Source organism: Amblyraja radiata, chromosome 24, assembly GCF_010909765.2.
Source record: "Amblyraja radiata isolate CabotCenter1 chromosome 24, sAmbRad1.1.pri, whole genome shotgun sequence".
Classification (NCBI taxonomy): domain Eukaryota; kingdom Metazoa; phylum Chordata; class Chondrichthyes; order Rajiformes; family Rajidae; genus Amblyraja; species Amblyraja radiata.
The window spans coordinates 37,324,569-37,468,747 of NC_045979.1; the positions used below are offsets into that span (position 1 = coordinate 37,324,569).

Consider the following 144,179-nt stretch of genomic DNA (forward strand, 5'->3'; position numbering starts at 1 on the left):
TACCATCTGGACGCCCGCAGCAACGGCTGCGGAGGGTGGAGGTCCCGACCACGGGGGAAAATGGAGGAGGTCTGGCCAAGTTCTGTGCCTTCCACCACAGTGATGAATGCTGTGGTGGATGTTTGTGTTATATTTTTATTGTGGTTGTGTGTTCTTTATTATTGTACCGCTGCTGACAACCCAAAATTCCACCGACCCTGGTTGTGTCGCAACAAATTCTATCAATCAATCGTGTTGAATGGCGGCGCTGACTCGAAGGGCCGAATGGTCTCGGAGTTGTTTTTTTATTACAGCTGTCGACCAGTTGCTGTAGACGCCGCCATTTTCCTACCAGCCGCCGCTGCGCATGCGCGGCACAGGGTGTGTGCGCGTCCCGCCGGCTCTGCGCACGCGCCGCGGTTTGGCGGGAGCAGTGGTTGTCCGCCGGCCGTCGAGGAGCGGGAGGAGGAGGAGGAAAGACGAGTGGCCGGTGCCCGCTGGCGGTGGGAGGGAGCGGGGTAGGGAGGGAAGGGAGGAAGGAAAGGGGGGAGGGAGGGAGGTAGGTGAGGAAGAGGAAGAGGAGAGACGAGCGGCCGGTGCCCGCTGGCAGTGGGTGGGTGGGGGAGAGAAGAGACGAGCTGAGGAAACAACGAGGTGGGACATTGTGAGCGAAGGGCGGGCGGGACAAGCGGTGGTTGGGGTCAGACCCACCCGACTGGATGCTGTGAGGCTCCCGGACCAGCTGTGGCCTGGGCTTCACAACCTCACTCCTCAATGTTGAGCGATAAATCAATTTGACAGCCAACTCCCACGCCATCCTCAAATCCACCTGGACTTTCTCTGACACCTCTATCCCCTTTGCTGATCTCTGTCCCCAACACTGCAGGTTGACTGTCTACTGACTCCCAGGGGACAGATATCAAATGACATCTCATCTATAAAACCACTGACTCCCACAGTTACCTCAGCGGGACAGGCAGCATCTCTAGAGAGGAATGGGTGACATTTTGGGTCAACCCAAAACATCCATTCTCTCCAGAGATGCTGCCTGTCCCTCTGAGACTTGTGTCTATCTTCGGTGCAAACCAGCATCAGCAGTTCCTTCCAACATATCTGTAGTTTCTTCCTACCCAGTTACTGTTCCACTTCGCAGGGGACAGACTATTGACTTAACTCCCATTATTTAATCCCTGTTCTCATTTGCAGGGGGAAGACTACTATATACCTACTGAGGTATATAGTGTACTATATACCCACTGAGGGTCTACTATATACCCACTGACTCCCACAGTTAGCTTGACCACCTCCTCGCACGCTAAACTCAAATCCACTTAGACCACCTCTTTCTCCTTGAGCGGAGACCCAATCAGTCCCCCTAGCCTAACATTTTCGTCCGCCTGTCAGACCTCACCCTCAACATTTCTCTTTTGAGGGTGTGAATGTGCTGTTTATCAAGGAATAAAAATACCTTGGTGTTTATCTGGACAGTAAATTAGACTGGTCCAAGAACGCTGTGTAAGAAGGGACAGAGCTGTCTACGTTCTGAGGAGGCTCCGCTCTTTCTACGTATGCAGAAAGATCCTACAGAAGTTCTATTAATCGGTGGTGGCCAGTGCCATCTTCACTGCTGTGTGCTGGGGCGGCAGGGCGACGCCAACAGGATTAACAAGCTCACCAGGAAGGCTGGTTCCGTCTTGGGGGTGGAGTTAGATTCAAGGGAGGTGGTCTTCAAGCGTAGGATACTCCTCAAACTGCAGAGCATCCTGGACAATACAGCTCACCCCGTCCATGACACACTGGTCAACCTGAGGAGCATCTTCAGCAACAGACTGGTTCCACCAAGATGCAGCACAGAATGCCACAGGAGATCCTTTTTCTCTGTGGCTATCAAACTGTACAACTCCTCCCCCTTCTGTCGTGGGGTAGACTGGCTTCCCCCCTCCTTCCTCCAATCTTTGCACATCCCCAATCCTGGACTTTACACTCGTCACTTTAATTTCATGTATTTTGTTGTGATATGACTGTTGGCAGACCAATTTCCCTCATGTGATAAATAAAGTTCTACCATATCGTATCCAACATATTCTCCTCAATTCTGCTACCTGCAACGTGATCCCACCACCAGTCATATCTTCCCGTCATGACAGGTTTCCGCGGAGACCACTCCCTCTGCAACTCCTTGCTTCACTCATCCCACCCAACCCGCCCCTTCTCTAAGTACTTTCCCCGCAACTGCAGGAGATGTAACAACTGTCCCTACGCACCTCTTCAAATCTCATCTACATGTAGTAGCTTCCTTTATGTCAGCAGAGACCCAATGACCTTTTAGCCAAATACTTGCATTCTGTCCAACAATGCATGATGAATCTTGCAGTTGCTAACTATTTTAATTCCCCTTCCATTATGTCCTTGGCCTCCTCCATTGTCAGAGTGAGGCCACCTGAATGTCACCTTACATTTAGTGTGGGGAGTTTACAGCCAAATGGTATGAACATTGTATTCTTCAACTTCCAAGGCAGGATCCAGGGAAGTGTTGAACAGAAACCTTGGAGTAGTTATGGAGTCATATACAATGTGGAAACAGGCCCTTCAGCACAACTTGCCCATGCCGATCACCATGCCTCATCTACACTAGTCCCACCAGTCTGCATTTGGCCCTTATCCCTTTATACCTATCCTATCCATGTTCCTGTCTAAATGTTTCTTAAACATTGCGATAGTGGGTGTGTATAGTTCTGTAAGATCATCCCTCATCCTCCTATGCTCCAAGGAATGCACCTACCCTGTTCAACCTCTCCCTATGAATGAATGAATGAATACGTTTATTATCATTGCACAATACTGTCCAATGAAATTCCATTACATCTCCTCCGGTTAAGAAAAATATACAAACACGACAACCATTAACACATATGTACACTTATTAATAAAATAATAAATAGGTATTTTAAAAGAATTTTAAAGAATTTGGCGGCATTTCTTGGAAATACATTTTGCTCAGCCCATGAGTCCTGGCTACATGGTTAATGTGTGCAGAGTTTTGAAATTCTGCTTTATGCAACTGTTTTAATCTCAGTTTGTAGATTGTGAAGCCACTGGAAGTAATTAAAACATATTTAAAAATTGTATATAACCTTTTCCTATCATGGTGAAACCAGTCATAGGATTATATGGAGTCCCTACAAAAATTCCAGTGACACCACAGTAATCTCAGCTGCAGCAAGGATAATAAAACTGCAAAGGCTCACAGCATCAAAACATCGGAACAATGTTTGGACTGTTTGGTAAGAATGTATGAAGAATATATCTGTAAAAACGTTGAACAAAGGACACATCAATTTAATTTTTATCGCAGTGTGAACTTTTGTTGGTGTTCTTTGCTCCACCAAACATTTAGTGGCAAAGTAAATAGACTATTGAAGGCAAGAAAATGAGTGTTAGTTTCTTTGTAGAGAAGTGTCTATAACGCTAAACATATTAGCTGCATAGATTAAAACTCCAGTGGTGTGAGAAGTGCAACTGGAAGTTTAGTTATCGTTTAGAGAGTCACCTAGCTAAAGTCAGTTTCAGAGGAGTCAGGTAGTGGATGTATAGTGTCTGTAGTTTTCCAATGTTTATTTCGGAACGTAGATATTATTGGCAATAGTGATATTTGTTGCCAATTGTGTTTCCCTGAGAAGGTAAGGTCATAGATAGTTTTGGTCAAGATGAAAAGCAACCTGGCAGGTGTCCCTTTCTGGTCAAATTTCCTGAATACGGCAAAGGGACTTCAAATGCTTATCACGGAGAGATATGGGTTATGTGCAGGCAGATAAGTGAAGGTCTTGACATGTGCTGAACCTGGGCTTCATTGTATTCATCTAGTAACCCGAACCTCATCCTAGCTCTGTGCCTGCAGGGATAATCTTATTCATCTAATGGACTTTGTGTGTTCTGTTGTGGGCCGATCGGCCTGTTCCTTATGCTTACTGTTCTTATTTAAAAGAGACAATTAAAACTCCCATTAGAAAGGAGCATTCCTGGAAGAGAAGTGGCAGTAAATTACATGGAAATCAAAAAAACAACTCCAGAGACTGGAAATTTGAAACACAAACAGGAACAGCTGGAGATGTTCACCGGGTCATGGAACATCTTTGATAAAGAAACATTTAACATTTCAAATCCCTGACCTTCAATTAGAACTCGTCCAGTTTTCCCCAATAACTGCAATAAATTAGATCTTGCTTTGTTTAAGGTGATAGGCTGTTGATGTAAAATTGCATTCTAGATTGGTAAAATGTACATAAAATATATTTTCTGTTAATTTTTCTCTTTCACTTTTGTAGGACTCATCATTTTATCCCAATTGCAACTTGGTGAGTCACAATATTACTGGCAAATGCAAAACCTCCTACTTCAATTGTCCATTTTCTTAGAATGTTGTAAATGGTTAAACAATAAACTCAGAATCTGCATGTTGGACAGGTATTTAAATATTTTTGGGAACATTTTAAAGCTGTACGTAGATATTTTTATTTCTATCATCAAAAAATAAGTGGCTATGTTGCACAAAAGTAAATTTCAGTAAGATTTTAGATTGTTGTGATAGATAAAAACAGGTTAAATAATGGTATTGATTTTGCTTTTAACTGCATAAATATTATACTGAAAATCTTTCTTCAACATTTATTTTGAAATATTCCATTTTAGGCAGTAATAACAAACTTGCCTGTTATTTCACAAACTGGGCACAGCATAGAACTGGGATTGGTCGTTACACGCCTGAGAACATTGATCCTTTTCTGTGCACCCATCTGATATATGCTTTTGCCAAGATGAATGATAATCACCAAATTATTACTGTCGAAGCAAATGATGAAACTCTTTACAAGCAATTTAACGATCTCAAACTGAGGTGCGTAAACATACTTTCCACACTAAAAGTTTAACTCATGGCTTTTTCCCTATATGAACCCTTCGGTATTTACATTATTCCACCTAAATCCTTTATCGTGTCTTCAAAGTAGGCATAAAAGTGCTTTATAATGTGCAACACGGTCGGTAACAACTTTTCCGACTCTCCAGAATGGATACTGATATTTATGCAAGAATTTAAAGAGTTGCCCAAAAATTATCTTAAACAGTGTCTCTTCACTGTTGATTTGCAAAAGTACAGATAAAATAATAAGCAGTGTTTTCTTTTGGGATGGTATGTATCATTATGGAGAAACTCAGAGGGTGAGGCAGCATCTATGGAGAGAAGGAATTGGCGACATTTCGTGTCGAGACCCTTCTTCAGACTGGATTTCTCCAGCATTTTTTGTCTACCTTTGATTTTACCAGCATCTGCAGTTCTTTCATAAAGAATGTATCATTATGGTGTACCGGTTCCTCTAAAAGGTTAAATGTAATTTTGATATCCAGCGAAGTCATCTTACATTTATTAAAGGTGGGCACTGGCATCTTTCTGTCTACAAAATAAGCACTGATAATAATCTTTGGAAAAGTTAGAAGTATGTCAATAAATCTGCTAATGATGTTTTAATTTACCAACTTTTTAGTAATATTATTGCTCATTAGAGAAGGTAGATCTGCATGATACAATTTCAGTTTTATGCAGATTAATCTAGAGGTGAACCTTCAAATTTTGAATTGAAAATAATTCAAGAGAAACCAACAATGAGTATGAGTTATTCAAAAAGTCTGCAAATATATTGTTTGATTTCATGTGCTGTTGGGATGAAAGCGGAAGGAGGCAGAGACTTGTTAATGCTCATTTTGATTTATAGATACAGCATGGAAACAGGCCCTTCAGCCCATCAAGCCAACCATGGATCACCCATTCGCACTAGTTCTGTGTTATCCCACTCCCTACAAACGGGACAATTTACAGAGTCCAATTGACCTACAAATTCCCACGTCTTTGGGATGCGGGGGGGGGGAATCGGAGCACCCAGAGGAAACCAACTTGGATACAGGGAGAACGTGCAAATTCTACACAGACAGCACCCGAGGTCAGGATCCAACCCGGGTCTCTGGCTCTGTGAGACAACACCGAAGATAGACACAAAATGCTGGAGTAACTAACTCAACGGGACAGGCAGCATCTCTGGATAGAAGGAATACGTGATAATTCTCGTCAAGACCCTTCTACAGACTGAAAGTCAGGGGAAAGGGAGTTACAGAGATAAGGAAGTGTAAACTATCAAAAGAGATGCAGATCCAGGAAAATGTAAAATAGACCATTGTTGGCCAGGAGAAGGTGACAACAAAGCGAACAGATGCAATGTAATCAATGTAGTCAGACTAGTCAGAGAACTGGGAAGGGGAAGGGATGGAGAGAGAGGGAAAGTAACGGTTGCGAAGTTAGAGAAGTGAATATCATATTGCTGGGGTGTAAACTTCCCAAACAAAATATGAGGTGCTGTTCCTCCAATTTACTCCAGCATGTTGTGTCTATCTTCGATGTAAACCTGCATCTGTAGTTCCTTCTTACACTGGGTCAACAGCTCTACCTGCTGTGCCGCTCATTTTCCCCCAACCAAAATGGTGGTTTGTTGATTCGACAATGGCCAAGTATATGTCACTTGAAGCACCAATACATTTCTGAACAAAAAATTCCCAACTTCACCACTGGAATAATTGGGATGATGCATTCAATTTCAGCTTCTCGGGAATGAAATCCAGTTGGGGAATAATGGAAGTAAATGAGGAAGGACTTCTCTCTGGCCCCTTTGCCTTGAAATTCTATAAAACTACACAACACAGCGGTTTCAGCCTCAAAATATATTATCGAAATAATTGAATATAGACTGGAATAAAATGCCATGATTTCACAAAAGATAATTCATTAAAGATGGAAGATCAGGTTTGAAGAAATATTCCCAGTTAATCTCCAATCCTAAACAATTGTCACCTTCGCTCCATAGATGCTGCTTCACCCGCTGAGATTCTTCAGCATTTTTGTCTACCTCATGTATAAGATGTCGGATATAACAGACGGACCTGTTGTCCCTTTCTTGGCTCGCACCATCTCCAAGGTAGTTTAGAGCCCCATCTTTCACGGTGCACCAGCGAGTCCTCCTTCTATGGAGAACATGGATAGGTGACATTGGGACCCTTTCCTCAGGCCGATTCATTCTGCTGTTACTCCAGCACTTTGTGCTGTTTCACTTAAAGCTAGGCATCAATGCTGCTGATCTGCAGCTGCGAGCCCTTCTTCAACAGTTCACAGGGCTGTTTTTGTGGCTCAAGTTGTCACCCCGGGGCCACCAATGTGCCCCCACCAACTCAATGCACTCGGTCACTGTTGGGCTCTGTCCCCTCTCACCTGCTGTTCCTTCCACTGGAGTATGTTATTGACTCCAGGTGAGAAGGAGGAGGTGGTGCGAGGAGGAGGCATGGGAGGGGTAATATTAGCGCGCTAGAGGTGTATTGTCGTTTCATTATCACATGACTTCTGTTGGTCCAGAAAATCAGATAATCCAGAAAGGCTCTGGAATCGAGGTTGCCGAAAAATCGTCGTTCAACCTGTATATAATTTTTTACCGCTGAAAGCAGCCTTCAAAGCTAAAATTATCTGAATCAAGTTAGTTGTTAAAGTTGCACCAAACATTATTTTATTTCTTGAAGGAATACCAAGTTGCAGACACTGCTGGCAATAGGAGGAGCGTCGTTTGGTTCTACACTGTAAGTACACATACATGCATATTAACAAACTATATCAATGTAACAATTGTCAAGTGATCACAATATTTCCCTGTAAAAGATGTTAAATGTATAAGACTAGAAAGACTGAAATCACCGAAGTATCTAGCTCGGTCAGAGGACTAGAGGTTCCGATAGTTTTAAAAACAGGAGTTCATTAATGTTTGCGGAAGACTAGGCTACTGCTATTTTTTTCTGACTTCATTGTCCAGTGCAAATTAACTTTTAACTCTTTTCTATCTTCCACCAAACTCTCACCAACTATTGTTCTCAGGGGTCCGAAGCACTTGCGAATGTGAATACTTCGGGTTATTGGGGGGGAGTTAAAACAAAAACTAATATATGTAACTATAAGCTGCAGCTGGGGCTATTTTATGCGGCTTCATATGATTTATTTAATTCCTTCCGAAATACTGCAGGGGAGGATGGATGCAATTAAAATCGAGATTACTGAATCTGGCATTGATTTCTCTTTTCCATGCTTTGTCTGAATGAACCAGGTATCTCAGGACAGATCTTGGGCTAATTTTAGAATCTTTTCAATTTATAGTTTTGGTATCATCTCATTTAGTCAACAATTTATTTAGATCTTCGAGTTGAGTACTAGTCAATTTAAAAGTATGTGTTTCTTATTTAACCAGCATTTATATCTCAAAAGATATGTATTAATCCATAGTCTGAGCTTTTTTTCAGTAAAATATGTAATTTTATTTAAATACTTGTATTTTCAAGTCAAACATGTCATCAACATAAGTTTGTTTACATTGTTACAATGTTGATGATTTAACTCAACAAATTCTTATTGTTAGCTTCTCCCGCTCTGGTTTCTCCCTCAGCTTTAATAGCATGGTGTCTACTCTGGCAAATAGACAAGGATTCATCAATTCTGTGATTATTTTTCTGAGGAAGCATAGGTTTGATGGGTTTGATCTGGACTGGGAGTTTCCAGGTACCACAGGAAATCCACCAGAAAATAAAGAACGTTTTACAGCATTGGTAACGGTAAATAAAACAATATTCCAATTAAATAATTTTAAATGAGCAGTGCTGCTTCACTATTGATTATGAATTGTTACAAACCTTCTGACAATGAGTGCCATTTTTAATTTAAACTAGACGACCCGTGGATCCGTTGGGTCCCCATTGTGACGCCAGTCAAGTACACACGTAAGAATGAGATCAAAATGGCGATCTGAAAATGGCGCCTGTCTTGGATTTGTTGGCACCAAGTAATGCATTTTGAAAAGTCATATTGTAGTAGGACAAAGAAGCATAGAAAATAGGTACAGGAGTAGGCCATTCAGCCCTTCGAGCCGGCACCGCCATTCAATATGATCATGGCTGATCATCCAGAATCAATACCCTGTTCCTGCTTTCTCCCCATATTCCTTGATTCCGTTAGCCCTATCTAACTCTCTCTTGAATACATCCAGTGAATTTGCATCCACTGCCTTCTGTGGCAGAGAATTCCACAGATTCACAACTGTCTGGGTGAATTTTTTTTTCTCATCACAATAGACAATAGGTGCAGGAGTAGGCCATTCGGCCCTTCAAGCCAGCACCGCCATTCAATGTGATCATGGCTGATCATCCACAATCAGTACCCCGTTCCTGCCTTCTCCCCATATCCCCTGACTCCAAGCTATCTTCTAGAGCCCTATCTAGCTCTCTCTTGAACATATCCAGAGAACCGGCCTCCACCACCCTCTGAGGCAGAGAATTCCACAGACTCACAACTCTCTGTGTGAAAAAGTGTTTCCCCATCTTCGTTCGAAATGGCTTACCCTTTATTCTTAAACTGTGGCCCCTGGTTCTGGACTCCCCCAACATCGGGAACATGCTTCCTGCCTCTAGCGTGTCCAAACCCTAAATAATCTTATATGTTTCAATAAGATACCCTCTCATCCTAAATTCCAGAACAAGCTCAACCGCTCCATTCTCTCAGCATATGACAGTCTCGCCACCTCGGGAATTAACCTTGTGAACCTACGCTTCCGTCCCTCAATAGCAAGAATGTCCTAAATGACCATCCCCTTATTCTTAAACTGTGACCACTGGTTCTGGACTTCCCCAACATGGAGAACGCTTTTTCCTGCATCTAGCTGTCCAATCCTGTAAGAATTTTATATGTGTCTATAAGATCCCGTCTCATCCTTCTTAATTCCAGTGAATATAAGCCTAGTCGATCCATTCTTTCATCATATGTCAGTTCCAGGAATTAACCTGGTGAACCTACGTTGCATTCTCTCAATAGCAAGAATGTCCTTCCTCAAATTGTGAGACCAAAACTGCACACAATACTCCAGGTGCGTTCTCACCAGGGCCCTGTACAACTGCAGTAGGACCTCCCTGCTCCTATACTCAAATCCTCTCGCTGTGAAGGCCAACATGCCATTAGCATTTTTCACTGACTGCTGTACCTGTATGCATACTTTCAGTGACTGATGTACAAGGACACTTAGGTCTCATTGCACCTCCCCTTTTCCTAATTTGGCACCATTCAGATTATAATCTGCCTTCTTGTTCTTGCCACCAAAGTGGGTAACCTCACATTTATCCATATTACACTGCATCTACTTTGCATCTGCCCACTCACCCAACCTATCCAAGTCACCCTGCATTAACACATTAACCCTAACACTATCCCTAATTTCCCTCGTTAATCACGGTTGAGCTGCCTTTCCTGTTTTATTTTAATGCTGAATTTGACCATATTATGGTCACTGTTGCTCTAGGGGCTTTGCACACAACAAGATTGCGAACTTCTTCTTCTTGCACATGGTGTGCACAGCCTAAAGTTGTAGGACAACTTGTTCTATTTGATTGTGCACACCGGGTTGATTGCATTTGTCGAAATAGGGCGGACCACGTGAAGGTTGCAATCTCCCACCCCAAGATTGCGAACTAATATTTCCTTATTACACAATACCCAGTCTAGGATGGCCTGCCCTCTAGTTGATTCCGCTACGTATTGGCTTTGAAAACCATTCCGTGCACACTCCAGGAAATCCTCCTCTTCAGTGTTGTTACCAATTTGGTTAGCCCAGTCTATATGTAGATTAGATTAAAGTCACCCATGATAACTGCTGTACCTTTGCCACATGCATCTAAAATTTCCTGTTTGATGCTATCCCCAACCACTATTGCTGTTTGGTGGTCTGTACACAACTTCAACAAGCATTTTCTGCCCTTGGCTATTTTGCAGTTCAACCCATCCAGATGTTATAGCATCCAAGCTCTCTCCTTACTATTGTATTAATCTCCTCTTTAACCAGCAATGCCACCCCACTTCCTCTTCCTTGCTGTCTATCTTTCTTGAATATTGAATACCCCTGCCTATTGAGCTCCCAGTCTTGGTCACTGTGGAGCCATGTCTCCGTTATCCCAACTATATCATATCCATTACCAACTAACTGCGCATTCATCCACCTTATTACAAATAAGCAACTGTACCCCCACTTTTCACCCAGAGAATTGTGAATCTGTGGAATTCTCTGCCTCAGAAGTTAGTGGAGGCCAATTCTCTGAATGCTTTCAAGAGAGAGTTAGATAGAGCTCTGAAAGATAGCGGAGTCAAGGGAGATGGGGAGAAGGCAGCAACAGGGTACTGATTGTGGATGATCAGCCATGATCACAGTGAATGGCGGTGCTGGCTCGAATGGGCCAAATGGCCTACTCCTGCATCTATTGTCTAAATGCTCCCCACATTAAGGCCCAAAACTTTCAGCTTGGTTTTTCTTTTCTCCCTTCTACCTTTTGCTTCTGCTGTCATTTTACAGCTCGATGTCTCCCTGCATTGATCCCCACCCCCTGCTGCCATATTAGTTTAAACGTGACCTTTCCTGCACTCTCTTTCCCGTTAACTACATGCATATGCTTCCACGTTGTTGACCTCACCCCCCCCCCCCCCCCCCCCCCCCCCTTACTATTTAGTTTAAACCCACCAGTGTAGCACTAACAAGCCTGCCTGCCAGGATGTTGGACATATAAAGTAAATGGGAAGACCTTAGGAGCGTTGGCAGAGGGATCTTGCGGTACAAGAACAGCCTGGAAAGTGGTGAAACAAGTGTATGGATAGTGAAGAAGATATTTGGTATGGTGGGTCAATAGAGGATGATACAAAGAAAGGTGGAGGGGCACCTAGTGGAGAGGAAGCAGTTAGTCTGCAGAAACTGGGCAAGTTGGAAGAATGGGCAAAGAACTGGCAGGTGGAATGCAACGTAGCAAGGTGTGTGGTCATGCACGTTAATAATAGGAATAAACGCGTGCACTGTTTTCTACATGGGGAGATTCGGAAATCAGAGGTGCAAGGGACTTGGATGTGATTCGTCCTTGATTATGTTGATGGCCTTGCTAAAGCAGTGTGAAGTGTAGATGGAGTCAATGGAAAGGAGGTTAGTTTGCGTGATGGTCTGGGCTGCGTCTACACTTCTCTGCGATTCCATGCGGTCTTGGATGGAGCTGTTCTCAAACCTTGCTGTGATACATCTTGATAAAATGCATTCTACAACGCATCTGTTGAAGTTGGTGAGAGTTGTTGGGGACATGCCGAACTTCCTAAGCCTTCTACAGAGGTAGAGGCATTGGTGTGCTGTCTTGGCCGTAGCTTCAATTTGGCTAGTCCAGGACAAGGTGATATTTACTCATCGGAACTTGAAGCTTTCAACCACCTCTACTTTGGTACTGTCAATGTATGTGTACCACTTTGCTTCCTGAAGTCAATCATAATCTCCTTTGTCTTACTCACATGGAGGGAAAGGAATTATCTTAACACCAGGTTATGAGGTTAGGCATAACAGTCAGCATTGAAGAGGTGTTATTTATATTCTGTACAATTCTGTGGTGCAAGGGTGGACACTGGTATGGTTGATGTTATAATGACATTGTTCCATAACATTTATAGAGTTTCATTATTATCAAACTAAATTTACGCTGAACAGTTTAAGGAGATTCCAAAATGATAGGTCAAAGATTGAGCAAATCACTGAGCTTTAATGGGGAATCATGGGAGGAATAGCTTTTGAAAGCAGGCATAGTTTAGGAAGGCAAAGCTTGGAGTTGGGTCTTCTAAGATATTTCTGGTTTACCTGCTGCGTGTCTGACCAGCTTTCTAACAATTTAAAGATTGCTGGAGGGTCAATAGAGTTGATGGTTGTCATCATTTTGACCTATCAAAAGCTAAGGATAATTTCCAAAATTTCTTCCTGTGTCCAATACTTCCCATCAGGTTTTAATTCTGGCCTTTACAGGACCGGTGATATAAGTAGGTTGCAATTTCTAAATGTTAAATGTTCCTCCACTGATTTCAGGAGACCTAATTTAAATGCTGTTGTTTTGAAAGTTTGTTTTTGTAAATGGATATGTATTGGATAAAAGTATGGTTATAATCTTGAAGTTAGTTATTTCTCCTGTCATCACAAAAAACGCCTGCTGAGATCATGGACCATAATATTGGTTATCTGTACCCCCAGGAAATAAAAGCTGCCTTTGTAAAGGAAGGAGAAACATCAGGAAAACATAGATTACTGATTGTGGCAACCGTGGCTGCTGCTAAAGGCACCATTGATACGAGTTATGAAGTGGCTAAAATTGCTGAGTAAGTACAATTTTTTAGGTGCAGATATTTTCATGCCGTACAGTTCTTTCTGTAATATCAAGCTAAGACCAAGGAACAAAACTGGGTTTTGTGACCCGGCGTGGGGGGGACAATGGACAATGAAGGACCCGGAGTGGGCGGACCGCCATGAAGGAGGGTGGAGGGGGAGGGGAGGTGAGAACATTATAGTTAGTGAATAGTTGATGACTAGGTTCATTTCATCTCTTTGCTGATGATCGAGATTAAGTCGAAGTAATAATTAGGTAAATGAGATTGAATTTGTTGAATTTGCACTTTCTCCCTGCAAGCGTGTGGGTTTCCTCCCACATACCAAAGACACATTGGCTTTGTAGGTTAACTTGTCTCTGTAAAATTGCCCCTAATGTGTAGGGAGTGGGTGAGCAAAGTGGGATAACAGAACTTGTGTAAATGGGTAGACAAAAATGCTGGAGAAACTCATCTGGTGAGGCAGCATCTATGGAGCGAAGGAAATAGGCGACGTTTCGGGTCGATACCCTTCTTCACACTGATGTAAGGGTGGGTGGGGGGGGGGGACGGGAAGAAGAAAGGAAGAGGCAGAGGCAGTGGACTGAGAGAGAGCTGGGAAGGGGAGGAGAAAGCAGGGACTATCTGAAATTGAAGAAGTCATTGTTCATATCACTGGGATGTAAACTGCCCAAGCGAAATATGAAGTGCTGCTCCTCCAATTTACGGTCTGGCCATGGAGGAGGCCCAGGATAGAAAGGTCGGATTCAGAATGGGAGGGGGAGTTGAAGTACTGAGCCACCGGGAGATCAGGTTGGTTATTGCGAACCGAGCGGAGGTATTGGGCGAAGCGATCGCCAAGTCTACTCTTGGTCTCACCGATGTAGAGCAGCTGACACCTAGAGCAGCGGATGCAATAGATGAGGTTGGAGTAGGTGCAGGTGAACCTCTACCGCACCTGGAAAGACTGCTTGGATCCTTAAATGGAGTCAAGGGGGGAGGTAATGCAACAAGTGTAGCATTTCCTGCTGTTGCAAAGGAAAGAGCCAGGAGAGGGGGTGGTTTGGGTGGGAAAGGATGAATTGACCAGGGAGTTACAGAGGGAGCGGTCTCTGTGGAAAGCCGACAGGGGATAAGATGGAAAGATGGTGGGATCCCATTCGTAGACAAAAAAGCTGGAGAAAATCAGCGGGTGAGGCAGCATCTATGGAGCGAAAGAATAGGCGACGTTTTGGGTTGAGACCCTTCTTCATACTCATGTCGGGGGGGGACGGGAAAAAGAAAGGAAGAGGAGGAGACAGTAGGCTATGGGAGAGCTGGGGAAGGAGGGAAAAAACAAGGACTGCCTGAAATTGGAGGGGGAGGGACAACGGAGGATCCGGCGAGGAGGGACCGCCGGGAAGGGGTAGGGGGAGAACATAAGGTAGCAATGTTACAACATTTTGACCTTGTATTTCCTCAACTTTTCAATTTTGGCATTGTAAACTACAAGTTTTTGCTCTTCAAACCACGCATGACATGCCTTTCTGCGCATTACTTTCCCATTAAGAATGTCCTGTAGATTCCATTTCTTAAGAAAAGAATATATTATTTAAATAGCCGAAGTATCCAAATAACAAACTAATCCCATTCACACAAGAATTCACAATATAACATGATTTTTAAATATCACTGTCATGAATTTATATGCCAGATGGAAGGAATTTAATGTTTAATTCCCGTAAATCTAGAAACATCCACTCAATATAATAAATTATTTTATTTTTTTTGCACAATATATGGGACTAAAACTGATATTTAGTATAAAAATATTGACTATGGATAGACAATAACACAAAATATAGGCGATTTAGATGCTCTTATGACATGATTGTCCAAAAAAAGCATTTAAATCATCTTGCGAGTGTTTTTTTCTGGAACGCGATCGATTGGAACGTTGGATTTGCAGTGAATTTGAACTTAATATCGGCAGGAAAAACACTGCCATTTCGTATGGGGCCAAAATAACATTTTCGCAACGTAAAATTAGATTAAAGCCATCCGAAGAAACAAGATTACATATAAAATAAACGACTTACCCTTTGTTTTGTCCCGTTCTTGCGATCTGTCACGTTGTAGGCGTTGAGGGCGTAAGAAGTCGCTTTTCATTTTAATCAATTTGTCTCGCTATTTGAAAAAAAAAATCGAGAACGGAAGACGGATCGATTTTTCTTCAGCAGATAGCAGACCGAGGAAATCCACCTCTGTCAGGCAGTAGAAAACTGGATTTTAATCCCGCCCCCCCCCTTAAAGGCGCCAAAGCCGCGCACACGGCCAGTGGCAGAACTGCAGCACTGCTGAAAGTAAATTCTGTAACATCGCTACATAGGGTGAACTTGCGCGTGGTGGGGGGTGGATTTGTAACTTTGTAAGTGCCCATCATGGGAGGTATGCAAGGAAAGACCTTTATGGGATTAACTGGATTTGTCTTTGCCTTTGTCAAATTAATTTCCTTGGTGAGTGTTGGGATGTCATTTAAACATTATTCTAACTGAGTTTTAGTCGAGTGGTTTTCTAGGCCATTTCTTCTTTCTAGGATGGTAGTGAACCAATTGAATTTTTACAACAAATGGTTGGTCTCATTGATGTAGCAATGTTACAAAATTTTGAGATTTTAAAAATCAAGTCTGTAATTTATCCCATCAGATAAAGCATAAAAATAAGTTTAATTTGACACCTAATTCACTTTCATATCTCAAGTATTTAAAAAGTTATGGCCATTTTCATACTGGGAAATGAGCATCTTGTTCCCTATTGATTTTCTATGGATATAACAAAAAAGCTGTGATCGTGAACAGTCAAAAGCCCATAACTTTCTTAAAAATTAAGAGAACTGAATGAAATTTTCAGTTATCATAGATTGAAGCATTCTGAAACAAATATAAAATAATCTTACTTGGATGACCTGAAATTAAAGCATATAATTAGTTAGTTACCTAATTGTAGCTAATTTCAGACTTCAATTACTAGATCTAAACATCTATCCATTTCTTAATAAATGATTAACATTTTTAAATAGCCTAAATGTCCAAATAATATTCACAAATAATTCACAATAAAACATGATTTTAAAATCTCATTTACATTAATTTATAGGCCAAATGGAAGGAATTTAGTGTTTAATTGCTGTAAATAAATGTCCATTTAAATCAGCTTTCCAGTGGGTCCCTGTGGAACGCGCTGGTTTAGAACGTTCACATTGCGGTAGATTTGTGCCCCAAATGCCGAGAAAAATACTGCGGGATATAATGGGCCCAAAATGAGCTACTCGCAATATTAAACTTTGTATAAAGGGATCTTTAGAAGCCCTTTTTAATGTAAAAATATACAACTTACCTTCTGTGGTTTGCTTTATGAGACCCTGCGGTTGCTGGCGGTCGCGGGTTTAGAGATTGATTTTTAAACTACTATAACTATTATTCAAGGCCTTTAAACCTAATAATAGCTTTTGCGACGGGGTCTTTCAGCGATTTTTCGTTAATAATTAACTAGGCTGAACATTTTCGATTGGAACAGCCTAGAGAAAATCGCATTTTAAACCCGCCCCCTCTAAACGGCGCCAAAATCGCGCACACCCGCAGCGACAGATTTTCAGCGACACTTCAGGTAGGCTTTGCAACATACCTAATTGATGATAGCTTTTAAATCCAGATTTAGGTAATTAAATGAATTGAAATTCCATAACCTTGCATGATTTGAAATTGTGCCATCAGTTCATTAGCCCGGGACTCGTCTAATATGGAAATGCATTTATTATGGAATTATTATTGAAAATTGTGTACATTTTGGGAATCTAGACTGCTGCCTTGAGCAAATGTTATATTACTTCCTTAAACAGCAACTGGGTTTCAACAACAAAGAGAGTTTATTCAAACTGATACATATTCAATTTATGCATTATTCTTTCTAGAGGCATGACTCATCCTACCCCAACTAGAGAGCAGTCCTGAACTATTATCAACCTCAATGGTGACCCTCGGACTACCTTTGATCTGACTTTAATGGCTTTACCTTGCACTAAACGTTATTCACTTATAACGTATCTATACAGTCAATGATTGTAGTCATTTATTGCCTTTCCGCTGACTGGATAGCATGCAAGAAAAGCTTTTCACTGCACCTCAGTACACGTGACGATAAACTAAACTGAACTGTTTATTTATCAGCTGGGGAAATAGGTGTTACATTTAATAATTATTTATTACATTTTCACTTTTTAGACAATTGGACTTTATGCATGTGATGTGTTATGATTACACCGGTGGCTGGAACACTTTCACTGGACACCATACTCCTTTGTTTGTTGGAAGCAAAGATCGTTTCGACTTTCTATTCTATAATACAGTATGTTTGCAAATTTTCATTGAGCCTATGCATGGCAGTAGCTTTATCACATTCTAGTACTGTGACTTTTTGACCCACCTTTCCAATAGCTTCAAAATATGCTTAATTTTTCTTGAACTCATTTGCAGAATTATACTGTTCATTATTATCAAAGCAAAGGTGCACCCGGAAATAAGTTGCTAATTGGAATAGCAACTTATGGACGAAGCTTTAAACTTACTACTAGTGATACAAAGGTTGGTGCTACAGCATCTGGTGCTGGACCGGAAGGCACAATAACGAAAGCAGCAGGTATCCTGGCAAATTATGAGGTGATTAAACGTGTGCATTAGTAGAACCAGTTTCCATCGAATCAAATCGGTAATAGTAAGTTATTTATTTTAAAGATAGACACATAAAGCTGGAGTAACTCAGTGGGTCAAACAGCATCTCTGGAGAATAGGAATAGATGACGTTTTTCGGGTCGAGACCCCACTTCAGACCCGAAACGTCACCTATTCATTTTCTCCAGAGATGCAGTCGGACTCGCTGAGTTACTCCAGCATTTTGTGTCTATCTTCGGTTGAAACCAGCATCAACAGTTCCTTCCTGGTTCTGGATGTTGGGGGAGTCCAGTAACACGGGTCACAATTTAAAAAAAGGGATAGGCCATTTCGGACTGAGATGAGGAAAAACGTTTTCACCCAGTGTTGTGAATCTGTGGAATTCTCAGCCACAGGAGGCAGTGGAGGCCGATTCACTGCATGTTTTCAAGAAAGTTAGATTTAGCTCTTCGGGAATCAAGGGATTTGGGGAAAATGCAGGAATGGGGTACTGATTTTGGATGATCAGCCATGACCATATTGAAGTGGCTCGAAGGGCCAAATGGCCTACTCCTGCACCTATTTTTTCTGTTACACTACACAAGTTATTTATTTTATCTGGGTTTAAGTGCAAATTTGTGATGCATGCTACCGTTTCACATTTTTCACTGGCTTGTGAGTGGCCTCAACCCGAGTGAGACCTTTTGACTAATTTGTTTTACCGAACGCTTCCCCTTCTAAATCGCTAAATCGCTTGTCACAAACTCTCGTCTCCCATCACCATTGAAAATCCTGTAATCTCTAACTGTGATAGATAATTGTAGCACCCTATAGACCTCATTATTGCCACTGATTCCTGGCAGCCAAACCTCGCACCAAACCCCCACCTCACATGCCCAATTCACAATCTTGTTTTCCCAGCTCACTGCCCGTCTGGCATTTCTACCCCTGTTCGGGGGGTATCGCCTCAGCGCAGAGGGAGAAGAGGAGGGAAGAGACTGGAGACCTAAGACTTTTGCCTCCATCACAGTGAGGAGATGTTGGGTGGACTCACTGTGGTGGATGTTAATATGTGTTTATTGTTGTTTTTTATTGTATTGTATTGTATGTATGACTGCTTCAATTTCGTTCAGACTTCGGTCTGAATGACAATAAAAGGTAATCTAATCTAAAAAAAAAAAAATCTAAGTTCCCAGGGTCCAGCCATTCAAGACCAGGAATAGCTGTTAGATTATGTGCGATCAACATTGGAGGAGTACACAATAGAAAGGATATGGTACACTCCTAAAAAAAACATAAAGTAAATCCACAACTACTGGTCAGCATGGGGCTGCTGGTCCAAGTTGCCCGTTTCCATGCTGTGTGATTCAAATGAATTTTGATAAACATCTTTGGATCATGTCCAGCCACAGGTGAGGTCCCGGAAGACTAAAGAGTTGCTGGTGTTGTTCCTTTGTCGAAGAAGGGCAGTGGATATAATCCAGGAAATTATAGGCTGGTGAGCCTCATGCCGGGGGCAAGAAGCTGTTGAGGAGGATTATTTAGGATAGGATTTGCTTGTATTTGGAAGAGAATGGAATTATTAGGGACAGTTGACATTTTATAAACCTCTATAACATCACTTCTCAGCCTCCTATGCTCCAGGAAAATAGACAGTGTGTCCAGCCTCCCTTTATAACTCAAACCCTCCAGATCTGGTAATACCCTTGTAAGTCTTTTTTAGTACCCTTTCCATTTCAGTAACATCCTTCCTATATCAGGGTGACCAATACTGTAATGACCTGAAGTTTAACCAAAGAAACAAGAAAAGCTTTGAAGAAGGGTTTCGGCCCGAAACGTCGCCTATTTCCTTCGCTCCATAGATGCTGCTGCACCCGCTGAGTTCCTCCAGCAATTTTGTGTACCCAAGCTTTAATAAATTTACAGTATAGAAGAACTGAATTAGGTGAATATGTCCTCCGACAAAAATACCTCTGCAGCCTGGCTGGTCTTCATATTGTTGACTATTTGTGGTCCTCATGTCCCACATGTAACATTACCAGAAAAATATAATGCCAATCACCTCTTCAATTAATAAAGCAGTGGCTCTAACAACACATTCCATATTAATGTCTTGACAAAATATGCCAACAATGCACCATCTTTCTCCTCAACAGGTATGCGACTTTTTGAATGGAGCAGAAAAACATTTGATTGCAGATCAGAAGGTTCCGTATGCAGTCAAAGGAGATGTATGGTTGGGCTATATTGACAAAGACAGTATTACTGCCAAAGTAAATCATTTATTATAAAACTATTTAAATTATATATTTGTATTCATTATAGAAAATATCTTTAATTTGTTGATGATTCAGGTATTCACTGATTTTGAAAATACTTTTGAATAGTACAGGTGCACAACCTTTTATCCGAAAGCCTTGGGACCAGACACTTTTCGTAATTCGGAATTTTTCAGCTTTCGGAATGGAAGATTTCTAGCGTAGATTTTAACGGCTGGCTCAGTGGTAGAGTGCTCGGCTCATATCCGCAAGGTCTCGATCCCGGCAGTTACTCGATCGCTAGTTTGAGTCTTCAATGTAGTTTTTTCTTGCAGAATAGGAGAGAATAGGGAGGGTTAGGCTGGGATCATTCTCTGCGAGATGATCTTAGTGCAGGAGACAAGTGTAGGAGAGGTGTACTGACTGTGTGGGCAGAACTTTGGAAGTGATTGCCCACCATTCTCAAAAGCCGCTGTGTCTCCCTGTCCCTCCAACTCCAGAGGAATCCGCTCCCCGATGGGCCGCTATGGCAACAAGTGGCAGTTCGCCCACAGCCCGAGCTGCGCCACCCCAAGAACACGACGTACCTTGCACACCATCAGCTTCTGCCCCTACGGGGAGCGTGTTCCTCTGGAGTTGGAGCGGGGCTGGGCTGGAGTTGCAGATCTGGGATCTCCGTGCTTGCAGTGGGCCTGGGGGTCGGTGTCCCGATGAGGGGGCGCAGCTCATGCTGTGGGCGAACTGCCACTTGTCGCCGTAGCGGCCCATCGGGGAGCGGCTTCTGGTGGTCCTGACGTCTCTCAGCTCCTGTCCAGGGGGGTGGCCGGATATGTCAGGACCAACAGGAACCCGCTCCCCGATGGGCCGCTACAGCGACAAATGGCAGTTCGCCCACAGCCCGAGCTGCGCCCCCTCATCCGCAACCCGGGTTCCCCTGGAGTTGGAGCGGGGCTGGGCTAGAGTTGCTGCTGGCTGTGAGTCTCTGGGATCTCCGTGCTTGCAGTCGGTGTCCCGTTGGTCCTGACGTCTCCGGCCACCCCCCTGGACAGGAGCTGAGACTGGGAACTGTACTGCCCTTGCCCCCTCCCTCTGCAACTGCAAACAACCCCACTCTCCTGCAAGGGCGGTACAGTTCCCAGTCTCAGCTCCTGTACAGGGGGGTGGCCGGAGATGTCACAGCCCGAGCTGCGCCCCCTCATCCGCAACCCCAAGAACAAGACGTACCTTGCATACCATCAGCTTCTGTCCCTACGGAGAGCGTGTTCCTCTGGAGTTGGAACGGGGCTGGGCTGCTGCTGGCTGTGGGTCTCTGGGATCTCAGTGCTTGCAGTGGGCCTGGGGGTCGATGTCCCATTGGTCCTGATGTCTCCGGTGACTGGCACTGACCTGCTGGCATCGCCGACGTGAAGACAGTGCAAAGCCCCCGTGCCGGTGCAATGGGCGGGGAGCTGGAGAGGGGAGGGAAGGGGTCACACACATGGCCAGGAAGCAGAGGGGTGTAGGTGGGGTGAAACTGAAGGGAGCGACAATCTGCTGCTGCCTGCCCGCTGAGTTAAAAATTTCCCACGCAAGACTCACGATACACTGTGTATCGTGAGTCTACCGTGGGAACGTTTTAACTCAGCGGGCAGGCAGCAGCAGATTGTCAATTATTAACCCTCCCGCGCAATATACCCTCACCTTCTATTTTATGAATGGGGATTTAGTTCCCCTTTCATCGAGGACCGACCGGAGGTTCCGCTGTCACCTCTGCGTGCCGCCCTCGGTGAACGTCTTCAAGGACCTTTCTTCAAGGACCGAAAAAATGTCCGCTATTCGGAGCTTTTCATTATTTGGAATTTCGGATAAAAGGTTGTGCACCTGTACTGACAAGATGTTAGTGCGTAGGCAAGTGACAAATGCGTTGCCTGGTGTAGGCAAAGATGATCCAGAGCAGAGAGTCTAAAATTGAATTCCTGTGTGTTGTAACTTCTTCTAAGGCAGCCCTCAGGATCAAGGCCAACCTGCATACTGTCTCTGACTGGTGAGGCCCCTGGGAATCGCAGGCTCTTCTTCAGATGGGGCAGTAGGAGCCTGATTGGGTGTGTGGGTACTTTATAGCAACATACAAACGGAAACGGGCCCTTTGTCCCAACTCATCCATGTCAACTGAGATGCCCCATCTAATATATTCCCATTTTACCACATTTGGGCCATATTTCTGTAATCATTTCCTACCTGTCCAATTATCTTTTAAAATTGGTTTAGTACCTGCCTCACTGACCTCTGGCAGCTTGTTCAATATACCTACCAGCCTCTAAGTGAAACATTTGCCCCTCAGGTTCCAATTAAAGCGTTCCAAGGAATAAAGTCCCAGCTTGCCCAATCTGGCCTGATAGCTCAGGCCCTTGAGTCCTGGCAACATCCTCATAAATGTTCTCTGCACTGTTTCCAGCTTAGTGATATCCTTAGTGAAGAGTAAGGTGACGTGCCTCAATGACTATCGACCATTGGCACTAACGCCGGTGGTGATGAAGTGCTTTGAGAGGTTGATCATGGAGCAAATCAACTCCTACCTTGACAAAAACTTGGACCCACTGCAGTTCGCTTACTGCCACAACAGATCAACGATGGATGCGATCTCGCTGGCCCTCCACTCGGCTCTGGAGCACTTGGACAACAACTCATATGTCAGGCTGTTATTCATCGATTACAGCTCGGCATTTAACACAATCATCCCCTTCAAGCTGGTTACCAAACTCGCAGAACTGGGTCTCTGCGCATCCCTCTGCAATTGGATCCTCGACTTCCTCATTCAAAGACCACAGTCTGTTCGTATTGGTGGAAATGTGTCAGCCTCGATAACAATCAGCACGAGAGCACCTCAAGGCTGCGTGCTCAGCCCCCTGCTGTACTCCCTCTATACTCATGACTGCGTAGCCGGTCACAGTGCGAACTCGATCATCAAGTACGCTGACGACACCACTGTTGTGGGACGTATCACTGATGGGGACGAGTCAGAGTATAGAAGAGAGATCGAGCAACTGTCCATATGGTGCCAGCACAATAACCTGGCCCTCAACACCAGCAAAACCAAGGAACTGATTGTGGACTTTGGAAGGAGTAGGATGGGGACCCACAGCCCCGTTTATATCAACGGGTCGATGGTTGAAAGGGTCAAGAGCTTCAAATTCCTGGGCGTGCACATCTCTGAAGATCTTTCCTGGTCCGTGAACACTAATACAATCATCAAGAAAGCTCATCAGCGCCTCTACTTCCTGAGAAGATTACGGAGAGTCGGTTTGTCAAGGAGGAATCTCTAACTTCTACAGGTGCACAGTAGAGAGCATGCTGACCGGTTGCACCATGGCTTGGTACGGCAACTTGAGCGCCCTGGAGAGGAAAAGACTACAAAAAGTAGTAAACACTGCCCAGTCCATCATCTGCTCTGACCTTCCTTCCATCGAGGGGATTTATCGCAGTCGCTGCCTCAAAAAGGCTGGCAGTATCATCAAAGACCCACACCATCCTGGCCACACACTCATCTCCCTGCTACCTTCAGGTAGAAGGTACAGGAGCCTGAAGACTGCACCAACCAGGTTCAGGAATTGCTACTTCCCCACAGCCATCAGGCTATTAAACCTGGCTCGGACAAAACTTTGATTATTAATAACCAATTATCTGTCATTTGCACTTTATCGTTTTATCAAGTCAAGTCAAGTTTATTTGTCACATACACATACGAGATGTGCAGTGAAATGAAAGCGGCAATGCTCGCGGACTTTTGTGCAAAAGACAAATAACCAAACAACCAAACAAACTATAAACACAATCATAACACACATATTCTTTGACATAATAAATAATGGAAGGAAAAACGTTCAGTAGAGTTAGTCCCTGGTGAGATAGGCGTTTACAGTCCGATTGGCCTCTGGGAAGAAACTCCTTCTCAACCTCTCCGTTCTCACCGCATGGCAACGGAGGCGTTTGCCTGACCGTAGCAGCTGGAACAGTCCGTTGCAGGGGTGGAAGGGGTCTCTCATGATATTGTTGGCTCTGGAGTTGCACCTCCTGATGTATAGTTCCTGCAGGGGGGCAAGTGAAGTTCCCATAGTGCGTTCGGCCGAACGCACTACTCTCTGCAGAACCTTCTTGTCCTTGGCAGAGCAACTCCCAAACCAGATGGTAATGTTGCCGGACAAGATGCTTTCCACCGCCGCTGCGTAGAAGCACTGGAGGATCCTCGGAGACACTCTGAATTTCCTCAATTGCCTGAGGTGGTAAAGGTGCTGCCTTGCCTTACTCACGAGTGCTGAGGTGTGTGATGCCCATGTCATATCCACGGAGATGTGGACTCCCAGATATTTAAAACAGTTCACCCTATCCACAGGATCCCCATTTATCCTCAATGGAGTACGTCCTCGGATGATGTGCCCTCCTAAAGTCCATGATCAGCTCCTTCGTTTTTTTGATATTCAAGAGGAGGCTGTTATCCTGGCACCAGAGTGCTAGACCAGCCACCTCCTCCCGGTAGGCCTTCTCGTCGTTGTCTGAGATCAGGCCCACCACCACAGTGTCATCAGCAAACTTAATTAATGAGTTGGAGCTGAACCTAGCCACACAGTCATGTGTGTACAGGGAGTACAATAGGGGGCTGAGGACGCAACCCTGGGGCGATCCTGTGCTCAGGGTGAGGGACTTCGATGTATTCCCTCCCATCTTGACTACCTGGGGCCTGGCGGTGAGAAAGTCCAGGACCCAGGCACACAGGGAGGTGTTGAGCCCCAATTCCATTAGCTTCCCGGCCAGTCTGGTGGGGACTATCGTGTTGAAGGCTGAACTGTAGTCTATGAACAGCATCCTCACGTAGCCCCCCTTCTGGCTGTCCAGATGGGAGAGAGCGGTGTGCAAGACCTGGGAGACCGCATCGTCCGTGGATCTGTTCGGACGGTATGCGAACTGCAACGGGTCCATGTTCCGAGGGAGGAATGCGCAAATGTGTTTCTTCACCAGCCTCTCAAAGCATTTCATGACTACTGAGATAAGGGCCACCGGACGGTAGTCATTCAGACAGGCTGGGGAGGCATTTTTTGGTACCGGTACAATGATGGATTTTTTGAAGCAGGCAGGGACCACGGACTTGTCCAGGGAGAGGTTGAATAATGTAGTGAGCACTGGAGCTAGCTGCGTAGCACAGGACTTGAGTACTCGCCCCGAGATGCCATCGGGGCCTGCAGATTTTCTCGTGTTCACCCGTGTCAGAGCCCTCCTCACGTCGTGCTCGGACAGCGAGAATGTGTGCACATTCCTCCCTTCATCTTCGGTAGCCAGCCCGCTGGCGGTATTGTCGATAGTCGGCAGACCTGGAGTGGTGTTGCCCCTCTTGAAACGAGCGTAAAAGGAGTTCAGGTCATCAGCTAGGGAGGTGCCGGCACTTGCGGATGAGGGAGGGGTGCTCCGGTAGTTGGTTACAATCCGTAGCCCCTGCCACAGGCTTCTGGTGTCCTGCTGCTCCATCTGTAACTCCATCTTGTCTCTGTACCTTCTCTTTGCGTCCTTCACCGCCCTTCGCAGTCGGTAGGACTCTGCCTTGTAGACGTCCATGTTTCCTGATGCCAGGCCCGAGTTGTAGGCAGCGGTGCGAGCATTCAGGGCCACACGAACAGACCTGTCTACCCAGGGTTTTTGGTTCGGAAAGGTGCTTACCCTTACCGTGGGGACGATGTTGTCGGTTACTGTTGCGATGAAGTCCATGACTGCTTCCGCGAACTCACTGACGTCACTGGAACTTGCTTCGAACATATTCCAGTCGACATCACTCAGTGCATCTTGCAGCATGGTCTCTGACTGGTCGGACCACCGCTTTACGTCCCTCGTCTCTACCGCTTCCCGAACTATCCTCTGTTTATACTCCGGCAACAGGAAAATGGCAGCGTGGTCAGATTTTCCTAGGGGAGGGAGTGAAACGGCCTTGTAGCCTTTCCTGAACGGTGTGTAGCAGTGGTCCAAAGTTCTCTCCCCCCTGGTGGCACACGTGATGTGTTGGTAGAAGTTCGGCATGACCTTCTTGAGATTTGATTTATTAAAATCTCCAGCCACCACCATAGCCGCATCCGGGTACTTGTTTTGATGTCGACATAGCACATCGTGTAGGGCCGATAGTGCCACGTCGGTGTCCGCCTGCGGTGGAATGTAGACGGCAGTGACGATCACTGAGCCAAACTCCCAGGGAAGGTAGAATGGGCGGCATGAGATCGTCAGGTGCTCCAGGTCCGGCGAGCAGGAACGGGTAAGCATCTTGATATTTCCAGGGTTGCACCAGTTGTTATTGGTCATGAAGCAGACTCCTCCACCCTTGGATTTCCCAGATGCTTCTGTTCTGTCAGCACGGTGGACAGTGAAGGTCTCGGTTGGGCAGATCACCTGATCCGGAATCAGCGAGGTCAGCCATGTTTCAGTCAGGCAGAGGATGTTGCAGTCCCTTATGTCCCGCTGGAATATGACCCTTATTTATTCATGTGTGTATATATTTATATTATAGTGTATGGACACATTGATCTGTTTTGTAGTAAATGCCTACTATGTTCTGTGTGCAAAGCAAGAATTTCATTGTCCTATCAGGGACACATGACAATAAACTAACTTGAACTTCCTGTAACTAGGTGAGCAAAACTGAGAAAAATACTCCAAATGAGGCCTCATCAATGTCTTGTACAACTGATGCCAGGCCTCATCAATGTCTTGTACAACTGATGCCAAACATCCTGCAGTTCACTCACCAAACAAAGATGGGAGTTGAGGACACCATCATCCACCTGCTCCATCGTTCCAATGCTCACCTGGATAAGCCGGGAAGCATGTTTTTTTACTTCTCCAGTGATTTTAACACCATCCGGCATAGGGAGCCTATGCTAGGGAGCAAACTGACGAAGATGCGGGTGGATGCTCCATTGGTGTCCTGGATCACCAATTACCTGACTGGACGACCACAATATGTCAGGCTACAGAACTGTGTCTCGGACATGGTAGTGAACAACGCAGGGGCCCCACAGGGGACAGTTCTCTTTCCCTTCCTGTTCACAATCTACACGTCTGACCAGATATAACTGACTCCTGCCACCTGCAGAGGTTTTCAGATGACATTTCAATTGTGGGCTGTATCAGTGAGGGGAGGGAAGCTGAATACAGAGGTGTAGTCAATTAATTTGTTGAGTGGTGTGGGCTAAATCACCTGCAGAACAACACCAACAAGACTAAGACGGTAATGGTGGATTTTAGGAAGGGAGGAACACTCCTGTCCCGTCTCCATCAATGGTGTGGATGTGCAGTTTATCAGGGAGTCCAAATACCTTGTAGTGTACCTGGACAGTAAATTGGCTGGTCCAGGAACTCTGAGGTCCTATCCAAGAAGGGACAGAGCCGGCTGTACTTTTTGAGACGGCTCCTCTCTTTCAACGTCTGCAGTAACATGCTGCAGATGTTCTACCAATCGGTGGTAGCCAGTGCCATCCTCTTCGCTGCCGTGTGCTGGGGCAGCAGGGCAATAGGATCATCAGGAAGGGTGGCCCCGTCCTGGTTGTGGGGTTGGATTCACGGGAGGTGGTCTTGGAGGGGAGGATGCTCCTCAAACTCCATGACACACTGGTCAACCTGAGGATTACCTTCATCTAAAGAATGGTTCCACCAAGATGCAGGACAGAATGCCACATGAGATCCTTCTTCCTTGTAGCTATCAAACTGTACAACTCCTGCCCCTTTTGTCATGGGGTAGACTGAGACAGCCTTCCTCCCCCCCCCCCCCCTAATCTTTGCACATTCCTAATCCTTTCCACTCGTCACTTTAATTTCATGAATTGTGTTTTTATGACTGTTGGCAGATTAATTTCTCTCCTGAGATAAATGAAGTTCTATCGTATTGTAAATATCCCAACTTCTGTACTCAGCACACTGACAGATGAAGGCCCATGTACTAAAAGCTTTCTTTACTACCCTGTCTACCTGTGCCGCCACGTTGAGAGCGATATGTGCCTGTACTCCTATATCCATCTGCTCCACAACACCCACCTGGGCCTTTACATTCACTGTGAAAGTACTGCCCTGGTTTGACTTTAACCATTGAAGTTCTGTAAAGCAGGAGGATTTTGATGTTTACCACAGCTATTTACATTAGGCTGGTGGGTTGGTCTTTCATCTACTCCCAATGTATGAACTTGAAGTATTTTGCTAAGCCAAATGCTTCTTTGGGATACATTGTGTAAATCTATCTTAATCAGGCCAGATAAAGAAATTACGTGTTCGTGCCCCACCAAACTCATCTCCACATACCTTGACTCCATCCTATCCCCCTTGGTCAAATCCCTCCCCACCTATGTTCTAGACACCTCAGACACTCTCCGCTGCCTCCACGCATTCCACTCTCTGGGCCCTCACCCCCTCATCTTCACCATGGATGTCCGGTCACTCTACACCTCCATCCCCCACCAGGATGGCCTCGGAGCCCTCCGGTTCTTCCTCGACCAGAGGAGCAACCTATACCCAGCCACTGACACTCTCCTCCGCTTAGCGGAGTTGGTCCTCACCCTCAACAACTTTACATTTGACTCCTCCCATTTCCTCCAAACACAAGGCGTAGCTATGGGCACACGCATGGGCCCCAGCTACGCCTGCCTCTTTGTCGGGTACGTTGAACAATCCTTGTTCGAGACGTACCAGGGCCCCATCCCCGACCTCTACCTCCGTTACATTGACGACTGCTTTGGGGCCACCTCCTGCACCTACACACAACTGACTGACTTCATCCACTTCACCACTAACTTCCATCCGGCACTCCAATACACCTGGACGATTTCCGACACTTCCCTACCATTCCTTGACCTCACCATCTCCATCGCAGGGGACAGACTCCTGACCGACATACATTACAAACCCACTGACTCACATGGCTATCTGGACTACACGTCTTCCCACCCTGCCCCCTGTAAAGACTCCATCCCCTACTCCCAATTCCTCCGCCTACGCCGCATCTGTTCCCAGGATGAGACATTCCATACCAGGGCATCGGAAATGTCCTCGTTCTTCAGGGAACGGGGATTCCCCTCCGCCACCATAGATGAGGCTCACACCAGGGTCTCATCCATACCCCGTAACACTGCTCTCTCTCCCCATCCCCGCACTCGCAACAAGGGCAGAGTCCCTCTGGTCCTCACCTTTCACCCCACCAGCCGGCAAATACAACACATAATCCTCCGCCACCTCCAACGTGACCCCACCACTCGCCACATCTTCCCATCTCCCCCCATGTCTGCCTTCCGCAAAGACCGCTCCCTCCGCAACTCCCTCGTCAATTCTTCCCTTCCCTCCCGCACCACCCCCTCCCCGGGCACTTTCCGTTGCAACCGCAAGAAGTGCAACACCTGTCCCTTCACCTCCCCCCTCGACTCCATTCAAGGACCCAAGCAGTCGTTCCAGGTGCGACAAAGGCTCACCTGTATCTCCTCCAACCTCATCTACTGCATCCGTTGCTCTAGATGTCAGCTGATTTACATCGGGGAGACTAAGCGTAGGTTGGGCGATCGTTTCGCCGAACACCTCCGCTCAGTCCGCAATAACCTACCTGAACTCCCGGTGGCTCAGCACTTCAACTCCCCCTCCCATTCCCAATCCGACCTCTCTGTCCTGGGTCTCCTCCATTGCCAGAGTGAGCAACAGCGGAAATTGGAGGAACAGCACCTCATATTCCGTCTGGGGACCTTGCGTCCGGATGGCATTAACATTGAATTCTCCAATTTTGCTAGCCCTTGCTGTCTCCTCCCCTTCCATAACCCTCTAGCTGTCTCCTCCCACCCTCCCATCCGCCCGCCCTCGGGCTCCTCCTCCTCCTCCCCTTTTCCTTCCTTCTCCCCCCCCACCCCCCATCAGTCTGAAGAAGGGTTTCGGCCCGAAACGTCGCCTATTTCCTTCGCTCCATAGATGCTGCTGCACCCGCTGAGTTTCCCCAGCAATTTTGTGTACCTTAAAGAAATTACAATCCTTGATGTCGGCACAGGGGGACATCACTGCTTACAGGTTCACCTACAAGTCGTTGACTTTTCTGACATGGTTGCTGTTGGTTTTAATCCTGAAATTCCATAATTAATGATACAGTTTACAGATACTGCGTGGTAACAAACCCTTCAGCCCACCGAGTACACATCAATCACTCGTTCACACTAGTTCCATGTTATCCCACTTTCGCATCCTACATATTTGGGGGCAATTTACAGAAGCCAATTAACCTACAAACCTGCACATCTTTTTAATGTGGGAGAAAACCGGAGAATCCAGAGAAATCCCAAGGGGTCATAGGGAGAATGTACAAACTCCGCAGAGACAGTACTCGAAGTCTGGATAGCACCTGGGTTGCCTCTAGGAATGCTTCTCATGATCTCCTGTTAATGAAATTGGAGTTCTGCACTGTGAGTTCTGCAAACCATGAGGATTTTTATATTTACCAGAACCAGAACCATGAGATCGAATATTTTCAGAGCCACAGATCTAACTAATTGAATACCAAATACCTCCGTCTTCTCCCGCATCCCTTGTTGTGTTTGGAAGTATCCATTCAAAATATAAACCAAATTTGGCAACATAACTAAACTTGTTGTGGAGTACCAATCTGGTTCTAAAAAATCTAACACTTGGTTTACTTTTGTAGATTAAATGGTTGAAGGAGAAAAAGTTTGGAGGAGCTTTTGTGTGGACACTTGATTTTGATGATGCAAATAACCATTGTAAACAAGGAGTACATCCTCTAGTGCAAACGGTGAGAAACGAACTTGCAGGGGTTTCAGGTTGGTATATAATTTTTGTACCTGAGCTATTTACAATGATGTACATATGTAGAAAGATAGTCGTTTTTGACTTACTAGACCTGATGTTCACAACAATATCCAAACTCAATATCTAGTGGCAATATCCAAACATACTCTGGCACCATCTCCCAACTCTTCCTCCACTACATCAATGACCACATTGGGATGCTTCCTGCACCCGTACAGAGCTCTTTGACTTACCACTAACTACCACCCTGCCCTCAAAATCAATTGGACAATCCCTGACACCTTGATCTCACTCTTTCCATCACAGAGGATTCAAGATTCAAGAGAGTTTATTGTCATGTGTCCCAGATAGGACAATGAAATTCATGCTTTGCTTCAGCACAACAGAATATAGAAGGCATGAATACAGAACATATCAGTGTGTCCATATACCATTGTATAAATGTATACACACATGAATAAATAAAACAGATAAAGTGCAAATAAACAGATAATGGGCTATTAATGTTCAGAGTTTTGTTTGAGTTGAGTTCAATAGCCTGATGGCTGTGGGGAAGAAGCTGTTTCTGAACCTGGACATTGCAGTTTTCAGGCTCCTGTACCTTCTACCTGAAGGTAGCAGGGAGATGAGTGTGTGGCCAGGATGATGTGGGTCCTTGATGATGCTGCCAGACTTTTTGAGGCAGCGACTGCGATAGATCCCCACGATGGTAGGGAGGTCAGAGCCGATGATGGACTGGGCAGTGTTTACTACTTTTTGTAGTCTTTTTCGTTCCTGGGCACTCAAGTTGCCGAACCAAGCCACGATGCAACCGGTCAGCATGCTCTCTACTGTGCACCTGTAGAAGTTAGATAGAGTCCTCCTTGACAATCCGACTCTCCGTAATCTTCTAGATTAGATAGATTATCGACTGATGTTTACTACAAACCTACTGACTGCTACAGTTACACCTCCTCCCACCCTGTCTGATGGAATGATGTTGTCCCCATCTCCCAATTTCTCTGTCTCCGTCGCATCTAGATGACGAGGGTGGCTGATTCTATCTAAAAAAGGGTTACAGGAAATTCCTGGGAACTTTTGATCAGTGAAGGTAACATCTGTGGTAGATAAATTACTGAAGAGGATTCTGATGGATAAGATATATCTGCATGTACATAAACAGACCGATAGTCAGTATGGTATTGTATATGGGAGAACGTGCCTTACGAAATTTGAGCTTTTTGAAGAGATAAGCAAAAAGGTTGATGAGGGCATGGCTGTAGCCATTGTCTAGATGGACTTAAGCAAGGCCTCAGATAAGTGCATGATGAGGGAATAGCGTTTAGCGCAAGGTAAAGCCAGCAAGGTCCGATCAAGGATAGTCCAAGGGTCGCTAATGAGGTAGAATGTGGGAAGAAATCGGAGCACCCGGAGAAAACTCGTGCAGTCACAGAGAGACCATGCAAATTCCATACAGACAGCACATAGTCTAACGCGGGTCTCTGGTCTGTAAGGCGGTCGTTGTGCGCCTCTGATTTGCAGTTAGAATAGATTATTTTTTGAAGAAAAATAATGTTTGGAGTAAGAAAACCTGATTTTGCTGAATAAAAATTATTGTTGTTTGTAGTCAAAATAATCTATTTTTTTGTGCTGAGCTGGCAACCAACAAGAGGAATCCTACAGCAAATCCTACCATTAATCTTGAGCTGGAAAACATGTCTGTTGGGGATTTCATTGAAAGTGCATATATTACTCATTGGACTGTTGGCGAACAAAATCTCAAACATGCTGTAGAGATAAATCAGAAAAAGTGACATACCCTAGCTAAAATGTGGTATAAACCATAAAATAACCATTAAAAATACTGAATACTACTTTGTTAGGTGTGGAGGACTGATGAAAATTAGGTGAATGCAAAACACGCCCAATATGAATAATTTCACAGCCTTAACCCTGAAAATTAACCTGAGAAATAGAAATCTACAAACCAAACTATTTAATCAAACGGTGGTTTGTATTGTACTACTGTGAGCCACAATACAAATGTGTTTGGTAAGTTCTTTGGAAATCTCCACTGTACTGGACTGTATACTATTTGACATATCATTAAATCGGCCAGCATTTTGAGAAAAATCCTTTTCTCTGCAACAAATATATTTGATAAAGGTGCTGGTAACCCAAATGTGCCATCACCCATTTGACGAAATGCTCTGGAAGTCACATATTCCAAGCGACATCCTTAGAAATTCTAACCTTGTTCAGCCATGAAGTCCAAACACCAGGGTTGTAAGTTTAAGGTGAGAGGGGAAAGATTCAATAGGAACCTAAGGGGCAACTTTTTCCGCACAGGATCATTCATATATAGAATGAGCTGCCAGTAGATGTAGATGAGGCAAGGACTTTAACAACATTTATAAGACATTTGGACAGGTTGGTGGATAGGAAAGGTTCAGAGGGATATGGGCCAAACTTGGGCAGGTGCAACTAGTGTTGTTAGACAATAGAAAACAGACCCTTCGAGCCAGCACCGCCATTCAATGTGATCATGGCTGATCATTCACAATCAGTACCCCGTTCCTGCCTTCTCCCCATATCCCCTGACTCTGCTATCTTTAAGAGCCCTATCTGCTAGCTCTCTCTTGAATGGATCCAGAGAACCGGCCTCCACAGGCAGAGAATTCCACAGACTCACAACTCTCGGTGTGAAAAAGTGTTTCCTCATCTCCGTTCTAAATGGCTTACCCCTTATTCTTAAACTATTTTTCCACCTCACATTTATCCATATTAAACTGCATCTGCCATGCATCTGATCACTTACCCAACCTGTCCAAGTCACCCTGCATTCTCATAGCATCCTCCTCACAGTTCACACTGCCACCCAGCTTTGTGTCATCTGCAAATTTGATAATGTTACTTTGAATCCCTTCATCTAAATCATTGATGTACAGGTATATTGTAAATAGCTGCGGTCCCAGCACCGAGCCTTACGGGTACCCCACTAGTCACTGCCTGCCATTCTGAAAGGGACCCGTTAATCCCTATTCTTTGTTTCCTGTCAGCCAACCAATTTTCTATCATGTCAGCACTTTACCCCCAATACCATGTGCCCTAATTTTGCCCACTAATCTCCTATGTAGGACCTTATCAAATGCATTTTGAAAGTCCAGGTACACTACATCCACTGGCTTTCCCTTGTCCATTTTCCAAGTTACATCTTCAAAAGATTCCAGAAAACTAGTCAAGCATGATTTCCCCTTCGTAAATCCATACTGATTCGGACCGATCCTGTTACTGCTATCCAATTGTGCCGCTATTTCATCTTTTATGATTGACTTCAGCATCTTCCCCACTGATGTCAGGCTAACTGGTCTATAATTCCCTGTTTTCTCTCTCTCGCTTTTCTTAAAAAGTGGGATAACATTAGCTACCCTCCAATCCACAAGAACTAATCCTGAATCTATAGAACATTGGAAAATGATCACCAATGCGTCCACGATTTCTAGAGCCACTTCCTTAAGTACCCTGGGATGCAGACCATCAGGTCCTCTCTGCTCTCTCCGCACTCGCACTCTGCTCACTCCACTCTTTCAGCTTTATTCTCCTCGCCGCCAGTGATTGACATCAGGTGCCGGAAGGGGCGGCTTTTACGATTTTTAAATCTTCATAACTTTTGTAATATTCCACCGATCTGAATAAAACTTGGCTCATTTGCAGCACAGGAGAACGGTGAGTAAGGTGGCGAAAAGGCTATTGCGCACCGTTTTTGCACAAATGTAAAAACAATGCAAATCGGAAGAGGACAAGATGAGAGTTTTAGTTAAGTATAGATTGATTCAACTTGCAACCTATATCCAGGCTACTGTTTGGGGGCCTGTAGATAAGTCCCATTACGGTCCTTTTACTCTTGCAATTGTAGATTAAACATGTAAACAAGATGTTGTACATCTTGGTCAGCATGGGCTTGTTTCCGTGCTGTACGAGTCGATGACAAACCAAAGTCAAAGTGTGCATTCAAATAAATATCTACAGGGTTTTTCAATTGGTAAATTCAATGTTTTATTACATTTATTGATGCTGCATTTTAAAAACAAACTTTGGGTAATATTATAGTGTGCCTTTAAGGAAATTTTCTCTGTTTTACATAACTTGTACTTTATAGTGTAGTATGTTATTTAAAAATATTCTGTTCAATTACACTGTATTCAAATCAATTTAATATGATTATCCTTGTTGTACTCACAAATTGCTTAATATGTGGTAGCAGGTTGGACATAATTGTCTGTTTCATATAATAATAATAATAATAAATTTTATATTTAATGGGCGCCTTTCATACAACATCTCAAGGACACCTTACATATAACCTGGAGCTCAATGCTCTTAAGACAGTGGAATTGATAGTAGACTTTAGGAGAGCTCCCCCTCCCCTCCCCTTCCCCTACTTACCATCAACGACACCACAGTCATATCTGTGGAGTCTTTTAAGTTCAAAAACGCCCAACAGAGGATATACTCCCTGCGGCAGCTGAGAAAACACTATCTACCACAGGCAATGATGGTCCAATTCTATACTGCCATCATAGAGTCTGTCGTCACCTTTTCCATCATGGTCTGGTTTGGCTCAGCCACCAAGCACGACACCCGGAGGCTGTAGCGAATCGTTCGATCACCTTCCCCCCCCAATGATGAACTGTGTGCTGCAAGGGTCAGGAAGCGAGTGGGTAAGATCATCTCTGACCCCTCTCACCCTGGCCACAAACTCTTTGAAGCAGTTCCCTCTGGAAGGCGACTCCGGACTGTCAAAGCCGCCACAGCCAAACATAAAAACAGCTTTTTTTCCACGAGTAGTAGCTCTACTCAATCACCCAGTCTGTAGCCTCCTTTTGCTCTGGTATTTTATTTCATTCACATGTTTAAACTATAATGTTTAATCTTAATGTTTTATGTTTTATTCTTAATTGTTTAAAGTATGTCGTGTTGTTACTTGCGAGCGAAGCACCAAGGCAAATTCCTTGTAGGTGTAAACACTTGGCCAATAAATGCATTCATTCATTTATTCATTCATTCATTCATATAAAGAGCAATAGCTTATGAAAAATAGGAACATACAGCACAGACCACCTCTTGGGCCCAGCTCATCTAAATTGTTTTATTTCCATCATAAAACAAATTTAGTGGCAATGTTGTACAGAAGTTTAAACTTCAGGGAGAGTTTAAATTGTTAATAAATAGAGAAAATATACTTGGCTTGAATACTGGTATTGATTTTGCTGTCAACTGCATAAATATTATACTGAAGAATTTGCTTTAATATTTATTTTGAAATATTTCAATTTCAGGCAGTAATTTCAAACTTGGCTGTTATTTTACAAACTGGGCACAGTATAGAACTGGGATTGGTCATTACATGCCTGAGAACATTGATCCTTTTCTGTGCACCCATCTGATATATGCTTTTGCCAAAATCGGTACAGATCTCAAAATTGCTACTTTCGAATGGAATGATGAAACTCTTTACAAGACATTTAATGATATTAAACTGAGGTGGGTAAACATACTTTCCACACTAAAAGTTGAAATTCATGTTTTTTCCCCATATGGACTTTTTCTTCTGTACTGCCATAGTCCCTCTAAAATCCCTAATCGTGTTTTCGAAGTAGGAAGGAAAGTGCTGTTTAATATAGAACACGTTATCAACTTTTCTGACATTCCAGAATGGGTACTCTCATTTATGTAGGAATTTGAAGAGTTGCCCAAAAAATGATCTTGAGCAGTACCTCTCTACTGTTAATTTGCAAAAGTACAGATACAATTAAAAAATATATTTTGGGATGGTATGTGGCATTATGGCTTATTTGCACTTTTTAAAGTTAAATGTCATTATTTCGATATCCAGGCATGTCACCCTTATATTTAATGGTGTGCACTGGCACCTTTCTGTCTACAAAATAAGCACTGATAATAATCTTTGGGAAATTGGAAGTACATCAGTAAATCTGCTAATGACTTTTTAAATTAGCTTTTTTGTAATATTTTTGCTAATTGAGTAGATCTGCATGATGCATTTCAGTTTTTAGTAGATTAATCTAGAGGTGAACTGTCAAACTTGGAATTGAAATTAATTCACGAGAAACTAACAATGGGTTTGAGTTACTCAAAAGGTCTGCAAATATATTGTTTGTTTTCATGTGCTGTTGGGATGAAAGAGGAGGGAGGCAGAGACTTGTTGGTGCTCATTTTTATTCGATACAGCATGGAAACTGGCCCTTCGGCCCACCAAGCCAACCAACGATCACCGATTCGCACTAGTTCTATGTTATCCCTCTGCCTACCAACGAGAGGTAATTTACAGTCCAATTAACTTACAAACATCGTCTTCTTTGGGATGTAGGAGGAAACTCACTCGGTCACAGGTAGAATGTGTAAACTCCACACAGTCAGCACCCAAGGTTAGGATCAAACCCGGCACTGTGAGTCAGCAGCTCTACCAACTGCACGACCCATTTTCTACATGCCATGTCCACAACCAAAATGGTGGTTGGTTGATTCCACAATGACCAATTATATGTCACTTGAGGCACCAATAAATATCTAAACAAACCAGTCCCATCTACACCACTGGATAATTGTGCTGATGCAATCAATTCCAGCTTCTTAGGAATGATATCCAGTTGGGAAATAATGGAAGTAAAAGAGCAAGGACAACTCTCTTGCCCCTTGGCTTTGAACTAGTTCCATAAAACTACCCGAAGCTGCTGTTTCAGACCTCAAAATATATTATAGAAATAATTGAATATAGATTTGATAGACAACACCACTGTCGTGGGTTGGGCATATCATGAACAATTGTCATATTGTCACAGTCTGCCCTCTCCTCATTCTCATCCACTTCACCTCCCAGTACTTTCTTCTTCTTCTTCTTCTTTGGAGTTTTACGGCAGCCGGCATCCACAATGTTGCATTGCTGCCACCTTCTGGCTTCACTCCACAGTCCTCATGTCTTTACATTATATCCTTTTTATAAGGCCAGAGGCCCTCAAGAAATTAAACAACATCTTTACTCCTTTTCCTTCCCCTCCATACTCTAGAATGTTCTTTTCTGATATATCTGTCATTCCAATTTTCTTCATTTCACTGATCAAAACTCTTCTTTCTGTTTCATATCTTCTACATGCAACTAGAGCATGCTGAACTGTTTCCGGCTGATGGCATTCCTCACACAGCCCAGTAGGGTGTTTTCCCAACATTTTTAATGTGCTGTTCAGGTGAGTGTGTCCTATCCTCAATCTTGCTAATACTACCTGTTCTCTCCTGTTCCACCCTCTTCTTGCTGTAATGCCCACTCTATTTTGTAGCGAATAGAGGTGTCTCCCCTTTGTCTCCTGTTCCCAGTATTGTTGCCATTCCTGATTTATTTTCTTCCACACAATGTGTTTTCCTTCAGATTTGGATAATTGTAAGTTTACCTCTATGTTCTCTTTTTTAACGGCCTCTTTTGCTAATTTATCCACTTTTTCATTTCCTAGCACACCAATGTGTGCTGGGACCCTCCCAGTACTTTTCCACCGGTCCCTCCTTCTCACCTGCCTGCCTGCTACTCCCCTCTCACCCCAACTCTCCTCACCTGTTGCACTCAGTTGCCTCTGATCACCAATTAACCCGGTATATAGACTCTCCTCACCGTTCACAGAGTGCCAGATTGTTCTCAGCATTCATGCAAGACTCTCCAGCGATTTCCCGACTGCCTACACGGATTCGATCCTGCCTGCCCCTCTTCGGAACCCTCGCTCAATCCTGAGCCTCTGTGTGAGTACGGTGTACCCATTCCTGTGTTACTACTCTGTGTTACAGTATCGTAATAAAGTTCATTACCAACTATACCTGCCTGATTCTGTGCTGCTATTGGGTCCAAGCTATGCCCGTTACAGTACAATCTGGCCAACAATGGACTCAGCGCACACAACGTCTCCGTCAAACCGCTTCGAGAGGATTGAGCACACGCTCCTGCAGCACAAAGCTATGCTCACTGCCTCCAACTCCGAGGTTCGACAGGCTGTGTCAAACCAAGAGCAAGCATTGGTTGCACTAGCCACCCAGGTCCAACAGCTGACGACCACCCTCGCCCAGGCTACACCCCATGCTTCGCCTCCGGCTCCGACAGCACCAGCTCCCGGTCCGCCAGGACCATCACCTGAGCCCCGGGTGGGAACCCCGGAGCGCTACGCTGGAGACCCGGAGGGCTGCAACCCCTTCATCACAAACTGTTCCATTCTCTTCGCCCTACAGCCCTACACCTTCGCCCAGGAAGCGGCGAGAGTGGCGTTTACCATTAATCACCTGACTGGCAGAGCTCGGCTGTGGGGAACGGCTGAATGGGAGCGACGCACGCCGGCTTGCTCCTCTTTCCAGGCCTTCGCCGCGGAGCTTCGCAAGGTGTTCGGTGAGGTTTCGATGGGTCCGGACGCTGCGGGAAGTCTGCTGGGGTTGAGCCAGGGGAACCAGAGCGTCGCTGACTTCGCCATCGACTTTCGCACCAGGGCCCGTCAGAGTGATTGGAACGCCCCGGCCCAGTGTGACGCTTTCTTGCTGGGCTTGAATGACTATATCAAGGATGAGTTGGTGTCCCACGACCTTCCTTCTTCTCTGGATGGGCTCATCGAGCTAACGACCCGTCTGGACCGACGCATCCTGGCGAGACGTCGGGAGTGGCAACAGGGACAGGCGGACCGCCAGCTATCCACCCAAGCTCGTTTTCCTCCGGAGACTGGACTACCCTCGTCGGGGCAACCGTCGAGGCAACCCGAACCCATGCAGGTGGGTCGCACCAGTCTCACCCCTGGGGAACGTCGGCGTCGGGGGAACCTCTGTCTCTACTGTGGCCTGGCGGGTCATAACATCTCCAAGTGTCCAGTAAAAGGCCAGACTCACCAGTAGCGGAGGAATTACTGGTGAGTCGAACCTCTGAACTTTCCTCTGCCCGACGCCCTCTTTGTCATGCCCGTCTGCTGTTGTCTGATGGTTCTCACACCCTCGCCACCTTCATAGACTCTGGTTGTGACATTAATGTTATGGACAAGGAATTAGCCCGCCAGCTAGGCATCAGTTGTGTTCCCCTGCCTGAACCTGTTCCCGCCAACGCCCTCGACGGCCATCTCCTGGGGACTGTTTCTCACCAGACGGTCCCAGTGCGCATGCTCCTGTCTGGTAACCACCATGAGACCATCCAGTTCCACATCCTGCAGTCTCCCCGTCTTCCCCTCATCCTGGGTTACCCCTGGCTTCGGCGACACAACCCCAACATCGACTGGAGGACGGGGGTCATCTTGGGTTGGAGCCCTTCCTGCCACCAAGTGTGCCTGAAGCAAGCCTCAGCTCCTCAACCGGCCACCTGCTCCATTTCTGCTCCAGATCTGACGGGGGTCCCAGCCGAGTACCATGACTTTGGGGAGGTTTTTAGCAAGTCTAGGGCTACCTCCCTTCCTCCTCATCGGCCCTATGACTGCGCCATAGACCTTATGCCTGGTTCCGCTCCTCCTAGGGGTCGCCTTTACTCCCTGTCCGCCCCTGAGAGAGGCGCCATGGAGAAATACATAAACGACTCCTTGGTTGCTGGTCTCATCCGTCCCTCCTCGTCTCCTGCTGGGGCTGGGTTCTTCTTCGTGGAGAAGAAGGACAAATCTCTGCGTCCCTGCATAGATTACCGGGGGCTCAATGGCATCACGGTAAAGAATCGCTACCCTCTCCCACTCATCTCCTCTGCTTTCGAGCTCCTGGAGGGGGCCACCATCTTTTCGAAATTGGATCTACGCAACGCCTACCACTTGGTCCGCATCAAAGAGGGAGATGAGTGGAAGATCGCCTTCAACACTCCCACGGGACATTATGAATACCTGGTGATGCCCTTTGGCCTCACCAACGCCCCGGCCGTTTTCCAGGCTTTGGTCAATGACGTTCTCAGAGACGTGTTGAACAAGTACGTGTTCGTCTATCTTGATGACATCCTCATCTTTTCACGGACCAAGGAGGAACACGTACACCACGTCCAGGCAGTTCTACATCGGCTCCTGGAGAACTCGCTCTTCGTTAAAGCTGAGAAGTGCGAGTTTCACTCCCCGTCAGTCTCCTTCCTAGGATACATCGTTGGCCAAGGGAACATCAAGATGGACCCCGCCAAGGTCTCTGCTGTCACCACCTGGCCTGTTCCTGACTCCCGCAAGCAGCTCCAAAGGTTCCTGGGGTTCGCCAATTTTTACCGACGGTTCATCCGTGGCTACAATACTGTGGCCGCACCCCTCACGGCACTCACCTCCTCCAAGGTTCCGTTCCGGTGGTCTGCCGCGGCCGACGAAGCTTTTCTGACACTCAAGACACGGTTTACATCGGCCCCCATCCTCCAAGTTCCGGACTCAGAGAGACAGTTCGTGGTGGAGGTGGGCGCCTCCGACGTGGGGGTGGGAGCTGTTCTGTCCCAGCGGGCTGCCGGGGACCAGAAACTCCATCCATGCGCCTTCTTCTCCTGACCCCTGCTGAGAGGAATTATGACATTGGCAACCGAGAACTGTTGGCGGTTAAGTTGGTGTTGGAGGAATGGCGTCACTGGCTGGAGGGAACCGAGCAGCCTTTCTTGGTTTGGACTGACCACAAGAACCTTGAATACCTCCAGTCAGCCAAGAGGCTCAACTCTCGTCAGGCCCGCTGGTCTCTCTTCCTCACCCGCTTCAACTTCTCCCTCTCCTACCGACCTGGGTCCCGCAACGTGAAGCCCGATGCCCTCTCTCGACAGTTCTTGGTGAAGGAGGAGACTGCCTCTGGCCCCAAGACCATCCTCCCGTCCTCGCACAGGGTTGCCTCCCTCACCTGGGAAGTGGAGGAGAAGGTCAAGGCGGCCTTGGAGAACCAGCCGGGACCCAACGCATGCCCTCCTGATCGCCTGTTTGTGGTTTCTGCCCTGCGGTCCGACGTCCTTCAGTGGGCCCACAGCTCTCGACTCACCTGTCATCCCGGCATTCAGCGGACCAAGGAGATGGTGCTATGGAGGTTCTGGTGGGCAACGCTGGAGGAGGACACTCGGGAGTTTGTCAACGCCTGTCCCGTTTGCAACCAGCACAAGGTCTCACACCAAGCTCCTGCGGGTCATCTGCTTCCACTGCCTGTCCCCCATCGACCATGGTCCCACATCTCCCTGGACTTGGTTATCGGCCTGCCCCCATCCAGTGGTCACACCACCATCCTGACCGTGGTCGATAGATTTAGCAAGATGGCTCACTTCGTGCCCCTGCCCAAGCTTCCGTCAGCCAAGGAAACTGCCGAGCTCATGTTACTCCACATCTTCAGGCTCCATGGTCTCCCCGTTGATGTGGTCTCCGACCGGGGACCCCAGTTTGCCTCTGTGTTCTGGAGGGAGTTCTGCACGCTTGTGGGGGCCACCGTGAGTCTGACGTCCGGATTTCATCCCCAGTCCAACGGCCAAACTGAAAAGAAGAATCAGGAGATGGAGACGGCGCTGCGGTGTATGGTGTCCAAGCAGTTGTGGGTGGAGTACGCCCACAACACCCTGACAAGCTCGGCCACTGGGCTCTCCCCTTTCCAGTGTGCCTACGGGTTCCAGCCTCCACTGTTCCCGGCGCTGGAGAAAGAGGTTTCCTGCCCGTCCGTCCAGGCCTTCATTCGTCGCTGCCGCAGGACGTGGACCCAAGCCAGGGCGGCTCTTCTCCGCTCCGTGGACCGTTACACCACGGCTGCCAACCGTCACCGCACCCAGGCCCACACCTACCTCGCGGGCCAGAAGGTGTGGCTGTCGACCCGGGACCTTCCCTTGAGGGTGGAGTCCAAGAAGTTGGCACCCAAGTTCATCGGTCCCTTTGAGATCCAGAAGGTCATCAACCGAGCGGCTGTGAGGCTCAAGATGCCTCGTTCCATGCGGGTCCATCCTAAGTTCCACGTGTCCAGTGTAAAGCCAGTCCGGGAGAGCTCCCTGGTCCCCGCAGTCCCTCCTCCTCCACCTCCTCCACCTCCTCGTCTCATCGACGGAGGCCCCGCCTTTACGGTGCACCGCCTCCTGCGCTCCCGCCGTCGCGGGAGGGGTCTCCAATACCTGGTCGATTGGGAGGGTTACGGTCCAGAGGAGAGGACCTGGGTTCCTGCTCGACACATCCTGGACGCCTCCCTCATCAGGGAGTTTCACCGGCGTCATCCCGACCAGCCGTCCAAGTCCGCCACTCCTAGAGGGGTCGCCGCCCCTGAGACTCTGTCCCCTCTTCCCCAGTGACGACGAGACGGAGCTTTCCTCTGATGCTATGGAGGAGGATGCGGACATGGATGTCTCGGACGAATATTAGCCCTCCTCCGGTCCCCCTCCTCCCACCCAACTCTGCGTGGGATTGGGTTTATTTTCTTTATTGTTTTTTTTGTTTTTGTTTTGGGACGTCAGGAGCCGTCTCTTGAGGGGGGGGGGGGTTCTGTCACAGTCTGCCCTCTCCTCATTCTCATCCACTTCACCTCCCAGTACTTTTCCACCAGTCCCTCCTTCTCCTCAACTGCCTGCCACTCCCCTCTCATCAGCCCAACTCTCCTCACCTGTTGCACTCAGTTGCCTCTGATCACCAATTAACCCGGTATATAGACTCTCCTCACCATTCACACAGTGCCAGATTGTTCTCAGCATTCATGCAAGACTCTCCAGCGATTTCCCGACTGCCTACACGGATTCGATCCTGCCTGCCCCTCTTCGGAACCCTCGCTCAATCCTGAGCCTCTGTGTGAGTACGGTGTACCCATTCCTGTGTTACTACTCTGTGTTACAGTATCGTAATAAAGTTCATTACCAACTATACCTGCCTGATTCTGTGCTGCTATTGGGTCCAAGCTATACCCGTTACACATATAAGCTATTGTATCATTTTTAACCACGGAAACCGTCTTTAACGCCAAATTATCTAAATTTAGTTGGTTGTTAAAGTGGCACCAAAAATGATTTTATTGCTTGAAGGAATGCCGAGTTAAAGACACTACTGGCAGTTGGAGCAGCGGCGGTTCCTGGAGCAGTGTAAGTACGCATTCATACATATTAACAAAATGTGTAAATGTAACAGATGTCAAGTATTCACAATATTTTCCTGTAAAAGATGTAAGATGTGCGTGACTAGAGAGGACGAAATCACTGACGTAGCTAGCTCGGTCAGGACTAGAGGTCCCGATAGCCTTAAAAGCAGGAGTCCATTAATGTTTGCGGAATGGCTAATGCTATTTTTTTCCTGACTTCCTTCTCCAGAGCATGTGCTGCAAACTAATCTTTTCTCTCTTCCACATAACTCTCCCCAACTATTGTTGAGCTTGGGGTTCTGAAGCACTTGTGAATGTGAATACTTAGCGTTTTGGGGGGGGAGTCGATAGAAAAACGGTTGAACATAAAGAGCTGAAATCAGAAGCAATTACTTTTTCGATCAATTCATTCAATCATCCCTGCCCATGAGCCTTTAGCACCCAAGAATGCAAGCAAAGGATTTTCTTGCCAAATCGCACCACCTCCCTCAGTCCTTTTACTCTTTTAAGATGCTACTTAACATTCTATTGAGGCAAATCTTTTTGATTCAGTTTTGCAAAGCATGATATTAGAGCAGATTATTATCAAATGAGCAAAAAGTAATAAAAAGTAACTATAAGCAGCACCTGGAACTATTTTAGGTAGTCTACCTGCTTCATCCATGACATTGTTTAATCCCTTCTGAAGTACTGGAGGAGGGATGGATGTAATTAAAGTCGAGGCCACTGAATCCGTTATTGATTTCCCATTTCCATTCTTTGAATAAGCCATGTATCTCAGCACAGATCTAGCATTAAATTTAGAATCTTTCCAATTTGTAATTTTCGCATCATGTTATTTAATAAGCGAGACTGGGAGCTAACTTCACAAGTACGGTTAATATCAATAATTTCTTAAGACCATCCAGTTGAGAACGAGGTAATTTAAAGGTAGATGTTGCTTATTTAACCAGCGTTTATATCTCAAAAGGTTTGTATTAATCCACAATTTGAGGGTTTTTTACAGAAAATATATAATTTTATTTAATGACATGTATTTTTAAATCAAACATGTCACCAACGTAAATTTGTTTAGATTGTAAATGTCAATTAAATAACACAACAAATTCTTATAATTTCCTTCTGCTTTGGGTTCCCCCTCAGCTTCAATAACTTGGTGTCTACTCAGGCAAAAAGACAAATATTCATCAATTCTGCAACTGTTTTTTTGAGGAAGTACGGGTTTGACGGCCTTGATCTGGATTGGGAGTTTCCAGGTAGAGAAGGAAATCCACCAGAAAATAAACAACTTTTCACAGCCTTGATAACGGTAAATAAAGCAGTATTCAGATTTAACTATGTTAAATGGGCAGTGGTGCTTGATAATTGATAGCGAGTGCCATTTTGTTATTTTAATTTGAAGGTGAAATTGTTCAAAAGGAAATTATTATTTTGGTAAATGTCCTGGATTTGTTTGTACCAAGTACTACACTTTGGGAAGTCTAATTGTAGTAGGACATATAAAGTAAATGAGAAAACCTCAGGAGCTCGGTGTGGCAGCGCCTTGTGGCAGCGGCTCGACTGCAGTCCGTCTGTCTTTTCTTTCTTTTTGTCCCGTTAGGTGTATGTTTTTGGTTTTAGTTTTACTTTATTTTTAGCTGTGTATATGTGTGGGGGCGGGCGGGGGGGAGGTGTGCTGGGGGAAACATTTTAATCTCTTCCCTGAACGGGGGATGCAACCTTTTCCCTGTCGAGTCTCCGTTGTCGTTGGGGCCTAACATCGTGGAGCCGGCGGCCTCCAACCGGAATCGATCTGGGGCTCTAGTCGCAGGGCATGCAGACTCACCATCGCGGAGCTGGCTGACTTCGCTGTGGTGGCGCCTGGCTGTGACCCGACCGGAGCTTCGGCTGCAAGCCCTGTGGACGGTAACATCAGGAGCTCGCAGGTCCCTGGTGGGAGACCGCTTTTCGGAGCTCCCGCAACGGCAACTTCGCCCGCCCGAATCGAGGGGTTTAAATCGACCCGGTGCGGGGCCTTGCATTCCCCGGCACGGCTTAAACGGCCGCGGGACTTTCCATCACCCGCTGGGGGCTCTAACATCAAGAGCCTCGATCAGCTCGATGCAGCAGTTTGACTGCTTGACTACGGGAGAAGAATAAAGAACAGAGAACAGGGAAGAGATAAGACTTTTGCCTTCCATCACAGTGAGGAGGTGTTTGGAGATTCACTGTGATGGATGTTTGTGTGGAATTGTGTTAATTGTGTGTTTTCGTTTTTTTGCTGTTATGACTGCAGGAACAAAATTTAGTTTGAACCTTGTATGTTTAAATGACAATAAATGGCATTCTGTTCTATTCTTCTATTCTAGAGGGATCTTGGCGCACAAGAATATAGCGTGGAAAGTGGTGGAACAGGTGTACAGATAGTGAAGTAGGCATTTGGTATCGTGGCCTTCCTGGAATTGATGGCTTTGAGGCCAAGTTTAAGGATGATACGAAGGGAGGTCGTGGGGAAGCTAGTATAGAGGAAGCAGGGAGTCTGCAGTAGGACTTGGACAAATTGATAAGTGGGCAAATAAGTGGCAGATGGAATACAGAGTAGCAAGATGTCCACTTTGGTAATAAGAATAAAGGCATCGAATATTTTCTAAATGGGGGGAGGATTCAGAAATCAGAGATGCAAAGGGACTTGGGATTAAAGATAGTCCGAGGGTCTCCAGTTAGATCGACGGTGGGTCAGGATTGCTATCTATTTAGTGATTGGATGGTTCAGCTGCTTGATAACAGCTGGGAAGAAACTGACCCTGAATCTAGAGGTATGAGCTTTCGTATTTCTGTACATCTTGCGTGATGGAAGAGGGGAGAAGAGGGAGTGTCCTGGGTAAGGTTTGTCCTTGATTATGTTGGCGGGCTTGCCGAGGCAGCTGGAGTCAATAGAAGGGAGGTTGATTTTCATGATTTTCTCGGCTGCGTCCATAATTCTCTGTAATTGCTTACGGTCTCAGATGGACCTGTTTGAACCATGTTGTGATGCATCCCGATTAAATGTTTCCTACGACACATCTGTAGAGGTTGGTGGGAGTTTTTGGGGACATGCCAAGCTTCCTAAACCTTCTAAAGAAGTAGAGGCATTTGTGTGCCTTTTTGATAGCTTCAATATGGCTAGTCCAGGAAACGTTGTTGGTGATATTTACTCCTCGGAACTCGAAATTTTCAATCATCTGTACTTTGGTGCTGTCAATGTATGAAGTTGATCACAATCTCCTTTGACTTGCTCACATTGATGGAAAGGTTGTTGTCTTGACATCAGGTTATGAGGTTAGACGTATCACTCGGCATTGACAAGGTATTCACATATTTTAGGAGTAGAATTAGGCCATTCAGCCCATCGAGTTTACTCCATCATTCAATTATACTGATCTCTGCCTTCTAATCCCCTTTTTCTACCTTCTCCCCATAACCCTTGACATCGTTCTAATCAAGAATTTGTCTATCTCTGCCTTAAAAATATCCACTGACAGCCTCCACAGCCCTCTGTAACAATGAGTTCCACAGACTAACTACCCTCTGACTAAAGAAGTTCCTCCTCACCATCTTTCTGAAAGAGCGCCCTTTAATTCTGAGGCTCTGACCTCTGGGCCTCGACTCTCCCACCAGTGGAAACTACCTTTCCACATCCACTCTATCTATGCCTTTCAATATTCTGCAAGTTTCAATGAGGTCCTCCCCTCAACCTTCTAAACTCCATCAAGTACAGGCCCAGTGCTGTCAAACGCTCATCCTGGAATTATTATTGTAAACCTCCACACTGCTCTATTGAATTTCATCTGATACTTTTCTGCACACTCTCCTTCCTTGTCCAAGTCCTTCTGCAGAGTCCTTGCTTCCTCTACGCTGCCTGCCCCATCACCTATATTAGCATCATCTGAAAACTTGGCCACAAAGTCTTCAAGCCCGTTATCCAAATCATTAATATACAACGTGAAGAGAAGCGGACCTTGCACCGACCCTTGTGGAACTCCACTAGTCACTGGCAGCCAACGTGAAAAGGCACCTTTTATTGTAACTCTGCCTTCTGCCATCTAGTCAACCTGCTATACATGCTAGTATCTTCCCGTTCATACCATGTGCTCTCATCTTTCTCAGCAGCCTGATGTGCGGCACCTTTTCTAAGTAAACAACATCTACAGCCTCCCCTCTGTCTGTCCTTCTATTAACTTCCTCAAAGAACTCCAGCAGATTCGTCAGGCAAGATCTTCCCTTCATAAAACAATTTGTCATTTATCTTCTGCACAATTCTGTGGTGCAAAGGTGAACGGTTGGTGTTATAATTACATTGTTCCATCAAATTTATAGAGTTTCATTATCAAACTAAATTTCCACTGAACAGTTTAAGGAGATTCTAGAAAGATAGGTCGAAGTTTAAGCAAATCACTGAGCATTAATGGGGAATCATGGGAGGAATTGCTGTTGAAAGTAGGAAGGATTTAGAAAGACAAAACTAGAAGTTGGGTCTTCCTATTGTTTAACAATAAGAAATTTCTGATTTACCTGCTGCCTGTCTGACCGGCATTCTAACAATATAAAGGTGCTGGAGGGTCAATAATGTTGATGATGACTGTCATCAACTGATGCTATGATTTCAGATGATGTTTCATGGGGGCAGCGGTGGATGAGATGTAGGACAGAACAAGGTATACTTTCTGTGGCTAGTGAGTTTGCAAACCTATATTATTTGTCAGTATAACAAATAATTGTTTTAATAAAATAATTATTTTGGTGGCGTTTAAAACGTCTGACCTTAGCTCCAAACTTAACGTGGACTGCATGGTGATACAAGATTAACCCACATAGATTTGTTTGAATTGTGATCCATCAAAAGCGTAGGAGAATTTCCAACATTTCCACCTGTGTCCAATACTTTGCATCAGGTTTTAACTCTGGCTTTTTCAGGACACGTGATGTAAGTAGATTGTAATTTTTAAACATTAAATGTTATTCCACTGGTTTCAGAAGAGCTATGTTAAATGCTGTTGCTTTTTTTTTTTTTTGCTTTTTTTTTGGGGTTTTTTGTTTTTGGAAATGGGTATGTCTTGGAAAAAGGGATAGTTATAATTTTGCAGTTACAGTTACAGAATTGTAGTTATCTCACCTGTCATCCCGATAAACGTCTGCTCCGATCAAGGATTATAATATTATCCATTCAGTTATTTGTACCCCCAGGAAATGAAAGCTGCTTTTGTAAAGGAAGCAGGAAGTTCAGGGAAACCTAGATTAATGATTACAGTTGCTGTGGCTGCTGCTAGACGGTGGATCGATGCTAGTTATGAGGTGGATAAAATTTCTGAGTAAGTATAATTTTTAAGTTCAGATATTTTTATGTTGTATAGTTCTTTCTGTAATTTTAAGACAAGACAGTGGAACAAAACTGGGTATGTGAGAATATTTGTTCAAGAAGGAACTGCAGATGCTGGAAGATCGAAGGTACACAAAATTGCTGGAGAAACTCAGCGGGTGCAGCAGCATCTATGGAGCGAAGGAAATAGGCGACGTTTCGGGCCGAAACCCTTCTTCAGACTGATGGGGGGTGGAGGGGGGAGAAGGAAGGAAAAGGGGAGGAGGAGGAGCCCGAGGGCGGGCGGATGGGAGGGTGGGAGGAGACAGCTAGAGGGTTGAGGAAGGGGAGGAGACAGCATGGACTAGCAAAATTGGGAGAATTCAATGTTAATGCCATCCGGACGCAAGGTCCCCAGACGGAATACGAGGTGCTGTTCCTCCAATTTCCGCTGTTGCTCACTCTGGCAATGGAGGAGACCCAGGACAAAGAGGCCGGATTGGGAATGGGAGCGGGAGTTGAAGTGCTGAGCCACCGGGAGGTCAGGTTGGTTATTGCAGACTGAGCGGAGGTGTTCGGCGAAACGATCGCCCAACCTCTGCTTAGTCTCCCCGATGTAAATCAGCTGACATCTAGCGCAGCGGATGCAGTAGATGAGGTTGGAGGAGATACAGGTGAACCTTTGTCGCACCTGGAACGACTGCTTGGGTCCTTGAATGGAGTCGAGGGGGGAGGTGAAGGGACAGGTGTTGCATTTCTTGCGGTTGCAACGGAAAGTGCCCGGGGAGGGGGTGGTGCGGGAGGGAAGGGAAGAATTGACGAGGGAGTTGCGGAGGGAGCGGTCTTTGCGGAAGGCAGACATGGGGGGAGATGGGAAGATGTGGCGAGTGGTGGGGTCACGTGGAGGTGGCGGAAATGGCGGAGGATTATGTGTTGTATTTGCCGGCCGGTGTGGTGAAAGGTGAGGACCAGAGGGACTCTGCCCTTGTTGCGAGTGCGGGGATGGGGAGAGAGAGCAGTGTTACGGGGTATGGATGAGACCCTGGTGTGAGCTTCATCTATGGTGGCGGAGGGGAATCCCCGTTCCCTGAAGAACGAGGACATTTCCGATGCCCTGGTATGGAATGTCTCATCCTGGGAACAGATGCGGCGTAGGCGGAGGAATTGGGAGTAGGGGATGGAGTCTTTACAGGGGGCAGGGTGGGAAGACGTGTAGTCCAGATAGCCATGTGAGTCAGTGGGTTTGTAATGTATGACCCTCCCCCATCCCCCCCCCCCAACCATGTCACCCCCGCTCTTCCCCACCCACATTACAGCCCTCTCTCCCCCCCACCCCCTGACCACCCACCACTCCTCCAACACCCACAACCCCCCCCCCCCCCCCTCCACACATCGCCCCGTCCCCAGTCCACCCACCTGCCTTCCTCTGGCCCCAACTCCCACCCCTGCCGGGTGTTCACCATCCCCCCCGACCTCCCCCTCTCCCACACCCAACGGTCTGTCCTCAGCAGAGGTCTTACCTTTGTCCCCCTCCGTCCCCATCTCAATGAGTTCCGCGCCCACCATGACTTGGAGCGCTTCTACCGTCGTCTCCGCCTCGCAGCGCACTTCCATGGGAAGGAGTCCTCGCCCCCCAATGATGACCCTTTTCCCCGTCTCCAACGCACCCCCTCCTCGTGGAACCCCCCTCATAAAGTCCCGGCTCTGGAACTCTTTATCCAGAACTGCCGCCGCGACGTCAACTGCCTCAACTTCTCCACTCCCTTGTCTCACTCTAATCTTTCCCCCTCTGAACGCACTGCCATTGAATCACTCCGCAAAAACCCAGATTGGGTCATCAAACCAGCCGACAAGGGAGGTGCCGTGGTAGTCTGGCGCGTCGATCTCTACAAAGCTGAGGCCACGCGCCAACTCTCGGACACCTCCTCCTACTTACCCTTGGACCATGACCCCACTGACGAGCACCAGGCCACCATTTCTAGCACCATCACCGACTTCATCAATTCCCACGCCCTGCCCGACCAAGCTTCCAACCTCATCGTTCCCCAGCCCCGCACGGCCCGTTTTTACCTTCTCCCCAAAATCCACAAACCCGGCTCTCCCGGCAGACCCATTGTCTCTGCGTGTTCGTGCCCCACCGAACTCATCTCCACATACCTTGACTCCATCCTATCCCCCTTGGTCAAATCCCTCCCCACCTATGTTCTAGACACCTCAGACACTCTCCGCCGCCTCCACGCATTCCACTCTCTGGGCCCTCACCCACTCATCTTCACCATGGATGTCCGTTCACTCTACACCTCCATTCCCCACCAGGATGGCCTCGGAGCCCTCCGGTTCTTCCTCGACCAGAGGAGCAACCTATACCCAGCCACTGACACTCTCCTCCGCTTAGCGGAGTTGGTCCTCACCCTCAACAACTTTACATTTGACTCCTCCCATTTCCTCCAAACACAAGGCGTAGCTATGGGCACACGCATGGGCCCCAGCTACGCCTGCCTCTTTGTCGGGTACGTTGAACAATCCTTGTTCGAGACGTACCAGGGCCCCATCCCCGACCTCTACCTCCGTTACATTGACGACTGCTTTGGGGCCACCTCCTGCACCTACACACAACTGACTGACTTCATCCACTTCACCGCCAACTTCCATCCGGCACTCCAATACACCTGGACCATTTATGACACTTCCCTACCATTCCTTGACCTCGCCATCTCCATCGCAGGGGACAGACTCCTGACCGACATACATTACAAACCCACTGACTCACATGGCTATCTGGACTACACGTCTTCCCACCCTGCCCCCTGTAAAGACTCCATCCCCTACTCCCAATTCCTCCGCCTACGCCGCATCTGTTCCCAGGATGAGACATTCCATACCAGGGCATCGGAAATGTCCTCGTTCTTCATGGAACGGGGATTCCCCTCCGCCACCATAGATGAAGCTCACACCAGGGTCTCATCCATACCCCGTAACACTACTCTCTCTCCCCATCCCCGCACTCGCAACAAGGGCAGAGTCCCTCTGGTCCTCACCTTTCACCCCACCAGCCGGCAAATACAACACATAATCCTCCGCGATTTCCGCCACCTCCAACGTGACCCCACCACTCGCCACATCTTCCCATCTCCCCCCATGTCTGCCTTCCGCAAAGACCGCTCCCTCCGCAACTCCCTCGTCAATTCTTCCCTTCCCTCCCGCACCACCCCCTCCCCGGGCACTTTCCGTTGCAACCGCAAGAAATGCAACACCTGTCCCTTCACCTCCCCCCTCGACTCCATTCAAGGACCCAAGCAGTCGTTCCAGGTGCGACAAAGGTTCACCTGTAGCTCCTCCAACCTCATCTACTGCATCCGCTGCTCTAGATGTCAGCTGATTTACATCGGGGAGACTAAGCGGAGGTTGGGCGATCGTTTCGCCGAACACCTCCGCTCATTCCGCAATAACCAACCTGACCTCCCGGTGGCTCAGCACTTCAACTCCCCCTCCCATTCCCAATCCGACCTCTCTGTCCTGGGTCTCCTCCATTGCCAAAGTGAGCAACAGCGGAAATTGGAGGAACAGCACCTCGTATTCCGTCTGGGGACCTTGCGTCCGGATGGCATTAACATTGAATTCTCCCAATTTTGCTAGCCCTTGCTGTCTCCTCCCCTTCCTCAACCCTCTAGCTGTCTCCTCCCACCCTCCCATCCGCCCGCCCTCGGGCTCCTCCTCCTCCCCTTTTCCTTCCTTCTACCCCCCCACCCCCCCATCAGTCTGAAGAAGGGTTTCGGCCCGAAACGTCGCCTATTTCCTTCGCTCCATAGATGCTGCTGCACCCGCTGAGTTTCTCCAGCAATTTTGTATACCATGTGAGAATATTTAGTTGGTGAATAGTTGATGACTAGGCACCTTTCATCACTTTGCTGATGATCAAGATTAAGTTGAAGTGATAAATGCCTATGCCTATGTTAATGCCTATTAGGTTCTGTCACCTCAGGGACACATGACAATAAACTTGAACTTGAACTTGAACTAAATAGGAAGATAAGATTTATTCTGTTTTTGGTAGACTGCACATTTTGGGCACTTTTTGACTGCTGGAACAGCTGCTCTTGTAGCTCGCACTGTTGTTGTAGCTCGCTGTTCTCAGTGCGACGGGTGGAATCTTGTGAGGACAAGGTCTTTGTTGTATCTAATGAACTCAAACCTTTATTAATGTCATGTAGAATATAAGTAGAACGGAGGGTGCATCAGAGATTACCACGGTAAGTCATTCTTTTGGCAATTCTGGCATAAACACCAACTATTACATTCTCATGTTGGACTTCCATTACTGTTGGGCAGATTGTGGAGCCATTTTGTTGTTTTGTTTGAGTCGAGTGGTTTTGTAGATCATTTCAGAAGGAACCACTTTACTCAAAGTCATATGTAGGGCACACCAGGTCAGTATGGACAGTTTTTTTTCCTTCTCGGGCAGTCGTGAACCAGTTGCATGTTTACAATAAATGGTTGGTCTCATGGTTAACATTACTGATGATAAATTTATAATCCTGATTTAGGTAATTAATTGAATTGAAATTCCATAACCTTGCATGATTTGAATATGTGCCACCAGTTCATGAGCCCGGGACTCGTCTAATATGGAACTGAAATTATTATTGATGATTGTATACCTTTTGGAATCTAATTTACTGCCTTGAGCAAATGTCATCTTATTTCCTTAAACAGTAACTGGGTTTCAACAACAAAGATAATTTATTCAAACTGATATGTGTACAAATTATGCATTATTCTATATAGATGCGTGTTTATTTATCGGCTACATAATTCCGTGTTAATTATCATTTTTTAAATTTCCATTTCTTTAGACATCTGGACTTTATGAGCGTGATGTGTTATGATTTTGCTGGTGGCTGGAACACTTTCACTGCACACCATAGCCCTTTGTTTGTTGGAAGCAAAGATCGTTGGGACTTTCTCTACTACAATGCAGTATGTTTGCAAATTACTACTGAGTCTGTAGATGGCAGTAGCTCTCTCACATTCTAATTCTGTGATTTTTTTAACCACTTTTACAATAGCTTTAAAATGTGCTTAATTTTTCTTGAACTCACTTGCAGTATGAAACAGTGACCTACTATCTAAACAAAGGTGCACCCCGAGATAAGTTGCTAGTTGGAATCGCAACTTATGGACGAAGCTTTAAACTTGCCTCCACAAGTAATAATCAGCTTGGGGCTGCGACAGCTGGTGGTGCACCAGCAGCCCCAATAACAAAAACAACAGGCTTCATGGCATATTATGAGGTGATTAAATGTGTACATTTGTAGTCAAGCCAGTTTACATCAAATAAATTGGTAATTAGACAGAAATTTAACCTGGGTATAAGTGCATGGCCAAACTTGTAATGCATGCTTCCACTTTCACATTTTTCACCTGCTTGTGAGTGACCTATAAAGTTGGAAGATAATTCATCTACAAATAGGCTTATGAGATGTCTATTTCCCTATAATTAAAAAGTGACTATTCTGAACATGGTAGTAGATCTGTCGCATTCTAATTCTATGATTTTTGAACTACTTTTTATAATAGGTTGAAAATGGGCTTAATTTTCCTTGAACTCATTTGCAGAATGAAACCATTAACTATTATCTAAACAAAGGTGCACCCCGAGATAAGCTGCTGGTTGGAATCACAACTTGTGGACAAAGCTTTAAATCTACCTCTGGTAGTATTGCAAACTCAAACCAAGTTGGACCCTTTGACTAATTTGTTTAACTGACTGTGTCCCCCTCCAAATCGCATAAAGGCTTGCCACATTCATCGATCTGCTCTGTCTCTTCCTCCAATCACCATTGAAGATCCAGTAATCTCCAACTGTGATAGATAATTGTAGGACCCTATAAGCTCCTTATTGCCACTGATTCCTGGTCATTAAACCCCACACCAACCCCTCATCACCCCACATGCCTAATCCACAATCCTGTTCTCCCAGCTCACTGCCCTCTGGCCTTTCTTCCCCTCGACCCAGCCATTCAAGACCAGGAATAGCTGTTAGATTATGTGCGATCAACATTGGAGTACACAATGGAAAGGATATGGTACACTCCTTAAAAAAAAACATAAAGTAAATCCACAACCACTGGTCAGTATGGGGATGCTGGGCCAAATTGTCTGTTTCCATGCTGAATGATTCTAAACAATCTCTAATTTTGAGCTTGTTGAAGATCTTTGGATCATGTGTAGCCACAGATGAGGTTCCGGAAGACTGGAGAGTTGCTTTTGCTGAAGCTGTTGAAGAGGATTCTTTGGGATAGAATCTGCTTGTATTTAGAACGGAATTAAATTATTAGAGACAGTTGGCATTTTATAAACCTCTATAACGTCATTCCTGAGTCTCCTAAGCTCAGGGAAAATAGGCAGCATGTCCTGCCTCTCTTTATAACACAAACCCTCCAGATCTGGTAATACCCTCATAAGTCTTTTTTCGTACCCTTTCCAGTTTAGTGACATCCTTCCTATACCAGGGCGACCAAAACTGTAATGACATGAAGTTTAACCAAGTAAACAAGAAAACCATTCTGAAATTTAGGGTACATGACATTTGAATTGCATGAATGCATCCTCCTATAGATGTACTCCTCTGCCTGGCTGGTCTTCATATTGTGACTATTTTTGATCATTACACCCCACATGCAACATTATCAGGAAAATATAATGTCACTCGTCTCTTCAATGAATAAATCAGTGGCTCTAACTATACATTTCATATTAATCCATTGACAAACGTGTAATCTTCAGGTCATCTTGAGTAACTTCGGAGGGATCGGCTTGTATCTAACAATGCACCATCTTTCTCCTCAACAGATATGTGATCTTTTGGAAGGAGGAGAAAGACATTGGATTGAAGATCAGAAGGTTCCGTATGCAGTCAAGGGAGATGTATGGGTGGGCTATGATGACAAGCAGAGTGTTATTTCCAAAGTAATTTACTATGAAACTTTTTATATGATATTTGTGTTATTACAGAAAATATTTTTAATTTATCAATCATTCAGGTATTCATTACTTTCAAAAATACTCTGAATAGTACTGACAAGATGTTAGTTTCCTTGGTAGGTAAGTGACAAATGCGTTGCCTGCTGTAGGCAAAGATGATCCAGAGCAGAGAGTCTAAAATTGAATTCCTGTATGTTGTAACTTCTTCTAAGGCAGCCCTCGGAATCAAGGCCAATCTGCAACCACTCTGTCTCTGACTGATGAGGCCCCTGGGAATCGCAGACTCTTCCTCAGATGGGGCAGTAGGAGCCTGATTGGGTGGGTGAATACTTTATAGCAACATATAAACGGAAACAGACAATTTGTTCCAACTCATCCAGGCCAACCGAGAAGCCCCATCTAACCTAATTCAATTTTTCCACATTTTCCTATCCACGTAGCTGTCCAATTATCTTTAAAACTTTGTTTAAGAACCTGCCTAACCTACCTCTTCTGGCAGCTCGTTCAATATACCCATCACCCACTAAGTGAAAAGGTTGCCACTCAGGTTCCTATTAAATCCTTCCCCTTTCAGATTAAACCTGTTCTTGATTCCCCTATCCTGGGTAAAAGACTGCATTCATTCTATCTATTCCCCTCATGATTATATGCAACCCTTAGCCTCAAGTGTTCCAAGGAATAAAGTCCCAGTTTGCCCAATTTCTCCCGAGAGTTCAGGCCCTCTAGTCCTGGCAGCATCCTCATAAGTTTTCTCTGCACTTTCCACTTAATGACATCCTTCCTATAGCAAGATGAACAAAACTGAACACAATACTCCAAATGCTTCAATGTCCTGTATAACTAAAACATACCTTCCCAACTTCTGTACTTAATACACTGACAGATGAAGGCCAATGTACTCAAAGCTTTCTTAACACACTGTACCTGCGATGCCACTTTGAGAGTACTACATGCCTGTACTATATCCCTCTGCTTCACAACACTCACCAGGGCCTTAACATCCAGTGCGATACTGCCCTGATGTGACTTCAACCATTGAAGTCCTGTAAAGCAGGAGGATTTTGATGTTTATCACAGCCTTTTACACTAGGCTTGTGGGTTGGTCTTTCGCATACTCCCAATGCTTTGACGATATTCTGGTGCTAACCCAAATGCTTTGTTGGGATACATTGTGTAAAACTATCAAGATAGGGTTTCGGCCCAAAACGTTGCCTATTTCCTTCGCTCCATAGATGCTGCCTCACCCGCTGAGTATTTTTGTCTACCTCAGATAAAGAGATTAACATCTTTGATGCAGGCACTTGGGGACATCACTTTGTAGGTACACCTACAAGTCATTGACTTTTCTGACATGGGTGTTTTTGGTTTTAATCCTGGAATTCCATAACTAAAGATACAGGTTAGAGATACTGTGTGATAACCTTTGGCCCACCAAGTGCACACCAACTAGTATACTAGTTCCATGTTATCCCACTTTTGCATCCTACACACTGGCAATATACAGAAGCTAATTAACCTACAAACCTGCACGTATTGTTAATGTGGGAGGAAACTGGAGCACCCAGAGAAATCCCATGGGGTCATAGGGAGAAAGTACAAACTCTGCAGTGACAGTCCCTGTAGTCAGGATCGAACCCAGGTTGTTCATAGGTATGCTCCTGGTGATCTCACGTTAAAGGAACTGGAGTTGTGCAATACCAGGGGGACTTTGATTTTTATCACGACCATTTACATTAGCGATGAGGTCTTTTCAGAGCCACAGATCTCACGTCTTCTCTCGCATCTCTCGTTGCGTCTGGAAGGATCCATTCAAAATATTAAGCAAATTTGACCACATGATTAAACTTGTGAACTATCGAACTGGTTCTATAGAATCTAACTGTTAAGTTTATCTTTGTAGATTGAGTGGGTGAGGCAGCAAAAGTTTGCAGGAGCTTTCGTGTGGACAATTGATTTTGATGATGTGAAAAACCATTGTAAACAAGGTTCACATCCTCTGGTACAAACGATCAGGAGGGAGTTTTTAGGCATTTCAGGTGAGTATATAATTTTAGCATTTGCGCTTTTTACAATTATGATTATAAGAACAAAGACAGAGGTTATTGGACAAATGGACTGACCAACTGTCTTGTACAACTTTAACATAACGTCCCAACATCTATACTTAATACACTGACTGATTAAGGCCTATGTAGCAAAAGCCTTCTTTACCTCCCTATCTACCTGTGATGCTACTTTCAGGAACTTTGGACCTGTACTCTTGGATTTTTTTGGTCTACAATTGTTGGCCCGGGCCATACCATTCATTATGAAAGTCCTACCCAGGTTTGACTTCCCAAAATGCAACACCTTGCGCTTATCTGCATTAAACTCCATTATTCATTCCTCAGATCACTTAACCAGCTGATTAAGAGCCTGCAGTAATTTTTAATTACTATCAACGATACTACCCAGATTAGCAATTTTTTTAATCGTACCTTGACATTCTCAGGATGTTGCCAGGACTTGAGGGCTAAACTATAGGGAGAGGTTGAACAGGTGAGGACCACAGGAGGATCTTTGGATCACAGGAGGCTGAGGGGTGACCTTAGTTTAGTTTAGAGATACAGCTTAGGAACAGGCAGTTCTGTCCACCAAGTCCACGCTGACCAGCGATCACTCGTACACTAGTTCTATCGTACACATTAGAGACGATTTATAGAGGCCAATTAATCTACGAACTTGTGTGACTGGAATGTGGGAAGAAACCGGAGAACTTGCAGAAAAGCCACGTGGTCAATTGCTCCTAGTTAGCAGTTAGAATAATTTGATTTTTTTAATAATCTGAGTTGTTTGTAGTAAGATAACATTATTTTTCTGATTGTAAAATAGTGCTATTTGTTGTCAAACTAATCTGATTTTTCTTTGTAAAGCGGACGGCCTACCTGAAGGAAAACTGAATAGTACGAATCTTATGGGCTCTGTGTTGGGGATTTCATTTAAAGTGCATATATTACTCGTTGGACTGTTGGTGAACAAAATCGCAAACTTAATGCTGCAGAGATAAATCAGAAAAAGTGACATGGCCTAGTTAAAACTTTGGTATAACCTATAAAAAATACTAAATACTACTTTATTAAGTTCTAAGGACTGAAAATTAGGAGAATGCAAAACCAGCCCAATGTGAATAATTTAAATTATATTTAAGTTTCAGATTAATCGAGTCAAACAGCATGGAACTCGGCTTTTCGGCCCATCTGCCCATGCGACCTGGATGCCATATCCAAGGAAGTACTATTTGTCTGTGCCTCGCCTACATCCATCCAAATCTTTGCTATCCATGTACCTGTCCAATAATAGACACAAAAAGCTGGATTAACTCAGCAGGTCAGACAGCATCTCTGGAGAAAAGGAATAGGTGATGTTTTGGATCTCACCCCAAAACATCACCTATTCCTTTTCTCCAGAGATGCTATGTGACCCGCTGAGTTACTCCAGCTTTTTGTGACAATCTTCAGTATAAACCAGCATCTGCAGTTCCTTCCTACCTATCCAATGAGAATTCCATAAACCTACCACCCTTTGTGTGAAAAATTAGCCCCTCAGGTTCCTATTGAATCGTTCTCTCAAGCCTATGCCCTTTAATTCTTGATTCACCTACTTGGGAAAAAGATTCACCCGATCTAGTCCACTCATGATTGTGTACACCTCTATAAGATCACCAACAGTCTCCTGATAACAATCTTCACTGTCTAAGATACCACATATTTTGATGCCATCTACAAACTTAGTAATCATGCCTTGAACATTTCCATCCAAACCTTGAAATATAAAATAAAGACCATATAGAATATGCCTACCGCTCTGCCCTCATCAACTTATGTGATTAATTCTTCAAAGATCTCTACTAATTTTGTGAAATATGATCTCGCACACACAAAACTATGCAAACTATCCCAAATCAATCCCTGTTTTTCCAAGTGCATGTATATATTAATACTCGGAATCTTCTCCAGTAACTTTGCTACCAGATGTTAGGCTTCTGACACCTCACCTACGTCTATGATGATAGATATAACTCAGCCTGCACTCTATCTTCCCAGTGCCATTGGATATACCTGATCAGGCCCAGGAAAACGATCTGCCTTCATACGCCTTTGTTTGTCGTCCACCTCCACACTGTGATATGGACTGATCACAAGACATCCCATTATTTTTCACAAGTTCTCTTGTCTTCATGTCTTCCTCTGTGGTTAAAACATACAAGAAATGTTCATTGAGGACATCGCCCATCCCCTGCGGCTCTACACGTAGATGATCACTTTGTTTGCTGGGAGGCCTTATTCTCACCCTGTCTACCATTTTCCCTTATACTTATGTAATCTATTTCCTTTCTCAATCTTATGTGTCAGAGGCTTTGCATGCCACCTTTTTCCTTTCTTAAATGTGCTCTTCAATTCCCTATGCCTCTTTAAGGATAGACTTGATGCCAGCTGTCTATACCTGAGCTATGCCTCCTTTTTCCTGAACAGTTTATCTCGTCATTGAGGCTTTCATACTCTTAACTGCCTTGCGCTTCGAGAGCATGCATACTTAGAACTTTTACTATAACACCTAAAACCATCCCACTTTTCAAAAGTGCCTTTGCTCACAAGCAACTTATTCCAATTGTCTTTTGCAAGTTCTTGTCCAATATCAACCACATTGGCTTTGCCCCAATTTCGAAGTTCAGCTTGTGGACTCGCCCTATCCTTCATGAACACAATCGAGGAGAAAGTTTGTTGATTGGCTTTTTCATTAAACTAACCAAAGGGTAATTTGAATAGTATTACTGAGAACCACAGTACAAATGTATTTGGAAATCTCCACCTTACTGAACATTATCCTATTTGAAAAATTCTTAAATCAGCTAGCATTTAGAAAATTCCTATTCTCTGTAACAAATATATTAGATAAATGTGCTCTTAATAACCTCCATTTTCCAATTGACAATTGCTCCTGAAGTCACTTATTCCAAGCTACATCCTTAGGAATTCTAACCTTGTTCAGTCATGAAGTCCAAACACCGGGGACACAGGTTTAAGGTGAGAGGGGAAAGATTTAATAGGAATCTAAGGGGCAACTTTTCCCACCGACATGGTGGTGCATATAAGAAACTAACTGTCAGAGGATATAGATGAGGCAGGGACTTTAAAAACATGTAAAATACATTTGGTCAGGTACACGGAGGGGAAAGGTTTAGAGGGATAGGGGCCAAACATGGGCAGGTGATAATAGACAATAGGTGCCAGAGTAGGAGATTCGGCCCTTCGAGCCACCACCACCATTCACTGTGATCATGGTTGATCATGACTAGTGTGGTTGGTCAGCATGGGCAAATTGGTTCAAAGGGCCCGTTTCCGTGCTGTATGAGTCTTTGACAAACTTAAGCCAAAATGTACTTTTAAATATATATTGGCAGGATTTTTCATGTAATAACTTCAATGTTTTATTATTCATTGATGCTGTGTTTTTAAAAAACAATTGTGGGTAATGATATTATACTGCCTTGATAAGGGAATGTTCTCCATTTCACATAACTTATATTTTGTAGTCTGGTACGTTATTTAAAAAAAATATTCTGTTCAAATTCATTATATTCCAATCAATTTAATAAACTTATCCTTTTTGTACTCAGATTGTTTAACGAGTGTGGTATCAGGTTGGACATAATTATCGGTTACATAGAAAGAACAATGCACAATAGAAGCATATAGCACAGAAGAAAGGCCTCTTTGGCCCAGCTCGTCTATCTAACTAAAAAGCATTTCCCCGCATTAAGCCAATAGACAATAGACAATAGGTGCAGGAGTAGGCCATTTGGCCCTTTGAGCCAGCACCTTCAATGTGATCATGGCTGATCATCCCCAATCAGTATCCCGTTCCTGCCTTCTCCCCATATCCCCTGACTGCCTCCACCGCCCTCTGAGGCAGAGAATTCCAGTCTACAATCCCACAATCCTTTACATTTTCTTATATCTGTTCCAAATGCTTTTTAAACATTTTAATTATATCTGAACCCATCCAACCTCTGGCAGCTTTTCACTACCTTCTGTGTAAAAAAAACTGACCTCTCAGTCCTTTAAATTCCTCCTGTAAACGGCCTTGCACTGGAGATAAAATTCCAACTACCCCAATGATGTCCCTCATCATATAAACCTAAGTGAAGTCACCCCAACCTAAGTGAGGTTCCAGTAAGAATATACAGAGCCTTTCTAATCTCTCCTTGTAACTACAGAATTATTATTAAGAGTTCTATACAATGAGCACCCACAGGAAGCCTCGTGGGCAGCACAGTAGAGTTGCTGCCTTACAGCGCGTGCAGCTCCAGAGCCCCGGGTTCGATACCAACTACGGCTGTCTACGGAGTTTGGACGTTCACCCATGCGTGGGTTTTATCATATACAATTTCCTCCAACACTCCAAAGACATACAGGTTTATAGGTTAATTGGCTTGGGCTTCTCCCAGAGCGGGGCCAAGAAAATTGAAGATGGACACAAAATGCAGGTGTAACTCAGCAGGACCGGCAGCATCTCTGGAGAGAAGCAATGGGTGACGTTTCAAGTCAAGACCCTTTTCAGACTGAAGAAGAGTCTCGACACGAAACATCACCCATTGCTTCTCTCCATTTTCAAATGACGTCACGCGCTCCAGACGGCTGTGCGTATGCATGAAATCTCGCGCGACCTTCGTGGGACCGTCGCGGCTCAACGAGGCCGCGTAATTTGCGTGCCAAGGACACGTAAGTGGGACAGGCCCTTTACTTTTCCACATACCACTCGTAAGTCTGGAGATTTGTTTAATGATAACTAGCTTCAGAAGCGTTTTCTTTTTGCATGTAAAAACCCACTTCAGAACCATAGGCGATTTAAAAAATTTACAGCCAGCTTTATCACTTCTGAGACTTTTTAGATACCAAAGGAATCAAGAAAAAACACAAATAATGCCATACTGTTGATGAAATGCAGTGAGCAAACGCGAAATTCCCAATATTTTCAATTTCGATATCTGCACGGCCAATGTTCGCCAAGCACTTTAGCTGTTGTTTTCCCTTCAGCTCTCGCTTCTCTTTACCTTCATTTCGTTTCACCTTTGGAATTCTGATGTTGGGTACATGTCTCTCACGTTTACCCCGACTTCCACAATTCTTTACAGCGCACAAATTCACAATTTTGGCGATTTTTAGCAGGTAGGAAAGTACGCGTTTCGTGTGTTAACAACATACCAGAAGCTGCGATGTCCTCCAGATGGATTGAGCGGCTCTGTGCGTCAAACCCTATGACCCGATGACCTTACGTGCAACCCCCTATACTGAAGAAAACTCTAGTTATGATATGGTTGCATCCAAATCTGCTAAAGCTGACTTCTGACATGTTTCGGGTAATGTTTGATCAATTGTGATCCAAGGAAGGTGACTGGAGAAGGTATATATCCTTCCCCTACCCTTGAGGGTAGCAGAACGTCTAGTATTACTACTACAAACTACTAGGGATGGGACAGATGAGACCAGGACAAGTCAAATGTGTTACACTGCAACTGAAACGGAACTAATACTTTGTAAAGGAACGATGTGATGATTTTGGAGAGAGTTTAGAGCAGCTTGGCAGTGTGAATAAGAATCCGAGAGGAGAATCCGTTGGATAGACCGGAAACATAGTACGCAAATAATAGGCAATGGAACCAAAAGCAACCAGGAACTGGGGCAGAGCATGGAACCCCATTAAAATGCTCAATTTAAAGACTGCATATAAATGCTCACTGCATCTGCACCGTTAGATGGAGGGAGACGCAAAGAATTGCAAATGCTGGAATCTCAGCAAAACAAAAAGTGCTGGGGGAACTCAGCGGGTCAGGCAGAATCAGTGGTGGGAATGTTCAGATGTTTGGGGTTGGGACCAAAGATACTAGAGGAGCTCCTCGAGTATCTTTGGTTGGGACTCTTCTTCAGACTTATTGAATCTGTTTACGTCACTGCGGTTTTATTATTGGTATATTATAACTGTCCCCTTTTGTACCAAGATTAGCAAGTTTGCCGAAGATACAAGTGGGTGGTTTTTTTGAGATAGTGAAAAGATGTTTGTGTAAAAAGGCGGCTGTAGACCAGTTGACGCTGCACGATGACGCCGACGCCGCTTCTTCCCGGCCGCCGCTGCGCATGCGCGGCACAGGGTGTGCGCGTCCCGCCGGCTCTGCGCACGCGCCGGGTTTTGGCGGGAGCGGTGGTTGTCCGTCGGCCGTCGAGGAGGAGGAGGAGGAGGAGAGACACGAGCGGCCGGTGCCCGCTGAGGAAACCGCGAATATAATAATAAAACTGCATCAAAACGCTGGAACAATGTTTGGCCTCTTTGGTAAGAATGTTTTTTGAAAATAACTAAAAGTAAGCGTTGAACAAATGACACATACATTATCTTCGGTGTAAACCAGCAGCTGCAGTTCCTTCCCTCCCACACATACAATTACATTCTGCTGCAGAGTGTGAACTTTTGGTGGTGTTTTTAGCTCCACCAAACGTTCAGTGACAAAGTAAATGGACAAACGAAGGCGACACAACGAATATTTAGTTTATTTGTATAGATAAGACTTTGCCTTCCATCACAGTGAGGAGGAGATTCACTGTGATGGATGTTTGTGTAAATTGTGTTGTGTCTTGGTTCTTTTTCTTGTATGTATGACTGCAGAACCCAAATTTCGTTTGAACCTCAATGAGGTTCAAATAACACAAATAAATTGCATTGTATTGTATTGTAGAAGTGTCTATACTGCTATACATATTAGATCCATAGATTAAAGCTCCAGTTTTGTAAGTGAAATGCAACTGGAACCTTAGTTATCCTTCTGAGAGTCCCCATGGCCACAGTCAGGTTCAGGGGAGACAGGTAGTGGATATGTAATGCCTATAGTTTTTTAATGTTTAGTTTGGAACGTAGATATTATTAGCAAGGGTGATATTTGTTGCCCGTTGTGTTACCTTGAGAAGGGAAGGTCATAGATGGTTTTGGTCAAGATGAAAAGCTGTCCCTTTCTGGTCAAATTTCCTGAATACTGCAAAGAGACTTCAAATGTTTATTATGGAGGGATATGGGTTATGTGCAGGCAAATAAGTGATGGTCTTGGCATCATGTTCGGCAGAGACATTGAAGGCCGATCAGCCTGTTCATTATGTTTATCTACTGTGCTTATTTAAAAGAGACAATTAAAACTCTCATCAGAGGAGAAGATTTCCCTCATTCCAGCCATTCCTGGAAGAGAAGTTGCAGTAAATTACATGGATTTTTTTTTTAAAAACAAAGAACTCCAGAGTCTGGAAATGTTAAACAGAAACTGCTGGAGATGCTCACCAGGTCATGGAATATCTTTGATAAAAGAAACATTTAACATTTCAGATCCCTGACCTTCACTCAGAACTTGTCCAGTTTTTCCCCATGTGCAAAAAAAAATTTAAGTCTTGCCTTGTTGAAAGTGACAGGCTGTTGATTACATTGTGGATTGGTAAAATCTACATAACATATTTTCTGCTTATTTTTCTCCTTTGTTCTTTTAGGACTCATCATTTTATCTCAATTGCAACTTGGTGAGTCACAATATTGCTCGCAAATGCAAAACAGTGCTTCATACCTCAACGTTCTTTTTTCTTAGAATGTTGTAAATGGGTAAACAATAAACTCAGAATCTGCATATTGGACAGGTATTTAAATATTTATGGGAACATTTTAAAACAGTACGCATTGTTTAAATATTTTTAGTAATCATCAAAAAATAAGTGGCTATGTTGAACAGAAGAGATCTTATGTAAAATTTTAATCGTTGTAGAGATAACACAGGTTAAATACTGATTGATTTTGCTGTCAACTGCATAAATATTGTACTACATTTATTTTTTAATATTTCCATTTTAGGCAGTAATTTCAAACTTGTCTGTTATTTCACAAACTGGGCACAGTATAGAACTGGGATTGGTCGTTACATGCCTCAGGCGATTGACCCTTTTCTGTGCACCCATCTGGTGTATGCTTTTGTCAAAATGGATGCAAATCATAAAGTTATGAAAGTCGAATGGAATGATGAATCGTTTTACAAAACATTTAATAATCTGAAACTGAAGTGAGTAAACATGCATTCCTTATAGTTCTTTTCCAAAATAAAAGTTGCAACTCATGTCTTTCCCATATCCAACCTTATCTTCTGTACTTCTATTGCTCCTCTTAAATTCCTTATGTTTTCAAAGTAGGGGTAAAAGTGCTGTTTAATATAGAACATGTTTTTAATGTTTCTGACTTTCCTGAATGGGAACTCATTTATGCAAGAATTTGTAGTTACCCAAAAATCATCTTGAGCAGTATCTCTACGCTGTAATTTGAAAAAGTAGACAATAGGTGCAAGAGTAGGCCATTCGTCCCTTTGAGCCAACACCACCATTCAATGTGATCATGGCTGATCATCCCCAATCAGTACCCTGTTCCTGTCTTCTACCTATATCCCCTGACTCTGCTATCTTTAAGAACCCTATCTAGCTCTCTCTTGAATAGAGAGAGAACTAGATAGGGCTCTTAAAGATAGCGGAGTCAGGGGATATATCTTGAAAGTATCCAGAGAACCGCCCTCTGAGGCAGAGAATTCCACAGACTCACAACTCTCTGTGAGAAAAAGTGTTTCCATTTGTGAATACAAGTAATAATCAGTTAAAATAATAATCAGTGCTTTCTTTTGGGATGGTATAAAAACATAGAAAATAGGTGCAGGAGTAGGCCATTCAGCCCTTCATGCCAGCACCGCCGTTCAATATGACGTGTTGGGGAAAAGGGTGAGTGGTGGAATATTGCGTTGGAGGACCAGGCATCTCGTGTGACGGACCGAACAGGTCTAGTCTCTCTCTCTCGCTGTCTGGCTCTCTCACACTCTCTCTCTCGCTGGCTAAGTCTGTCTCTGTGTCTAAGTCTGTCTCTGTGTCTAAGTCTGTCTCTGTGTCTAAGTCTGTCTCTGTGTCTAAGTCTGTCTCTGTGTCTAAGTCTCTCTCTCTCTGTCTAAGTCTCTCTCTGTGTCTCTCTCTGTGTCTCTCTCTGTCTCTCTCTTTCTCTCTCAGGCTTTCTCTCTCTCTGGCTTTCTCTCTCTCCCTCTCTCTGGCTTTCTCTCTCTCTCTCTCTCTCTCTCTGGCTTTCTCTCTCTGCCTGTCTCTGTCTGTCTCAGCGATACAGGTAAGATATTAAAACAGCATTTTACTGCTACTCTGGGCCCGTGGGGATTTGGCGCTGGGGCTCGGGTTGGGGCTGCGGGGACGGGAAGAGACCGGTTGGGGAGAGGCAGCGCCGATCGGAGGCCTGGGCGCTGAGCCTAGCTCTGAGACCGACGGCGCAGCTGGCTCTGGGCACGCATGGACGGAAAGGAGTGACACCCTCGAGACCTGTGGAGGTGAGGAGGGAGTGTGTGGAGAGAATTGAGGGAGAGGAGTGGGTAGGGAGGGAGAGGGGGGAAAGTGGGGGAGGTGAGGAGGTAGAGTGGGGGAGGAAGGGGAATAGTAGGAGAGGAGTGGGGGAGTTAGGGAGTGGGAAATACCTGGGGAGGTGAGGAGGGAGAGTGGGGGGATTGAGGGAGAGGAGGGGTTAGGGAGGAAGTGAGGGGAAAGTGGGGGAGGAGAGGAGGGGGAATAGAGGGTGAGGGAGAGGAGGGTAGTGAGGGAGGTGAGGGATAGTGGAGGAGGATAGGCGGAGGTGAGGCGAGGGGGGATAAGGAGGGGAGAGGAGTTATGGAGGGAGGGAGAGAGTGACCGAGGGTAGGTGAAAGGAGAGGGAGGGATTGGGGAGGGGGAGGGAGCGCTGGGGGATGAGGGAAAATGAGCTGCGCCTGCGCAGTTGGGGGGGCTATGTGTGAGTGGTGGAATCCGTATGACAGGGACCCAACAGGTCTAACTTAATCTAGTATTGATTAAAGGTGTGCACTGGTACCTTTCTACCAAATAGGGGCTGGTAATAATTTCTGGGAATGTTAGTAAATTTATTATTGACTTTTTAATTTATTTACTAATATTGCTAATTAGGGAAGTAGATTTGCATGATACAATTTCAGTTTGGAATTCAGAGGTAAACTTTCAATCTTGGAATTGAAAAGAATTCAAGAGAAACCAATAATGGGTTTGAGTTATTCTCAAGCTCTGCAAATATACTGGTTGTTTTCATGTGCTGTTGGGATAAAAGAGACTTGGGGCTCATTTTGGGTTGGCAGAGACCTGGGGCTCATTTTGATTATGGGTACAGCATGGAAACAGGCCCTTCAGCCCACTAAGCCAACCATGGATCACCCATTCACACAAGTTCTACGTTATCCCACTCCCTACTTATTAGGGGCAATTTACAGAGTCCAAATAACCTACAAACTCACATGTCTGGGATGTGGGAGGAAACTGGAGTATTGGGAGGAAACTGGAGTATCTGGAGGAAACCCACTCAGGGAGAACATGCAAAACACACACAAACGCACTTGAATATATTGAAAATTATTTTATTGCTTGAAGGAATACCAAGTTGAAGACACTGCTGGCAATAGGAGGGGCAACTTTTGGTTCTACACTGTAAGTATGCATTCATGCACATTAACAAACTATATAAATGTAACAGATGTCAAGTATTCATAATATTTTCCTGTAAAAGATTTTAAATATATACCACTAGAGAGGTCAAAATCACTGAAGTAGCTTGGTCAGAGGACTGGAGGTCCCAATAGTCTTAAAAGCAGGAGTTCATTAATGTTTGCGGCAGACTTTTATTTTTATTATTATTATTTTTTACTAATATTTTTTTCTGACTTCCTATCCCAGTGCATGTGTTGCAAACTAACCTTTTCTCTCTTCTACCCAACTCTCCCCAACCCTATTACTGTTGAGCTCGGGTTTGAAGCACTTTGAATGTGAATACTTAGGGTTTGGGGTGGGGAAGGAAGGGGGAGTCGATGTGAAATGGGTCATACATAAAGTGGTGAAATCGGAATCAAATAGGGTCCATTTTTTCAATCATCCCTCCCCAAGAGTCTCAGTTTTACAAAGCATTATATGAGAGCAGGTTATTATCAAATGATAACAAAGTAATAATAGTAACTCTAAGCTGCATCCGGGACTATTTTATCCAGCTTCATCCATGATCTTATTTAATTCCTTCTGAAATACTTGAGGAGAGGGTGGATGCAATTAAAGTGGTGGCAACTGAATCCATCACTGATCTCCCTTTTTCATACATTGTCTGAATGATGCAGGTATCTGAACAGATCTAGTGCTAAATTTAGAATCAAATTTACAGTTTTCGTATAATGCCATTTAATAAGGGAGACCGAGAGCTAACCACAATTATGCTTAATGACAGCTTATAGTATTAATCAATTTAAAAGTAGTTGTTTCTTATTTACCTAGCATTTATATTTCAAAAAGTATGTATTAAACCGCAGTCTGCATTTTTGTCTGGAAAATATGTAATTTAATTTAATTACATGTATTTTTCAATCAAATATGTCACCAACATAAGTTTGTTTACATTCTTACAAATGTCAATTAAATAATTTGACCAATTCTTATTATTTCCTTCTCCCGCTCTGGGTTCTCCCTCAGCTTTAATAGCATGGTGTCTACTCTGGCAAATAGACAAGGATTTATCAATTCTGTGATTAGTTTTGTGAGGAAGTACCAGTTTGATGGTTTTGATCTGGATTGGGAATATCCAGGTTCCGTTGGAAATCCACCAGAAAATAAACAGCGTTTCACAGCATTGGTAAAGGTAAATAAATCTGTATTCAGATTAAATTATGTTAAAAGAGCGGTGCTGCTTGATTATTGATTATGAAGTGTTATTAATCTTATGACAGTGTGTGCCATTATTTATTTTAACTTGCAGATTAAATTGTTCAAATAGAAATTATTATTTTGGTAAATGTCCCAGATTTGTTTGTACCAAGTAATGCACTTTGGGACGTCCAATTGTAGTAGGACATATAAAGTAAATGGGAAGACCTCAGGAGTGTTGGCAGAGGGATCTTGGGGTAAAAGAACATAGCCTGGAATGTGGTGAAACAGGTGTATAGATAGTGAAGAAGACATTTGGTATGGTTGCCTGACGGGAATTGATGGCTTTGTGGCCAAGTTTGAGGATGATGAGAAGGTAGGTGATGGGAGAGGTAGTGTAGAAAAAGCAGCAAGCCTGCGGAAGTACGTGGGCAAGTTGGGAGAGTGGCAAAGAAGTGGCAGGTGTAATACAGCGTAGCAAAGTGTGTAGTCATGCACTTTAAAAACAGGAATAAAGGCATAGGTAATTTTCTAAATGGTTAGTGGATTTGGAAATTGGAGGTGCAAAGGGACTTGGGAGTGGTGGTGCAAGATTCCCAAAAGATTAATTTTACAGGTGAATTGATAGTAATGGACCTGTCCCACTTAGGTGATTTTTCAGCGGGCTGCCGGCGACTGGCAAGTCTCGTGCACACAGACACAGAGACACACACCCACACACACACATCTTCCTTCACTAGCCAGTTATGCAGGCGCGGGGCAGGGCAAGCGGGAGCAGCACTGTGTAAAAAATTCACACGGTGCAAAGCCAAGGGGATACAGACACACACTGCAATGAACAGGAAGGTTGGCGCAGTAATGAAGACATAGAAACATAGAAAATAGGTGCAGGAGTAGGCCATTCGGCCCTTCGAAGCCTGCACCGCCATTCAATATGATCATGGCTGATCATCCAACTCAGTATCCTGTACCTGCCCTCTCCATACCCCCTGATCCCTTTAGCCACAAGGGCCTCATCTAACTCCCTCTTAAATATAGCCAATGAACTGGCCTCAACTACCTTCTGTGGCAGAGTTTTTCACAGATTCATCACTCTGTGTAAAAAATGGTTTTCTCATCTCGGTCCTAAAAGACTTCCCCCTTATCCTTAAACTGTGACCCCTTGTTCTGGACTTCCCCAACATCGGGAATAATCTTCCTGCACCTAGCCTGCCCAACCTCTTAAGAATTTTGTACGTTTCTATAAGATCCTCCCTCAATCTTCTAAATTCTAGCGAGTACAAGCCGAGTCTATCCAGTCTTTCTTCATGTGAAAGTCCTGCCATCCCAGGAATCAGTCTGGTGAACCTTCTCTGTACTCCCTCTCTCTGGCAAGAATGTCTTTCCTCAGATTAGGAGACCAAAACTGTACGCAATACTCCAGGTGTGGTCTCACCAAGACCCTGTACAACTGCAGTAGAACCTCCCTGCTCTTATACGCAAATCCTTTTGCTATGAATGCTAACATACCATTCGCTTTCTTCACTGCCTGCTGCACCTGCATGCCTACTTTCAATGACTGGTGTACCATGACACCCAGGTCTCGTTTCATCTCCCCTTTTCCTAATCGGCCTAATCAGACGAAATTAAGCCCTTTAAAAGACAGGGGGAGAAGGCGTGGAGACAACTTTCAAGAAGCCAGAGATCGGGTGTGAAGCTCGGCAGACATTTCACATTACCGGTCGGTTATCCTTGGTTCTGAAAACTACTGCTTACCTTTTTTTTCCAGTGAGCCAATGAAATTCACTGGTCAGCACCGGCTACAACCTATGAGAACCTCCAACCTCCTGGCCACCCATTATGACATCCTGGAGACTCATCTACGGCATGTGAATTCTGGCTACTCTCCATGGCGACTTCATTCTAGTCGCCGCTATTTTTTCTAAAGATATGAAGGAATTTCTTTAGTCGGGTTGGTGAATTTGTAGAATTAATTGCCACAGACGGAAGTGGAGGCTGTCATTGGGTATTTCTAAAGCTGATATTGACAGTTTCTTGATTAGTGAACGTGTCAAAGTCTAAAGGCAGAAGGCAGGAGAATGAAGTTCAATGGGAAAGATAAATCAGCCAAGATTGAATGGCTGATCTGACTAGATGGGTTGAATTGCCTAATTCTGCCCTATGACTCATGAACCTATTCAGGACATTGAGTATGATAGTTGAGACATTATGTTGCCATGGTACAAAGCATTGGTTTGACAGCAGCTGGAGTATTATGTACAGTTCTCGTCACTACATTAGGGGAAGGACATGGTAGCAGGTACGGAGAATGTGCAAAGAGATTCACCAGGATGTTTCCTGGAATGGAGGGCTTTAGTTATCAGCAGAGATTGAATAGGCTGGTTTAATTATCACTGGTGTGCAGGGAGCTGAGGGTTGACATTACAGATGTTTATAAAATCATGTGTGGCACAGATAAGCAAGATACTTTTTCCCAGAGATGGGGAAGATGGTCACTATTTGTGATCATTGTGACCAACGCAATCATAGGAGGTGATAGAGGCAGATACATTTATAATTGTAAAAATACATTATGATAGATACTTGTATAAGTAAAACCAAGAGGCATTTAGGTTTATTGGAGAAAAATGGGATAAATTAGATAGGCGTAACAGTCAGCATTGATGAGGTGCCATTTATTTTCTTTACAATTTCTGTGGTAAACACTGCTATGGTTAGGGTTTTACTGACCATTCCATCAAATTTAATTGTGACCAACGCAATCATAGGAGGTGATAGAGGCAGATACATTTATAATTGTAAAAATACATTATGATAGATACTTGTATAAGTAAAACCAAGAGGCATTTAGGTTTATTGGAGAAAAATGGGATAAATTAGATAGGCGTAACAGTCAGCATTGATGAGGTGCCATTTATTTTCTTTACAATTTCTGTGGTAAACACTGCTATGGTTAGGGTTTTACTGACCATTCCATCAAATTTAAGCAGTTTAGGTTATTAATAATAATAATACATTTTATTTATGGGCGCCTTTCAAGAGTCAAGGACACCTTACAAAAATTTAGCAGGTAGAGGAAAAACATGTAAGGAGAATGAAATAAATAGTAGAGACATGACTAGTACACAAAGTAAAGACAGAATTTAATACAAAACACAATATGAGGCAATTAATGCACAGATTAAAAGGGAGGGGGACGTGGGGCTAAGGATAGGCAGAGGTGAAGAGATGGGTCTTGAGGCGGGACTGGAAGATGGTGAGGGACACGGAATTGCGGACCAGTTGGGGGAGGGAATTCCAGAGCCTGGGAGCTGCCCTGGAGAAGGCTCTGTCCCCAAAACTGCGGAGGTTGGACTTGTGGATGGAGAGGAGACCGGCTGATGTGGATCTGAGGGATCGTGAGGGTTGGTAGGGGGAGAGGAGGTCAGTGAGATATGGGGGGGTGGGGGGGGGGGGGCAGATGCTGGAGGGCTTGGTAGGTGAGGATCAGGATTTTGTAGGTGTTCAAAAGGGAACTGCAGATGCTGGAATATCGAAGGTACACAAAATTGCTGGGGAAACTCAGCGGGTGCAGCAGCATCTATGGAGCGAAGGAAATAGGCGACGTTTCGGGCCGAAACCCTTCTTCAGACTGATGGGGGGGGGGGGGGGGGGGGGGAAAGAAAGAAGGAAAAGGGGAGGGGGAGGAGGAGCCCGAGGGCGGGCGGATGGGAGGGTGGGAGGAGACAGCTAGAGGGTTAAGGAAGGGGAGGAGACAGCAAGGGCTAGCCAAATTGGGAGAATTCAATGTTAAAGCCATTGAATTCTCCCAATTTGGCTAGCCCTTGCTGTCTCCTCCCTTTCCTTAACCCTCTAGCTGTCTCCTCCCACCCTCCCATCTGCCCGCCCTCGGGCTCCTCCTCCTCCTCCTCCTCCCCTTTTCCTTCTTTCTTTCCCCCCACCCCCCATCAGTCTGAAGAAGGGTTTCGGCCCGAAACGTCGCCTATTTCATTCGCTCCATAGATGCTGCTGCACCCGCTGAGTTTCCCCAGCAATTTTGTGTACCTAGGATTTTGTAGGTGATCCGGTGGGAGATGGGAAGCCAGTGAAGTTGTTTGAGGACTGGAGTGATGTAATGCCAGGTTATTGTCACGTCAGCGGAAAGACTATACATTATTACAATCACGCCGTCCACAGTGTACAGATGACGGATAAAGTGAATAACGTTCATTTCAAGGTAAAGTCTGATTAAAGAAATCGGAGCATCTTCAATGAGGTAGATGGTAGGTCAGGACTGCTCTTTAGTTGGTCAGGATGGCTCAGTCTGATAACAGCTGTGAAGAAACTCCCTGAATCTGGAAGTATGTGTTTTCACACATATGTACCTCTTAACTGATGGGAGAGGTGAGGCCGGGGTACGGTTCATCCTCGATTATGCTGGTGGCCTTGCTGATGCAGTGTGAAGTGCAAATGAAGTCAATGAAAGAGAGTTTGGCTCGCGAGATGGTCTGGACTGTGTCCATTATTCTCCCCGATTTCTTGTGGTCTTGGATGGAGCTGTTCCAAAATCATGCTGAGATGTATGCTAATAAAATGCTTTCTACAGTGCTTCTGTAGAAGTTAGTGAGAGTTGTTGGGGCCATGGCAAACTTCCAAAGCCTTCTAAAGAAGTAGAGGCATTGGTGTGCTTTCTTGGGCTTATCTTTGATATGGACAAGTCCAGGACAAGTTGTTAGTGATATTCCACCCATCTCTACTTCGGTGCCATCCATGTAAACTGGGGATGTGCACCACATTGCTTTCTAAAATCGATCACAATGTCCTTTGTCTTGCTCGCGTTGAGGGAAATATTGTCTTGACACCAGGTTATGAGGTTAGGCCTAATAGTCGATATAGACAAGGTGTCATTTATGTTCTGCACAATTCTGTGGTGCAAGTGTGGACACTGGTATGGTTGATGTTATAATGACATTGTTCCATCAAATGTCTAGAGTTTCACTAAACCAAGTGGGACCCATTGTGCCTCGTTCCCCAATGCAATAATCCACCACTCACCCGTTCCCCCAACGCAACTCGTTTCCACCACTCATCCATTCCCCCAATGTAACCCGTTCCCCCAACGTAATATTCCAACACTCACCCATAGCCTCCACGGAAGGCCTGGTCCCCCAACACAATCCGTTCCCCAACGTGAGATTCCACCACTTACCCGTTCCACCAACGCAATCCATTTCCCCCAGTGCAATATTCCACCACTCACCTGTAGCTCCCAACTGTGCAGGGCGGCTCTTTTTCCCCCTCCCTCATTTTAAACTCTAAATCTTAGTGCAATTGCATTTTTTAAAATATGATGTAGGTGCCACTGACAAGGCCATGTTTTGTTATCCAAATCTAATCATTAAACTTTGGTGTGCTGGGTTAGGCTGGCAGATTCTTTCCCTGAAGGACATTTGCTGTGAAGGACTCAGTGTTCTGGGATAGCAACATTGTAATTGCCTAACTGCCAGTGCAAATCCTTCTCTAGACCAGGTGGGACCCGTTGGGTCCCTATCATACGGGAGGCGTGATCCCCCAACGCAATCCATTCCCCAACGCAGTGTTCCGCCACACACCCATTCCCCCAATGCAAGCCATTCCCACAACGCAATATTCCACCACTCACCCATAGCCCCCAACTGCGCATGGGCTGCTTATTTTGCCTTATTCACCCTCCCTCACTTTAAACTTTCAAAAACATTCAGTGTACTGTGACTTTAAGAAAAATGCATTTGCACCTACTAGAGCTAGCAGGACTCGGTGTACTTGGATAGCAACAATGTTGCGAGCAGGGCTACGATCCTATTATGACGTCATAGCTGAAAGCACAGGGACGAATTTCTTAAATTGGGGTTTTATAAATTAAAAAATGTCTAACTTGTGAAATATAACACCAATCTGAACGAAACGACACAAAACAAACATGGGACAATTGTGATTAATGTGGTGCAAAAAAATTTGCCGCAATCATGTTCCGTTTTGGCGTAGGTCCAGGATCACATGGGCAAACACGGATAGATGGATCGATAGATGGATGGATGGATAGTAACAAACAAACAAACAAGATGAGAGTTTTAGTAATATGCAGAGATTATCAACCTAAATTTACGCTGGACAGTTTAAGATTCCAGAATGATTGGTCAAAGATCTAGCAAATCACTAAGCTTTAATGGAGAATCATGGGAGGAATATCTGCTGAAAGTAGGAAGGGCTTGGGAAGGCAAAGCTAGGAGTTGGGTCTTCCCGATGTTTAACAATAAGAACTTTCTCAATGACCTGCTGTGTGTCTGATCAGCATTCTAACAAAGGTGCTGGAAGGTCAATTGAGTCGATGATGGCTGTCATCAACTGATGCTGTGATTTCAGATGATGGTGCCGGGGGGCTGGGATGAATGAGATTTAGGACAGCATACGGGATAAATTCTTGGGGTGCACCAGAGATAATGGCATTTTTAATTGCTACTAACATTTTTTAATTTGTTAGCCAGTAGCCAGACTTGCATTGTAACTGTTGATATGTGTGAAGAAGATAGTTAGTTTGTGAACCTATGTTATTTATTAGTATAACAAATGATTGTTTTAATAAATTATTAATTTATGTTGGAATTTGAAAGGTCTGTTCTTAGCTCCAAACTTAACGTGGACTGCATGGTGATATATTATTATCCCACTGAAATTTGTTTGAATTGCGACCTATTAAAAGCTAAGGAGAATTTCCAATACTTCCCAACAGATTTTAACTCTGGCTTTTTCAGGACAGGTGATGTAAGTAGGTTGCAATTTTTTAATATTACATGTTCCTCCACTGGTTTCAGGAGACCTGTATTAAATGTTGTTGCTTTGGAAGTTTGTTTATGGAAATGGATATGTCTTGGATAAAGGGATGATTACAATTTTGTTACTGTTATCTCTGGTCATCACAATAAACATCTGCTGAGATCATCGGCCATAATGTTATCCATTTGGTTATGTGTGCCCCCAGGAAATGAAAGCTGCTTTTGTAAAGGAAGGAAAAACATCAGGAAAACCTAGATTACTGATTACAGCTGCTGTGGCTGCTGCTAAAGGCACCATTGATGATAGTTATGAAGTGGCTAAAATTGCTGAGTAAGTATAAACTTTTGGGGTTAGATATTTTTGTGATGTACCTTTCTTTCTGTAACTTCAGGTCAAGACCAACGAACAAAACAATGTAGGTGAGGAGATTTTAGTTAATGATGAGGTTCATTTCATCACTTTGGTGATTGAGATTAAGTTGAATTGATAAATAGCTAGATAAGATTTATTCAGCTTTTTGCGGACAGCACATTTTGGGCACTTTTTGACTTTGCTGGGTGCCAGTGTTAGTGCAAAGTGGAACAGCATTGCTGGAAGAACAGCTGCTTTTGTAGCTATAGTCTTCAGGAAGACAGGTGGAATCTTGTGAGGACAGTCTTTGTTGTGTCTAATAAACGCAAGGATTTATTAATGTCACGTGTAGAGTATTAGAATGGAGGGACATGAAAGATTACCACGGTGTAGATTGTCTATAGCATGTTAGCCAATTAGCATGCTTAGTAATTATAACCCCGCCAATTATAACATTCATAGTTTAAGATCCTACCCACTGTCTACCAGTTAGAGTAGCAGTGTGACTTGTGATGATCTGCTTAGTAGTTAATGACCTGAACAATAAAGATGCTTGTGCTTCAACCTGTGTGAGTCTGAACTCTTTACACACAGTAAATTATTCTCTTGGCAATTCTGACAAACATTTCGACCATTACACTCACATGTTGGACTCTTCCATTACAGTTGGACAGTTTGTGGAACCGTTCTGTTGTCTAAAATGTAATGTCTATGAATATCATACGCTAATGGCAGGACCTTGGAACTTTGATGTGAACCATTGATTATATAATATTAAATAGGAACATGATTTTTTGAGACTGTCTGCGTTAGGCTGTAACTTGGCAATTCGGTGGGACTGTTTTCCCAATGTATTCATCTTTGCTTTTCTGTTATAACTGTGGAAACCTTCATTGGATTAGCTGGATTTGTCTTTGCCTTTGTCAAATCCATTTCCTTTGTGAGTGGTAGGTTGTCATTCAAGCATTATAGGGAACATAGAAAATAGGTGCAGTAGGCCGTTTGGCCTTTTGAGCCATTCATTATGATCATGGCTGATCATCCAGAATCAGTACCACGTGCTTGCTTTCTCCCCATATCCCTCGATTCTGTTATTCCCAAGAGCTATATCTAAAAAATCTCTCTTGAATACATCCAGTGAATTGGTCTCCACTGCCTTCTGTGGCAGAGAATTCCACAGATTCACAACTCTCTGGGTGAAAAGGTTTTCCTCATCTCGGTCCCAAATCACCTACCCCTTATTTTTAAACTGTGACCTCTGGTTCTGGAATCCCCCAACATGAGGTACATCTTTCAGCAACTTGCCTGTCCAATCCTTTAAGAATTGTATATGTTTCTATAAGAACCTGTCATCCTAAATTCCAATGAATATAAGCCCAGTCGATCCATCCTTTCATCATATGTCACTCCCGCCATCCCAGGAATTAATCTGGTGAACCTACACTGCATTCCCTCGTTAGCAAGAATATCCTTCCTCAAATCAGGAGACCATAACTACACACAATAGTCCAGGTGCAATCTCACCAGGGCCCAGTACAACTATATGACCTAGACACAAAATGCTGGAGTAACTCAGCCGGTTAGGCAGCATCTGGAGAGAAGGAATGAGTAATGTTTCAGGTAGAGACCCTTCTTCAGACTGATGTCAGTCTTAAGAAGGGTCTCAAGTCGAAATGTCACCCATTCCTTCTCTTCAGAGAGGCTGCATGTCCCGCTGAGTTACTCCAGCGTTTTGTGTCTATCTTCAATTTAAACTAGCATCTGCAGTTCTTTCCTACACATGCTGTAGGACCTCCTTGCTCCAATACTCAAATCCTCTCGCTGTGAAGGCCAACATGTCATTACCTTTCTTCACTGCCTGCTGTACCTGCATGCTTACTTTCAGTGACGGTTGTACAAGGCCCCCTATGTCCCGTTGCCTCCCCTTTTTCTAATCTGACACCATTCAGATAATAATCTGCTGCCTTGTTCTTGCCACCAAAGTAGATAAACCTTGTATTTATCCACATTATACTGCATCTGCCCACTCACCCAACCTATCCAATTCACCCTGCAGCCTCATTGCATCCTCCTAGCAGCTCACACTGCCACCCAGCTTTGTGTCATCTGCAAACTTGGAGATGTTACATTTAATTATTTCGTCTAAATAGTTAATATAGTAAATAACTGGGGTCCCATCACTGTTCCTTGCGGCACCCCACTAGTCACTGCCTAACATTCTGAAAAGGACCTGTTAATTCCTGCAGTTATTTCTTACACATTTTGTACCCGAAACGTCACGCATTCCTTCTCTCCAGAGATGTTGCCTCACCAGCTGAGTTACTCTAGCATTTTGTGTCTACCTGTTAATTCCTCCCCTTTGCTTCCTGTCTGCCAACCAGTTCTCTATCCATGTCAATACCCTACCCCCAATACTATGTGCTTTAATTTTGCCCACTAATCTCTTGCGTGGGACCTTGTCAAAGGCTTTTTGAAAGTCTTACTGAGTTTTAGTCGAGTGGTTTTGTAGGCCATTTCAGAAGAAACCACTTTGCTCAAACTCTGATGTTGGGCACACCAGGTAAGTATGGACAGTTTTCTTCCTTCTCAGGCAGCTGTGAACCAGTTGAATTTTCCCCAAAAAATGGTTGGTCTCATGGTTAACATTACTGATGATAGCTTTTTAATCCATATTTAGGTAATTAATTGAATTGAAATTCCATAACCTTGCATAATTTGAATTTGTGCCATTAGTTCATTAGCTGAGGACTTGCCTAATATGTAAATTGAATTATTATATAATTATTATTGATGATTATATACCTTTTGGAATCATATTTACTGCCTTGAGCAAATTTTGTGTCATTTCCTTAAGCAGTAACTGGGTTTCAACAACAAAGAAATTATTAAAACTGATAAGTGTACAAATTATGTATTGTTTTATATAGATGCATGTTTATTTATCGGCCACAGAGATTTGGTGTTGCAGTTAATTATCATTTATTAAATTTTCACTTCTTTAGACAACTGGACTTTATACATGTGATGTCTTATGATTACACCGGTGGCTGGAACACTTTCACTGGACACCATAGTCCTTTGTTTCGTGGAAGCCAAGATCGTTTCGACTTTGTGTACTACAATACAGTATGTTTGCAAATTACCATTTTGCATATGTATAGCGCTAGCCCTGCCACATTCAAGTTCTATAATGTTTGAATCACTTTTATAATAGCTTGAAAATGTGCTTAATTTTTCTTGAACTCATTTGCAGGCGTATACTGTTAATTATTATCGAACCAAAGGTACACCCAGAAGTAAGCTGATAGTTGGAATTCCAACTTATGGACGAAGCTTTAAACTTACTACTAGTGATATAAAGGTTGGTGCTCCAGCATCTGGTCCTGGACCGAAAGGCGCAATTACGAAAGCAGAAGGTATCCTGGCAAATTATGAGGTGATTAAATTTGTGTACATTTTTAGTAGAGCCAGGTTACATCAATTCAAGTTGATAATTAGATAGTAAGTTATTTTACCTGCGTTTAAGTGCATGGCTTAATTTGTGATGCATGCTACTGCTTTCACATTTTTCACTGGTTTGAGTGACCTATGCTCAATAGGTCACTCCATAGGCCAAGGACAGAAAACACTTGTTAGAGTGGTATACAGACCACTAAACAGCAGTAGGGAAGTTGGGATAGCATCAAGCAGGAAATTAGGGATGCATGTAGCAATGGGTAACTTTAATCAACATATAGGTTGGGGTAACCAAATTGGTAACAGTGCTGAGGAAGAGGATTTCCTGGAATGTACACAGGATGGATTTTTAAACCAATATGTAGAGGAACCGACTAGAGGGCAGGACATCCTTGACTGGGTATTGTGCAAATGAGGAAGGATTAGTTAGCGATCTTGTTGTGCAAGACCACTTGGGCAACAGTGACCATAATATGGTGGAATTCTACGTTAGGATGGAGAGTGAGTCAAGAATGTTTTATTGTCAAGTGTCCCAGATAGAATAATGAAATTCTTACTTGCTGCAGCTCAACAGAATATGTAAACAGAGTACACTGTAAACAATATGAGAAATGAGAGAGAGAAAAAAGTTCCGTGTGTATATACACTTACCCATAAGTACACACACATATATACGTATACACATATCCACATACACACACACACTCAAAAAACAAACAATAGCAGTGCATTAATAATAATAATAGTCTATTAAAGTTCAGAACTTATTTGAGGTTGTAGTGTTTTATAGCCTGATGGCTGAAGGGAAAAAGCTGTTCCTGAACCTGGACGTTTTCAGGCTCCTGTACCTTCTTCCCGATGGCATGGTGAAATAAGTGTGTGGCCAGGATGGTGTGGGTCTCTGATGATTGTGGCTGCCTTTTTGAGGCAGCGACTCGAATAAATCCCTTGATGGTGGGGAGGTTAGAGCCGATAATGGACTGGGCAGTGTTCACAACCTTTTGCAGACCTTTCTGCTCCTGCGCGTTCAAGTTGCCAAACCAGGCCATGATGCACCCAATCAATTTGCTCTCTACTGTACACCTGCAGAGGGAAGCGCAGAGATGCAGTTCCGTGAGCTTGGTAACCAGCTTGGAGGGGATGGTGGTATTGAATGCCGAGTAGTCTATAAACAACACCCTGACAGAAGTGTTTTTATTGTGCAAGTGATCCAGTGCGGAGTGGAGAGCCAGAGATCGCATCCTCTGTTGACCTGTTGTGACGGTAGGCGAACTGTAATGGATTGAGGTTTTTGTTGAGGTAGGAGTCGGTATGCACCATAACCAACCTCTGAAAGCACTTCATCACCGTGGACGTTAGTGCCACTGGTCGATAGTCATTAAGGCACGTCACCTTACTCTTCTTGGGCACTGGTATTATTGATGCCCTCTCAAAAGTAGGTGAGAACCTCATACCTCAATAATGAGAGGTTGAAAGTGTCTGCAAAAACTCCAGCCAGTTGGTCTGCACAAGTTTTGAGAACTCGACTGGGTATACCATCAGGTCCAACCGCTTTCCAAGGATTTGCCTGAAGTGTCTTGAACTTGAATAAAGGGGAATTTGAAGGTATGAGACGAGAATTGACTGGGATAAACTGGCAAATTATATTTAAAGAGTTGACAGTGGAGATACAATGTGAAGATTTAAAGACCGCATGGATGAACTCTAGAAATTGTTCATTCCTGTCTGACGAAACCAGGAAGGCGGTTGACGAGGGAAGCCATGGATAGTGTTAAAGGCAAGAAAGAGGCATATAAATTGGCCAAAAGAAGCAGCAAACCTGAAGACCACAAGTGTAGTAGGGATCAACGTGAATGATGAGATGTGTAAGGAATTAAAAGCATTGTATTTGAATGTGTGAAGTATAAGAAGTAAAGTAGATGAGCTTGAGGCTCAGATAGAGGTTGGTAGATATTACATTGTGGGGATTACCGAGACGTTGCTGCAGGAGGATCGGGTCTGGGAACTTAATATTCAGGGTTATACATCCTATAGAAAGGACAGGAAGGTGGGGGGGGGGGGGGGTAGCTCTTCTGGTGAGGAATGGAATTCAGTCCTTTACGAGGGAAGACATAGGGACTGACGAGGTAGAGTCACTGGATTGAGGAATTGCAAAGGCAAGAAGACACTAATTGGTGTTATTTACAGACCCCCAAAGAGTAGCCCGGATGTAGGGTGTAAGTTGCAGCAGGAGTTAAAACTGGCATGTAACAAAGGTAATGCCACTGTGGTGATGGGGGATTGCAATATGCAGGTAGACTGGGAAAATCAGGTTGGTTCAGGACCCCAAGAAAGCGAGTTTGTAGAATGCCTCCGATATGGATTCTTAGAGCAGTTTGTAATGGAGCCGACCGGAGAAAAGGCAATTCAGGATTTAGTGTTGTCCAATGAACCAAATTTGATAAGAGAACTCAAGGTAAAGGAACGCTTGGAGGTAGTGATCATAATATGATTAGTTTTAATCTGCAATTTGAGAAGGAGAAGGTTAAATTGGAAGTGGCAGAGATGCAGTTGAACAAAGGGGATTATGAAGGCATGAGAGAGGAGCTGGCCAAGGTAGACTGGAAATGGATACTAGCATGAATGACGGTGGAACAGCAATGGCAGGAATTTCTTGGCATAATCCGGAAGACACAGGATCATTTCATTCCAAAAAGGAAGAAAGATTCTAAGGGGAGTAGGAGGCAACCGTGGCTGACGAGAAGTTGGGAATAGAATAAAACTAAAATAAAAGATGTATAACACAGCAAAGGGTAGCTGGAAACCAGAGGATTGGGAAACTTTCATAGGACAACAGAAGGAAACAAAACGGGCAATACGACTGAAAAGATGAAGTACGAAGGGAAGCTGGCCAGGAATATAAAGGACAGTAAAAGCTTCTTTAGATATGTTAAGGGAAAAAGAGTAGCAAAGTCAAATGTGGGTCCCTTGAAGGCAGACATGGGTGAAATTATTATGGGCAACAAGGAAATGGCAGAAGTGTTGAATAGGTACTTTGGATCTGTCATCACTAAGGAAGACACAAACAATCTCCAAGAAGTACTGGAGGACAGCGGATCTAAGGGGGTCGAGGAACTGAAATAAATTTTCATTAGGCAAGAGATAGTATTGGGTAGGCTAATGGGACTCCCCGGGGCCTGATGGACTGCATCCCAGGGTCCTCAGGGAGGTGGCTCTAGAAATAGTGGACGCATTGGTGATCATTTTCCAATGTTCAATAGATTCAGGATTGGAGGATAGCTAATGTTATCCCACTTTTCAAGAAAGGAGCGAGAGAGAAAACGGAATTACAGACCAGTTAGCCTGACTTCGGTGGTGGGAAAGATGCTGGAGTCAATTATTAAAGAGGTAATAATGGGGCATTTGGATAGCAGTAAAAGGATTAGTCCAAGTCAGCATGGATTTATGAAAGGAAAATCATGCTTGACTAATTTTCTGTAATTTTTTGAGGATGTGACAAGTAAAATGGATGAAGGGGAGCCAGTGGATGTAGTGTATCTAGACTTTCAGAAAGCCTTTGATAAGGTCCCGCACGGGAGACTGGTGACTAAAAATAGATCACATGGTATTGGGGGTGGGGTGTTGACGTGGATAGAAAATTGGTTGGCAGACAGGAAGCAAAGAGTAGGAGTGAACGGGTCCTTTTCAGAATGGCAGGCAGTGGCGAGTGGAGTGCCACAAGGCTCGGTGTTGGGGCCGCAACTGTTTACCATATATATTAATGATTTGGAAGAGGGAATTAGGAGCAATACTATCAAGTTTGCGGATGACACAAAGCTGGATGGTAGTGTGAACTGTGAAGAAGATGTTAGGAGGTTGCAGGGTGTCCTGGACATGTTGAGTGAGTGGGCAGATGCAGTATAATATAGATAAATGTGAGGTTTCCACTTTGGTGGCAAAAACAAGCGGGCAGATTATTATCTCAATGGGGTTAGGTAAGGGGGAGGTGCAGCGAGACCTGGGTGTCCTTGTACACCGGTCACTGAATGTTGGCTTACAAGTACAGCAGGCAGTGAAGAAAGCTAATGGAATGTTGGCCTTCATAACAAGAGGATTTCAGTTTAGGAGTAAAGAGGTTCTTCTGCAGTTGTATAGGGCTCTGGTGAGACCACATCTAGAGTATTGTGTACAGTTTTGGTCTCCTAATTTGAGGAAGAACATCCTTGTGATTGAGGCAGTGCAGCGTAGGTTCATGAGATTGAACCCTGGGATGGCGAGACTGTCATATGAGGAAAGATTGAAAAGACTAGGCTTGTATTCACTGGAGTTTAGAAGGATGAGGGGGTACCTTTTAGGAACATATAAAATAACTGGACAAGCTAGATGCAGGAAAAATGTTCCCAATGTTGGGCGAGTCCAGAACCAGGGGCCACAGTCTTAGAATAAAGGGGATGTCATTTAAGACTGAGGTGAGAAAAAACGTTTTCACCCATAAAGTTGTGAATTTATGGAATTCCCTGCCACAGAGGGCAGTGGAGGCCGTCACTAGATGGATTTAAGAGATAGTTAGATAGAGCTGTAGGGGCTAGTGGAGTCAAGAGATATGGGGAGAAGGCAGGCACGGGTTATTGATAGGGGACGATCAGCCATGATCACAATGAATGGCGGCGCCTATTTTCTATGTTTCTCCGGAAATACAACCTGTCCCGCTGAGTTACTCCAGCATTTTGTGTCTATCTTGGATAGAGAACTGGTTGGCAGACAGGAAGCAAAGAGTAGGAATTAAAGGGTCCTTTTCAGAATGGCAGGCAGTGACTAGTGGGGTGCCGCAAGGCTCGGTGCTGGGACCCCAGTTGTTTAAAATATTAACGATTTAGATGAGGGAATTAAATGTAACATTTCTGAATTTGCGGATGACACAAAACTGGGTGGCAGTGTGAGCTGCGAGGAGGATGCTGTTCCTTTGTCGAAGAAGGACAGTAGATATAATCCAGGAAATTATAGGCCGGGGGCAAGAAGCTGTTGGAGAGCATTCTTTGGGATCGGATTTGCTTGTATTTGGAAGAGAATGGAATTATTAGGGCCAGTTGGCTTTATAAACCTCTACAACGTCACTTTTCAATCCCCCAAGCTCCCGTGAAAGTAGACAACATGTCCAGTCTCTCTTTATAACTCAAAGCATCCAAACCTGGTAATACTCTCGTAAGTCTTTTTTAGTACCCTTTCCAGTTTAGTGGCATCCTTCATATACCAGGGCAACCAAACTATAATGACCTGAAGTTTAACCAAATAAACAAGAAAACCGTTGCGAAATTTAGGGTATATGAGATTTGAATTACATTAATGCATTCTCTTACAGATATACTCCCTCTGCCTGGCTGGTCTTCATATTGTGACTTTTTTTAACATGATGTCATTATCAGGAAAATATAATGTCACTCGTCTCTTTAATTCACAAATCAGTAGCTATAACAATACATTCCATGTTAATTTCATCACAAAAGTAACTTCCAGGTCATCTCGAGTAACTTCAGAGGGATTGGCTTGTACGTACTAACAATGCACCACCTTTCCCCTCAACAGGTATGTGACTTTTTGAAAGGAGCAAAAAGATATTGGATTGAAGATCAGAAGGTTCCATATGCAGTCAAGGGAGATGTATGGCTGGGCTATGATGACAAGGAAAGTGTTATTGCCAAAGTAAGATTAATTTATTATGAAACAGTTTTTATGATCTGATATTTATGTTAATTATAGAAAATATCTTTAATTTGTTCATGAATCAGGTATTCGCTAGTTTTGAATATTACTGACAACATGTTGGTTTCCTTGGTAGGCAAGTGGTAAATGTATTGACTTGTGTTGACAAAGATGGTCCTGAGCAGATAGAGAATAAAATCTTTGACACAGGCACTGTTTGTAGGTTCATCGTCAAGTTGTCTACTTTTGTAACATTGTTGTTGGTTCTAATCCTGGAGCTCCATAACTAAAGATACAGTGGTTACAGTTTGGAGAATCTGAGTGGAAACAGGGTTTCGGCCTATCGAGTGCACACCAACCATAGAAACATAGAAAATAGGTGCAGGAGTAAGCCATTCGGCCCTTCGAGCCTGCACCGCCATTAGATATGATCATAGCTGATCATCCAACTCAGTATCCCATCCCTGCCTTCTCTCCATACCCCCTGATCCCTTTAGCCACAAGGGCCACATCTAACTCCCTCTTAAATATAGCCAATGAACTGGCCTCACCTACCTTCTGCGGCAGAGAATTCCAGAGATTCACCACTCTCTGTGTAAAAAATGATTTTCTCATCTCGGTCCTAAAAGACTTCCCTCTTATCCTTAAACTGTGACCCCTAGTTCTGAACTTCCCCAACATCGGGAATAATCTTCCTGCATCTAGCCTGTCCAACCCCTTAAGAATTTTGTACGTTTCTATAAGATCCCCCCTCAATCTTCTGAATTCCAGCGTGTACAAGCCGAGTTTATCCAATCTTTGTTCATATGAAAGTCCTGCCATCCCAGGAATCAGTCTGGTGAACCTTCTCTGTACTCCCTCTATGGCAAGAATGTCTTTCCTCAGATTAGGAGACCAAAACTGTACGCAATACTCCAGGTGTGGTCTCACCAAGACCCTGTACAACTGCAGTAGAACCTCCCTACTCTTATACTCAAATCCTCTTGCTATGAAAGCTAACATACCATTTGCTTTCTTCACTGCCTGCGGCACCTGCGTTCCTACTTTCAATGACTGGTGTACCATGACACCACATCAATACTGAACCCCCAATACCATGTGCTTTAAGTTTGTATACTAATCTCTTATGTGGGACCTTGTGGAACCATCAATCACCCATTCACACTAGTACCATGTTATTCCACTTTCGCATCCAACACACTGGGCAATTTACACAAGTCAATTAACCTACAAACCTACATGTATTTTTAATGTGGGGGGAATATGGAGTATCCAGAGAAAACCCACATGGTCATGGGGAGTACGTACAAACTCCGCATAGACAGTACCTGTAGTCTGGATCGAAGCCGGGTTTCTGGCCCCATCTTCTTCTTTCTTGTCCATCATCTATGTTTCAAATATTTGGCCAGGCTCTTGCACAGTGGACAGCCTTCTCGTTTGCTACCGCTAGATCTTCTAGACAGCATTGTTCACCAAGAAATGGGCATCTTAGGTGTGGCATGGATTGTACAGATGTTCCACGTTCACATTCTGTGTCTGCCGCATCTGCATTGTCCCATTTGCTCATATTGGTCTTGCATTGGCCCATCCCTGTACAAAGCCTATTGAGGGACTTCAAGGTCTTCCAGTCACACCTGTGTTCAGGTAGTGGCTGTTCCTTGATTGGCATCTTTACGTGGTGGTAGTTTTCACTGCGTTTGTTTTCCCACAAGGCTAGTCTGGTTGCTTGAGAAGACTGTCAGTGGCTCTCTGCCACTGTGCTGCCCTTGAGTGTTACTATCATTTTTTTAAATATTTCAGATTTACAGCATATGCAATATTTTTGATTTTCAGTAAATACAACTTATTGAATATGATACTAATCAGCAGGAATGCTCCTCGTGATCTCACATTAAAGGATCTCGAGTTCTGCATCGTGTCCTGTAAACCAGAGGGATTTTGATATTTATCAGGACCATTTACATTAGCGATGCATTCTTTTAAGAGCGACAGAACTAACTATTTGAACACCGAGTACCTCCATCTTCTTTCGCATCCCTCGTTGCATGTGGAAGTATCTATTCAATATATATAGCAAATTTGACAGCATAATTAAATTGTTGAGTACTAATCTGGTTCTAAAGTATCTAACAGTTAGTTTATCTTTGTAGATTAAGTGGACGAAGGAGCAACGTTTTGGAGGAGCTTTAGTGTGGACACTTGATTTTGATGATGTACACAACCATTGTAAACAAGGTGTAAGTCCTCTATTGCAAACGATGAAGAATGAGCTTTCAAACAATTCAGGTTGGTATATAATTTTTGCATCTGAAATTTTTACAGTAATGTGCATTGATAGATGCATAGAAATATACTAATTTACTATACCAAGTGGAACCATTGGGTCCCTGTCACATGGGAGGTCTGGTCCCCCAATGCAACCCGTTCCCCCAAAGCAATATTTGACCACTCACCCTTAGCCCCCATGGGAGGCCTGGTCCACCAACGCAACCTGTTCTTCAACGCAATATTCCACCACCCACCCGTGTCCCCAACGCAGCCCGTTCCTCCAATGCAAAATTCCACCACTCACCCATAGCCCTCAACGATGCAGGGGCTGCTCATTTCGCCTTATTCACCCTCCCACATTTTTACATTTTTTTAAATGCAATTGCACTTGCTAGTGCTAGCTGGGATAGCAACATTGTTGCGAGCAGGGGTATAATCCCATTGTGACATCATAGCTGTAATCACAGAAGAAAGTTTTCTCAAATTGGGGTTTTGTCAATTTAAAAATGTTAACTTGTAAAATATAACATCAATCTGAACGAAACTTATTGAAAACACACCACAAGACAATTGTGAGTAAGGTGGTGCAAATATTTGGGCACCATAATGTATCGTTTTGGTGTAATTTCAGGATCAAACACATCTGCACATAGAAACAAACAAGATGAAAGTTTTAGTAATATGCTAGACCAAGGGGACCTGTTGGGAGGGGGGGGGGGGGCTGTGGCGTCACACACACTAACCACCCCCCCCACACACACACACACACACTAACTCCCCCCCTTGATATTATATTAATATTCATTCACTTCTTTTACCCCATCCCCGCCCTATCCACTCACATATAGCCCCCAACTGCGCAGGTGCGGCTAGAGAGGCATAGGGAGGAGGGGTAGAGAGGGTGAGGGGGTAGGAAGGGAGAGGGGTGGGGGGGGGCGTGGCATCACATGGGAGGGCTGGTTCCAGAACGCAATATTCCACCACTCTCCCGTAGGTCCCAATACTCACCACTCCCTAGAGAGGGGGGCAGAGGGGAAGGGAGGGAGGCAGGGCAGGGAGGGAGGTCGACCCGATGACTCCGAGCGAAGCGGCGGGCGGGCATCGACCCGAGGACCGCGAGTTCGGCCACTCCAGTACAGGGCCTAACTATCTCCGGGCTCGTTCTTTCTGCGTCTTTTGAATGGCGGGGGGATGGGGTCGGGGTGGGGGAGGTGACGTCACTGGAAGCGCGTGGAAGATTGTGTGTGAGAGGGCGCCCAGCAGACCCATTGTGACGTCATCAGCGAGAGCTGCTCGTTTAAATTCAAAGTCTTTTGATATTTTTGAAACATTTTCCGTAATGTCGAGAAATAAAGCATGACATTTTCAGATAAGGTGATTTTGGATTCAACGGGAAAAACGTCAACCAGAATATGTAAATCTTTAATTGTTACCGCGTAGTTTTTTCGTGAAGATGTATTAATACACATATATACATACAAGATCAGAGTTTTAATAGGTATATGATACTAGACTAAGTGGGACCCATTGGGTCCGTGTCACACGGGAGGCCTGGTCCCCCAATACAACCCGTTTCCCCAACGCAATATTCCACCACTCACCCATAGCCCCCAAGTGCGGCTCAATTCCCCATATCCCCCAGCACTCCCTCACCCTCTTCACCCTCCCTTTTCTCTCCCGTCTCCTTCTCCAATCCGTCCCTCACCTCTCCCTCCCTCTCCTTTCCCCTACCCTCAGTCTTTCCCTCCCACCCTCCATAACCGCTCTCCCCTCCCTACCCCCTGATCCGTTGGGCCCTGTTCCCCCAACACAATATTTCACTAACCCGTTTCCCCAATGCAACCCGTTTCCATCACTTACCCGTTTCCCCAACGCAATATTCGACCACTCACCCATAGCCCCAATGGGAGGCCTGGTTCCTCAACGCAACCCGTTCCTCAAAGTAAGATATGACCACTCACCCGTTTTCCCTCAACGCAGCCCGTTTCCCCAATAGGTCCCTGTCAGAATCAGATTCAACTTTTATTGTCATTGTGCAGTGTACATTACAGAGACAATGAAATGCAGTTAGCATCTCCCTAGAAGAGCGACATAGAATATGAGCAATAAATAAAACTATTTACGTGCATACAGTCATAGTATTTTTTTTCCTGGTGGGAGGAGGGCTGGGGTGGGGGGGTGATTGGCAATCACCGAGGTACAGTGTTGAGTAATGTAACAGCCGCAGGGAAGAAGCTGTTCCTGAACCTGCTGGTCCGGCAACGGAGAGACCTGTAGCGCCTCCCGGATGGTAGGTGGGTAAACAGTCTGTGGTTGGGGTGAGAGCAGTCCTTGGCGATGCTGAGCGCCCTTCGCAGACAACGCTTGCTTTGGACAGACTCAATGGAGGGGAGTGAGTAACTGGTGATGCGTTGGGCAATTTTCACCACCCTCTGCAGTGCTTTCCGGTCAAAGACAGAGCAGTTGCCATACCATACAGTGATACATTTGGTAAGGATGCTCTGGATGGTGCAGCGGTAGAATTTCACCAGAATCTGAGGAGACAGATGGACCTTCTTTAGTCTCCTCAGGAAGAAGAGACGCTGGTGAGCCTTCTTGACCAGAGTTGAGGTATTGTGGGACCAAGAGTGGTCATTGGAGATGTTGACCCCCAGGAACCTGAAGCTGGAAACACGTTCCACCTCCGTCCCGTTAATGTGGATGGGGGTGTGCGTGGCGGCCCTAGACTTCCTGAAGTCTACAATGAGCTCCTTGGTCTTCTTGGAGTTAAGGGCCAAGTTGTTGTCAGCGCACCATGCTGCTAGGAGCTGGACCTTCTCCCTATAGGCCGACTCATCGTTGTTGCTGATGAGGCCAATCACCGTTGTAGCATCTGCATACTTAATGATGGTGTTCGTACCATGTACAGGTGTGCAGACACATGCAAGGTGTGGTCCCCCAACGCAACCCTTCCCCCAATGCAATATTCCACCACTCACCCATAGCCCCTCATCCTCCCTCTTTTTAAGTGTTAAAAAAAATGCAAGCACTTGCTGTCAGAATTTTTTTTTTAATTCTAATTCCACTTCCCCTGCCTCCCCCAGCACTTCCAATTCCACTTCCCTTGCCCTCTCCCACTCCTGTTTAAGCCTTTGCTGCCAGGAGTGTTCTATGATAGGATGAAGTGTTCTATGATTGGCACATTGTTACAAATGAGATTCCATTGTGACGTCATAGCTGTAACTGCCAGCACTGAAGTGTTGAAGTAATTCTTTCTCAAGGTGGGGTTTTGTAAACTTTTAAATGTCAATGACTTGTGAAATATAACATCAATCTGAAAGAAACTTGACACAAACGACCACAGGACAACGGTGAGTAAGGTGGTGCAAACATTTTAGCGCTATCGTGTATAGTTTTGGCGTAGTTCCAGGATCACATGGGCAAACACGCATAGATAGATAGAAACAAGACAAGTGTTTTAGAGATGGATGGCTGGACGAACAGATTCAGATTCAACTTTAATTGTCATTGTCAGTGTACAGTACAGAGACAACAAAATGCAGTTAGCAGTTGGACATGACCACAATGATCACAACAGTATCAGCACTCATAAACTCTTGGAAATATCCATTACATACGCTGGCATCATCCCCTCTAGTCTTCTTCCTATGTACCCTTCCATATCTCTACTTTCACTCTCCCCTGAATCTCAGTCTGAAGAAGGGTCTCCACCCGAAACGTCACCCATTCCTTCTCTCCAGAGCTGCTGCCTGTCCTGCTGTTACTCCAGCATTTTGTGTCTAACACTAGTTCGGCCCTACACGAGGGACAATTTATAGAGGCCAATTAGCCTGCAAACCTGCATAACTTTGGAATGTGAGAAGAAACCGGAGCACCCGGATAAAACCCACGCTGTCACAGAGAGAACGTGCAAACCCTGTACAGACAGCACCCATAGTCTAGGATCAAACCCGGGTCTAGCGCTGAAAGACAGCATTCCTACCACTGCATCATTGTGCCACCCCTAAATTGCGGTTAGAGTTATCAGATTTTAAAAATGAAAAATATGTTTTATAGTAAGATAACCTAATTTTTTTTAATGTAAAATAGTGTTGGTAGTGATCAAAATAATTAATTTTTCTGTGCTAAGGCGACGACGATGGAGATGAGACAACAAATCCTTCCAAGGACCCTGATCTGGAAAACATGTCTGTGTTGGGGATTTCATTGAAAGTGCATATATTACTCATTGGACTGTTGGTGAACAAAATCTCAAACTTAATGCTGCAGAGATAAATCAGAAAAAGTGACATACCCTATTTAAAAATGTGGTATAAACCATATAATAACCACAAAAATAACCATTTAAAATACTGAATACTGCTTTATTAGGTTCTGAGGACTATGGAAAATTAGGAGAATGCAAAACCAACCCAATGTGAATAATATAAATGATATTTAAGTCTTAGAGTCATTGAGTCATTTGACATGGAACTGGACTTTTTGGCCCATCTGCCCGTGTAACCAGAATGCCTTATTCAAGCTAGTAGCATTTGTCTGCTCCTGGCCCACATCCTTCTAAACCTTTCCTATCCATGTACCTATCTAATGATCTCTTTCCATATACCAACCAGTCTTTTTGTGAAAAATTAGCCCTCAGGTTCCTATTGAATTGTTCAACTCACCTTAAATCTATGCCTTTTAGTTCTTGATTCGCCTACTTTGGGTAAAAGATTCACCCTATCTTGTTCCCTCATGATTATGTACACCTCTAAAAGATTGCCACAGTCTCTAGATAACAATCTTCATGGTCCAAGATACACATATTTTGATGTAATCTGCAAACATAGTAATCATGCCTTGAATATTCCCATCCAAACCTTGAAATATAAAATAAAGGCCATATAAACTACACCTACTGCTTTGCCCTCATCAACCTATGTGATTAATTCTTCAAAGAACTCAACTCATTTAGTGAGACATGATTTCCCACGCACAAAACCATGTGGACTATCCCAAATCAATCTCTGTTTTTCAAGTGTATGTATTTCTTAATACTCTGAATCCTCTCCAGTAACTGCTATAAGATGTTAGACCAACCCAGGTTTTTCTTTGTAGCTCTTCTTAAATAGGGGCACAACATAAGGACCTCTGCAGTCTTGTGGCACCTCACCTATGTCTAATGATGATTGATATAACTCAGCCTGCACTCTAGCTTCCCAGTGTCATTGGATATACTTGATCATGCCCAGGAAACTATGCTTTCATGCACAGATGACTATTTGGTTGCTGAGGGGCCTAATAAGCGAGCTTGGTATTCCGACTGCGCATCCTCAGGTCAAAGGTCACTGCATAAACAGCCCTGGAAATGTCTTCTGTTTTTCCCAGCTTTGATTCTTCTAAGTAAAAAATATTGACTTCAAACTATGAAATAGTTTATTTATTGTTCCTTTGTTAAAAGCCAAGATTATTTTGTCGTTTTTATTGCTTTATTATGCTTTGGTTAGTGAGCGAGATCATACGTGGTCGGTGTCGGGCCCATGTCTGTTAAGTTGCTGTTGGGCCATCCCCATCCCCTCCAGGGTGTCTCGTCCTTGTCCGGGGGGCGGCCGGAGGTGTTGGGCCGGGCCAGGCTTGCAGCCAGCGCGGGGAGGAGGCCGAGTTGCTGAAGAGCTTTGTGTGTATGGTTGGTACTCGGCTTTCTCTGGCGCCGGGGGGGTTGGCTGGCGGTCCCTGGCCTGCCGGGAAACGGAGTTGGGCTGGAGTTGCCGCTTCTTCTCTGCACTGGCTGTGACCAACGACACCAGCGGCCCCAGGCCCACAGCCAGCCCGGAGAAGAAACCAGCTCCCTGATGGGCCGCGGACCGCCAGCCAACCCCCCTGGTGCCGGCGAAACCGAGCACCAGCCATCAACGGGGATACACACAAAGCGCTGCAACAACTCGGCCTCCTCCCCGCGCTGGCTGCAAGCCCGGCCTGGCCCAACACCTCTGGCTGCCCCCGGATAGAAGCGAACTTTCTGGTAGGGGACGGGGACGGCCTCAGAGCAACTCAACAGACCCGACACCGATCACAGACGAGCATGATCTCGCTCACTCACCAAAACATCATAAAGCAATAAAAACGACAAAATAATCTTGGCTTTTAACAAAGGAACAATAAATAAACTTTCATAGTTTGAAAGCAATATTTTCTTACCTAGAAGAATCAGTTGGAAATAACATAAGAAAACAAGGTCCACTGCATTCCATGACCGTTTATGCATAGTGAACTTTGAACTGGGCATGCTCAGTCGGAATACCGAACTCACTTATTCTCTCCCTGTTTACCATTTCCCCCTTAATATACATTAAATCTCATTGTTTCCTCAAACGCATATGCATGCCACCTTTTGCCTTTCGTGCATTTGTTCTTAATTTCCCTATACCCCTCTCCGGATAGACTTGATGCCAGTTATCTATACCTGACCCATGCCTCCTTTTTTCTGAACAGTCATAGAGTGATAGTGTGGAAACAGGCCCTTCGGTCCAACTTGCCCACAATGGCCAACAATGTCCCAGCTACACTCGTCCCACTTGCCAGCATTTGGTCCATATGCCTCAAAACCTGTCCTAGCCATATACTTGTCTAACTGTTTCTGAACCTATGGGATAGTCCCAGTCTCAACTACCTCCTCTGACAGCTTGTCCATACACCCACCACCCTTTGTGAAAACGTTGCCACTTGGATTCCTATAAAATCTTTTCCCCTTCACCCTATGTCCTCTGGTCCTCGATTCCCTTACTCTGGGCAAGAGTCTCTGTGCATCTACCGTTAATGCTACCCACCAGAGCTATCTCCTGGCCCCTTGTTGCCCTTCTGATCTTTTTCAGTTTACTCCTTAATTCCTGAAATTCCTCCAGGGTGCACTTGATCCCAGCTGCCTTTACCTGTCCCATGCATCCATCTTGTTTTTGACAAATTTCTCTCATCATCCAGGCTTCCTTATTCTTAATTGCCTTGTCCTTCACTCGAACATGAACATGCATACCTGGAAATCTAACTGTAACTACAACACGTAAAGGCATCGCACTTTCCAAAAGTGCTTTTGCCCACAAAACTACTCCAATTGTATTTTGCAAGTTCCTGTCTATAATGCCACCAAAGTTGGCCTTGCTCCAATTTAGAACTTCAGCTTGTGGACTTTGCCCGATCCTCCATAACACAATTGAGGAAGAAGTTTGTTGATTGGGTTTTTCATTAAAAATTTTGTGAAATAGAAATCTACAAACCAAACTATTTAACCAAAGGGTAATTTGAATAGCATTACTGTGAACCACAATACAAATGTGTTTGGAAAGTAGTTTGGAAATATCCACCTTACTGGACATTATACTTTTGAAATGTCCTTAAATCGGCTAGCATTTTCAGAAAGTTCCTATACTCTGCAACAAATATATTTGATAAATGTGCTCTTAATAATCACCATCAGCCAGTTGACAAAATGCTCCTGAAATCATTTATTCCTATCAACATTCGTAGGAATTATAATCTTGTCCAATCAACGAAGGACATATAGGTGCAGAATTAGGCCAATCATGGCTGATCTAACTCTCCCTCCTAACCCAATTCTCTGTACATCCACTCTATCCAGGCCTTCCACTATTTGGTAAGTTTCAATGAGGTCCCCCTCATAGGTTTAAGGTAAGTGGGGAAAGATTTAATAGTAACCCAAGGGGCAACCTTTTCCCCACACAGGGTGATGTGTATATGAACTGCCAATAAATAACAACATTTAAAATACATTTGGACAGATACATGGATAGGAATGGTTTAGAATGATATGGGCCAAATGCAGAGAGGTGGGACAAAAAGATGGGGCATTTTTGTCAGCATGAGCAAGTTGGTTCGAAGGACCTATCTGTACGAGACTGACAAAACTAAGCCAAAGGGTGCATTCAAATAAGCATTTGCAAGGATTTTCATTTGGTAAATAGTGTGTTTTAATACATTTATTGATGCTGCATATTTTTTTTTTTTAATTATAGTTAGTGATATTATACTGTCTTTGATGACCAGGAACTTTTCTTCCATTTTACCGAATTTGTACTTTGTAGTCTGGTATGTTATTTAAAAATATTGATTCCTTTCAATTTCATCATATTCAAATTGATTTAATAAATGTATCCTTTAAAAAATGCAAATGTAACATTAAAATGCTCAATTTAAAGACTGCTTGCCACATCTGCACTGTTAGTTGAAGGAAGACACAAGGAATTGCAGATACTGGAATTTTGAGCAAAACACAAAGTGTTGGAGGGTCAGGCAGCATCAGGGAATGGACAGACTGGAGTCAATTTTCCAGCAGATTTGGGAAGGACAGCCGGACAAAGGCGAGGCAGGGCTGCCTATGAGAGCGGTTCCTGTGGAGGATCGGAAGGTAACTGCACAGAATTGCCCCAAGCGTCCACGAAGGTTCACTGAAAACTCGACCCCGCTCTGGAGGAAACCGCCCCACCCAGACGCTGCCATCCAGGAAGCTGCTAGTCGCATCCGCACCGTCTCCCCTCTGGCCGGCCACGGGGAAGTAGACCAGTTGGCATGAGAGAAACCAATTTGGGTTTGAGTTATTGAAAAGTTCTGCAAATATACTGGGTTTTCTTGTTATGTGGCACAAAAAAAAACGAGATGGGATGTTAAGCAAGAGACCAATGCAAACTGCTAAACCTCCCTATAATATGGTAATTGTTTGCCCCTGACATCAATGTTATCCCCCTCCCCAACAACACCATCTTGGCAATCACAGGTTCCACCACTATTGCCTAGATCTCCAGTGTGTATTTTGTTCATGTGCAACACTCAGGATTCAGTAATGCCTGATATTTTAAGACTTGTAGGTGCTCATTTTGTTTATGGCATGTCCACAACCTAAATGGTGGTTGGTTGATTCCACACTGATCAATTATATGTCACTCAAGGCACCAATCAATTTCTAGACAACACCTTCCTGTCTCTACCACTGGATTAATTGGGTAGATCCAGTCATTTTCAGATTCTCAAGAATGAAATCCAGTTGGGGAATATTGGTAGTGGGCAAGGAAGGACACATCTCTCCCTCTCTTTGCCTTGAAATAGTTCTATGAAACCTAAAACAGCTGTTTCAACCCTCAAAATAGTTTCTGGAAACAATAGAATATAGATTTGGAATAATGTCTTGGTTTCATAAAAGATGATTCATCAAAGGTGGAAGATTCAGTGGTGGTGATTTTTCAGATAATCCCAGTGACCACAAATAAATTATATTCCAATAGTATATCATTTTTTAACCACTGAATCCAGCCTTCTTAACCAAAATTGTATGATTAAAATTAGTTAAGATGGCACCAAATTGATACAAATACATCGATAGATGCTCCTGAACACATCATCAGTGATGTAACCTGGGGGTCATTGGGTGTTTCGGGTCTTTCAACATCAGACACCCTCACCCAGGCGACTCAGCCGTGGTTGATCAGACCACGACTTGTGTTCAGGTGGCATTCGCTCCTCCCCATGGACCTCCTCTCCTGATCCAGAGCCATCTCGCCCTGCTTGCGGCAGTCTATGACCAGCTCTTCATATTTGGCCATTTTCCTCTCGTGGGCCTCCTCCAGACGGTCCTCCCACAGCACTGTCAGTTCTAACAAGACAATGTTTTTGATCGCCTCTGAGACCAGGAGGATATTTGGCCTCAGGGTGGTCGTGGCAATGTGCTGTGGGAACTTCAGCTGTTTCACCAGGTCTACGGAAAGCTGCCAGTCCTGCGCAGTCGCCAGGATTCCTGACAGATTCCTGGCTGCTGTGGTTCTTGGCAGCTGCACTCTGGCCGTCACGAAGGTGATCATCTGGGTGGTGGGGCGTTCTTGTCTGCAGCTGCTGATTCCCATGCTGATGGCTTCTGCAATGGGTTTGAGAACCTGGTCGTGACGCCATGTGTACCGGCCCTGCCCAAGAGCCTTTGGGTAACAGCTCAGGATGTGTTCCAATGTCCCCTTGCCTGAGCATTGCGGGCAATCTGGAGATTCCGCTTTGCCCCAGATGAAGAAGTTAGATGGGCTGGGCAGGACATACACTGCCTGGACCAGGAACTTGATGCGCTGTGGTTCAGCCTGCCAGAGCTCAGTCCATGTGACTTTTCGGTCCATGGCCTGCTCCCACCTTGTCCAGGCTCCCTGCTGCCTCAATCCAACTGCTCTGGTACACCTCTCCTCCACCACTGCCCTCACTTCCTCCTGGACCAGCCAGCACCTCTCCTTCCCCTTGGCCTTGTTAAACTGGGGAGATGGGAAGATTCCCAGGCCTGCTCTTCCCCGAGTCACTGCTCCCACCAGGACTCTGTGGCGTATCTGGGACTCTGCTTGCAGCATGGCTTCGCCGGCTCTCCACTTCCTCCCAGTTTTCACCTCCGCCCCTGCTTGAGCCACCTCGGGGTCGTTGGAGTCCCTGTACAGCATCACCTCTCTGGCCCGAGTCACCTTAAACTCTTCCTCCAGGGGCAGCTGGAGCTTGGTGTTATTTCCGTAAAGGGTGATGCTGCTAAGGCTCCTGGGCAGTCCCAGCCACCTTCTGAGAAAGCTGCTGACTTTCCTCTCCAATCTCTCTACGATCGATATTGGGACTTTGTAGACAAGCAGTGGCCAGAGTGTCCTTTGCAGGATACCATGCTAGTAAATCCAAGCCTTGAACTTGCCGGGAAGCCCTGACCGGGCCACTTCTCTCAACCAACTCTCCAGTTCCTGACAGGTTGCCTGGACAGATGCTGTATCCTTCAGGCTGCTGTTAAACACCTTGCCAAGATTCTTCACTGGCCTTTCGGAGACAGTTGGGATTGGTGTCCCTTCGATGCTGAAGCGGAACCTGTCCATGACTTTGCCCTTCTTCAGCACCAGTGACCTTGATTTTCCTGGCTTAAACCTCATCCTTGCCCATCCAATCAGTTTCTCCAACCCCTGCAGGATCCACCTGCCTCCTGGCACTGACTCAGTGGTGACAGTCAAGTCGTCCATGAAGGCCCTGATTGGTGGTTGGCGCATTCCTGACTTGCTCCGTGGGCCCCGGCACTCTGGCTCAGCAGACTTAATGATCATGTTCATCGCCAAGGCAAAAAGGATCACAGAGATGGTACAGCCTGTGATGATCCTAACCTCCAGTCTGTGCCACTCTGATGTTACTGACCCTGATGAGACTCTCATGCTGAACTGGTTGTAATAGTCCAGGATGAGATCTGCCATTTGGCCCGGCACATGATGCTTGGCCATGACTGTCTGGATCAGCTTGTGCGGGATGAAGTTGTAGGCGTTGGCCAGGTCAAGCCAGAGCACTGTCAGGTCACCCTTGTTCTCCCTGGCTTCTCTGATGAGCTGGGTCACCACTCCCGTGTGCTCTAGACACCCCGGCATTCCAGACAAGCCTCCCTTTTGCACTGAGCTGTCAATGTAGCCATTGCTAGAGAGGAAGTTGGTCAGCCGCCTCGCCACTATGCTGAAGAAAATCTTGCCTTCAACGCTTAGCAAGGAGATGATTCTGAACTGATCGATCTTGGGATCTGCCTCCTTTGGGATCCAGACTCCTTCAGCGAATCGCCACTGCTGCTCCACTTTTCCTCTCCTCCAGATGACTTTCAGGATCTTCCACAGCCGTTTCAGTAACAAGGGGCAGTTCTTGTAGACCCTGTAGGGGACTCTGCTCGAGCCAGGGGCTGAGCCAGCTCTTGCTCTCTTCACAACGTCCTGGACCTCTTTCAGGAGTGGCTCTCTACTATCAAAAACCTACACTCATCGGAAAGTACTAAACATCTACAATTAAGAATCCATTAAGCTTGTGCTTGTTGCCTGATAATGCTGCAATTTTAATATCTCACCATCATTTTCTGATGGAACTGATTCAATTATCCCTCCCCATGTATCTGAAATATCTGCATAACTTCACTATTTTTGATAATTTCCAAGTTTAATCACTGCAGTATTGATGGATATATCTTCAACACCCAATGGAATATTTGCTTGTTGGAAGGGGCATGGATCTGATGAAGGGATGGATATAATTTTGGTGATCAGCCATCTTGATAAACATCTGCTCAGATCATGGAATCAGATAATGGAATTTAGTTTGATAATGCTCAGATCGTGGAATTTAATATTATTTATTCAGTTATATGTACCCCCAGGAAATGAAAGTTGCTTTTATAAATGAAGGAGAAAGCTCAAGGAAATCTACATTCCTGCTTTCAGCTGTCGTGGCTATTACTAAAGACATCATTGATGCTAGTTACGAAGTGCCTATAATGGCTGAGTAAGCATAATTTTTTATGTTCAGATATTTTTGTGTTGTACAGCACAGTCATACAGCGTGGAAACTGGCTCTTCGGCAACTTGCCCATGCTGACCAACATGCCCTATCTACACTAGTTCTACTGCTCTAGCCCATATCCGTCTAAACCTACCATATCCATGTATCTGTCTAAATGTTTCATAAACTTTCTCAACTACTTCCTCTGGCAGCTTGTTCCATACACCCACCACCCTTTGTGTAAAAAAAAGTTACCCCTCAGTTTCCCATTAAATCCTACCCCCCTCACCTTAAACCTATGTCCTCTGGTTCTCGATTCCCCTACTCTGGACAAAACATTCCGTGCATTTACCCAATCTGTTCCTCATAATTTTGTACACCTCTCATCCACCTGCACTCCACGGAATAAAACCTTAGCCTGCTCATCCTCCCCCTATAGCTCAGTCATCAAGTCCTGGCATCCTGACAAATTAAGGTCCCTTGCAATCAGAGACAGGTGAATTTATAATGGGAAACAAGGAAATGGCAGAACATTTAAACAAATACTTTGGTTCTGTTTTCACTAAGGAAGACACAAACAATCTCCCAGAAATACGTGGGGACCAAGGATCTAGTGGTAGGGAGGAACTGAAGAGAATCCACATTAGTCAGGAAATGGTGTTAATTAAACTTGGGACATAAGGCTCAGATGTGACTCGTACTCGGAGCATAGTCGTAGCAGGCCGTGATGCTAGTCGTAGGTGCTCGTGGCATCAAGTAGGTCGGGGCGTTTTTCTAGCATGATGAAAAATGTCCACGAGTAAAGAAGGTTGTGAAAGTGGGACTTTACTAGCAAATACCGGCATGTGTTGGTAAGGACAATGAACATGTTGACAACTGATACTAGTTGGCGTCCTCTGAAATTCGCACACAGGAGTTCTAAGGTTGTGACAATAAACGTGTTAATAGCAAGTCTGTATGTATTGAAGGTATAATGGTAATGACAGTGGGTATGTTAAATAGCAAATACTAGCTGGGTGGTGTGGCGGTGCCGACGGCAGCGGCTCGACTACAGTTGTCTGTCTTTTTTTTTTTGTCGTTAAATGTATGTCTTGAGCCTAGTTTTTATTATTTTTTAGCTGTGTATATGTGGGGGTGGAGGGGAGGATGTGGGGGAAACCGTTAGTCTCTTCCCTGTACGGGGACACGGCTTTTTCCCTGTCGGGTCTCCGATGTCGTTGGGCCTAACATGGTGGAGCCGGCCGGGATCAACCCGTGGAGTCCAGTCGCGGAGCCTGCGGAACTGACATCGCGGAGCTGGCCGTCTTCGGAGCGGGAAGAGCTGTGGTGGCGCACGGCTGCGACCTGACCTTGGAGCTTCTGAGATTCGCCGCAAGCCCGGTGGACAGGAACACTGGGAGCTCTTTTCAGAGCTCCCGCAACGACAACTTCTCCCGCTGGAATCACGGGGTTTAAAGGACTCGGAGCGGGGCCTAACATCGCCCGGCGTGGCTTAATGGCCACAGGACCTACCATCGCCCGCCAGGGGCTTTAACATCGAAGCCCCAGTAGCCTCGACGTTGCAGTTGGACTGCTGGACCGCGGGAGAAGAACAAAGGGAAGAGATAAGACTTTGCCTTCCATCACAGTGAGGAGGTGTTGGAGATTCACTGTGATGGATGTTTATGTAAACTGTTAAGTGTGGGTCTTGGGTTTTTTGTAATGTAAAAACTAGAAAATGCAATTTTGTTCAGACCAAATTGAATGACAATAATGGGCATCTATTCTATTCCTCTGAACTCCACATGGAGCAGAGTTCAAAGGTAGGGAAAATGAATACGTTCAATAACAGATACTAACTGGCAGCTTTGTTTAATGCATTAATGAATTGTACACCTTCAACAGCTTTTGGGACTTCTACACTCACTCCTTTTTGTCTTTTAGAACAACATCAGAATGGCAAGAGTCCACAAAGTCCACATTCCTCAGTCACAGATTTCCTCCATGCGGTTGTCTTAATGCTGTGGTGTGGCCTTGTTATTTTCAAAGTGACGCCTTGACCCATGTAGGACGTTCTTTGACTTTGACCGCTGTATTCGTAGTCAAAAAGGACTTGGAAGGGTTCCTCAAAGCAGGGGAGCAGGTTGGTTTTACGCTTAAAAGCTTTGATGTGAATTAAATCGTCAGGTTCTAGAGTGGCACCTCCTATCTGCTGGGTCAATCTGTCTCTTTCACCTGAGAATGAAAGCTGGAAATGCATTTGGTTAGAGCAATACAGTAGCTGAGCATATCCTTATTCATCTGGTTAATGTCCATTTGTTTCACCGCAAAAGGAGCAGAAAAGGTAAAGCGCAGCGACCAGCCCAACAAAACGTCATGAGAGAGACTGGTAATTTTAAAACCAAGGGCAGGGCATCAACACATTTCAGACCAGTTTCTGCACATATTTGTGCAAGTCTGTTCTTGAGCATTCCATTATATAATTCAACAAGTCCCACAGACAGAGAGAGGGTGGTAGTTGCAGTTGAAAGATTGGTCAATCTGGAGTCCCTTGCGCATTTCCTTGACGATTGTTCCTGTGAAATGTGAACCATTGTCGCTGGAGAGAAGGCGAGTGATTCCAAATCAAGTCATGACTTGCTTCATTAGAAGCTTAAAAAGCAGAAGAAAAAAAAAAAAGCTTAGCGACTGAAGTGCTATCATTTTTCCTGCAGGAAATGCCTCTACCCATTGAGATACAACATAAATGATGCCAAGCACGTACCTAACCCCCTGCATGGGATTTAACTCAATGAAATCTATCTAAAGGTATATAAAATGTCTGCAGGGATTCAAATGGGTGGATGGCTGAACTCTTTCGGCATTGCCGGGGTTAATGGTTTGGCAGATGGGTGGGGGCGCTGCGGGCCGGCTGCCCTGCCAACAGCGTGTTAGTTTTTTCTACTTTTGTTTTTTTAAGTATGTCCCAATGTGTGTTTTCAATGTTTCGGTGTGCCCTGTGTGGGGGGGTTAGGGGGGAAACCACTTTGGTCGCCTCCTCCACGGAGAGGCAACTTTTTCCATGTCGCCTCCCTCGCGGTCTTACACAAAGGATTGGTGCGGCCTTTCCCGGAGACTCGCCCGGGGCTTCAGCAATGAGCGCAGCGTAGACTTTTTCATCGCGGAGCGGACGAGCGCTCCGTTCGCTGGCCCGCGGCAGCCTGAAGCCGCGGACTGCGGAGCTCCAGCTGGCATGGCGTCCGGAGCCTGGGATCCCTCTTTGGAGACCCCAGAGGAGAAGAGCTCCGACCGCCGGCCCGCGTCCTACATCACATCAAGAAGCCGCGGACGGCGGCGCTTCCAGCTGGCGCAGCGTCCGGAACCTGGGATCCCTCATTGGAGACCCCGGAGGAGAAGAGCTCCGACCACCGGCCCGCGGCCTAACCGCGGGCGCGGCTGGGACTTGCATCCAGAGCGTGATCCTTCGCCAGGGATCCCTGGAGAAGAGCTCCGACCCCCAGCCCTGCAGTCTATGGTGCTTTTAACTGTGGCATGGTGGGGACTTTAGATCTTCGACCACCGGCCTGCGACCTGCACCATCTTGAAGCCGCGGTCTCCGGTAGGGAAGCACCGATTCAGGACTTACCTTGCTGTCCCGACCACAGGGGAAAATGGAGGAGGACTGACTAAACTTTGAGCCTTCCACCACAGTGATGAATGCTGTGGTGGTGGATGTTAGTGTTAAATTTTTATAGTGTATTGTGTGTTCTTTTTTTTTAAATTGTACAGTCGTTGGCAAGTTCATTTCACTGCCCTTTATGGTGCACATGATGAATAAATCTGACTTGACTTGAAACACTGCTGGCAAATTCGCTTGGAGGTCGACAAACTTCTGGAGAAGCACCAACATCCCCCATATCCAACTAACGTCTAAGCAGGCTTCAGAACATAGAAACATAGAAAATAGGTGCAGGAGTAGGCTATTCAGCCCTTCGAGCCTGCACCGTCATTCAATATGATCATGGCTGATCATCCAACTCTCCATACCCCCTGATCCCTTTAGCCACAAGGGCCACATCTAACTCCCTCTTAAATATAGCCAATGAACTGGCCTCAACTACCTTCTGTGGCAGAGAATTCCAGAGATTCACCACTCTGTGAAAAATGTTTTCCTCATCTCGGTCCTAAAAGATTTCCCCTTTATCCTTAAACTGTGACCCCTTGTTCTGGACTTCCCCAACATCGGGAACAATCTTCCTGCATCTAGCCTGTCCAACCCATTAAGAATTTTGTAAGTTTCTATAAGATCCCCCCTCAATCTTCTAAATTCTAGCGAGTACAAATGGAGTCTATCCAGTCTTTCTTCATATGAAAGTCCTGACATCCCAGGAATCAGTCTGGTGAACCTCTGTACTCCCTCTATGGCAAGAATGTCTTTCCTCAGATTAGGAGACCAAAACTGTACGCAATACTCCAGGTGTGGTCTCACCAAGACCCTGTACAGCTGCAGTGGAACCTCCCTGCTCCTATACTCAAATCCTTTTGCTATGAATGCTAACATACCATTCGCCTTCTTCACTGCCTGCTGCACCTGCATGCCTACTTTTAATGGTACACAAAATTGCTGGGGAAACTGTTTCGGGCCGAAACGTCTGAAGAAGGGTTTCGGCCCGAAACGTCGCCTATTTCCTTCGCTCCATAGATGCTGCTGCACCCGCTGAGTTTCCCCAGCAATTTTGTGTACCTTCGATATTCCAGCATCTGCAGTTCCCTTTTGAACACTTTGCCTACTTTTAATGACTGGTGTACCATGACACCCAGGTCTCGTTGCATCTCCCCCTTTCCTAATCGGCCACCATTCAGATAATAGTCTACTTTCCTGTTTTTGCCACCAAAGTGGATAACCTCACATTTATCCACATTATACTGCATCTGCCATGCATTTGCCCACTCACCCAGCCTATCCAAGTCACCTTGCAGCCTCCTAGCATCCTCCACACAGCTAACACTGCCCCCCAGCTTTGTGTCATCCGCAAACTTGGAGATGTTGCATTCAATTCCCTCGTCCAAATCATTAATATATATCGTAAATAGCTGGGGTCCCAGCACTGAGCCTTGCGGTACCCCACTAGTCACTGCCTGCCATTGTGATACTCCTACTCTTTGCTGAAAAGGACCCGTTTACTCCTACTCTTTGCTGAAAAGGACCTGTTTACACCTACTCTTTGTTGAAAATGATCCGTTTACTCCTACTCATGGTCCCATATTAAAAGTAGTTCAGTGAAAGTTGTACACTGTCTCAGAGACTTTACTATGAATGTATATAGTCCATGCTCTTGCACAATTATAAATTGTATTATTTAATTTCGAAACTTAAAAATATTTTTTTGAAATCTGAAACCGGACCGTATTAAGGCAAGCAAGAGATGCTGTCTCCCGCATGGTACATTTCTACAGATACAGTTTGATATACACCATCAATAAACCTTCACTGCAAATTAACTATTTATTCTCTCAGCCATCTGCATTGGAGACTTCCGTACGTACCTAAAGTATTTGGTTTGTGACAATAGTCTTAAATTGGTCAATGGGTTTTTTTCAGATTCGTACTGACATGAGGTAATTCCCCCACAAATTGAAGATGATTCTTGTTCTCTCCCAAACATGATATCAATAAAATGTTCTGAAACTAACAATCTGAATTATTTTGCTACTTACTATTAAAAACATTTAGTCAATCAATTACCCAATTCATGGAAGAAAACAAAAGGCAATATTAAAACCTTTGGTCAATCAATTACCCAATTCACAAAAGGCATCTCACCGCATCTTATATTCACATCTTCAAGTTTAACTTTAATCTTAGTGAGTCCTAACTATAGACCAATACTCTTCTCTCCCTTTTAAATTGATGTTGTGGTAGAATCATACGGTAAACACATGCAATGTGTTTTTTTTTTTCTGCTTTGGAAACCGGAGAAAGAGTTGGCAGATCAAACCAAGAACGACCCATCCCCTCAAGCCATATACAAATAGATCAAGGACAACATTTTTCTCATACTGCACTGGAGACATTCCCTCAAATGCCAATTTATTTCCAAAATGTTGGCATCTCATATCCAGAAATCATTTCTAACACTGTTAGAAATCTAACATTCTGACAAGAAATCAGTTCACAATAAATAGGAAGAAAACAAATTTAAAAAACAGATAAGACAAGACAAACTGCATATTTGCATCTCTCCTTTGTTAAAACTTGTAAGAGAAAACAAAGAAATTCACATAGATAGTTTCTAACATATCCAAAGAACAAATGAAAATATCTGTGTGGCTCTACCCATACACAACGTGCACAACTTCTTAAAGAGACACTATCTAGAGATAAGAGATTCCACATATTTCACACAAAATCAGTTTAGTGACATCCTATTTTATCTGGACTATATGATTAATTCAACATTCTCCCAGAACTGTCCCATTAACAAGTAACAATGTTTGACCTCACTTCGCCTTTTTTAAAGAGGGTACTGCAGATGGGTTTTGAAATCTGAAAGTGGACCGTAGGAAAAAGGGTTTCGACCCGAAACGTTGCCCATTTCCTTCGCTCCATAGATGCTGCCTCACCCGCTGAGCTTCTCCAGCCTTTTTGTCTACCTTCACCTAAACCTGGACCCTCTGCAGTTTGCTTACCGCCATAATAGATCAACGGTGGATGCGATCTCGCTGGCTCTCCACTCCGCTCTGCACCACTTGGACAACAAAAACTCATATGTTAGGCAGTTATTCATTGATTACAGTTCGGCATTTAATACAATCATCCCCTCCAAACTCGCAGAACTGGGTCTCTGCGCATCCCTCTGCAATTGGATCCTCGACTTCCTCATTCACAGACCACAGTCAGTTCGTATTGGTGGAAATGTGTCAGCCTCAATAACAATCAGCATGGGAGCACCTCAAGGCTGCGTGCTTACCCCCCTGCTGTACTCACTCTGCTCATGACTGCATAGCCGGTCATAGTGCGAACTCCATCATCAAGTTCGCTGACGATACCACTGTTGTGGGACGTATCACTGACGGGGACGAGTCAAAGTACAGAAGTGAGATTGACCGACTGACCAAATGGTGCCAGCACAATAACCTGGCCCTCAACACCAGCAAAACTAAGGAACTGATTATGGACTTTGGAAGGGAGAGGATGGGGACCCACAGTCCCGTTTATATCAACGGGTCGATGGTGGAAAGGGTCAAGAGCTTCAAATTCCTGGGCGTGCATATCTCTGAAGATCTTTCCTGGTCTGAGAACACTGATGCAATCATAAAGAAAGCACATCAACGCCTGTACTTCCTGAGAAGATTACGAAGAGTTGGTATGTCAAGGAGGACTCTTTCTAACTTCTACAGGTGCACAGTGGAGAGCATGCTGGCTTGTTGCATCGTGGCTTGGTTCGGAAACTTGAGCACTCTGGAGCGGAAAAGACTACAAAAAGTGGTAAACACTGCCCAGTCCATCATCGGCTCTGACCTCCCGTCCATCGAGGAGATCTATCACAGTCACTGCCTCAAAAAGGCTGGCAGCTTCATCAAGGACCCACACCTTCTGGGCCATACACTCATCTCCTCACTACCTTCAGGTAGAAGGTACAGGAGCCTGAAGACTGCAACAACCAGGTTCAGGAACAGCTACTTCCCCACAGCCATCAGGCTATTAAACTCGGCTCGGACAAAACTCTGAACATTAATAGCCAATAATCTGTTTATTTGTACTTTATCAGTTTAATTATTCATGTGTGTATATATTTATGCAATGGTATATGGACACACTGATCTGTTCAGTATTAGTGCCTACTATGTTCTGGTGTGCTAAAGCAAAGCAATAATTTCATTGTCGGATCAGGGACACATGACAATAAAACTCTTGAACTTGAACTCTTGAGTCAGATTCGCTGTGCAAGGGTTGGGACAGATAGAGCCGAACCTACAAGTCGGTGGAAAACCCCCTGAGTATAATTGTACCTTGGACCCCATAGGAAGGCCTTTCAGCCGACAAACAGGAGCGGTCGTCCAGGCTCCATCCGTTCTTACCTTAGCAAGCGATCTCGGTGGAACGTCCAAACTGACAAAGTCCCCTCTTTAATAAGACTCCGGGAATTATAAGAATAACAGCAGCAGTGGGTTTTGGACAAAGGGAGAAGTGTCTCAGTCAAACGCTGTGATCACAACTCCCAAGTTAAGTCAGTACAGCAGAACATTTATATACCGAAGAAGATGATAACTGAGTAAGTACAGAGGTGATGTTTAAGAAGGAACTGCAGATGCTGGAAAATCGAAGGTAGACAAAAATGCTGGAGAAACTCAGCGGGTGAGGCAGCATCTATGGAGCGAAGGAAATAGGCGTCGTTTCGGGTCTTCGTCTGAAGAAGGGTCTCGACCCGAAACGTCGCCTGTTTCCTTCGCTCCATAGATGCGGCCTCACCCGCTCAGTAAGTACAGAGGTGAGGTAATTTGACACTGGATCGCGACTTCTGCATGAAACGGGATACAAAGATAACGACAGTCAATGTGTTACTAGCAAATACCGGCTGATGGCTTCTGAGTGCCGCATGTGTTAAGGTAAGGACAATTAACATGTTGATAACAAATATCCTATTGGTTGACGATAACATACTAGCTGGCGTCCTCTAAAATTCGGACGCAGTTGAGTTCAAAGGTAGTGACAACAAATGTGTTAATGGTAAGTCTATGTATTGGAGGTACAATGGCAATGGGTATGTTAAATACCAAGTACTAGCTGGTGTCCTGAACTCCGCACGGAACGGAGTTAAAAGGTAGGGAAAAGGAATATGTTCTTCTTCTTTCGTGTGGCGTGCACAGCCTAAAGTTGTTGGACAACTTGTTCTATTTGATCTTCCGTGTGTGCACGTCGAGTTGATTGCATTAGTCGAAACAGGGCGGACCACGTGAAGGTTGCAATCTTCCACCCCAAGGAATATGTTAAAACACAGATACTAACTGGCAGCTTGGTTTAATGCATTAATGAATTGTACACCTTCAATAGCTTTTGGGACTACTGCACTAAGATAGACACAACGTGCTGGAATAACTCAGTGGGTCAGGCAGCATCTCTGGAAAGAGGGAATGGGTGACCTTTCTTCAGACTGAGAGTCAGAGGAGAGATTCTCTAGTGATGCTGCCTGACCCGCTTATTTACTCCAGTACTTTGTACCTATCCATGTTCTCCAGAGATGCCGCCTGGCCCGCTGAGTTACTCCAGTACTATGTATCTGAAGAAGGGTCTCGACCCGAAACGTCGCCAATTCCATCTCTCCATAGATGCTACCTCACCCGCTGAGTTACTCCAGCATTTTGTGTCTACCTAGATATATATATATATATCTGCCACCCCCCCCCCAGACTACGCCTGCGCGGCAGAGGGCATGATAGGTTGTGGCCAAAGATTATGGAGGATATGTATATATGTAAGTGTGTATATATGTAAGTGTGTATATATGTATGTGTGTATATATGTAAGTGTGTATATATGTAAGTGTGTATATATGCATGTGTGTTTATATGTAAGTGTGTATATATGTAAGTGTATATATGTATGTGTGTATATATGTATGTGTGTATATATGTATGTGTAAATATATATGTGTGTATAAATATATATATGCATATATTTATTATTATATAATTATATATATAATTGCCTTTATGGTTTATGTACATCATCATCCTACATAACCGTTCCCGCTACAAGATACTTGAGGATCTTTGCTTTGGATTACACAGCGGGAGGCATAAACAAATGGTTCAAGAAGGAACTGCAGATGCTAGAAAATCGAAGGTAGACAGAAATGCTGGAGAAACTCAGCGGGTGCAGCAGCATCAATGGAGAGAAGGAAATAGGCAACGTTTCGGGCCGAAACCCTGCTTCAGACTGACAGCATAAACAAATGGCGGCCGTGACGTTCCGTCACGCACGACACGTCAGTCCATTGGATTTCGGAGGAGTGGTCTATCTTGCTCTTCTTTTATCTTTGGTTGTGGCGGTGCGCATGCGCTGTGTTTGGCGGGAGGCTGTTGTCCGCCGGCCGTGCCGTCGAGGAGCAGGAATTTCGGGGGCATCGACATATAAAAACAAACCGGCGCCCGTCCCACATCACACGGCGACATACAAACACCCACAGGTGCAGGAAGCTGAGGATCGGTGTGAAATGCCGGCGGCGTTGGGCGTCTCTCCCACCAGCTCTGGGACTGTGGCGCAGAGTCTCCATCTCCCTTGTAGCCTCTATATCTACACTGACACGTTTACCAGAGGATTTGTTTACATTTTAAACTCAAGATATTGTTTAACCTTTTTCACCCAATCTGAATAACACTTCACAATTGAAGTCATACAGCACAAAAGAGGCCCTGAGGCCCGACTTGTCCACGCCACCAACCTGCATTTGGCCCATATCCCTCAAAACCTGTCCAATCCAAATGTCTTTTAAATGTTGTGATAGTCCCAGCCTCAACTACCTCTGGCAGCTTGTTCCATACAATTACCACCCTCTGAAAAAGTTGCCCCTCGGGCTCCTATTATATCTTTCCCCTCACCTTAAACCAATGTCCTCTGGTTCTTGATTCCCCAACTTCCTATTCCCCTCGTGATTTTATACATCTCCATAAGATCACCCTTCAGGTTCCTGCACTCCTAGCCTGACGAGCCCCTCCCTGTATTTCAGGCCCTCAAGTCCCCCACACTCCAGACGTACTTGCTTTGTTAGAAAAAACTGAAGAACCCAGGGTACAAGGAGGAATGAATGGTTGATGTTTTGGGTTGAAAGTTTGCTTTTGGACAGGAACATTCCTTTCCTTCCACTGATGCTGATCGACCCACTGGGTTCAGCAAGATTGTTTCAGATTTCGGTGTTTGCAGTATCTGTGTTCCTGTGGGATTACAAGGGGTTAATGTTTGAAAAAGTGGTGATAGAGACCACAAGTAACTCCAGCTTCAGGAACGGATTCTTCCCCGCTGATATTAGTCCTCTCAAAAGCTATGGGTGGAGTCCTGATTTTCCAACCTACCTCATTGAAAAATAAAAAGGGTATCAAAGTAAGCCAACTGGTGAGAGATCTGATTGTCCCAGTGTATAAGTTGGAAATGCTAGTATGTAGGAAAAGCTATTAGAAACGCTAACTGAGCTTTATATACTATGAGGGAAATTGAATATGGAAGTAGGAAGGTTCTGCCATGGCTATACCATATCTGGAGCAATTTGTACAGTACTGATCTCCCTATGTAAGAGTATTGGTTTGATTCTCATGTTGGAGATTGTCATTCTCAAGCACATTTGTGGCTTAGATATTTCTTTACACTTACCAGCTTGTGCCTGATGTTGTCTAGGTCTTGTTGCATCAGTGAACATCCCTATTCCTGACCATATAATGAAAGGAAAGTCATAATGAAGCAGCTAAAGATGATTGGGCCTGAGAAACTGTCCTGAGAAATTCCTGCAGTGCTGCCCTATGTTTGGTTAAATTTACCTCCATCAACAATAACCATCTTCCTTTGCGAGGTATGTCTCAAGGTATTTTCTCCGTGATGCCACACTTGATCAAGTGCTGTCTTGATATTAAGGGCAATCAATCTCACCTCACCTTTAGAATTCAACTCTGGTCATTATTTAGCCTTCGCAAAACCAAAATTGATTAAGTGGAGCTTAATAATGCTGCAAGTGACATTTTACAACATTTGCTGATGATTGGGTAAATTGATTGGGTGGACAGCTGGATTGTATAGAGCAATGTGACTATACTGGAAAAAAATGGCTAAATGCATGGATAATTCTGGATTGTAAGTCTGCAGTTTGACTATGAGGATAGCTGTTGCTTTATCCAGTGCTCATTTCTAGAATCACAGAATAGAAATTAGCTCTTCAGCCCACCATGTTCATGACAAACATTTTGCCCGCCTGTGCGAATCCCATTTACCCGCATGAAATTCAAATCCACTCTGCCTGTGTACATGCCTGCCTAAATGTTTCTTAAATGTAGTGATTGATTATGATTCCTTTGAAAGTATATTCCAATTATCAACCACTTCCTTGGAAAAAAAATCACCTCAAATCCCATTTAAACTTCCGTCCTTTCACCTATGTTCTCTTGTTTTTTAATGCTCCTACAGTGGGAAAAAGATTCTATATATTCCAGGATTTCATTGCTTCAGGTGTGATAGAATTGGAGGGGCAAGAGGTGGAGGTGTTGCATTGCTTATCAGGGAAGATATTACAGCAGTGCTTTGGCAGGATAGATTAGAGGGCTCGTCTAGGGAGGCTATTTGGGTGGAACTGAGAAATGGGAAAGGAGTAGCAACACTTATAGGGGTGTATTATAGACCGCCAAATGGGGAGCGAGAATTGGAAGAGCAAATATGTAAGGAGATTGCAGATATTAGTAGTAAGCACAAGGTAGTGATTGTGGGAGATTTCAATTTTCCACACATAGACTGGGAAACACATTCTGTAAATGGGCTGGATGGGTTGGAGTTTGTAAAATGTGTGCAGGATAGTTTTTTGCAACAATACATAGAAGTACCTACTAGAGAAGGGGCGGTACTGGACCTCCTGTTAGGAAATGAGATGGGTCAGGTGGCAGAGGTATGCGTTGGGGAACAGTTCGGGTCCAGTGATCACAATACCATTAGTTTCAATATAATTATGGAGAGGGACAAAACTGGACCTAGGGTTGAGATTTTTGATTGGAGAAAGGCTAACTTTGAGGAAATGCGAAAGGATTTAAAAGGAGTAAATTGGGACAGTTTGTTTTATGGGAAAGATGTGGAAGAGAAATGGAGTACATTTAAAGGTGAAAATTTAAGAGTACAGAATCTTTATGTCCCTGTTCGGTTGAAAGGAAATCGTAAAAATTGTAAAGAGCCATGGTTTTCAAGGGAAATTGGACACTTGGTTCGGAAAAAGAGGGAGATCTACAATAGTTATAGGCAGCATGGAGTAAATGAGGTGCTTGAGGAGTATAAAGAATGTAAAAAGAATCTTAAGAAAGAAATTAGAAAAGCTAAAAGAAGATATGAGGTTGCTTTGGCAAGTAAGGTAAAAGTAAATCCGAAGGGTTTCTACCGCTATATTAATAGCAAAAGGATAACGAGGGATAAAATTGGTCCATTAGAGAGTCAGAGTGGCCAACTATCTGCAGAGCCAAAAGAGATGGGGGAGATATTGAACAGTTTCTTTTCTTCGGTATTCACCAAGGAGAAGGATATTGAATTATGTGAGGTAAGGGAAACAAGTAGAGTAGCTATGGAAACTATGAGGATCAAAGAAGAGGAAGTACTGACACTTTTGAGAAATATAAAAGTGGATAAGTCTCCAGGTCCGGACAGGATATTCCCTAGGACATTGAGGGAAGTTAGTGTAGAAATAGCAGGGGCTATGGCAGAAATATTTCAAATGTCATTAGAAACGGGAATAGTGCCGGAGGATTGGCGTACTGCGCATGTTGTTCCATTGTTTAAAAAGGGGTCTAAGAGTAAACCTAGCAATTATAGACCTGTTAGTTTGACGTCAGTGGTGGGCAAATTAATGGAAAGAATACTTAGAGATAATATATATAAGCATCTGGATAAACAGGGACTGATTAGGAACAGTCAACATGGATTTGTGCCTGGAAGGTCATGTTTAACTAATCTTCTTGAATTTTTTGAAGATGTTACTCGGGAAATTGATGAGGGTAAAGCAGTGGATGTTGTGTATATGGACTTCAGTAAGGCCTTTGACAAGGTTCCTCATGGAAGGTTGGTTAAGAAGGTTCAATGGTTGGGTATTAATGGTGGAGTAGCAAGATGGATTCAACAGTGGCTGAATGGGAGATGCCAGAGAGTAATGGTGGATGGTTGTTTGTCAGGTTGGAGGCCAGTGACGAGTGGGGTGCCACAGGGATCTGTGTTGGGTCCACTGTTGTTTGTCATGTACATCAATGATCTGGACGATGGTGTGGTAAATTGGATTAGTAAGTATGCAGATGATACTAAGATAGGTGGGGTTGCGGGTAATGAAGTAGAGTTTCAAAGTCTACAGAGAGATTTATGCCAGTTGGAAGAGTGGGCTGAAAGATGGCAGATGGAGTTTAATGCTGATAAGTGTGAGGTGCTACATCTTGGCAGGACAAATCAAAATAGGACGTACATGGTAAATGGTAGGGAATTGAAGAATGTAGGTGAACAGAGGGATCTGGGAATAACTGTGCACAGTTCCATGAAAGTGGAATCTCATGTAGATAGGGTGGTAAAGAAAGCTTTTGGTGTGCTGGCCTTTATAAATCAGAGCATTGAGTATAGAAGTTGGGATGTAATGTTAAAATTGTACAAGGCATTGGTGAGGCCAATTCTGGAGTATGGTGTACAATTTTGGTCGCCTAATTATAGGAAGGATGTCAACAAAATAGAGAGAGTACAGAGGAGATTTACTAGAATGTTGCCTGGGTTTCAGCAACTAAGTTACAGAGAAAGGTTGAACAAGTTAGGGCTTTATTCTTTGGAGCGCAGAAGGTTAAGGGGGGACTTGATAGAGGTTTTTAAAATGATGAGAGGGATAGACAGAGTTGACGTGGAAAAGCTTTTCCCACTGAGAGTAGGGAAGATTCAAACAAGGGGACATGACTTGAGAATTAAGGGACTGAAGTTTAGGGGTAACATGAGGGGGAACTTCTTTACTCAGAGAGTGGTAGCTGTGTGGAATGAGCTTCCAGTGAAGGTGGTGGAGGCAGGTTCGTTTTTATCATTTAAAAATAAATTGGATAGTTATATGGATGGGAAAGGAATGGAGGGTTATGGTCTGAGCGCAGGTATATGGGACTAGGGGAGATTATGTGTTCGGCACGGACTAGAGGGGTCGAGATGGCCTGTTTCCGTGCTGTAATTGTTATATGGTTATATACCCTATTGAAGACATAATTTATATACCTCTTTCTAGTCACACTTAGCCTCCTTCAGTCCAGTGAAATAAAAACTCCAAACTATCCAATCTCTGTTTATCAATATTAATTAGTGCCCTATACTGTATTTGACTTCCTAAAAAGGTATTGTCTCCCAATAAAATTCAATCTGTGGATGTCCATCCCAGCTTTCCATCTGATCCGTAAGCAGTTCCCAGGTTACATAAAGCTTCCATTCCTGACAACTGTCTGTAAACCGATTTTTCCGTGACTCACAAATGAACAATTTCAATGAGGTTCAATCAACACAAGCACTTATTTGTTGTCTTCCCCTATGTAGTTACCATGGTACAGAATCAGAATGTTTCACATCCCATTGGCCACTTTTAATAGCCTAAATATACCAGTGGGTATTGTTTGACAAAGTATTATACGTGTCAATAAAGAGCGTGTCTTGTCCGGTCCAAAATAAATTTCTTAATGATCTTCCACTGTGAACCAGTAGCCAGCATGCTTCACAAACAATGGTTTCCATTTGATTACAGCGAACTTAAGTACAGAAATTAAATATGATAACAATTTTAATAGAGAGGTTGCTGTAGAAGGATATAGTCAGACAAAAGAAAAGATATTGATTCTGATTATACACAATGCTGCAACATAAAGGTGCTATTTACTAATCCTATATATAAACATAGTACGATGATGTTTTTTAATTACATCACTTTAAAATGTGATACATTTACATAAAAGTTTCACTTCAAAGTAAAAGACCAAGCAGTCAGGCAAATGATTTAAAATAGACCAATAATAGTTCCCTCCATCTTAACTATGAGGAATAATGTGCAGATTTTTAACATTCTGCTTAATGTTTAAGCAGATCTTTGTTCTGCTGATCTTTGTTCAGAACCTGTTGTTGAAATAAATGGTCATGTATCCAAGAAATCTGGTTGAAAACCATTTTGTTCCTCCCTTTTGGAATGCCAGTCTCTGCTCATGAAACGAATGACTGTGTGACCATATATTATAGGTAATGTGGAGACATTGCACAGTTCCAGCAGTATTACCAGGGCACCCTCCATTGCGTCAAGAATAAAGCTATAGAGATAGTAACTCAACTCATCACAACATGGGAATGATATTCAAACTTTTTGGTAAGTATGGTTTGTTAAAATATATTTAGAAAATATACAATTAAGCTATTGTAAGCAAAGAGTTATAATGATTTGGAATAATAACATGAAATGCTGGAAAACATAGCAGGTTAGACAGCATCTGTGTGGGGGTTGTCAAGATTGACGTCTCAAGCCAATATGTCACCCATTCCTTATCTCCAGAGATGCTACCTGTCCCTCAGAGTTATTCCAGCATTTTGTGTCTATCTTTGGTGTAAACCTGTATCTCCAGTTCCTACCTATAGATTTCTAAAACCACTGATCTTTGTGATCCCTTTTACTGGCATCAATATTGTTTATCAAGACGGTTTCAAGTAAAACTAGTAAGATCATAGTTCAAATTATATGGATTATGAGTCAAGGCCTCTAGATACAGTTCAGTTACATAACCATGATGCTTTATGTTAAGAATCCACGACAAATTATGCCTGGATAACTCTCCACAAGCCTTCAGTTTTGAAGGGCATGTGGTGCCACCTGGTGGGCAAGCCACTTACTGATTGAACCTTCGTCACCAGAACTGGAACAATCACGTGACAGGGAGATGACAGTTGCAGATGACAATTGACAGTTGGAGATGAGAAGCTCAGCTCGAGCCCACGAGTCAACAGACGTGTGGTGCTTCTCTCAATGGCAACAAGCATCTACAGTAACTGTTCTAACTAAGCGCGATCATTTTCAGGTGTTAAAGAATGCCTAGGCTATCTCGTGCATTACTTGATCAAACACTGGTGGGTGGACAGGAGAACAAATCCATCTTCTGCATCCATAACTACCCACTCACAAAAATACCCATTGGGAACATATTGGAATCTTGATCTAGGTTAGGATCAGTGTTATTATTGAAGCAGTTGTCCCGCTATTTTTATGGAGAAATTACAATAGGCGAAACAATATTTGTCCTGATCCGTTGTGCAAGACTCATTTCCACATGCGTCTAACCTATGATTATAGTGATTATCAGTGACAAAGCAGTAAGGAATGTGAGATTCAAAAATCACAAATGCTCTTGAGACAAATTCAGACAAAGAAGTGTTTTTATTAATTTCATATTCTGCAGAATAGGTGCCTCTCCACTGATGTCCCCTAGAGGCACACCGAGGATCGGGATGTCTTCTATCTTTATACATTTCTTTTCATTATTATCACATTCTCATCTCTCCCCATTGAGCTTCTTCCAATCATAACATAAAGCCCAGATTCCCACGAGAACGTCGTGGAACGCCCACCCAACGTCAAAGGCACCTCCCCTATCATGCATCGCATGTGCATTTAAATTAGGCATCTTGTCATAGTGGGTGTGAGTACATTTTCATGGAATCTCATCAAGCAAGGGCATTACAGAGTAGTCCATGCCCCTTCCCCCAGTTATCGTTATGTTCTTGTCTGACTGTGGTTATCTTCTGACTCTCATCCTTGAAATGTCACCATCTGTACTTGCTGCTATTATCTAGAATTTCTCTCTGTTCTTTATATTGTTACTTTCTATTCTACCAGCAGTCTGGCTTCTGCTGACACCCTATTTCTTTCTAAGTTATATTTCTATCCCTAGTCTAAATCAACCATGTCTGTTAACTCTTTCCTCACAATCCATCCTTTTCTTTTTGCTACGCACCCTTGATTTATACTACCTCCTCCTTTTCTAATGCTAGCAGAAGATTCTTCACCTCCCTATCCTCCTCTCATTGGTCATACTGTGTTCTGAAGGCCATTATGGTGGCAGCACTGTTCTTCATCAGGGCTGTTTCTATCAATCGCTGAGCCAATCCCCGTACGCAGGGAATGATACAACATCCGAACAAACACAATAACCCTGCCATGACTATTACTGATGTTAGGGCTGATGTAAAGATGTGCTTCCATTTCCCAAACCAGGAGTCTAGAAACCCGGTCCAGGAGGTGTCTACTCCAGAGTTCTCAGCCAATTCGATAGACAGAGAGGTGAGACCTGCTAGGGCTCTTGATACTGACCCATCCGGAGCAGTGTTGTTGGGGATGTATGTGCAACATTGTTCGCCAAACATTACACACACCCCTCCCTTCTCAACCAGTAGCATGTCCAAGGCCATGCGATTTTGCCAGGCCATTTGGCTGGTAGCTGTCAGTTGTTCCGCTAATCCTTCAACTGCATCTCGAGTGTAATTTATAAAGCGTTGTTGATTGTAGTATAAGTAGTTGATCCAGTCCACATTTTTATTAATTGTGGACCACCAGAAGAGTATGGACTCAAAGCCTGCAGCTATCTGATTTCTGGCTTTAAATTCATCGGGTACCCCTCTTGGCACCCCTATCGCATCTATATAGATGTGTGTGTCGAATGATCCTCTCACCTTTCTCTTTTGTCGTCGGCTTCCTTTATCGAGTTCTACAGCATGTTCTACTGCTATGGTGAAGGGCATCATCAGTTGTATGAGGGTACAGGTTCCCATCCATGACCCTGGTAACCGGGGCCACGGGGTATTCTCCCCTCACCACCACCAGACATCGGCTCTACTGACTATCTGCTTTTTCAGCCAGGAGCTATTGAACAGCGGCCCCTGTTCCTCAGCCGTTATATTATACGTCTTATTGCAGTTGAGCACCTCCCCCATGTCCTGTCCCTCTGGGTTATTTCTTGTATAGCACTCAAACCCCTCCTCCCCAAAAGGAATGGTAAATGGAGGAGGTCAAGGGTCTTCCCTTCGGCCCTTTGTATTGTTGTTGCTGGCCGGAAATAGGTAATGATAACTCTGGCATATCACATTCTTTGGTAAGAGGGGATTCGTGAATAGCTGTAGTATACATGTCATAGCCCTAGGTGTTCTATCCCAATTCAGGGGAAATGGTACTGGGACCAGCTGAGGCCTAGCTCCAGCGCAGGCGCAACAATTGGTTCGTTGCATACTTCTGGCTGTGTACATCATCCAGGCAAGCCAGGTGTTGGCTCCCTTTTCCCCCTGTTGGTATTCCTTTCTTATATAACTGCCTTAATCCTGTTTCTCCTGCTACTATCATTATCTTCAGATCCTTAGACTCATCTTCTTTGGTGACATTGCTGACTACTGGTGGTGCTGGTGTTGCCCCGGGATCCCTATTCTGACTGTCATCTATCTTGAACAACTCTCCCCTATCCTCGTATATTACCATCTTCCCATCTCACTTTACTTCTATCTCAAACTTCAGACATGCATCTTTCCCTGTTTTATCTGCACATATCCAATACCTACCACTTTCCTGTATTTGGACACTCTGTATGCTCACATATACGCGTCCTGGCAATTTCTCGTTCGGGTTTTGATATACTCTCCACCTATCAGTTTGATAGGTGGTCCGATGCCACCCATATTTTGATGAAGCAAACACCGCGTGCCAATCTTTACAGGGATGGGTGCATACATACATTCTATAGCCGCACCACCATTTTCCTTTACATACATTAAATGGGATGGTGGTGGACCTTCTATTCTGTGGTATTGTGATTTTTATGCATGTTACATTACTTACAAGTTGGGTAACCACCCAACACACGACCCACCAACACGAAATCTTCATTTTTCCTGCGGGTTTTTGGTAAATGTTAGTCAATAGTTCCTCTCCTTTGCGCACAGTCCACGGGCTGATATCGTCTGGTGGGGCCTCCACAGGACCCTTAACTCGACTTGCGTGTGTCCACCCTTTCTCTTTTGTTCGTACTGCTGTCTCCGTGATTAGTAACACCAGGTAGGGTCCAGTCCACTTAGGTTGCAGCTTTTCTTCTTTCCACGTTTTTATTAATACCCAGTCTCCAGCCTTGACTGAGTGAATCGGAAAGTCCAGTGGTGGGCCAGCAATCCTTTAATTTTTAGTTCTGCAAGAGATTGGGACACTGCCAGTAAATAGTTCCTCAGGAACACATCGTTCCCTTGTATTGTTGGGACTCCTTCTATCTTCCCTAAGTATGGGAGCCCGAATAATATTTCATATGGTGATATCCCTATGTCTTTTCGAGGTGCTGTTCGGATTCTCAACAGGGCTATCGGGAGGCACTTAGTCCAGGGGAGTCCCGTTTCCTCTATCAACTTGGTGATTTGGGTCTTTATTTTAATATATTTTTTTATTAAAGGTAATCAATTACAATGCTTCAAACAACTTTATATCAAATTAATTCAATTTGCATTAAGTAAAACACTAGTAATACTTATCTACTATTTTTTTAGAAATAATGATAGAGAAAGAATAGAACAGTTATAAATCATTAAGAGAGTGATTAAATAATAATTTGATTATATATAAGAAAGAAAAGAGAAACGAAAAAAAAAAAAAAAAAAAATTTGAGTAACCACAATATGTATTATTAATAACACTACTACAAGTGATAGTATCAATAAAGACATATATGTTAATTCCAATATAAAAATGAATTATTCTCACCAAATCCCGCAGGGTGCACGCCGAGCTGTGTTGCCAAGAACAGCTACTTCTCTAAATACTGTATATATGGAGACCATATCTGTTCAAAAGAATTATACTTGTCCAATAGGACAAATCTAATTCTTTCCAGATGTAACGTCTCCATCATCTCTGTTGCCCACATTTTGGTTGTGGGGGATAATGTTCCCTTCCAAAATTTCAATATGATTTTTTTCCCAATTATCAAACAGTAATCAAAGAAATTTCTTTGATTTACTGTAAGTGATAGATGTAAATCCGGAATTCCAAATATTATTAGCTTTGGGTTAGGGTCCAATTTAACTTTGATGACTTCAGAAATAACTTTAAAAATTTCTGTCCAGTAATAATTCAATTTAGGACATGTAACGAAACTATGTATTAAATTTGCCTCTGCTTTCTTGCACTTATCACAAATAGCGGAGAGATTCGGAAAAATACTATTTAATTTAGTTTTCGAATAATGTAACCTATATAATACTTTAAATTGTATCAGTATATGTCTGGCGTTTAATGAACACCGGTGTATTCGTTGTAGACTTTCTTCCCAGTTTTCTTTTGTTATAGCCAATCCCATTTCATTTTCCCATGCTTGACGATATATTTCCGTTATTGGATTCTCCTTATCCAAAATGATGTTATATATATAGGCTATTAATTTTTCTGTATTTGGATGTAAATTAAACAGTTCGTCTAACAATCCTGCTTCTTTATTTTTATAATCTTGTGTATTGGATTTAATATAATCTCTAATTTGTAAATACCTAAACAAATGTTGTGGAGACAATCCATAAATATCTTGTAACTCCTGGAATAAAAGAAATTTTCCTTTTCTATAAAGGTGTTCTATCCTTGTAATTCCTAAATCATCCCATTGTTTAAACCCCCCATCTAATATAGCAGGTTTAAACGATGGATTATTCATAATTGGTAATCTAAATGAGAGATTATCCAAATGTAGAGTCTTAACTATTTGTTTCCAAATACGTCTATTATTATATATTATTAGGTTGTCTTTATAATATTTTTTTTGTACTTCCGTTGGTGCAAAAATTATCGAACCTACATTGAAAGGTAGACAGTCTTCCTTTTCTATATTTAACCATGTCGGTTCATGATCCATATTTACCCACCAGAAATTCATATTCTTAATCTGAACAGCCCAGAAATAATATAAAAAGTTTGGAAGTGCTAATCCTCCATTTATCTTAGCTTTGCATAGATGTTTTTTATTTATTCTGTGATTTTTATAATCCCAAATAAAACTATTGACAATATTATCAATTTTTTTAAAAAAAGTTTTCGGAAGAAAAAAAGGAATAGCCTGAAACAAATATAACAACTGCGGTAGAAATACCATCTTTATGGCACTTATTCTACCAATCATGGATATAGGAAGTGTTTTCCAATATAAAATATTTTTTCTAAGTTTATCTAATAGTTGAGGATAGTTGGATCTTATTAATGAGTTATGAGTTTTAGTTACATTAATCCCTAAATATTTAAGTTTGTCTGTAACTACTTTTAATGGGTATTGTTGTAATGTATTTAGATTTATTCCTGTTATTGGCATAATCTCGCTTTTATCCCAATTAATCCTATACCCAGAAAATGCACCAAACTTAGTTATAATGTTTAGCAGGTTGGGAATACTAATTTCCGGTTTTGTAATATAAATCAAAACATCATCTGCATATAAAGAAATTTTATTAATTGTTGTATCAGTATTATAGCCATATATTTCAGGTTCAGATCTAATTTTTTCCGCCAATGGTTCTATCACCAATGCGAACAATAAGGGTGATAACGGACATCCCTGTCTGCATCCCCTAGAGAGTTTGAATTTGGCTGATAAAATTTGGTTAGTCAAAATTCTTGCCATAGGATTCGAGTATAAAATTCTTACCCATTTACAAAATCTATCCCCCAATTGAAACTTTTCCATTATATTAAATAAATACATCCATTCCACCTGATCAAACGCTTTTTCTGCATCTAGTGATATAACCGCTAGTTCCGTATCTCGTATTCTTTTTGAATATATAATATTAAACAAACGTCTGAGATTATGGGATGAGTAACGTTTTGGGATAAAACCTGTTTGATCATAATGTATTAATTTAGAGATCACTAAACTTAATCTCCTAGATAAGACCTTAGTTAATATTTTTTGGTCTGTATTTAAAAGGGCAATCGCTCTATATGATCCAGGATCTTCTAAATCCTTATCTACTTTAGGGATGAGTGTAATTGTGGATTCATTTAAAGATTCTGGTAATTTTCCTTGGTCATATGCATATCTATACATTATTTGTAATCTTGGGGAAATCAGATCTTGAAATTTTTTATAAAATTCTGCACTCAGGCCATCTGGGCCCGCTGCTTTTCCGTTCTTTAGCGAACTAATTGATTCTATAATGTCTTTTACTGTTATTTCAGCATTTAACAATTCTCTACCTTCCTGATCTAAGCTATTGATTTGACATTCTTGTAAAAATATTTCCATACTATCTGTTTGTCCTGTTAGTTTTGACGAATAAAGATTTTTATAATATTGTAAAAATCTATCATTAATATCTTTTGGAGTAATTAATATATTTCCATACTCAGATCTAATTCCGTGTATCATCTTCTCATCTTCTAATTTTCTAAGCTGTCGTGCTAGTAATTTTTGTGGCTTATCTCCAAATTCAAAATACACTTGCTTAGTTTGTTGAAAAAGTTTAATCACTTGATTAGAATATATTTTATTTAATCTATATTTTACTGATGCAATTTTATTACTTAACTCTTTGGAAGGCTGTTTTATATTTTCATTATCTAGACGTTTTATCTCATTTTCTAAATTTTGTTCTATTTTTCGATTTTCTTTATTGAGATGTGCTTGTGCGGATATTATTGCGCCACGCATGAATGCCTTAAATGTGTCCCAAAATAGTGATGGAGAAGTTTCAGGATTATCATTAGTTTCAAAAAATAATTTAATCTGATCCATCACATATTTACAACAGTCATTGTCCTTTAATATCTGAGGGTTAAATCTCCAGGTAGTAGTTTTATTAGATATATCTTTTAATTTTATCTTAAATGTTAATGGCGCATGATCCGAGATGATAATATTATGATATTTTGCATCATACGTAAAAGGAAGTAATTTAGAATCTATTAAAAAATAATCTATCCTCGAATAGGTTCCATGTACGGGCGAGAAAAAAGAATATTCTCGTCCGGATGGATTATCTAACCTCCAGATGTCTTTAATATTAGATGTATTGATAAAAGCATTTATGAATTTACTTGATTTCGAGGCAGCTTTCCTTTTTGCAGATGATCTATCTAGATAGTTATCTAAAGTACAATTTAAATCACCTCCAATTATTAAATTGTGTTGAGTGGATATAGGAATATTATTAAATATTTTCTTAAAAAATAATGGATTATCAAAATTAGGGGCATATATATTCATTAAAATTACCTTTTTTGAATATAATTCCCCTGTAATTATTACATATCTGCCTTCTTTATCCTCTATAATAGAACTTTGTATGAAAGGTATACCTTTGCGAATAATTATTGCAACTCCTCTAGATTTATGAATAAATGTAGAATGATACACCTTAGAAATCCATTTAGCTGTTAATCTATGTTGAGCATCTTTTTTAAGATGAGTCTCTTGAAGGAAAATGACATCTGTCTTCAATCTGTTCAACTGAGCTAACACCTTTCCCCTTTTAATTGGTTCATTAATTCCTTTTACATTCCAACTGCAGAAGGTTACTCCATCACCCCCAGTCTTCACCTTTATATCATGCATTTTACTATTAGGGCGGCTTTTTTTGGAGTAGCCTTCTTGACTCCCCCAGCTCCCCGTTGCACCCGGACATCAATCCAATGAGAATTTCTATCCACCTTAATCCGCATCTATGTCTTCTTAAACTAAATACACAATATCCTTCACATCTACATTCAAATAATATATAATATAAGATCAATAAAAAACAAAAACAATAAGAAATATCAATAATAAAAAAAAAGTAAAGGGTGTTAATAGGGTGCTCAGAAAAAAAAGAAACTACACTTGTATAGTGTGTAGTATGTGAAGGTGAAAGCCACACTAACGTGGCCATTAATCTAAAGACTTCCGTTATTTTAATTTAAAAAAAAAGATGTTAATTATACCAGCTCCTATCTCAAATGCTATATATATTGGGGTGGGGTACTAACTTTATATACTTAGTACTTAGTAATTATTTCTATTATTCATATTACTATTTGCTAATTACTAATATCAATTATATTTAATACTATAATATGTAATACTATTATCATGGAATAATTAAATATTTTCTAATAATTAATACAGAACTACTACTAAATGCCCATTCTTCCACTTCCTTCTAAGTGAGTATTTCATAACCACAGGTCGATGATAAAAGTTCAGTCCTCTCCTTCTCCCTCGGGTTCTTCCTCCGCATCTTCTCTCTCTTCATCTTCTGGCTTCTGCTGTATGCCTCGGGCGAATTTCAATGCTTCAGTATGCTTAACGAAACGATATTCCTTGTCATCATAAGTTACTCTCAGTATTGCTGGGTACATCAAGCCATATCTCAGATTCTTAGTATTCTGTAAATTCCTCAGGATACCTTTTGTTTCTTTAAATAGTGCTCTTTTCTTGGCCACTTCTGCTGGGAAGTCTCTAAAAATACTGATGTTGTCTCCCTCGTATTTCAGGTTTCTCTTTTTTATTATTATCTTCATCATTTCTTCGAAGACATGGTCAAAGGCCACTTTTACAATCATTTGTCTGGGCGATGAACCTATCCCAGGGGCCCGTCTTAGAGCCCTATGTGCACGGCTCAACAGGGGTTCATGGTCCAAATTCAGAATATCCATTAAAAGTTTTGCAACAAATTTTCGAGGATCTTGACTCCCCTCACGACCTTCGCTCAGACCAACTATACGCAAATTTTTACGGCGTTGGCGTCCCTCCAGATCAATACATTTCTCGTTTGTTTTACGTAATAATTCTAAGAGGCGTTTGTTCTCGGCACGGAGTTTTTCGGTCTCCTTAGTATTCACTTCAGCAATTTTAGTTAGCTCTTTAATTGCTTCGCCTTGTTGGTCTAGCGAAATTATAGTAGGATCTATCTTGTCATCCAGCTTTCTTTCCATCCCAGCAGCTATATCCTTTACATCCTCAAATTGAGTTTGTAACTCGGCATTAGCCTTTTCCTTCCACTCATCCATCATACTTTTTACCGTCGTTATAACTTGTTTTATTAAGTCTTCTTTATCTTCTTTATTTTTCTCATGAGACACCAGCATATCCGCTTTTAAACTTTTTATCTCCTCCATATACTCCTTCCTCTGCTTCTTTATCTCCTCCATATACTCCTTCCTCTGCTTCTTTATCTCACCTAGAATGGTAGTCTTAAGTTCCTCCATTTCAGCTTTCCTCTGTGAGACATCTTCTTGAGAAGCAGCAGCTGCACTCGAGCTGAGGCCAGTTTCCTTTCTCGTAGATTTTTTTCCAGTGGTGGGGGTGGGGGAGCGCTGGGTCATAATTTCTTCTTAAAATCGCGCGCCTGATGACGTCACGCACCTTTTAAACGCTGCCGGAGCCGTTCGCAATCGATCTCCTGTGGTAAGTGCGTTTGTTTGACCCTTTTACCCCCGTTTTAAATTCATTTTTTTGCGGAGCTGTAATGGCGCGATTCCACTCACATCGTGGCGCCAACCGGAAGTCGATTTGGGTCTTTAAGGTGCCATTCATTCTTCCCACCTTCCTGAGCTCTGGGGATGCCATGGTGTATGCAATTTCCATTCTATTCCCAGTGCTTCACATATCATTTCATGTGTTTTGGAGGCAAAATGGGTCCCTCTATCTGTGTCTATTGTTTCCACAATCCCATATCTGGGTATAATTTGTTCTAATAATATCTTGGCTACCGCCTGTGAGGTGGCAGTTGCCGTGGGGAATGCCTCTACCCATCTGGTGAAATGGTCCACTACCACTAACAGGTACTTCCATGTTTGTACCCGGGGCAGCTCGGTAAAATCTATCTGTATTCTTTGGAAGGGCCTAACTGCTAATGGTTGTCCTCCTCCTGGGACTGCTCTCATGATTTTCTTATTAATTCGCTGACATATTACACAGCCCCTTATGACTTGTTTGGCCATGGTAAATATCCCACAGCAAGCGTAGGTTCTGAGGAGGGTGTCACAGAGGGCTTGTGTTCCCCAATGGCTTTGTCCATGTAATCTCCCTAATAACTCCCTCATTATTTCTTTGTTCAATAGCTGTTTTCCATTTGGTGTCCACCATTTCCCATTTGAAGTACGCTGAGCCCCCATTTCTTTCATGTTTTCCTGTTCTTTCTCACTAAAGATAGGTATCTTTTCCTCTGGTTCCCTTAAAGGTATTAGTGACTTCATTTCTACCATCTGTTCTGTGGCTGCTCTTTTTGCAACCCCATCCACTGCCCTATTTCCTCTGGCCTCCAGGGTGTTACCCTTCTGATGCCCTGCCACATATGCTATGGCTATTCGTTCTGGTTTTTGCAAGGCTTCCAGTGTCTGTCCTACCAATTGCTCATGCGCTAATTCTTTACCTCGAGTTGTTATCATTCCTCGCTCTCTCCAGATCTTCCCAAAGGTGTGTACAACTCCAAAAGCGTATTTTGAATCGTTATATACTGTCCCTTCCTTCCCCTCCAATAATTCTAAAGCTCTCATTAATGCATATAATTCACAAGATTGAGCTGACCAACTACCAGGCAGCCTGCCACTTTCAATTTCCTCCATAGTTTCCCCGTTCACTATACCGTACCCACTATGTCTTTTTCCATCTATGCACCTGGAGGATCCATCTATCCACAGTCGACAGTATCCTATCAATCCCAGGAATTTTCGGGTCTCTTTCTTATTCTTTGGTATTGGTACTCCCGTGATCCCAGCTATCCTTTCAGGGTTGATTCGTCTCTTTCCTCCACTTATCAGATGTCCCAGATATTTTACCTCTTGTTTCACAAATTGAAGCTTGTTACGAGACACTCTTAACCCCTTCCTTCCCAAGAAGTTTAACAGGCTTATTGTGGCGTCCCTTACTTCCTCTTCTGTCTCTCCTGACAAAAGGAGGTAATCCACATACTGTAATAGTTGCGTTTCCCCGTGTCCTGGGAAATCCTCCAATACCTGCTCTAAAATTTGGCCGAATAAATTTGGTGATTCTGTAAAACCTTGAGGGAGCACTGCCCACCGGAATTGTTGCTTTCGCCTGGTTTTTAGGTTTTCCCACTCAAAGGCGAATAAGTCTCTACTCTCTTTTGCCAGCGGACAGCTCCAGAAGGCATCCTTTAAATCTACCACACTAAACCATTTGTGGCTTGGGGGTATCCGTCCCATGATGGTGTAAGGGTTAGGCACTACCGGGTGTCGGGCTTGGACCACCTTGTTCAGTTCCCTCAAGTCCTGTATGAGTCTAAACGTCCTGTCGGTCTTTCTGACTGGTAGGATCGGAGTATTGTAGGGGGACATACATGGTTCCAATAACCCGTCCTCTAATAAATTCTCAATGATTGGTTGTAAGCCTTTTCGTCCCTCGGTTGAAATGGGGTACTGTCTTACTCGTACTGTGTCTGTGTCTCTCTCTCGCTCTCTGTCTCTCTCTCTCTCTCTCTGTCTGTGTTTCTCAACTTGTATGTCTACCATAAAACAACATAAAAGCTGGTCATGTTTCATCAATTAACTTATTTCCAGTTAACTTTACTGACGAGAAATCTAAAAGAACATCAAGAAACGATTTTTACAACTTCTCTTTTTCAGGTTACCAGGATACAAAGAGTTAATTTTTGCAGCTTGTTCGCAACCCCCCCACGGCCCAAACACAGTGGGAATTCCCACCTCCGCCATGTGCTCAATTTTACAACTTGCTCATTTCAACCATTTGTTCCAAACCGGTTTTCAAACAAATCACTTCGTTTCATTCTTACTTCAAATAGATTATTCAATTTATATTTTCTCCCTGCCTGCACTGTTGTCCCCGGCCTTTGCCGTCTTCTATCACATCCCCCTTTCGCGGCCTCTGCCGTCTTCTTATCTGCTACTTTCGGGTTAACTCCCTTATCATCCTGTCTCAGGAACTTTCCTGTCTCTATCTGTTCCTTATTTGCTGTTTTTCTACTGCCTGCAACATAATCATTGCCTTCCCCTTCTGTTTTATCTCATCTCTCCGCACGTACACTTTTTGGACCTCTGTAAGCAACTGAGGTAGTGGTTTCTCATTCCAGTCATCCATCTTTTCTAATTTCTTCCTTACATCAGGCCAGGATTTGGTCACGAAATTGGCCCTAAGCAATTGTTGTCCTGCCCCTGAGTCCGGGTCTATTCCAGAATACTGTTGCATGTTCTTCCTGAGTCTCTGAAGGAACACTGTCGGGGCCTCATCTTTCTGCTGTCCATTCTCAAATGCTCGTTCGAAATTCTGTCCTTTGGGTACTGCCTCTCTTATCCCTTTTATAATTATATCCCGCAGGTCCTTCATATTCCTTCGTCCTGCTTCTGTTCCCTTGTCCCAATCTGGCTCTTGTACTGGGAATTTATCTGCTGCCGCTGCATTCTGCTGCCCTGGAGGGTTCTCCTGTTCCCACTTTTTCATTGCTGCTGCCCTAATCATTTGTCTCTCCTCTGGTGTGAAGAGATTCCCCATAATGGCCATCAACTCCTCCCATGTATAAGTGTTTGGCCCAAGGAATTGATCTAACTGCTCTGCCAGACCTAAAGGATCCCCTAGGAGGCTTTTCATTTCTCTCTTGAAATTCCTCACTTCAGTACTAGACATTAACAAACCCCATTCCCCCTTGGGGTCCTCCCATGGGTACCTCTCTTAGAGGTCTAATTTTTACCGATCTTTTTACTCTGTCTGACCTTCTGACTCCCTCTCCTGGTGACAGGGGATTTAATTCATCTACCCCGACCGCCTCCTGTCTCTTTATTCCCTTTTCTTTCTCACTCCTGGGGTCCGGTAGGTCACTGTTGGTGTCATCACTGTCAGTAACATCATCATTAAATTCTTGTTTTACCCTGACCTTTCTCTTTACCACCAGAGTGGACCCGGGTGTCACCTCTTCCACTCCCGTCGCTACGAGTGGGGGCAGGGGTTGAATTGACGGCGCTACTTCGGGTAATTGATGTACATAGGGAGGAGCTAGGTTCTCCAGTAAATTCCATGAGGGTGCAGAGGAATTTAACTGTTCAACCTCTTCTTTTAATTTCAACAAATTACATCCTGTTTCCCATACAAATCATACATGGTTTCTTCTATCATTGGATTGGGTTTATTTTTCACATATACATTCAATGCCTGCTGTACCCAATCCTCACCTGACCCATCCTCTGGCCACCAGACCGAAGCTCCTTTTATCGGGTGTTTTGGCCATTCAATATAACAATACCTTATCATTGTTGTCTTCTCCAACCCCTGGGTATTTCCTGCCCCCCAGCGGTTCAGCATTTGCCCCAACGGACTATTGGGCAGAATGCGGGGATTTGGCCCACAGCCTTTTCCCCTCCCTTCTGGGTTTGCCTTGCAGCCCCCTGAATCCTTCAGGGCGTTAACCACAAGGTCTTATATTCTTAATACCGTGTTCATCGTACCGTGTTCATCATTCTCAATAGCCCAGGAAGTACTATAATAGTCAAAGTTTCTTACCGGGGTCTTTGCACAGAATCACTCGATTGATTTTTCGCGATCTCCAACTACTTCCACTTCTTTGCCGAGTCTCTGTTTGGTCCGGATACTACTGCTTAAACAGCTGACAGCAAGCAAGGAGTCTGAGACCGCTGAACTCAGCAGGGTGCACCTTCCCTTCGTCCGTCTACTCCCGTCAGCTGTCTAGAGTATTGGATCTCGGAAACGAGCCCCCAAGTTGTGAGATTCAAAAATCACAAATGCTCTTGAGACAAATTCAGACAAAGAAGTGTTTTTATTAATTTCATATTCTGCAGAATAGGTGCCTCTCCACTGATGTCCCCTAGAGGCACACCGAGGATCGGGATGTCTTCTATCTTTATACATTTCTTTTCATTATTATCACATTCTCATCTCTCACCATTGAGCTTCTTCCAATCATAACATAAAGCCCAGATTCCCACGAGAACGTTGTGGAACGCCCACCCAACGTCAAAGGCACCTCCCCTATCATGCATCGCATGTGCATTTAAATTAGGCATCTTGTCATAGTGGGTGTGAGTACATTTTCATGGAATCTCATCAAGCAAGGGCATTACAGAGTAGTCCATGCCCCTTCCCCCAGTTATCGTTATGTTCTTGTCTGACTGTGGTTATCTTCTGACTCTCATCCTTGAAATGTCACCATCTGTACTTGCTGCTATTATCTAGAATTTCTCTCTGTTCTTTATATTGTTACTTTCTATTCTACCAACAGTCTGGCTTCTGCTGACACCCTATTTCTTTCTAAGTTATATTTCTATCCCTAGTCTAAATCAACCATGTCTGTTAACTCTTTCCTCACAGGAATAAGTAGTCAGGTTTTGAGAGGTGTATGAGGAGCAAGGTGCAGGTCATCCTCAACAACTACGGGCACCCCCACCATGAAACTCTGGAGGGTCAGAGGAGCACACGGAACAACAACCGGCTCCTCTCCCTGTGCTGTAAAATCTAATGGCTGCAGCGTTTCAGGAGATCCTTCACCCCTGCAGCCATTAGATTTTATAATACTGACGGTTAAACTATATGGGGATGCTTTGCAGTTTTAATAGTTATTTATTGTTTTTTTTTAGTGTTTATTGCTTTTATGTATTGTCCGTATTTTATGTATTGTCTGCTATACGTTGTGTTGGCTCCTGGACATCTGAATTTCCCCGAGGGGATTAATAAAGTATTTATCTATCTATCAATCTATCTATCTTATGTCCCAATACTTCCAATGTGCAGTTCTCATCCTAGTATTTTTGAATCCTTTCATGATTTTAGCCTTCTGATCTTTTCTATTCTTTGTCAACCCTATCAACACCATGCTCCTTTGATTCTAGGCTTTTTTACATCCACCCTTTGCCCAACTACAGGCCTGGAGCCTTTAGATATCTGTCCTTATATTTCCTTTTTAAACCATGCACCCCACTACTCCCTCCCAAATCTCGTGCCCTCCCTCATGTCTACTCTTTCCTTTCAAGAACCTTTTCAATCCTAATTTATTGGGCACTTTCATTTACCCTGTTTGCTTCTTTGACCAATCAATCTATGAAAAGTCAGTACATTTTTGAAATTTTAATTGTAATATACAAATTAGTTGATTGTCTAATACTATTCTTTAATGAAAATGATAAAATAAGCTTTTTGACTTTTTTTTCCTCAGTGGGATTCTTTATATTTTTGCAACTACAATTGGGTAAGTCATAGTATTGTCATCAAATGCCAAAGCTACTTCTAGTCAGCATATCTCAGCAATCACTTTCATTAAAGTATTGTAAATTATTATTATTATTGTTATTATTAAACTTTCAGGTCCAGATAAAAGACGACATTACATAGAATACATTGCATATAAAAACACCATAAAATACATATAAAAGCTTAGTAAATTACTTATGAGCATCATAAATTATACACAAAAACACAATACATGGTTTAAAATCCAGAATAAAAAGAAAGATCAATGTCCTACTATGAGACAACTATACCAATGTCTCCACAACTGGGATTGCTAGCGTGTAGTGCTAAACCTTATGTTTGATAAGACCAAGCTAATTTCATTTTCTGAGTAATTAATCCTGCAAATAAATTAATACATATGATTTCTTAGGTTAGCTTATATGGTACTGACTCCTGCAGCCACAAACATTTTACTTGCACCACACCATCTAGGTTTCTTCAGCAGTATTCTCATTGCATCATTATACACTACTTTAAGTCTCTGTATACTTGTTTTTCTGTAGTTTGACCACAGATGTGCAGTATAGAGTGGTGTACAATATGCTCTAAACAGAGACACCTTCATTATATCTGTACACGCACCAAACCTGCGTAAGAGGATAGCCGATTGTACATACAGCATACGCCGTTGCCTATAAATATCCTCATCATCTGTCATTTGTTCTGTAATAAAATGTCCAAGATATTGTACCTTATTACAGATACTAAGATTATTGTCAGACAATTTAGGAAATCAGGAACATTTAGACATTTATCCTCTTTGGTTCTACAGATCATAACAGCACTTTTACCAGCATTATATTTGATATCATGTTCCACACCATACACAGAACATATAGTAAGGAGCTGCTGGAGACCAGCGCTAGCTGGACTAATGACCACAAGATCATATGCATACATATGGTTCACTAAAGTATTACTGATCATGCACCCAGTATTACAGGTTTACAGGCTATTAATCAACAATCTTAATAGAAATTGTGTTTCAAGTGTGTATTTATTTATTTTTTAATTAATGTTTTTAAACTACTTTAAAAATGTTCATTTCTACAACAAACCAGTGACATTTAGAAGGTTGCAATTATTTGTTGCTACGATTTTGGACTTTTAATAAAACATAACAAATTATTACATTTAGGCATGATTAAGTTTTACACTGAATACTTATCCTGAGATAAATAACATATTTTATCATAACATGTTTTATTTTGTATATTGCAGGCAGTACTTATATCATTGTTTGTTATTTCACAAACTGGGCACAACACAGAACTGGAATTGGTCGGTTTGTGGCTAAGGATATTAATCCTTTTTTGTGCACCCATTTGATTTATGCTTTTGCTGAAATAACTGAAGATTATAAAATTTATATCCGAGAGCCAAAGGAAGAAAATTCTTTAAAAGTATTTAACGGTCTCAAGTCTAGGTGAGTGGAGATGCGTTCCTCAGCAGTTTACTTATAACCGAAACAAATTCTTAATCTATAGTTCTTTCTCATGTTAAATGTTTTCATCCTTGAAAGCAGTTGGACTTTTGAGAAGCAGTTAGTGAAGCCTATGGAAACACAAGAGACGACAAATGCTGGAATCTTTATCAAAAAACAAACGACTGAAAGAATTCATTGGGTCAGGCAGCATCTGTGGAGGGAAATGGACAAACAACATTTCAGGTTGGCTGCCTGTCCCGCTGAGTTTGCCAGCTTTTAGTGTCTATCGAGCCTGCGCTTGGTCTCCCAATGTACAGGAGTTGACACCTGGAACAGCAGATGAGGTTGGAGGAGGTGTGTGAACCTCTGCCACTGGTGAAAAGACTGCCGGGATCCTTGGATGCAGTCAAGGGGGGAGGTAATGGGACAGGTGTTATATCTCATGTGGGGTTGCAGGGGAAAGTATCTGGGGAGGGGGTGGTTTGGGAGGGAAGGGATGATTTGACCAGGGGGTTGCGGAGGGAACGGCCTCTGCGGAAAGCAGAAAGAGGTAGAGATGAGAAGATGTGGCCAGTTGTGGGATCCCGTTGGAGGTTACAAAAATGTTGGAGGATTATAGGCTGATGGGGTGGAAGGTGAGGACAAGGCGGACTCTCCTAGTTACATAGTGGGGGAGTGGGAGCAAGAGCGGAGCTGCGGGAAATCGGGGGGGCCCTAGTAAGAGCCTCATCTATAATGGAAGAGGAAAACCCCCGTTTCCTAAAGAATGAGGACATCTCCAAAGACCTGATATGGAAAACCTCATCCTGGACGCTGATGCGATGAAGACGGAGGAATTGAGTAGGGGAGTAGTAGGAAGCTGGGTGGGAAGAAGTTTAGTCTAGATAGCTATGGGAGTCAGTGGATTTGTAATTCGATGTGATAACAGCAGAAGAGAGGTCTGTTCAAAGGTCTGATGACAGCAGGAAAAAAGCAGTTCTTGAAACTGGTGATTTCAAACCTTTGCATCTTCTGTCCGATGGGAAGGGGGAGAAGAGGGAATGGCCTGAGTGTGAGTGGGCCTTGGTTATGTTGGCTGCTTTCCTGAGGCAATGGAAAGTGTATACAGTGTAGATCAAGAGGGGCCTGGTTTCCATGATGGACTGGGCTGCACTCACAACTCTGCAATTTCTTGTGGTCTTGGGCAAAAAAGTTGTCATACCGAGTTATCTGGATAGGATGCTTTCGATAATGCATTTGCAATGAGATTCATTAGAGATGTATTGAATTTTCTTCTGAGGAAGTTAGAAGCATTGGTGTTCTTTTTTTAGCTGTGATATCAATGTGATTGGACCAATTCAAATTGTTGCTGACGTTTACATCTAGGAACAAAGCTTTGGCCAATTTCCACCAGCACCATTGATGGTGATTGTGGTACGTACTCCATTACTCCTTCTGAAGTCGATTATCATCTTCATTTTTTGACATTGAGAGATTGTTGTCTTGCCACCTTGCTACTAGGTTCACTATCTCCTTCTTGTACTGCATCTTGATGTCCAGCCCAGTATCTGCCACCTGTAAACATGTAAGTGGATTTAGAACAGAATTTGATCACGCTGTTGTAAGTATATAGGGAGTATAGTAAGGGGCTTAATACTCAGCCTTACAGAGCACTGATGTTGAGGATCATTGGGGAGGATGTTTTGTCACTTATCCTAACTGATTGTGATCTATGGATCAGGAAGGTGAGGTTCTAATTGCAGAGGGGGGTACTGAATCCTATGTCCAGCAGTTTGGTTGAAAATGTGTTGTTGAAGACAGAGCTATGGTCAATAAATAGTATTTCCTAGGATGGAGCGAGACTGAATAGGCAGGAATGTTGTCAAGTTGTGGAGTTTATTGTCACGCACAACTGTAGTGATGTACAAGTTCAATACAAATCTTGTTTGCAACAGTATCATAGAAACATAGAAACATAGAAAATAGGTGCAGGAGTAGGCCATTCGGCCCTTCGAGCCTGCACCGCCATTCGATATGATCATGGCTGATCATCCAACTCAGTATCCCATCCCTGCCTTCTCTCCATACCCCCTGATCCCTTTAGCCACAAGGGCCACATCTAACTCCCTCTTAAATATAATAATAATAATAATAATAATAAATTTTATTTATGGGCGCCTTTCAAGAGTCTCAAGGACACCTTACAAAAATTTAGCAGGTAGAGGAAAAACATGTAAGGGAAATGAAATAAATAGTAGAGACATGACTAGTACACAAATTAAAGACAGAATACAATTCAAAACACAATATGAGGCAATTAGTGCACAGATGAAAAGGGAGGGGGACGTGGGGCTAAGGATAGGCAGAGGTGAAGAGATGGGTCTTGAGGCGGGACTGGAAGATGGTGAGGGACAAGGAATTGCGGATCAGTTGGGGGAGGGAGTTCCAGAGCCTGGGAGCTGCCCTGGAGAAGGCTCTGTTCCCAAAACTGCGGAGGTTGGACTTGTGGATGGAGAGGAGACCGGCTGATGTGGATCTGAGGGACCGTGAGGGTTGGTAGAATTTTGTAAGTTTCTATAAGATCCCCCCTCAATCTTCTAAATTATAGCGTGTACAAGCCGAGTCTATCCAGCCTTTCTTCATACGTGTTAAATTTTTATAGTGTATTGTGTGGTTTTTTTTTAATTGTACAGTCGTTGGCAAGTTCATTTAACTGCCCTTTATGGTGCACATGATGAATAAATCTGACTTGACTTGAAACACTGCTGGCAAATTCGCTTGGAGGTCAACAAACTTCTGGAGAAGCACCAACATCCCCCATATCCAACTAACGTCTAAGCAGGCTTCAGAACATAGAAACATAGAAAATAGGTGCAGGAGTAGGCTATTCAGCCCTTCGAGCCTGCACCGTCATTCAATATGATCATGGTTGATCATCCAACTCTCCATACCCCCTGATCCCTTTAGCCACAAGGGCCACATCTAACTCCCTCTTAAATATAGCCAATGAACTGGCCTCAACTACCTTCTGTGGCAGAGAATTCCAGAGATTCACCACTCTGTGTGAAAAATGTTTTCCTCATCTCGGTCCTAAAAGATTTCCCCTTTATCCTTAAACTGTGACCCCTTGTTCTGGACTTCCCCAACATCGGGAACAATCTTCCTGCATCTAGCCTGTCCAACCCATTAAGAATTTTGTAAGTTTCTATAGTTTTGAGGGGGGAAGTTTGTAAGTTCCCCCCTCAATCTTCTAAATTCTAGCGAGTACAAATGGAGTCTATCCAGTCTTTCTTCATATGAAAGTCCTGCCATCCCAGGAATCAGTCTGGTGAACCTTCTCTGTACTTCACATACATTAAAACATAAAATACACAGAAAAACATCTATTATAAAAATGTTACATGTAAATTCTACAAGGTGGTGAATAGAAGAATGTGAAACAAGACATTAATGCAAAAATACTATACACAATTGGAAAACGAGACCATTGTAATGCAAGAGGTGGTCCATAGTGTTCCATTGCCGAGACACAATTAAGGTTGTGCAAAGCACTTCAAGAAGCTGATGGTGATAAAAAAATATGTTATTCATGTACCTGGTGGTATGGGACATCAGGCTCTGTATCTGCCCCACGAGCAGCAACAAGAGAGCATGACCCAGATGGCTGGAATTCTTGATAATTAATGCTGCCTCCTTAAGGAAGCGCCTCAAATAGATATTTTCAATATCTGTTGAAGACCTGGGTGAGTCCACCACTCTCTGCAGCCTCTTGTGTTCCTGAGCTTTGGAATTGCCTTACTAGACTATGATATAATGTCAGTATACTATCTACTCTGCATCTGTAGAGATTTATGATGACATATCGAATCTCTTTAAACTTTGAAGAAAGCAGAGGCGCTGGAACATTATCTTCGTGATTACATCGATGTTCTGAGCCCAAGACAGATCATCCAAAATGTTGACCCCAGGAATTTGAAAGTGCTAATTCTCTCCATCACATGTTCTCTCTACTTTCCATTTCTTCCACCAGGGGCGCCGAACAATTGGCAGCCCCGCCAACAGTCTGTTTTTTCGATTTTTTAAATTGTTAGAGCATTTTATAAGTCTGTGTAAATATTCTCTGGTTTGTTTTATATGGGGGAAGGGGTTGGGGGAAACCCTTTTTTTTTCAGTTTCTTACCTTGCCGGAGATGCGATGTTTTCCGGGTCGTGTCTCCTCCGGTCGCTCTGCGGCCTACCATCGATGGAGCTGGAGGCCTCCTCGGACTGACCTTGGGCCCCACCGCGGGGTGTGGACTTAACATCAGAATCGATCCCTTTCCTGGGATTGCTCCAACCATGGCCTACAAACTTACCATCAAGAGCTCGCAGTCAGGAGAGGCTAGTCGGGAGCTCCAACGAACGCAGAGGCTCAACCAGCCCCGGTGCGGAGGAGTTGACATCCCTCCCCCGATGCAGGAGCAGATTGCCCCGATGCGAGGGCCCAAAACGCCGCCGGCTACGGGAGTCAAGATCGTCCCGTCAACGGAGGGCTTGAGGCCCCTGACCGCGGGAGAGCAAAGGGAAGAGATTGAACTTTTTTTTGCCTTCCATTACAGTGAGGAATGTGGAGGAGTCACTGTGGTGGATGTTTATGTTAAAATGTGTTTTGAGTGTTCTGTTGCTTTTTATTTGTATGACTGACTTGGCAAATGAAATTCTTCGTATGTTACAAAACATACTTGCCTAACAAAGTATCATTGTGATTGTGGTATCTAAAGTAGAGGGGAAGTGATTATGTCTCTGTTGAAGAAAAGCAGGAATCCCTCAAACTAGAGGAGGTGTAGATTCTGTCACTTCTCTATTTCACTCCCACTCCGACCTCCAACAGTATCTGTGACCTTCTCTGTTATTATACCAATGCCTAATGTATATTTGAGGAGCAGCACTTCACCTTCTATTTGGACATGTTGCAGCTCAGGAGTCAATAACGAAGTCAACAAACTCAGGAAACTGATCTTCTCCTTCTGTATCAGAACTGTTGATTTCTGTTGTAAATCATTCATCTGCACAATTGGCTCAGTCTTTCTATTAGCCCTGCCTGGCCTCATAGATATACTCTACAGACTTGCACCTTTTCAAATGTCTTTGTATTTTATTCCCTTTATGATACCAATCTCCACGTTACCTCTTCAGTTACATAATGCCTACATGTTTCTTGCTTTCTCTCATGGATACTGTCAGTCAGACCAAACTTCAAAGTCAATGGCTACAGTTCTTAGCAATGGCAGATCTTTGGCTCTGCATTGCGTTGGTTGCCTCTGCCTTCCAGCACCCTTTTGCACTCCTGGTACGCAGCATGTGAATATTCACATGCAAATTGTGTGATTAAAATAATTACTTTCAATGAAGCAATGTTCGTAATCCTATTATGGACTATGTTTATCAGTTCCATCTGTGTCTGTAATCTACATTTAAAAGACATTTGGACAGATAAAAGGATAGATTTAGAAGGATATGGGCTATACTTGGCAGATGGGACCAGTGTAGATGGGGCATCTTGTTCAGTGTGGGCAAGTTGGTCGGAAGGGCCTGTATCCATGCTGTATGACTGACTATATATATATTTGGGGCATAATTCTGATCTGCTTTGTTGAAATTAACATAAAACATTAATTCATTCTTTGAGTGCTCGCCAGAGTGTGCCCCAGCCAGTTTGAGTGTGTTCTTGTTGTACATCAACATCACTTGTTGTGCCAGTGCTAAGTGAAAATATCACTGGTTACTCTTGCACCATCACGTATCATAGGAACATCAGGTGAATACAGTGCATTCAGAAAATATTCAGACCCCTTCACATTTTTCCACATTTTGTTACGTTACAGCCTTATTTTAATCTTCAATCTACACACAAAACCCCAGAAAGCGAAAACAGGGTTTTAGAATTTTTTGCAGTCATTAAAAAATAAATAACTGAGATATCATATTTACATAAGTATTCTGACCCTTTGCTATGACACTCAAAATTGAGCTTAGCTTCATCCTGTTTCCATTGACTAACCTTGAAATATTTCTACAACTTGATTGGAGTCCACCAGAGGTAAATTAAATTATTTAGACATGATTTGGAAAGGCACACACCTGTCTATATAAGGTCCCACAGTTGACAGTACATGTCAGAGCAAAAAAAAGTCATGAAGATGAAGGAATTGTCCGTAGACCTCTGAGACAGGATTGTGTCGAGACACAGATCTGGGGAAGGGCATAAAACAATTTCTGCAGCATTGCAGGTCCCGAAGATCACAGTGGCCTCCGTCATTCTTAAATGGAAGAACTTTGGAACCACCAGGACTCTTCATAGAGCTGGCCACCCAGCCTAACTGAGCAATCAGGGGAGAAGGGCCTTGGTCAGGGAGGTGACCAAGAAGCTGATGGTCACTCTGACAGAGCTCCAGAGTTCCTCTGTGGAGATGGGAGAACCTTCCAGAAGAACAACTATATCTGCAGCACTCCACCAATCAGGCCTTTATGGTAGAGTGGCTAGACGGAAGTCACTCTTCAGTAAAAGGCACATGACAGCCCGCTTGGAGAAACAAGATTCTCTGATCTGATTAAACCAAGATTGAACTGTTTAGCCTGAATGCCAAGTGTCACGTTTGGAGGAAACCAGGCACCACTCCAATACCATACCTGGCCAATACCATTCCTACGGTGAAGCATGGTGGTGTCAGAATCATGCTGTGGGGACGTTTTTCAGCGGCAGGAACTGGCAGACTAGTTAGGATCGAGGGAAAGATGAACGAAGCAAAGTACAGAGACATCCTTGATGAAAACTTGCTCCAGAGTGTTCTGGACCTCAGACTGGGGCGGAGGTTCACTTTCCAACAGGAAAACGACCCTAAGCACACAACAATGACAATGCAGGAATGGCTTAGTGACAAGTCTGTGAATATACTTGAGTGGCCCAGCCAGAGCCTGGACTTGAACCCGATCGAACATCTCTGGAGGGACCTGTGCATCGACGCTCCCCATCCAACCTGACAGAGCTTGAGAGGATCTGCAGGGAAGAATGGGAGAAATTACCCAAATACAGGTGTACCAAGCTTGTAGCGTCATACCCAAGAGGACGAGGCTGTAATCACTGCTAAAGGTGCCTCAACAAAGTACTGAGTAAAGGGTCTGAATACTTATGTAAATGTGATATTTGTTATTTCTTTTTAATTACTTTGCAAATATTTCTAAACACCTGTTTTCACTTTTTTATTATGGGGTATTGTGTGTAGATTGATGATACAAAAAATGAATTTAATCCATTTTAGAATAAGGCTGTAACGTAACAAAATGTGAAAAAAGTGAAGGGGTCTGATTTATTTCTGAATGCACTGTACGCCTTCCACTGAATTGACCAGGGATTCATTGTATTCATCTGGTAACCTGAACCTCATCCCCGTTCTGTGCCTGCACAAATTATCTTATTCATTTAATGGACTTTTTGTGTGTTCTGTTTATAAAGTAATTTTCCAATACATTTCATAATTTGCCCATATGAGGGTCATTTCTTTCTTCTGCTACTTACGTCATTGTCCACACTACTTGCAACATCTAAGCCACCTTGGCAGTACTGCATCTTTCTGCTTTTCACCACAAGTACTTCCTTTTGTAGGTCATCCAGTATTTCTAGCTTAAGTTTGCGAGCTTTGCAGCTTTGTATGTCTGTTTAGTTTTGATTTATCATCGTTATGTGTACAAGATACAGTAAAAAAAGTAGTTTGTGTGCTATCTGGATAAAGCATCCATGCATGTGGAAAAATCAAGCCATCTATGTAGTATTACAGCTACGAAAAAAATGCAGAAAATGAAAGAGTACAAGGTCTGCAACGGGTAGATTGGGGGATCAGGAATACAGCCTCAGCTTATAGTTCAAGAGTCTGATAACGGAAAGAAGCTGGAACGTGTGTTTACATTTTCAAGGTTTTGTATCTTATCCGTGATGGGAGAGAGAAGAAGACGTAATGAACGGGATGAGTGGTCCTTTATTAAGTTAGCTGCATTCCTGAGGCAGTGTGAAGTGTAGATAAATTGCTTTATGTGGGGTAAGATTTGTTGGAGACATGCTGAATTTCCTTAGTCCACTGAGGAAGTAAAGGGGCTGGTGTGCTTTTTTGGCTGTAGTGCTAATGTAATTGGACCAGGACAGAAAGCGGATGATATTTACCCCTAAGAACTTGCATTAAATCATCTCCACTTCTGCACTATTGATGTAGACTGGAGTGTGCACTCCTCCCTGCTTTCCAAAGTCAGACCAGCTTCTTTTTTCTTGCCAACTTTGAGAGTGAAGGAGAGCTTGTTATCTTGAAACCACTTTTCTAACCTATCTATCTCCTTCCTGCACTCTGCCTCGTTGTTGTTTGCGACCAGGCCTACTATGGTGATGTTATTGCGCAAACTTGTAAATGTAGTTAAAGCAGCATTTAGTCGCACAGTGCAAGTGTATTGGGAGAATAGTGTAAAGGCTGAGAATACAGCCTTGCGGAGAGCCAGTGTTAAAAATTATTGTACAGCATGTTTTATCATATATCCCCACTGACTGTGGTCTATGGGTCAGAAATCAAGGATATAGTTGCAGGGGGAAGAGGGGGGTTGGTAGTGTTGAGTGTGAGGTTCAGGAGTTTGGAGATGAGTTTGATTGGACATGGTGTTAAAGGCGGAGTTATAAACAATTAATACGTAGGTGTCTGCATGTGAAATGTTATGCTGGACTCTTTGATTGTACAAATAAGTAAGTAAGTAAGTATTTTTTTATTTATATAGCACTTTTAAATCAAATCACGTTGAAGCCAAAGTGCTTTACAGAGAAGAAATTAGATTACCATACATCCATATAAAAGAAAAAAGAAAAAAAGACACAATACACTATAGGATTCAACATGAATGTCCCCCCACAGCAGAATCAACACTTTCCACTGTGAGGGAAGGCACCAAAAAGTCCAGTCCTCCTCCTCCTAGTCCACCCGAGGTCGGGGCCTATTTGAGGCCTCCGCAGCCAGTCGCCACAACGGCGGCTCGATGTTATAGGCCCTCTTGCCGGGAAGATGGAACTCCGGCATTGGGCGAACACTCCTCATATATAATAAGCCACTATTTCAAGGACAAGTTTGTAATTTTACAAAATCGCAATCATCTGTTAATAGTTTAGGTTTCGTTAAGGAAGAATCATTGGATTTTCTGTGTTTCTGTCTGCATGAAAAGAAATAATACTAATCAACTGAAACAGTAACATTTTTACCATTGATAAGATTGCTTGCATGAAATCCAGTGACATGGGCATTGCTATACTAACTTCACTTAAATACATGGCTCACTGACTCAAGTCAATCTATTATACAAATCGGGAAGAATCACACCGTTTTCAGTATTTTAATTCAGGTACAGTGCTAAATTTCATAACTTCAACGAGAGCACTTCTGACGATATGTCACGGTATCTCTTAAGATAATAGAAAGTGGGCAGTGATTCAAATTTACAGCAAGGACACATAATTACCTAAATGGAAAGCACACTGAGGAATACCATTCTTGCTATGGCTTAATTCTTGATAATCTTCTTCACTGTCTACGATACCACTTATTTTAATGTAATCTGCAAACTTACTAAGTATGCCTTGTGCATTCAAATTGTTGATAAACTTGACATACAGGAATGGACCCAACACCAACCCCTGAGGAACAACACAAGTCATGGACAACCAGCCTGAAAAAACAACTTTCCACCATCACCTTGTTTTTTACTATTGTCAATTATGTAAGCAATTACCTAGCTCTCTCTGTATCCCATTTGATCTAACCTTCCAGAACAACCTACCATGCCAAACTTTATACAAAAATTCTAACATTTGTGAGACACGATATCCCATGCACAATGCCATTCAGATGGTCTCTACCTGAATAAGGCTG

General features: G+C 43.7%; 3 protein-coding genes and 1 long non-coding RNA gene across 4 annotated transcripts; all 4 read left to right on the plus strand.

Moving 5' to 3' along the window:
• The first annotated feature begins 1,547 nt into the window (after positions 1-1,547).
• On the plus strand, positions 1,548-34,699 carry LOC116986650 (chitinase-3-like protein 1). The gene is made up of 10 exons (XM_033042223.1): positions 1,548-1,713; positions 4,657-4,873; positions 7,591-7,647; positions 8,502-8,667; positions 13,137-13,261; positions 17,506-17,629; positions 17,758-17,940; positions 20,088-20,204; positions 30,862-30,997; positions 34,680-34,699. Exons 1-10 carry the CDS (start codon positions 1,548-1,550, stop codon positions 34,697-34,699), a joined length of 1,311 nt encoding a protein of 436 aa, XP_032898114.1.
• A 14,512-nt stretch (positions 34,700-49,211) lies between these two features.
• LOC116986651 (chitinase-3-like protein 2) lies at positions 49,212-60,880 on the plus strand. The gene is made up of 6 exons (XM_033042224.1): positions 49,212-49,333; positions 54,174-54,297; positions 54,426-54,623; positions 56,173-56,289; positions 58,205-58,340; positions 60,816-60,880. Exons 1-6 carry the CDS (start codon positions 49,212-49,214, stop codon positions 60,878-60,880), a joined length of 762 nt encoding a protein of 253 aa, XP_032898115.1.
• Positions 60,881-61,334: 454 nt separating this feature from the next.
• LOC116986652 (chitinase-3-like protein 1) lies at positions 61,335-94,615 on the plus strand. The gene is made up of 13 exons (XM_033042225.1): positions 61,335-61,367; positions 64,413-64,671; positions 65,844-65,894; positions 66,220-66,424; positions 68,829-68,885; positions 69,912-70,077; positions 77,080-77,204; positions 80,228-80,351; positions 80,479-80,661; positions 86,244-86,360; positions 88,511-88,646; positions 94,190-94,293; positions 94,415-94,615. Exons 1-13 carry the CDS (start codon positions 61,335-61,337, stop codon positions 94,613-94,615), a joined length of 1,761 nt encoding a protein of 586 aa, XP_032898116.1.
• Positions 94,616-116,843: 22,228 nt separating this feature from the next.
• Positions 116,844-134,248, plus strand: LOC116987064. Its single transcript, XR_004415627.1, has 3 exons — positions 116,844-116,962; positions 132,766-132,798; positions 134,064-134,248. It is a non-coding gene; the product is annotated as an uncharacterized LOC116987064 (long non-coding RNA).
• The last annotated feature ends 9,931 nt before the right edge of the window (positions 134,249-144,179 follow it).

Coding starts and splice junctions, on each gene's coding strand:
- LOC116986651 (XM_033042224.1), top strand. CDS start 49,212: ATGAAAGCTGCTTTTGTAAAGGAAGCAGGAAGTTCAGGGAAACCTAGA. Junction 56,290..58,204: donor AGCAGAGTGTTATTTCCAAA/GTAATTTACTAT, acceptor TTATCTTTGTAG/ATTGAGTGGGTGAGGCAGCA. Junction 58,341..60,815: donor GGAGTTTTTAGGCATTTCAG/GTGAGTATATAA, acceptor TTTCCTGAACAG/TTTATCTCGTCATTGAGGCT.
- LOC116986650 (XM_033042223.1), top strand. CDS start 1,548: ATGCAGAAAGATCCTACAGAAGTTCTATTAATCGGTGGTGGCCAGTGC. Junction 4,874..7,590: donor TTTAACGATCTCAAACTGAG/GTGCGTAAACAT, acceptor TATTTCTTGAAG/GAATACCAAGTTGCAGACAC. Junction 8,668..13,136: donor GTTTTACAGCATTGGTAACG/GTAAATAAAACA, acceptor CTGTACCCCCAG/GAAATAAAAGCTGCCTTTGT.
- LOC116986652 (XM_033042225.1), top strand. CDS start 61,335: ATGAAGTCCAAACACCGGGGACACAGGTTTAAG. Junction 66,425..68,828: donor TTTAATAATCTGAAACTGAA/GTGAGTAAACAT, acceptor TATTGCTTGAAG/GAATACCAAGTTGAAGACAC. Junction 68,886..69,911: donor GCAACTTTTGGTTCTACACT/GTAAGTATGCAT, acceptor GTTCTCCCTCAG/CTTTAATAGCATGGTGTCTA.